At 46.0% G+C, this 143,485-nt stretch overlaps 4 protein-coding genes and 1 non-coding gene across 6 annotated transcripts in view; all 5 read right to left on the bottom strand.

The window, feature by feature from the left end:
• pdcd2l (programmed cell death 2-like) overlaps nt 1–27,051 on the bottom strand; it is a 51,233-nt gene extending 24,182 nt beyond the window's left edge. The window contains exons 1-2 of one of the 2 annotated variants that reach the window (XM_041192263.1): nt 26,928–27,051; nt 23,588–23,751 (exon numbers count right to left, since the gene is read on the bottom strand). In XM_041192263.1, coding sequence (XP_041048197.1) covers nt 23,588–23,730 — 143 coding nt within the window. In that variant the 5' untranslated portion in view covers nt 23,731–23,751; nt 26,928–27,051. Of the gene's footprint in view, nt 1–23,587; nt 23,752–26,916 lie in introns of both variants that reach the window. The other variant, XM_041192262.1, reaches the window with a different exon arrangement.
• On the bottom strand, nt 26,622–26,694 carry trnar-acg. The gene has a single exon. It is a non-coding gene; the product is annotated as a tRNA-Arg (tRNA).
• Nucleotides 27,052–30,761: 3,710 nt separating the features above from the next.
• On the bottom strand, nt 30,762–63,063 carry LOC121280086 (pyrethroid hydrolase Ces2e-like). Its single transcript, XM_041191711.1, has 13 exons — nt 62,871–63,063; nt 55,304–55,508; nt 53,777–53,894; nt 52,734–52,867; nt 48,962–49,115; nt 48,127–48,231; nt 45,829–45,933; nt 42,904–43,059; nt 41,387–41,467; nt 39,830–39,974; nt 39,003–39,152; nt 32,422–32,494; nt 30,762–30,924 (listed from the first exon to the last, which is right to left on the bottom strand). Exons 1-13 carry the CDS (start codon nt 63,061–63,063, stop codon nt 30,762–30,764), a joined length of 1,782 nt encoding a protein of 593 aa, XP_041047645.1.
• A 529-nt stretch (nt 63,064–63,592) lies between these two features.
• On the bottom strand, nt 63,593–124,176 carry LOC121280520 (fatty acyl-CoA hydrolase precursor, medium chain-like). Its single transcript, XM_041192602.1, has 13 exons — nt 124,076–124,176; nt 114,228–114,432; nt 113,284–113,425; nt 108,360–108,493; nt 106,611–106,764; nt 104,703–104,807; nt 101,093–101,200; nt 90,289–90,423; nt 87,725–87,799; nt 83,876–84,020; nt 68,010–68,159; nt 65,788–65,860; nt 63,593–64,288 (listed from the first exon to the last, which is right to left on the bottom strand). Exons 1-13 carry the CDS (start codon nt 124,140–124,142, stop codon nt 64,087–64,089), a joined length of 1,695 nt encoding a protein of 564 aa, XP_041048536.1. The 5' UTR covers nt 124,143–124,176; the 3' UTR covers nt 63,593–64,086.
• Nucleotides 124,177–136,856: 12,680 nt separating this feature from the next.
• The window catches only part of ciao2b (cytosolic iron-sulfur assembly component 2B), an 8,838-nt gene continuing 2,209 nt past the window's right edge, over nt 136,857–143,485 (bottom strand). The window contains exons 3-5 of the mRNA XM_041192710.1: nt 139,832–139,957; nt 138,522–138,567; nt 136,857–138,091 (exon numbers count right to left, since the gene is read on the bottom strand). Of these exons, the coding sequence (XP_041048644.1) occupies nt 137,994–138,091; nt 138,522–138,567; nt 139,832–139,957 (270 nt within the window). The 3' untranslated portion in view covers nt 136,857–137,993. The remainder of the gene's footprint in view (nt 138,092–138,521; nt 138,568–139,831; nt 139,958–143,485) is intronic.

Here is a 143,485-nt window from a genome sequence, read left to right as displayed (position 1 = left end):
ATGGGGGGAACAGAGAGAGAGAGAGAATGGGGGGAACAGAGAGAGAGAGAGAATGGGGGGAACAGAGAGAGAGAGAGAATGGGGGGAACAGAGAGAGAGAGAGAATGGGGGGAACAGAGAGAGAGAGAGAATGGGGGGAACAGAGAGAGAGAGAGAATGGGGGGAACAGAGAGAGAGAGAGAATGGGGGGAACAGAGAGAGAGAGAGAATGGGGGGAACAGAGAGAGAGAGAGAATGGGGGGAACAGAGAGAGAGAGAGAATGGGGGGAACAGAGAGAGAGAGAGAATGGGGGGAACAGAGAGAGAGAGAGAATGGGGGGAACAGAGAGAGAGAGAGAATGGGGGGAACAGAGAGAGAGAGAGAATGGGGGGAACAGAGAGAGAGAGAGAATGGGGGGAACAGAGAGAGAGAGAGAATGGGGGGAACAGATAGAGAGAGAGAATGGGGGAAAAGAGAGAGAGAGAGAATGGGGGGAACAGAGAGAGAGAGAGAGAATGGGGGGAACAGAGAGAGAGAGAGAGAATGGGGGGAACAGAGAGAGAGAGAGAATGGGAAGAACAGAGAGAGAGAGAGATGGGGGGAACAGAGAGAGAGAGAATGGGGGGAACAGAGAGAGAGAGAGAATGGGGGGAACAGAGAGAGAGAGAGAATGGGGGGAACAGAGAGAGAGTGAGAATGGGGGGAACAGAGAGAGAGTGAGAATGGGGGGAACAGAGAGAGAGTGAGAATGGGGGGAACAGAGAGAGAGTGAGAATGGGGGGAACAGAGAGAGAGAGAGAGAATGGGGGGAACAGAGAGAGAGAGAGAATGGGGGGAACAGAGAGAGAGAGAGAATGGGGGGAACAGAGAGAGAGAGAGAATGGGGGGAACAGAGAGAGAGAGAGAATGGGGGGAACAGAGAGAGAGAGAGAATGGGGGAACAGAGAGAGAGAGAGAATGGGGGGAACAGAGAGAGAGAGAGAATGGGGGAAAAGAGAGAGAGAGAGAATGGCGGGAACAGAGAGAGAGAGAGAATGGGGGGAACAGAGAGAGAGAGAGAGAGAATGGGGGGAACAGAGAGAGAGAGAGAATGGGAGGGAAACAGAGAGAGAGAGAGATGGGGGGAACAGAGAGAGAGAGAATGGGGGGAACAGAGAGAGAGAGAGAATGGGGGGAACAGAGAGAGAGAGAGAATGGGGGGAACAGAGAGAGAGAAAGAATGGGGGGAACAGAGAGAGAGTGAGAATGGGGGGAACAGAGAGAGAGTGAGAATGGGGGGAACAGAGAGAGAGTGAGAATGGGGGGAACAGAGAGAGAGTGAGAATGGGGGGAACAGAGAGAGAGTGAGAATGGGGGGAACAGAGAGAGAGAGAGAATGGGGGGAACAGAGAGAGAGAGAGAATGGGGGGAACAGAGAGAGAGAGAGAATGGGGGGAACAGAGAGAGAGAGAGAATGGGGGGAACAGAGAGAGAGAGAGAAATGGGGGGAACAGACAGAGAGAGAAAATGGGGGGAACAGACAGAGAGAGAAAATGGGGGAACAGACAGAGAGAGAGAATGGGGGAACAGACAGAGAGAGAGAATGGGGGAACAGACAGAGAGAGAGAATGGGGGAACAGACAGAGAGAGAGAATGGGGGAACAGACAGAGAGAGAGAATGGGGGAACAGACAGAGAGAGAGAATGGGGGGAACAGACAGAGAGAGAGAATGGGGGAACAGACAGAGAGAGAGAATGGAGGAACAGACAGAGAGAGTGAATGGGGGAACAGACAGAGAGAGAGAATGGGGGAACAGACAGAGAGAGAGAATGGGGGAACAGACAGAGAGAGAGAATGGGGGAACAGACAGAGAGAGAGAAAGAATGGGGGGAACAGAGAGAGAGAAAGAATGGGGGGAACAGAGAGAGAGAGAGAATGGGGGGAACAGAGAGAGAGAGAGAATGGGGGGAACAGAGAGAGAGAGAGAATGGGGGGAACAGAGAGAGAGAGAGAATGGGGGGAACAGAGAGAGAGAGAGAATGGGGGGAACAGAGAGAGAGAGAGAATGGGGGGAACAGAGAGAGAGAGAGAATGGGGGGAACAGAGAGAGAGAGAGAATGGGGGGAACAGAGAGAGAGAGAGAATGGGGGGAACAGAGAGAGAGAGAGAATGGGGGGAACAGAGAGAGAGAGAGAATGGGGGGAACAGAGAGAGAGAGAGAGAATGGGGGGAACAGAGAGAGAGAGAGAATGGGGGGAACAGAGAGAGAGAGAGAATGGGGGGAACAGAGAGAGAGAGAATGGGGGGAACAGAGAGAGAGAGAGAATGGGGGGAACAGAGAGAGAGAGAGAATGGGGGGAACAGAGAGAGAGAGAGAATGGGGGGAACAGAGAGAGAGAGAGAGAGAATGGGGGGAACAGAGAGAGAGAGAGAATGGGGGGGAACAGAGAGAGAGAGAATGGGGGGAACAGAGAGAGAGAGAATGGGGGGAACAGAGAGAGAGAGAGAATGGGGGGAACAGAGAGAGAGAGAGAATGGGGGGAACAGAGAGAGAGAGAATGGGGGGAACAGAGAGAGAGAGAATGGGGGGAACAGAGAGAGAGAGAATGGGGGGAACAGAGAGAGAGAGAGAGAATGGGGGGAACAGAGAGAGAGAGAGAGAGAATGGGGGGAACAGAGAGAGAGAGAGAGAGAGAGAGAGAGAGAATGGGGGGAACAGAGAGAGAGAGAGAATGGGGGGAACAGAGAGAGAGAGAGAATGGGGGGAACAGAGAGAGAGAGAGAAGGGGGGGCAACAGAGAGAGAGAGAATGGGGGGAACAGAGAGAGAGAGAATGGGGGGAACAGAGAGAGAGAGAATGTGAGTAACAGAGAGAGAGAGAGAATGGGGGGAGCAGAGAGAGAGAGAATGGGGGGAGCAGAGAGAGAGAGAATGGGGGGAACAGAGAGGGAGAGAGAGAATGGGGGGAACAGAGAGAGAGAGAGAGAATGGGGGGAACAGAGAGAGAGAGAGAGAATGGGGGGAACAGAGAGAGAGAGAGAGAATGGGGGGAACAGAGAAAGAGAGAGAGAATGGGGGGAACAGAGAAAGAGAGAGAGAATGGGGGGAACAGAGAGAGAGAAAATGGGGGGAATAGAGAGAGAGAGAATGGGGGGGAACAGAGAGAGAGAGAGAGAATGGGGGGAACAGAGAGAGAGAGAAAATGGGGGGAACAGAGAGAGAGAGAGAGAATGGGGGGAACAGAGAGAGAGAGAGAGAGAATGGGGGGAACAGGCAGAGAGAGAGAATGGGGGGAGCAGAGAGAGAGAGAGAGAATGGGGGGGAACAGAGAGAGAGAGAGAATGGTGGGAACAGAGAGAGAGAGAGAATGGGGGGAACAGAGACAGAGAGAGAATGGGGGGAACAGAGACAGAGAGAGAATGGGGGGAACAGAGAGAGAGAGAGAATGGGGGGAACAGAGAGAGAGGGAGAATGGGGGGAACAGAGAGAGAGAGAGAGGGAGAGAACGGGGGGAACAGAGAGAGAGAGAGAGTGAATGGGAGAACAGAGCGAGAGAGAGAGAGAGAGTGAATGGGAGAACAGAGCGAGAGAGAGAGAGAGAGAGAATGGGGGGAACAGAGAGAGAGAGAGAGAGAATGGGGGGAACAGAGAGAGAGAGAGAGAATGGGGGGAACAGAGAGAGAGAGAGAGAATGGGGGGAACAGAGAGAGAGAGAGAGAATGGGGAAGAAAGAGAGAGAGAGAGAGAGAGAATGGGGGGAACAGAGAGAGAGAGAGAATGGGGGGAACAGAGAGAGAGAGAGAATGGGGGGAACAGAGAGAGAGAGAGAATGGGGGGAACAGAGAGAGAGAGAGAATGGGGGGAACAGAGAGAGAGAGAGAATGGGGGGAACAGAGAGAGAGAGAGAATGGGGGGAACAGAGAGAGAGAGAGAATGGGGGGAACAGAGAGAGAGAGAGAATGGGGGGAACAGAGAGAGAGAGAGAATGGGGGGAACAGAGAGAGAGAGAGAATGGGGGGAACAGAGAGAGAGAGAGAATGGGGGGAACAGAGAGAGAGAGAGAATGGGGGGAACAGAGAGAGAGAGAGAATGGGGGGAACAGAGAGAGAGAGAGAATGGGGGGAACAGAGAGAGAGAGAGAATGGGGGGAACAGAGAGAGAGAGAGAATGGGGGGAACAGAGAGAGAGAGAGAATGGGGGGAACAGAGAGAGAGAGAGAATGGAGGGAACAGAGAGAGAGAGAGAGAATGGGGGGAACAGAGAGAGAGAGAGAGAATGGGGGGAACAGAGAGAGAGAGAGAATGGGGGGAAACAGAGAGAGAGAGAGAGAGAGAATGGAGGGAACAGACAGAGAGAGAGAGAATGGGGGGAACAGAGAGAGAGAGAGAGAGAGAGAGAGAGAATGGGGGGAACAGAGAGAGAGAGAGAGAGAGAAAAAGGTGGGACAGAGAGAGAGAGAGAATGGGGGGAACAAAGAGAGAGAGAGAATGGGGGGAACAGAGAGAGAGAGAGAATGGGGGGAACAGAGAGAGAGAGAGAATGGGGGGAACAGAGAGAGAGAGAGAATGGGGGGAACAGAGAGAGAGAGAGAATGGGGGGAACAGAGAGAGAGAGAGAATGGGGGGAACAGAGAGAGAGAGAGAGAATGGGGGGAACAGAGAGAGAGAGAATGGGGGGAACAGAGAGAGAGAGAATGGGGGGAACAGAGAGAGAGAGAGAATGGGGGGAACAGAGAGAGAGAGAGAATGGGGGGAACAGAGAGAGAGAGAGAATGGGGGGAACAGAGAGAGAGAGAGAATGGGGGGAACAGAGAGAGAGAGAGAGAATGGGGGGAACAGAGAGAGAGAGAGAATGGGGGGAACAGAGAGAGAGAGAGAGAATGGGGGGAACAGAGAGAGAGAGAGAATGGGGGGAACAGAGAGAGAGAGAGAGAATGGGGGGAACAGAGAGAGAGAGAGAATGGGGGGAACAGAGAGAGAGAGAATGGGGGGAACAGAGAGAGAGAGAATGGGGGGAACAGAGAGAGAGAGAGAATGGGGGGAACAGGGAGAGAGAGAGAGAATGGGGGGAACAGAGAGAGAGAGAGAGAGAGAAAAAATGGGGGGAACAGAGAGAGAGAGAGAATGGGGGAACAGAGAGAGAGAGAGAGAGAATGGGGGGAACAGGGAGAGAGAGAGAATGGGGGGAGCTGAGAGAGAGAGAGAGAATGGGGGGGAACAGAGAGAGAGAGAGAATGGGGGGAACAGAGAGAGAGAGAGAATGGGGGGAACAGAGAGAGAGAGAGAATGGGGGGAACAGAGAGAGAGAGAGAATGGGGGGAACAGAGAGAGAGAGAGAATGGGGGGAACAGAGAGAGAGGGAGAATGGGGAGAGAGAGAGGGAGAATGGGGAGAGAGAGAGGGAGAATGGGGAGAGAGAGAGGGAGAATGGGGGGAACAGAGAGAGAGAGAGAGGGAGAGAATGGGGGGAACAGAGAGAGAGAGAGTGAATGGGAGAACAGAGCGAGAGAGAGAGAGAGAGAGAATGGGGGGAACAGAGAGAGAGAGAGAGAGAGAATGGGGGGAACAGAGAGAGAGAGAGAGAGAATGGGGGGAACAGAGAGAGAGAGAGAGAGAATGGGGGGAACAGAGAGAGAGAGAGAATGGGGGGAACAGAGAGAGAGAGAGAGAATGGGGGGAACAGAGAGAGAGAGAGAATGGGGGGAACAGAGAGAGAGAGAGAGAGAATGGGGGGAACAGAGAGAGAGAGAGAGAATGGGGGGAACAGAGAGAGAGAGAGAGAGAATGGGGGGAACAGAGAGAGAGAGAGAATGGGGGGAACAGAGACAGAGAGAGAATGGGGGGAACAGAGAGAGAGAGAGAATGGGGGGAACAGAGAGAGAGAGAGAATGGGGGGAACAGAGAGAGAGAGAGAGAATGGGGGGAACAGAGAGAGAGAGAGAATGGGGGGAACAGAGAGAGAGAGAGAGAATGGGGGGAACAGAGAGAGAGAGAGAGAATGGGGGGAACAGAGAGAGAGAGAGAGAATGGGGGGAACAGAGAGAGAGAGAGAGAATGGGGGGAACAGAGAGAGAGAGAATGGGGGGAACAGAGAGAGAGAGAGAATGGGGGGATCAGAGAGAGAGAGAGAGAATGGGGGGAACAGAGAGAGAGAGAGAATGGGGGGAACAGAGAGAGAGAGAGAGAATGGGGGGAACAGAGAGAGAGAGAGAATGGGGGGAACAGAGAGAGAGAGAGAGAGAAAATGGTGGGACAGAGAGAGAGAGAGAGAGAGAATGGGGGGAACAGAGAGAGAGAGAGAATGGGGGGAACAGAGAGAGAGAGAGAATGGGGGGTACAGAGAGAGAGAGAGAATGGGGGGAACAGAGAGAGAGAGAGAATGGGGGGAAAAGAGAGAGAGAGAGAATGGGGGAAACAGAGAGAGAGAGAGAGAATGGGGGGAGCAGAGAGAGAGAGAGAGAATGGGGGGGAACAGAGAGAGAGAGAGAATGGGGGGGAACAGAGAGAGAGAGAGAATGGGGGGGAACAGAGAGAGAGAGAGAATGGGGGGAACAGAGAGAGAGAGAGAATGGGGGGAACAGAGAGAGAGAGAGAATGGGGGGAACAGAGAGAGAGAGAGAATGGGGGAACAGAGAGAGAGAGAGAATGGGGGGGGAACAGAGAGAGAGAGAGAGAATGGGGGGGAACAGAGAGAGAGAGAGAATGGGGGGAACAGAGAGAGAGAGAGAATGGGGGGAACAGAGAGAGAGAGAGAGAATGGGGGGAACAGAGAGAGAGAGAGAGAATGGGGGGAACAGAGAGAGAGAGAGAATGGGGGGAACAGAGAGAGAGAGAGAATGGGGGGAACAGAGAGAGAGAGAGAATGGGGGGAACAGAGAGAGAGAGAGAATGGGGGGAACAGAGAGAGAGAGAGAATGGGGGGAACAGAGAGAGAGAGAGAATGGGGGGAACAGAGAGAGAGAGAGAATGGGGGGAACAGAGAGAGAGAGAGAATGGGGGGAACAGAGAGAGAGAGAGAATGGGGGGAACAGAGAGAGAGAGAGAATGGGGGGAACAGAGAGAGAGAGAGAATGGGGGGAACAGAGAGAGAGAGAGAATGGGGGGAACAGAGAGAGAGAGAGAATGGGGGGAACAGAGAGAGAGAGAGAATGGGGGGAACAGAGAGAGAGAGAGAATGGGGGGAACAGAGAGAGAGAGAGAATGGGGGAACAGAGAGAGAGAGAGAATGGGGGGAACAGAGAGAGAGAGAGAATGGGGGGAACAGAGAGAGAGAGAGAATGGGGGGAACAGAGAGAGAGAGAGAATGGGGGGAACAGAGAGAGAGAGAGAATGGGGGGAACAGAGAGAGAGAGAGAATGGGGGGAACAGAGAGAGAGAGAGAATGGGGGGAACAGAGAGAGAGAGAGAGAGAGAATGGGGGAACAGAGAGAGAGAGAGAGAGAATGGGGGGAACAGAGAGAGAGAGAGAATGGGGGGAACAGAGAGAGAGAGAGAATGGGGGGAACAGAGAGAGAGAGAGAATGGGGGGAACAGAGAGAGAGAGAGAATGGGGGGAACAGAGAGAGAGAGAGAATGGGGGGAACAGAGAGAGAGCGAATGGGGGAACAGAGAGAGAGAGAATGGGGGAACAGAGAGAGAGAGAGAGAATGGGGGAACAGAGAGAGAGAGAGAGAATGGGGGAACAGAGAGAGAGAGAGAATGGGGGGAACAGAGAGAGAGAGAGAATGGGGGGAACAGAGAGAGAGAGAGAATGGGGGGAACAGAGAGAGAGAGAGAATGGGGGGAACAGAGAGAGAGAGAGAATGGGGGGAACAGAGAGAGAGAGAGAGAATGGGGGGAACAGAGAGAGAGAGAGAATGGGGGGAACAGAGAGAGAGAGAGAATGGGGGGAACAGAGAGAGAGAGAGAATGGGGGGAACAGAGAGAGAGAGAGAATGGGGGGAACAGAGAGAGAGAGAGAATGGGGGGAACAGAGAGAGAGAGAGAATGGGGGGAACAGAGAGAGAGAGAGAATGGGGGGAACAGAGAGAGAGAGAGAGAATGGGGGGAACAGAGAGAGAGAGAGAATGGGGGGAACAGAGAGAGAGAGAGAATGGGGGGAACAGAGAGAGAGAGAGAATGGGGGGAAACAGAGAGAGAGAGAATGGGGGGAAACAGAGAGAGAGAGAATGGGGGGAAACAGAGAGAGAGAGAGAATGGGGGGAACAGAGAGAGAGAGAGAATGGGGGGAACAGAGAGAGAGAGAGAATGGGGGAACAGAGAGAGAGAGAGAATGGGGGAACAGAGAGAGAGAGAGAATGGGGCAACAGAGAGAGAGAGAGAGAATGGGGGAACAGAGAGAGAGAGAGAATGGGGGAACAGAGAGAGAGAGAGAATGGGGGAACAGAGAGAGAGAGAGAATGGGGGAACAGAGAGAGAGAGAGAGAATGGGGGGAAACAGAGAGAGAGAGAGAATGGGGGAACAGAGAGAGAGAGAGAATGGGGGGAACAGAGAGAGAGAGAGAGATGGGGGAACAGAGAGAGAGAGAGAATGGGGGAACAGAGAGAGAGAGGAATGGGGGAACAGAGAGAGAGAGAGAATGGGGGGAACAGAGAGAGAGAGAGAATGGGGGGAACAGAGAGAGAGAGAGAATGGGGGGAACAGAGAGAGAGAGAGAATGGGGGGAACAGAGAGAGAGAGAGAATGGGGGGAACAGAGAGAGAGAGAGAATGGGGGGAACAGAGAGAGAGAGAGAATGGGGGAACAGAGAGAGAGAGAGAATGGGGGGAACAGAGAGAGAGAGAGAATGGGGGGAACAGAGAGAGAGAGAGAATGGGGGGAACAGAGAGAGAGAGAGAATGGGGGAACAGAGAGAGAGAGAGAATGGGGGGAACAGAGAGAGAGAGAGAATGGGGGAACAGAGAGAGAGAGAGAATGGGGGGAACAGAGAGAGAGAGAGAATGGGGGAACAGAGAGAGAGAGAGAATGGGGGGAACAGAGAGAGAGAGAGAATGGGGGGAACAGAGAGAGAGAGAGAATGGGGGGAACAGAGAGAGAGAGAGAATGGGGGGAACAGAGAGAGAGAGAGAATGGGGGGAACAGAGAGAGAGAGAGAGAATGGGGGGGAACAGAGAGAGAGAGAGAATGGGGGGAACAGAGAGAGAGAGAGAATGGGGGGAACAGAGAGAGAGAGAGAATGGGGGGAACAGAGAGAGAGAGAGAATGGGGGAACAGAGAGAGAGAGAGAATGGGGGGAACAGAGAGAGAGAGAGAATGGGAGGAACAGAGAGAGAGAGAGAATGGGGGGAACAGAGAGAGAGAGAGAATGGGGGAACAGAGAGAGAGAGAGAATGGGGGAACAGAGAGAGAGAGAGAATGGGGGAACAGAGAGAGAGAGAGAATGGGGGGAACAGAGAGAGAGAGAGAATGGGGGGAACAGAGAGAGAGAGAGAATGGGGGGAACAGAGGAGAGGAGAGAGAATGGGGGGAACAGAGAGAGAGAGAGAATGGGGGGAACAGAGTGAGAGAGAGAATGGGGGGAACAGAGAGAGAGAGAGAATGGGGGGAACAGAGAGGAGAGAGAGAATGGGGGGAACAGAGAGAGAGAGAGAATGGGGGAACAGAGAGAGAGAGAGAATGGGGGGAACAGAGAGAGAGAGAGAGAATGGGGGGAACAGAGAGAGAGAGAGAATGGGGGGAACAGAGAGAGAGAGAGAATGGGGGGAACAGAGAGAGAGAGAGAATGGGGGGAACAGAGAGAGAGAGAGAATGGGGGGGAACAGAGGAGAGAGAGAATGGGGGGAACAGAGAGAGAGAGAGAATGGGGGGAACAGAGAGAGAGAGAGAATGGGGGGAACAGAGAGAGAGAGAGAATGGGGGAACAGGGAGAGAGAGAGAATGGGGGAACAGGGAGAGAGAGAGAATGGGGGGAACAGAGCGAGAGAGAGAGAATGGGGGGAACAGAGGGAGAGAGAGAATGGGGGGAACAGAGGGAGAGAGAGAATGGGGGGAACAGAGGGAGAGAGAGAATGGGGGGAACAGAGGAGAGAGAGAGAATGGGGGGAACAGAGGGAGAGAGAGAATGGGGGGAACAGAGGAGAGAGAGAATGGGGGGAACAGAGAGAGAGAGAGAATGGGGGGAACAGAGAGAGAGAGAGAATGGGGGGAACAGAGGAGAGAGAGAGAATGGGGGGAACAGAGAGAGAGAGAGAATGGGGGGAACAGAGGAGAGAGAGAGAATGGGGGGAACAGAGGGAGAGAGAGAATGGGGGGAACAGAGGGAGAGAGAGAATGGGGGGAACAGAGGAGAGAGAGAATGGGGGGAACAGAGGGAGAGAGAGAATGGGGGGAACAGAGGGAGAGAGAGAATGGGGGGAACAGAGGAGAGAGAGAATGGGGGGAACAGAGGGAGAGAGAGAATGGGGGGAACAGAGGAGAGAGAGAGAATGGGGGGAACAGAGGGAGAGAGAGAATGGGGGGAACAGAGGGAGAGAGAGAATGGGGGGAACAGAGGGAGAGAGAGAATGGGGGGAACAGAGGGAGAGAGAGAATGGGGGGAACAGAGGGAGAGAGAGAATGGGGGGAACAGAGGGAGAGAGAGAATGGGGGGAACAGAGGAGAGAGAGAGAATGGGGGGAACAGAGAGAGAGAGAGAATGGGGGGAACAGAGGGAGAGAGAGAATGGGGGGAACAGAGGGAGAGAGAGAATGGGGGGAACAGAGGGAGAGAGAGAATGGGGGGAACAGAGGGAGAGAGAGAATGGGGGGAACAGAGGAGAGAGAGAGAATGGGGGGAACAGAGAGAGAGAGAGAATGGGGGGAACAGAGGAGAGAGAGAGAATGGGGGGAACAGAGGGAGAGAGAGAATGGGGGGAACAGAGGAGAGAGAGAATGGGGGGAACAGAGGGAGAGAGAGAATGGGGGGAACAGAGGGAGAGAGAGAATGGGGGGAACAGAGGGAGAGAGAGAATGGGGGGAACAGAGGGAGAGAGAGAATGGGGGGAACAGAGAGAGAGAGAGAATGGGGGGAACAGAGGGAGAGAGAGAATGGGGGGAACAGAGGGAGAGAGAGAATGGGGGGAACAGAGGGAGAGAGAGAATGGGGGGAACAGAGGGAGAGAGAGAATGGGGGGAACAGAGAGAGAGAGAGAATGGGGGGAACAGAGGAGAGAGAGAGAATGGGGGGAACAGAGGAGAGAGAGAGAATGGGGGGAACAGAGAGAGAGAGAGAATGGGGGGAACAGAGGGAGAGAGAGAATGGGGGGAACAGAGGGAGAGAGAGAATGGGGGGAACAGAGAGAGAGAGAGAATGGGGGGAACAGAGGGAGAGAGAGAATGGGGGGAACAGAGGGAGAGAGAGAATGGGGGGAACAGAGGAGAGAGAGAATGGGGGGAACAGAGAGGAGAGAGAGAATGGGGGGAACAGAGAGAGAGAGAGAATGGGGGGAACAGAGAGAGAGAGAGAATGGGGGGAACAGAGGGAGAGAGAGAATGGGGGGAACAGAGGAGAGAGAGAATGGGGGGAACAGAGAGAGAGAGAGAATGGGGGGAACAGAGAGAGAGAGAGAATGGGGGGAACAGAGAGAGAGAGAGAATGGGGGGAACAGAGAGAGAGAGAATGGGGGGAACAGAGAGAGAGAGAATGGGGGGAACAGAGAGAGAGAGAGAATGGGGGGAACAGAGAGAGAGAGAATGGGGGGAACAGAGAGAGAGAGAGAATGGGGGGAACAGAGAGAGAGAGAGAATGGGGGGAACAGAGAGAGAGAGAGAATGGGGGGAACAGAGAGAGAGAGAGAATGGGGGGAACAGAGAGAGAGAGAGAATGGGGGGAACAGAGAGAGAGAGAGAATGGGGGGAACAGAGAGAGAGAGAGAATGGGGGGAACAGAGAGAGAGAGAGAATGGGGGGAACAGAGAGAGAGAGAGAATGGGGGGAACAGAGAGAGAGAGAGAATGGGGGGAACAGAGAGAGAGAGAGAATGGGGGGAACAGAGAGAGAGAGAGAATGGGGGGAACAGAGAGAGAGAGAGAATGGGGGGAACAGAGAGAGAGAGAGAATGGGGGGAACAGAGAGAGAGAGAGAATGGGGGGAACAGAGAGAGAGAGAGAATGGGGGGAACAGAGAGAGAGAGAGAATGGGGGGAACAGAGAGAGAGAGAGAATGGGGGGAACAGAGAGAGAGAGAGAATGGGGGAACAGAGAGAGAGAGAGAATGGGGGGAACAGAGAGAGAGAGAGAATGGGGGGAACAGAGAGAGAGAGAGAATGGGGGGAACAGAGAGAGAGAGAGAATGGGGGGAACAGAGAGAGAGAGAGAATGGGGGGAACAGAGAGAGAGAGAGAATGGGGGGAACAGAGAGAGAGAGAGAATGGGGGGAACAGAGAGAGAGAGAGAATGGGGGGAACAGAGAGAGAGAGAGAATGGGGGGAACAGAGAGAGAGAGAGAATGGGGGGAACAGAGAGAGAGAGAGAATGGGGGGAACAGAGAGAGAGAGAGAATGGGGGGAACAGAGAGAGAGAGAGAATGGGGGGAACAGAGAGAGAGAGAGAATGGGGGGAACAGAGAGAGAGAGAGAATGGGGGGAACAGAGAGAGAGAGAGAATGGGGGGAACAGAGAGAGAGAGAGAATGGGGGGAACAGAGAGAGAGAGAGAATGGGGGGAACAGAGAGAGAGAGAGAATGGGGGGAACAGAGAGAGAGAGAGAATGGGGGGAACAGAGAGAGAGAGAGAATGGGGGGAACAGAGAGAGAGAGAGAATGGGGGGAACAGAGAGAGAGAGAGAATGGGGGGAACAGAGAGAGAGAGAGAGAATGGGGGGAACAGAGAGAGAGAGAGAATGGGGGGAACAGAGAGAGAGAGAGAGAATGGGGGCAACAGAGAGAGAGAGAGAATGGGGGCAACAGAGAGAGAGAGAGAATGGGGGGAACAGAGAGAGAGAGAGAATGGGGGCAACAGAGAGAGAGAGAATGGGGGTAACAGAGAGAGAGAGAGAATGGGGGGAACAGAGAGAGAGAGAGAATGGGGGGAACAGAGAGAGAGAGAGAATGGGGGGAACAGAGAGAGAGAGAGAATGGGGGGAACAGAGAGAGAGAGAGAATGGGGGGAACAGAGAGAGAGAGAGAATGGGGGGAACAGAGAGAGAGAGAGAATGGGGGAACAGAGAGAGAGAGAGAATGGGGGGAACAGAGAGAGAGAGAGAATGGGGGAACAGAGAGAGAGAGAGAATGGGGGGAACAGAGAGAGAGAGAGAATGGGGGGAACAGAGAGAGAGAGAGAATGGGGGAACAGAGAGAGAGAGAGAATGGGGGGAACAGAGAGAGAGAGAGAATGGGGGGGAACAGAGGGAGAGAGAGAATGGGGGGAACAGAGAGAGAGAGAGAATGGGGGGAACAGAGAGAGAGAGAGAATGGGGGGAACAGAGAGAGAGAGAGAATGGGGGGAACAGAGAGAGAGAGAGAATGGGGGGAACAGAGAGAGAGAGAGAATGGGGGGAACAGAGAGAGAGAGAGAATGGGGGAACAGAGAGAGAGAGAGAATGGGGGGAACAGAGAGAGAGAGAGAATGGGGGGAACAGAGAGAGAGAGAGAATGGGGGGAACAGAGAGAGAGAGAGAATGGGGGGAACAGAGAGAGAGAGAGAATGGGGGGAACAGAGAGAGAGAGAGAATGGGGGGAACAGAGAGAGAGAGAGAATGGGGGGAACAGAGAGAGAGAGAGAATGGGGGGAACAGAGAGAGAGAGAGAATGGGGGGAACAGAGAGAGAGAGAGAATGGGGGGAACAGAGAGAGAGAGAGAATGGGGGGAACAGAGAGAGAGAGAGAATGGGGGGAACAGAGAGAGAGAGAGAATGGGGGGAACAGAGAGAGAGAGAGAATGGGGGGAACAGAGAGAGAGAGAGAATGGGGGGAACAGAGAGAGAGAGAGAGAATGGGGGGAACAGAGAGAGAGAGAGAATGGGGGGAACAGAGAGAGAGAGAGAATGGGGGGAACAGAGAGAGAGAGAGAATGGGGGGAACAGAGAGAGAGAGAGAATGGGGGGAACAGAGAGAGAGAGAGAATGGGGGGAACAGAGAGAGAGAGAGAGAATGGGGGGGAACAGAGAGAGAGAGAGAATGGGGGGAACAGAGAGAGAGAGAGAATGGGGGGAACAGAGAGAGAGAGAGAATGGGGGGAACAGAGAGAGAGAGAGAATGGGGGGAACAGAGAGAGAGAGAATGGGGGGAACAGAGAGAGAGAGAGAATGGGGGGAACAGAGAGAGAGAGAGAATGGGGGGAACAGAGAGAGAGAGAGAATGGGGGGAACAGAGAGAGAGAGAGAATGGGGGGAACAGAGAGAGAGAGAGAATGGGGGGAACAGAGAGAGAGAGAGAATGGGGGGAACAGAGAGAGAGAGAGAATGGGGGGAACAGAGAGAGAGAGAGAATGGGGGGAACAGAGAGAGAGAGAGAATGGGGGGAACAGAGAGAGAGAGAGAATGGGGGGAACAGAGAGAGAGAGAGAATGGGGGGAACAGAGAGAGAGAGAGAATGGGGGAACAGAGAGAGAGAGAGAATGGGGGGAACAGAGAGAGAGAGAGAGAATGGGGGGAACAGAGAGAGAGAGAGAATGGGGGGAACAGAGAGAGAGAGAGAATGGGGGGAACAGAGAGAGAGAGAGAATGGGGGGAACAGAGAGAGAGAGAGAATGGGGGGAACAGAGAGAGAGAGAGAATGGGGGGAACAGAGAGAGAGAGAGAATGGGGGGAACAGAGAGAGAGAGAGAATGGGGGGAACAGAGAGAGAGAGAGAATGGGGGGAACAGAGAGAGAGAGAGAATGGGGGGAACAGAGAGAGAGAGAGAATGGGGGGAACAGAGAGAGAGAGAGAATGGGGGGAACAGAGAGAGAGAGAGAATGGGGGGAACAGAGAGAGAGAGAGAATGGGGGGAACAGAGAGAGAGAGAGAATGGGGGGAACAGAGAGAGAGAGAGAATGGGGGGAACAGAGAGAGAGAGAGAATGGGGGGAACAGAGAGAGAGAGAGAATGGGGGGAACAGAGAGAGAGAGAGAATGGGGGGAACAGAGAGAGAGAGAGAATGGGGGGAACAGAGAGAGAGAGAGAATGGGGGGAACAGAGAGAGAGAGAGAATGGGGGGAACAGAGAGAGAGAGAGAATGGGGGGAACAGAGAGAGAGAGAGAATGGGGGGAACAGAGAGAGAGAGAGAATGGGGGGAACAGAGAGAGAGAGAGAATGGGGGGAACAGAGAGAGAGAGAGAATGGGGGGAACAGAGAGAGAGAGAGAATGGGGGGAACAGAGAGAGAGAGAGAATGGGGGGAACAGAGAGAGAGAGAGAATGGGGGGAACAGAGAGAGAGAGAGAATGGGGGGAACAGAGAGAGAGAGAGAATGGGGGGAACAGAGAGAGAGAGAGAATGGGGGGAACAGAGAGAGAGAGAGAATGGGGGGAACAGAGAGAGAGAGAGAATGGGGGGAACAGAGAGAGAGAGAGAATGGGGGGAACAGAGAGAGAGAGAGAATGGGGGGAACAGAGAGAGAGAGAGAATGGGGGGAACAGAGAGAGAGAGAGAATGGGGGGAACAGAGAGAGAGAGAGAATGGGGGGAACAGAGAGAGAGAGAGAATGGGGGGAACAGAGAGAGAGAGAGAATGGGGGGAACAGAGAGAGAGAGAGAATGGGGGGAACAGAGAGAGAGAGAGAATGGGGGGAACAGAGAGAGAGAGAGAATGGGGGGAACAGAGAGAGAGAGAGAATGGGGGGAACAGAGAGAGAGAGAGAATGGGGGGAACAGAGAGAGAGAGAGAATGGGGGGAACAGAGAGAGAGAGAGAATGGGGGGAACAGAGAGAGAGAGAGAATGGGGGGAACAGAGAGAGAGAGAGAATGGGGGGAACAGAGAGAGAGAGAGAATGGGGGGAACAGAGAGAGAGAGAGAATGGGGGGAACAGAGAGAGAGAGAGAATGGGGGGAACAGAGAGAGAGAGAGAATGGGGGGAACAGAGAGAGAGAGAGAATGGGGGGAACAGAGAGAGAGAGAGAATGGGGGGAACAGAGAGAGAGAGAGAATGGGGGGAACAGAGAGAGAGAGAGAATGGGGGGAACAGAGAGAGAGAGAGAATGGGGGGAACAGAGAGAGAGAGAGAATGGGGGGAACAGAGAGAGAGAGAGAATGGGGGGAACAGAGAGAGAGAGAGAATGGGGGGAACAGAGAGAGAGAGAGAATGGGGGGAACAGAGAGAGAGAGAGAATGGGGGGAACAGAGAGAGAGAGAGAATGGGGGGAACAGAGAGAGAGAGAGAATGGGGGGAACAGAGAGAGAGAGAGAATGGGGGGAACAGAGAGAGAGAGAGAATGGGGGGAACAGAGAGAGAGAGAGAATGGGGGGAACAGAGAGAGAGAGAGAATGGGGGGAACAGAGAGAGAGAGAGAATGGGGGGAACAGAGAGAGAGAGAGAATGGGGGGAACAGAGAGAGAGAGAGAATGGGGGGAACAGAGAGAGAGAGAGAATGGGGGGAACAGAGAGAGAGAGAGAATGGGGGGAACAGAGAGAGAGAGAGAATGGGGGGAACAGAGAGAGAGAGAGAATGGGGGGAACAGAGAGAGAGAGAGAATGGGGGGAACAGAGAGAGAGAGAGAATGGGGGGAACAGAGAGAGAGAGAGAATGGGGGGAACAGAGAGAGAGAGAGAATGGGGGGAACAGAGAGAGAGAGAGAATGGGGGGAACAGAGAGAGAGAGAGAATGGGGGGAACAGAGAGAGAGAGAGAATGGGGGGAACAGAGAGAGAGAGAGAATGGGGGGAACAGAGAGAGAGAGAGAATGGGGGGAACAGAGAGAGAGAGAGAATGGGGGGAACAGAGAGAGAGAGAGAATGGGGGGAACAGAGAGAGAGAGAGAATGGGGGGAACAGAGAGAGAGAGAGAATGGGGGGAACAGAGAGAGAGAGAGAATGGGGGGAACAGAGAGAGAGAGAGAATGGGGGGAACAGAGAGAGAGAGAGAATGGGGGGAACAGAGAGAGAGAGAGAATGGGGGGAACAGAGAGAGAGAGAGAATGGGGGGAACAGAGAGAGAGAGAGAATGGGGGGAACAGAGAGAGAGAGAGAATGGGGGGAACAGAGAGAGAGAGAGAATGGGGGGAACAGAGAGAGAGAGAGAATGGGGGGAACAGAGAGAGAGAGAGAATGGGGGGAACAGAGAGAGAGAGAGAATGGGGGGAACAGAGAGAGAGAGAGAATGGGGGGAACAGAGAGAGAGAGAGAATGGGGGAACAGAGAGAGAGAGAGAATGGGGGGAACAGAGAGAGAGAGAGAATGGGGGGAACAGAGAGAGAGAGAGAATGGGGGGAACAGAGAGAGAGAGAGAATGGGGGGAACAGAGAGAGAGAGAGAATGGGGGGAACAGAGAGAGAAAGAGAATGGGAGGAACAGAGAGAGAAAGAGAATGGGAGGAACAGAGAGAGAGAGAGAATGGGAGGGAAACAGAGAGAGAGAGAGAATGGGGGAACAGAGAGAGAGAGAGAATGGGGGAACAGAGAGAGAGAGAGAATGGGGGCAACAGAGAGAGAGAGAGAATGGGGGCAACAGAGAGAGAGAGAGAATGGGGGCAACAGAGAGAGAGAGAGAATGGGGGGAACAGAGAGAGAGAGAGAATGGGGGGAACAGAGAGAGAGAGAGAATGGGGGAACAGAGAGAGAGAGAGAATGGGGGGAACAGAGAGAGAGAGAGAATGGGGGGAACAGAGAGAGAGAGAGAATGGGGGGAACAGAGAGAGAGAGAGAATGGGGGGAACAGAGAGAGAGAGAGAATGGGGGGAACAGAGAGAGAGAGAGAATGGGGGGAACAGAGAGAGAGAGAGAATGGGGGGAACAGAGAGAGAGAGAGAATGGGGGGAACAGAGAGAGAGAGAGAATGGGGGAACAGAGAGAGAGAGAGAATGGGGGGAACAGAGAGAGAGAGAGAATGGGGGGAACAGAGAGAGAGAGAGAATGGGGGGAACAGAGAGAGAGAGAGAATGGGGGGAACAGAGAGAGAGAGAGAATGGGGGGGAACAGAGAGAGAGAGAGAATGGGGGGAACAGAGAGAGAGAGAGAATGGGGGGAACAGAGAGAGAGAGAGAATGGGGGGAACAGAGAGAGAGAGAGAATGGGGGGAACAGAGAGAGAGAGAGAATGGGGGGAACAGAGAGAGAGAGAGAATGGGGGGAACAGAGAGAGAGAGAGAATGGGGGGAACAGAGAGAGAGAGAGAATGGGGGGAACAGAGAGAGAGAGAGAATGGGGGGAACAGAGAGAGAGAGAGAATGGGGGGAACAGAGAGAGAGAGAGAATGGGGGGAACAGAGAGAGAGAGAGAATGGGGGGAACAGAGAGAGAGAGAGAATGGGGGGAACAGAGAGAGAGAGAGAATGGGGGGAACAGAGAGAGAGAGAGAATGGGGGGAACAGAGAGAGAGAGAGAATGGGGGGAACAGAGAGAGAGAGAGAATGGGGGGAACAGAGAGAGAGAGAGAATGGGGGGAACAGAGAGAGAGAGAGAATGGGGGGAACAGAGAGAGAGAGAGAATGGGGGGAACAGAGAGAGAGAGAGAATGGGGGGAACAGAGAGAGAGAGAGAATGGGGGGAACAGAGAGAGAGAGAGAATGGGGGGAACAGAGAGAGAGAGAGAATGGGGGGAACAGAGAGAGAGAGAGAATGGGGGGAACAGAGAGAGAGAGAGAATGGGGGGAACAGAGAGAGAGAGAGAATGGGGGGAACAGAGAGAGAGAGAGAATGGGGGGAACAGAGAGAGAGAGAGAATGGGGGGAACAGAGAGAGAGAGAGAATGGGGGGAACAGAGAGAGAGAGAGAATGGGGGGAACAGAGAGAGAGAGAGAATGGGGGGAACAGAGAGAGAGAGAGAATGGGGGGAACAGAGAGAGAGAGAGAGAATGGGGGGAACAGAGAGAGAGAGAGAGAATGGGGGGAACAGAGAGAGAGAGAGAGAATGGGGGGAACAGAGAGAGAGAGCGAATGGGGGAACAGAGAGAGAGAGAGAATGGGGGAACAGAGAGAGAGAGAGAATGGGGGGAACAGAGAGAGAGAGAGAATGGGAGGAACAGTGAGAGAGAGAGAATGGGGGGAACAGTGAGAGAGAGAGAGTGGGGGGAACAGAGAGAGAGAGAGAATGGGGGGAACAGAGAGAGAGAGAGAATGGGGGGAACAGAGAGAGAGAGAGAATGGGGGGAACAGAGAGAGAGAGAGAATGGGGGGAACAGAGAGAGAGAGAGAATGGGGGGAACAGAGAGAGAGAGAGAATGGGGGGAACAGAGAGAGAGAGAGAATGGGGGGAACAGAGAGAGAGAGAGAATGGGGGGAACAGAGAGAGAGAGAGAATGGGGGGAACAGAGAGAGAGAGAGAATGGGGGGAACAGAGAGAGAGAGAGAATGGGGGGAACAGAGAGAGAGAGAGAATGGGGGGAACAGAGAGAGAGAGAGAATGGGGGGAACAGAGAGAGAGAGAGAATGGGGGGAACAGAGAGAGAGAGAGAATGGGGGGAACAGAGAGAGAGAGAGAATGGGGGGAACAGAGAGAGAGAGAGAATGGGGGGAACAGAGAGAGAGAGAGAATGGGGGGAACAGAGAGAGAGAGAGAATGGGGGGAACAGAGAGAGAGAGAGAATGGGGGGAACAGAGAGAGAGAGAGAATGGGGGGAACAGAGAGAGAGAGAGAATGGGGGGAACAGAGAGAGAGAGAGAATGGGGGGAACAGAGAGAGAGAGAGAATGGGGGGAACAGAGAGAGAGAGAGAATGGGGGGAACAGAGAGAGAGAGAGAATGGGGGGAACAGAGAGAGAGAGAGAATGGGGGGAACAGAGAGAGAGAGAGAATGGGGGGAACAGAGAGAGAGAGAGAATGGGGGGAACAGAGAGAGAGAGAGAATGGGGGGAACAGAGAGAGAGAGAGAATGGGGGGAACAGAGAGAGAGAGAGAATGGGGGGAACAGAGAGAGAGAGAGAATGGGGGGAACAGAGAGAGAGAGAGAATGGGGGGAACAGAGAGAGAGAGAGAATGGGGGGAACAGAGAGAGAGAGAGAATGGGGGGAACAGAGAGAGAGAGAGAATGGGGGGAACAGAGAGAGAGAGAGAATGGGGGCAACAGAGAGAGAGAGAGAATGGGGGGCAACAGAGAGAGAGAGAGAATGGGGGGAACAGAGAGAGAGAGAGAATGGGGGCAACAGAGAGAGAGAGAGAATGGGGGGAACAGAGAGAGAGAGAGAATGGGGGGCAACAGAGAGAGAGAGAGAATGGGGGGAACAGAGAGAGAGAGAGAATGGGGGGCAACAGAGAGAGAGAGAGAATGGGGGGAACAGAGAGAGAGAGAGAATGGGGGGAACAGAGAGAGAGAGAGAATGGGGGGAACAGAGAGAGAGAGAGAATGGGGGGAACAGAGAGAGAGAGAGAATGGGGGGAACAGAGAGAGAGAGAGAATGGGGGGAACAGAGAGAGAGAGAGAATGGGGGGAACAGAGAGAGAGAGAGAATGGGGGGAACAGAGAGAGAGAGAGAATGGGGGGAACAGAGAGAGAGAGAGAATGGGGGGAACAGAGAGAGAGAGAGAATGGGGGGAACAGAGAGAGAGAGAGAATGGGGGGAACAGAGAGAGAGAGAGAATGGGGGGAACAGAGAGAGAGAGAGAATGGGGGGAACAGAGAGAGAGAGAGAATGGGGGGAACAGAGAGAGAGAGAGAATGGGGGGAACAGAGAGAGAGAGAGAATGGGGGGAACAGAGAGAGAGAGAGAATGGGGGGAACAGAGAGAGAGAGAGAATGGGGGGAACAGAGAGAGAGAGAGAATGGGGGGAACAGAGAGAGAGAGAGAATGGGGGGAACAGAGAGAGAGAGAGAATGGGGGGAACAGAGAGAGAGAGAGAATGGGGGGAACAGAGAGAGAGAGAGAATGGGGGGAACAGAGAGAGAGAGAGAATGGGGGGAACAGAGAGAGAGAGAGAATGGGGGGAACAGAGAGAGAGAGAGAATGGGGGGAACAGAGAGAGAGAGAGAATGGGGGGAACAGAGAGAGAGAGAGAATGGGGGGAACAGAGAGAGAGAGAGAATGGGGGGAACAGAGAGAGAGAGAGAATGGGGGGAACAGAGAGAGAGAGAGAATGGGGGGAACAGAGAGAGAGAGAGAATGGGGGGAACAGAGAGAGAGAGAGAATGGGGGGAACAGAGAGAGAGAGAGAATGGGGGGAACAGAGAGAGAGAGAGAATGGGGGGAACAGAGAGAGAGAGAGAATGGTGGGAACAGAGAGAGAGAGAGAATGGTGGGAACAGAGAGAGAGAGAGAATGGGGGGAACAGAGAGAGAGAGAGAATGGGGGGAACAGAGAGAGAGAGAGAATGGGGGGAACAGAGAGAGAGAGAGAATGGGGGGAACAGAGAGAGAGAGAGAGAATGGGGGGAACAGAGAGAGAGAATGGGGGGAACAGAGAGAGAGAATGGGGGGAACAGAGAGAGAGGGAATTGGGGGGAAAGAGTGAGAGAGAGTGGGAATTGGGGAGAGCCGGAATTGGGGAGAGAGAGAGAGAGGGAATTGGAGAGAGAGAGAGAGAGGGAATTGGAGAGAGAGAGAGAGAGAGGCAATTGGAGAGAGAGAGAGAGAGAGAGAGAGAGAGAGAGGGAATTGGAGAGAGAGAGGGAATTGGAGAGAGAGAGAGAGAGAGAGATAGAGGGAATTGGAGAGAGAGCGAGAGGGAATTGGGGAGAGAGAGAGCGAGAGAGAGAACAAATTGGGGAGAGAGAGAGAGCGAGAGAATGAATTGGGGAGAGAGAGAGAGAGAACAGGGAGGAGAGAGAGAGAGTGAATGGGGGAGAGAGAAAGGTAGAATGGAGAGAGAGAGAGGGAGTGGGGAGAGAGTGAGAGTGAATGTGGAGAGAGAGAGAGAGAGCCTTTGTAATACCACAATGACAATGGAGGCAGTGAAGAACTTGAAGAAGAAATTTACGAGGCTGATATGAGAGAGAATGTTTTTCACTCTGGGCAAGAGAATAAACTAGAGACCTTAAGAAAAGGTAGGATGTGTGGCTAGCCACTAATAAATCTAATCAGGAACTCAGGAGAAACTCATTGACCCACAGAGTGGTAAGAATGTGGAACTTGCTACCACAGGGGATGTTTGAGGTGAACAGCAGAGATACATTTAAGAGGAAGCTGGATTGACAAATGAAGCAGAAAGGAATAGGATATTTGATTGAATTTTTTGAGGAGGTGATCAGGTGTGTAGATGAGGGTAGTGCAGTTGATGTAGTTTATATGGATTTCAGCAAAGCCTTTGACAAGGTCCCACATGGGAGACTTATAAAGAAGGCAAATGCACATGGGATACAGGGTAATTTGATAAGGTGGATTCAAAATTGGCTTAGTTGTAGAGGGTGATGACAGAAGGATGCTTTAGTGACTGGAACCCAGTGTCCAGTGGAGTACCACAGGGATCTGTGCTGGGTCCCCTATTATTCATCATTTATATAAATAACATAGATGACTATGTGGGGGGTAGGATTAGTAAGTTTGTGGATGACATGGAGATTGGCTGGGTGGTTAACAGTGAGTGTCTTGGGCTACAGGAAGATGTAGATGGGATGGTCAAATGGGCAGATAAGTGGCAGATGGAATTTAACCCTGAAAAGTGTGAGGTGATACACTTTGGAAGGAGTAATTGGACAAGGAAGTATTCAATGAACGGCATGACTAGGAAGTTCTGAGGAACAAAGGGACCTTGGTGTGTGTGTCCATAGATCTCTGAAGGTGGAGGGGCATGTTAGTGGGGTGGAGAAAAAGGCATATGGGACACTTGCCTTTATCAATCAAGGCATAGATTACAAAAGTAGGGAGGTCATGTTGGAGTTGTATAGAACCTTGGTGAGGCCACAGCTGGAGTACTTTGTGCAGTTCTGGTCACCACATTATAGGAAGGATGTGATTGCACTGGAGGGGGTGCAGAGGAGATTCACCAGGATGTTGCCTAGGATGAAACATTTAAGTTATGAAGAGAGGTTGGATAGACTTGGGTTGTTTTCATTGGAGCAGAGAAGACTGAGGGGTGACCTGATTGAGGTGTACAAGATTATGAGGGGCATGGACAGGGTGGATAGGGAGCAGCTGTTCCCCTTAGTTGAAGGGTCAGTCACAAGGGGACATAAGTTCAAGGTGAGGGGCAGGAGGTTTAGGGGGGATGTGAGGAAAAACTTTTTTACCCAGAGGATGGTGACGGTCTGGAATGCGCTGTCTGGGAGGGTGGTGGAGACGGGTTGCCTCACATCCTTTAAAAAGTACCTGGGTGAGCACTTGGCACCTCATAACATTCAAGGCTACAGGCCAAGTGCTGGTAAATGGGATTAGGTAGGTAGGTCAGGTGTTTCTCACGTGTCGGTGCAGACTCGATGGGCCGAAGGGCCTCTTCTGCACTGTGATTCTGTGATATCGATCAGGTGAGATGAAGTAGGCTGGGAGGAGGCTCGTGTGGAGCATAAACTCAAGCATGGTCTAGCTGGGCTGAATGGCCTGTTTCTGTGCTGTAAAATTCTTAAGTACAATTTAACAATCCTGTCCAATAACAAGTTCCTGAATTCTCAATTTTCAAGTTCCTGTAAGATGTTAGTGATCAGCTGGAGAGAACCTACCTGTCCGATCTCCCCCAGCACTCTGGTCTCTGACAAGCCAACACGTTGATGGTGCGATGATAGGGGGAGCCTTCCAGGGGGCAGTACACTTGAACCACATGAATAAGGGGATTACTGCAATGTGTACAGTGAGGATACTGCATGCTAATGCCAGGGACACAGTCCTGTGAGAAAGAAAAAACAGATCGCATCACTGTAAGAGTCTACAACACCACCACCACCATCTTCCCAAGGGCAGTTCGGGCTGGGCAATAAATGCTGGCCTAGCCAGCGATGCCCACATCCTGTGAATGAATTTAAAAAAACCTGACTGGAGGAGGCCATTCAGCCCCTCGATTCAGTTCCATCATCCAATCAGAACATGGCTGCTCTGGGCTTCAACTCCATTCACCCACCTTTGAGTTTTCACATGTACACGGACAGTACCCAGCTCTACCTCACCACTGTCCCTCTCAACCCCTCCCCGTCTCTGATTTGTCACGCTGCTTATCCGAGCTCCAGTACTAGATGAGCAGAAATTTTCTTCAATTAAATATTGGGAGGACTGAAGCCAATGTCTTTGGTCCCTGTCTCAAACTCCTTTCCCTGGTCACTGACTGCATCCCTCTCCATGTCAACGGTCCCAAGCTGAACCAGTCTGTTCACAGCCTTGGTGTTATATTTGACCCGGAGATGAGCCTCTGGCCACATATTCACAACATCACGAAGACCATCTATTTCCACCTCTGTAACATCACCCTGTCTCAACTCATCTGCTGCTGAAACCCTCATCCATGTCTCTGTTACCTCTAGACTCGACTACTAAACATACTCCTGGACAGCCTCCCATCTTATATGTTTCTTAAGCTTGAGGTCATCCAAAACTCTGCTGCCAGTCTCTTAACTCGCACCAAGTCCTGTTCCCTATCAGCCCTGTGCTCGCTGATCTACATTGGCTCCAGGTCAAACAACGCCTCAAATTTAAAGTTCTCACATTTGTTTACAAGTCTCTCATGGCTATTCCCCACACTACTATTACCGTCTCCATTTCTAACTTCCCTCCGAGTTCTCTCTGCTCCTCTGACTCTGGTCCATTGCACATCACCAATTCCATTGCTCCACCATTGGTGGCCATACCTTCAGCTGCCTAGGCCCTAAGTTTCAGAACTCCCTTTATAAATCCCTCTGCTTCTCTCTCCTATTTTAAGACACTTTTAAAGCCGTCTCATTGACCAAGCTTGACCAGCTGCCCTAATATCTCTTTATGTGGCTCAGTATCAAATTTTATCTGATAACACTCCTGTGAAACACTTTGGAATATTTTACAATGTTAAAGGTGCTATATAAATGGAAATTGTTGTTGTTGATACACCTGATTGGCAGCTAAGAGTCAGTCAGTCACGTTGGTGTGTACCTGAAGTTAATTATGGGGCAGACTAGATAAGGATGAAGATGAATACAGGCACTAATCTTTCATTTGTTTTTCTATAGCACCTCTCACATCCTTAAGCTGTCCAAAAGTGCATTACGACCAATAAGCTACATTTAATGTGCAATCACTGTGGGCAGCCAATTTGTGCACAGCAAGATCCCATAAACAGCAAATGTGATAAACGACCAGATAATCTCATCTCCGTTTGTGGGAGCTTGCTGTGTACAAATTGGCTGCTGCTTTTCCTAAATTCCAACAGTCCAGATAGTGGCATAGTGGTATTGTCACTGGACTAGTAATCCAGAGACCCAGGGATAATGCTGTGGGGACAAGCGACAGCCAGTGGAATTTGAATTCAATCTGGAATTGAAAAGCTAGTTTCAGTGATGTTGACCATGAAATCGTTGTCGATTGTCATAAAAACCCATCTGGTTCACCAATGTCCTTTAGGGAAGGAAATTTATCATCCTTACCTGGTCTGGCCTACATGTGACTCCAAATCCACAGCAATGTAGTTGATTCTTAACTGCCCTCTGAAATGGTCTAGCAAGCCACCCAGTTCAAGGACGACTAGGAAAGGGCAATAAATACTAGCCTTGCTGGCGACACCTACATCCCATGAACGAATAAAGAAAATACCAGGCTGTAACAGAGAACAACAATTTATACTGCACGAGAAGAGAGTGCTGATTGGTTGGCCAGTGGACATTCGGCACGCTTCTCATGCAGTATTAAATTGTTGTTCCCCGTTAGTCTTGGTAATTTCTTGCAAGCTGTCCTGACGAGTGCAAGGTGAAAAGCACGTCCCTTTTTAAGGTTTACCAGGCTGATTCTTGGGATGGGGGGGACTGACATATGAGGAGAGATTGAGTCAATTAGGATTATACTCGCTGGAGTTCAGAAGAATGAGGGGGGACCTTGTAGAAACTTATGAAATTCTAACAGGACTAGACAGGGTAGATGCTGGAAGGATGTTCCCGATGGTGGGAGAGTCCAGAACCAGGGGTCACAGTCTGAGGATATGGGTAGACCATTTAGGGCTGAGATGAGCAGAAATTTCTTCACCCAGAGAGTGGTGAGCCTGTGGAATTCGCTATCACAGGAAATAGTTGAGGCCAAAACATCCTATGTTCTCACAAGGAGTTAGATATAGCTCTTGGGGTGAAAGGGACCAAAGGATATGGGGAGAAAGCGGGAGCAGGCTATTGAGTTGGATGATCAGCCATGATCCTAATGAATGGTGGAGCAGGCTCGAAGGGCCGAACAGCCTCCTCCTGTTCCTAGTTTCTATGTTTCTATTCTTTCTTGTTCCGGGACAACCCTGCAGGATTGGTCTGCAAGGCCTAAAGGGCGGGGGGGTTGCTTATGTAGAGGGAGGCTTTTTACAGAGGTTGGCAGTTAGCATTGCAATGGTCCTAGCACGGGAGGAGACCATTCAGCCCATTGTGTCTGTGCCAGCTCTCTGAAGGAGCAACAGAGTTGCAATCACAAACTGCAACATTAAAGACAAAGTCTGTTTATTTTAAATGGTGGAGATGATGAATTATTGCAGGGTCGTACGGTGAAAAATTTTAAGGGTTTATTTTTCCAACTGTTTGTAAGGTTTGTTGAAAAAAAAAATTTCGAGCCAGCCAGGAGTCGAACCTGGAATCTTCTGATCCGTAGTCAGACGCGTTATCCATTGCGCCACTGGCCCGGCTACGAAGCTGTCGCTCTAGGAGGGCCTTAAGAGGACATGTCATTCACTCATCTCCCGCCCCCCTCCCTTTTACTGAATGGGGGTCCGATCACGTGCTTTGGAACCTTGTGTCGGCGGAATGGATACACCGCGTTCTACCCGCAGCGCCGCTCCCACCCTGGGTCCCCCCGCCGCCCACTTCCCTCCCCTCCCCTCCCCGCCTCCGCTTCCGCTTCTCACCGGGGTCGCACCCGCTTTGTTGGTGTCCCAAGAGCAGCGGCTCCCTCCCTCGATAGCCGTGTCCCGAATCCCCAATAAGACGGGCCGCCGGGGCTCCGGGCCGGGCGAGCAACTCATGCTGGTGTCCTGGTGCTCGGGGAGAGGGGGAGGGGGCGAATGCCGAGTAACTTGGAGGGTTCGAATCCCGTCCAATCAGCTGGTGTTTTATACCCTGCAGAACACTTTTATTTTTGTGCAATCTTTTTTATAGTTTATTCTGTGCAGCCATCACACGCATGATATATATATATATTTTTAAAAAATGTTATTCAAAAAAAAACGGATGCGTGTTTATCTTTGGAATGTTGGAAATTGCACTATTTTCAGACCCTCGCCCCCAGCCAATGACCTGGAGATTTATAATTCTCAATGAAACCCAACTATGAGGCCCCAGGGTCCCAGTCCTTGTCTTGCTGCAGTTCCCCTACCCTGTACTACTGATTGATTTATTGACATTGCATTAAATGCAGGACAGCAGAGCCTCTCCCCCACACACTTGGCAAATGGGTGGTAACTAGCCACTGTGGGAGTAGTTTTTGAATGGTCTGCCCAGGATAAAACTTGCCCGGTCCTCACTTGAAAGGGACAATTGGTCAAGGTGCATTATCTGGGTGTCCTGCTGCATGGATCACAAAAGGTTAGTGTGCAGGTGCAGCAAGTGCAGCCAAATGGAATGCTGACCCTTGTTGCAAAGGGGATGAAGTCTGGAAGTATCACAGCAGCTGTGCTCAGCTGTCATGAAGAGCACAGCTACAGCACAAGTCTGGAGTGCAGTGGTTTTTTTTCACCCTAGCTTGTTCCATTGAGCTTCCAGATGATGTTCGCTTGTGTCTCGGTCTTTTGCGCAGCCTCATAAGGATAACCTCTGGAACTCTTGAGATCAACTTCAGTTCAGTGGTTACCAGTCCTCTCAAATATCACCCTTCCCTCCATTTGACAGAACGCAGCAACACATAGAGGAATAGTTCGCATCAGCAGCAGCTTGGATTTCCCCGTCCGTAGAGACCTTCAAGACCTTATGATATTTTACTGTGTTAAAGGCGCTATATAAATGCAAGTTGTAACATTCAGACCATGGGTTAGAAACTGCAACAGGTGACTCCCTGGTGGGAAGAGGTCCCATGGACTTCTGCTGCTCTCCAGTTCCTTGCTCCAGCACAGTAGCAGCAGGTCAATGGACCAGGGGGTGGTGCCCATCACCCGGTCTAAGGGTGTTGTCACTTGGCACCCCTATTATACAAACTTTACAGCAGAAGTCATTGGTCAGGAGCAGGAACCCTGATGTTTTTTAAACTGCCTCTCCCTAAACCAAGGGCCCTGAGATTAATTGTAGTGTCTCTCCCACTGCCTGAACCAGTACTGGACCTGAGTAGCCTTGGAGCGGGTGAAATGCTGATTCACCCGAATCGAAACCAGAGCTTAAAGGTTCATTGTGAGGACAGGCTGCATAAACTTAACTTGTATCCCCTCAAGTTTGGAAATTTGAGGAGTGATCTGATTGAGGTGTTCTGTAAAAGGATTTGATAGGGTAGATAGAGAGAAACTATTTCCGGGAGAATCCAGAACAAGGAAACATAGTTCCCTCTGCCCCCTCCCCTCACCTCACCCCCAAAAGGGGGAGTCCCATGGATTGGGGAGTTCCTGTCAGGGGTGTAGTTCCTTGGGCATGGGAGGAGTCCTGTGGGGGTGGGTAGTTGAGGGGCTAGAGGGGCTACCCCTGGTGGGTCAGGGGAGTGTGGGAGTCCTGTGGGGTGGGGGGAGGGGAATAGTTGGGGGTATGGGGACAGCCCTGTGTGGGTGTTGGTCTGGGTCTTTACAATAGTTATCCAGAATTTAGAAGAAGTTTTAATTCTTCTAACTTTCTCTGAGTGACGATTGATGTAACCCAGTCAGAACCATCTGAAATTTGTGATTTAAATCATATTTTCGGATTGTTCCTAGTCCCCGGAGAAAGTTTGCACTTCTGGGCAATTGCTGTGCAAACCTTAACGTGTGAAATTCCAAGAGGGATTCCCCAGCGCATCTTTGGGGTATTCCCCCCAATCTGATGTTAGGGAACTCGGAGGTTACAGCCCATATTAGCTCACATCTGTACTTAAAGGACCCAAATTACCTTTGGCTATCCTTTTTTTTCTAATATATAAAGCATTTTCATGTTAACTTTTTATGTTGATTACAAGGAGAGATTGGATAAGCGAGGATTGTATTTCCTGGAATTTAGAAGGCTAAGCGGGGATTTGATTGAAAATTTCCAGATATTTGTGAGCAGATAGAGAGAAACTATCTTGTTGGGGTATCGAGGGCCAGGGGGCGTGGTCAAAAAATTCGAGTCAGACCTTTCAGGAGTGAAATTAAAAACACTTAATTCACACAAAGAGTAGTAAGAACATAAGATATAGGAGCAGGAGTAGCGGAAGGTTGGATATGTCCATGTTCAAGCCGCACTGTGTGATACAGCTCGGGCTGATTGCATTTCAGTGTTTGGATATTTTCGGTTTTTAGATCCCGGCCTATTGGCTATAGTTAGGATGAAGTGGTGACTTGCGGAAACCTAGCTAAGAGTGAGGAGCTGGAGAGGAGGTTTTGTGTTTCTCAGTGATCTTTAAACAGTTTGTGATGAAGGGGAAAGCAGTCTCTGGCAGACTGGACTTGACACTCATACCTGTACTCTCGAAGGTTTGGTGATACCATTTGGGTTGGATATCATTATTTGCCCGAGGGGCAGCGTTAGTTTCCATGATAGGGTTTGGGATAGAAGCAAAGCCAAGCACAAGGTGGAGCAAACAACGAGACCTCCCCCACTAAAGGCCGGGCACGATCGGTGAGGTTTGAGTTGGCTTGGGTCAGGGACTTCCTGTGCCAAAGGTTGATGAGGTTCGAAAAGAGGGCAGTTTTTGGATGTGTTTGGCTTTTGGATTTACAGGTAAACAATACTTGACCTGTATTACTAATGACTACACAATATGTCTTAGTGAAACCCCTCTGTCCACGATTTAAAATACAAACACAGACTTGTGCCTTTGTTATTAATATTGTAGCGTGTGATTTTAAACCTCAGTGTGTCATAAAACTTATGAACAGATAAATAAAAACATGTTCACAACTTTCATCCTAATATTCTATATTTATTTTTATATGTTCAGTGCTGGTACAATTGGTACGAATTTAATTCGTAGTCTGTGCTGTTTTTCCTGACCTCAGCTAGTTCTACAATATAATAATCCCGATTTCTAATTACTTGTCAACTAAAGTCCAATTCAAACATCCATTTGGCATCACTTTCCTCCTATTTTCCCTGTGATTTCCACCAGGACAGGCCATATATCTCAGATTAATTAATATGTGAGCAAAATATGTCAAACTTCAGATTGTGTGAGAATCTATGTGTGTGTGTGTTTGTATACGCGTGTGTGTATGTGTGTGGGTGTGTGTGTGTGTCAGTTTGTATTTCTGCTGTTTTGTGTGGGCATGTGTGCAGTGTGTTTGTATGTATATTGGTACATTTATGTGTGTGTGCTCGTATGTTTATGTGTGTGTGTTTGTATGTTTGTGTGTTTGTATGTGCATGTTTGTATGTTTGTGTATGTTTGTATGCATGTGTTTGTATGTTTTCATGTTTGTATGTTTGTGTGTTTGTATATGCGTGTTTGTATGTGCGTTTTTGTATGTTTGTATGTGCATGTTTGTAAGTGTTTGTTTGTATGTTTGTGTGTGTGTTTGTACAGATATATGTTTGCCCTCCTGCCCACAAAGTTAAACATTTCTTGACATGCCAAACATAGAACTGAATTGGAATGAGCTTCAAATTAGATTAATACTTTTGCAACTATTTTTGGAGGTTTGTTAGACCAGAATTTGAGTTTGTCCTTCTTCAACTTTTTGCCTAGTTGCAGGGTCAGGTTGAACTGCATGTATTTTTCAGAGTCACCATTCATTGGCCAAACTGGTAAGTCATTTCTGTTGGGATTCCTGCAAGGAAGAGATTGCAACGGCTTTTATTAGAACATCAAGTGTGTAAGGTAACTCAGTCACCCCAACACCCCTTCCCTTCCCTACAGCATCTTTTTGTGCGAACTCAGGGAGTGCAACTCCTGCCCTTTACCTCCTTCCCCACCATCCAAAATCCCAAACCACTCCTTACAGGTGAAACAACGATTATGTGCACTTCTTTCAATCTAGTATACTGTATTCGCTGCTCCCGATGTGGTCTCCTCTGCAGCGGGGAGAACAAATGCAGACTGGGAGATCGCTTTGCGGACACCTCAGTTCAGTCCACATGCATGACCCTGAACTTCCTGTCACTTGTCATTTCAATTTTCCACCCTCCTCCCACTCTGACCTTTCTGCTCTTTGTAAGACAATGTATTATTCAATTTACTTTAACATATCAATCACTTTTTAACCAAATGTAACTACTTCTTTATTTATTTTATATTCATGAATGCATACCGGCTGCTTTGTGGCCTTGTGTGTTGTGAGTGTGTCTCATGTTGCTAACATTGAACATTGAAGAGAAGCGCACCTCTCACTGACGACACATGAAGAACTGCATTGTGGGCAAAAGGCTCCTCCTGGGGGAAAGATCTATATAGATACTCCCCTGTCCCCAGTGGTAATCAATACAACAGAATATTCAACCAACCCCACCCTCTGTTTTTCAACACTGCTGGGAGGCTGCTCCAGTGATGAAAGAATTTCTTCCCATCTCAGATCCCTGTTGAGATCGGTCATTTTAACCATGATTCTCAATCTGTCAGTCTCCCAGTCTGGCTTCAGATCCCCCACTTTGATCAACAGCATTTGTGCCTTATTAGCCTATTAACAACCCTGATCTTTGCCACCATGTCCCACTCTGCAAACTATTCTTCAGAACTCTGCAATTCACTGAATCACCTTCATCGATCTTCTCTGAGCTCTTGAAAACACATTATCTGTTATTTAGGAAACTCACTTTAGCGAGTATACATTGGAAATACAGTGTTTTACAACTGGAATAAAAACTCATCCTTTGGGAATTATTGGATTGTGGAATAAGTGTTTGATCTTTTGTTGACGTCCTACTTATACACCATAGCAAAGGAGTATAAATTGGGTAGTCTGTGATTTGAATAATGGGGTATTGATGTTCTGCCGTTAGGTGTCACTAGTGAATTTATTGTATTATTATTCACAAAGAATGTTGAAGATATCTAGAGGCAGAACTTAATCACTGCACTGACTGTTCCTGCAATTTGACCCTTTAACTGGCTTTTTGGAGGCATTTTGGAAGGTCCTGTGGCCATGAAAGACACTATATAAACGCAAGCTTTCCTTTCTTCTATCTTTCTGGTTCAATCAGTGACAGGAAATTCAAAGTCCTTGGTCTATTGGTCGTGATTTCCCATTTTGGTATCAAGGTGCCCTGATAAACTAGCTGGGATAACAAGGCAAATGCCATTAAGAGGTTTAAATGAATTAAAACCTTACCCACTCCATGCAAATGTACTCCAGTATGACATCATTGCCTTGCTGAGATTCTTTTCTCCTTCAGTCATGTTACCTGTTTAATAAAGTCACATCATCACAACCTTCATTGCTGGCCTGGTTCAATGAATTAACACACTGTGCTAACAGCTACGCCAACAACCAATTTAAGATAATCAGTCAAACCCATAATGTGGCTCATTTATACTTGCTAGAAGTGACATACAGTCATAAGCTGGGACCCGTTCTCTGCAAACAAAAGGATTATGTTCAAGCCTTGCACCTTTTTTTTAATTACCAGGGAACTTGGGGAGCCTATGGTTCCTTATTGCTTTCTCCATGGCAATGCCTAGGCCTATCAGAGTCGACTTGCCAACCAATCAGCACTCTTTTGCCCTGTTGCATCAATTGTTATGATTGTTTGAAATTTGGTGTTCTTGCATTTGTCTTGATGAGCATAAGATGATAAGCTTCAGCAACGCGTCTCTCTTTTCAGCGATACACTGAATATACTGCCATTCTACCGCCTAGAAGGACTAGGGCAGCACATAGATGGGAACACCACCACCTGGAAGTTCCCCTCCTTGTCACTCACCATCCTGGCTTGGAAATATATCACCGTTCCTTCATTGTTGCTGGGTCAAAATCCTGGAACTCCCTCCCTAACAGCACTGTGGATGTACCTACACCACATGGACTGCAGCAGTTCAAGAAGGCAGCTCACCACCACCTTCTCAAGGGCAATTAGGGATGGGCAATAAATGCTGGCCCAGCCAGCAATGCCCACATCCCACAAACAAATAAACAAAAGGCATTACGTGTGTGAATGTCACCAATCCTGTCAGGCCTGTTTAGGTGTTTGCTGTGACTTAGCATTCCCACATTTAATTCAGAAGGTTGTGGGTTTGAGTCCCATCCTAAAGACTTTAACAAGTGCTTCAGGCTGATACTCCAGTGCTGCATTGAGGGAGTGCTGCACTATTGAAGATGTTGTCTTTCAGATGTGATATTGAACCAAGGCCCTGTACACCCTCTGGGGGGATGTAAAGGCAAAATTTTGAAAGGAGAGGAGATCTCCCTGGTTTCCTTGACAATACTTATCCTTCAACTAACGTCACAAAACAGATTAATCACAGAATCACAGAACCTTTACAGTGCAGGAGGAGGCCATTCAGCCCATCAACTCTGCACTAGCTCTCTGAAAGAGCATTCTACCCAATCCCACTCCCCTGCCTTATCTCTGTACCGTTGCACATTCCCTCTTTTCAGGTAGCAATCCGATTCTCTTTTGAATACCTCGATCGAACCTGCCTCCACCACCCTCTCAGGAAGTTAGTTCCGTACTCCAACCACCCTCTGGGTGAAAAAAATTTTCCTCACATCACATTTACTCCTTTTGCCAATTATTTTGAATCTGTGCCCTCTAGTTCTTGATGTTCTCTTGAGTAGGAACAGTTTCTCACTATTTACCCTGTCCATACCCCTCAGGATCTTGGATACCTCTATCAAGCCTCCTCTCAGCCTTCTTTTCTCCAAGGAAAACAGTCCCAACCTCTCCAATCTATCCTCATAGCTACTGTTCTTTATCCCTGGAATCATTCTGGTGAATGTGCCCTCAATAATCTCTCCAATGTCTTCACATCCTTCCTCAAGTATGGTACCCAGAACTGGATGCAGTACTCCAGATGAGGCCTAACTAGTGTCTTATACAAGTTCAACATGACCTCCTTACTCTTGTGTTCAATGCTCCTATTAATAAAGCCTAATATACCATATGCTTTATTAACTGCTACTGCTCTCTCAACATGCCCTGCCATCTTCAATGACCCATGCTCACACACACCGAGGTCCCTCTGTTCCTGCACCTCCTTATTCTTCCTGCCAAAAAGAATCACTTCACATTTCTCTGCACTGAACTTCAAAAGAAGGATTCTAGGAAGGGGATAAACCAACCATGGTTAACTGAGGAAGTTAAGGATAGTATCAAATTGAAAGTAAAAACATACAATGTGGCAAAGATTAGTGGTAAGCCAGAGGATTAGGGAAGTTTTAAAAACCAACAAAAGATGACCAAAAATGTAATAAAGAGGGAGAAAATATACCTTGAGGGCAAACTAGCAAGTAATATTAAAATGGACAGTAAGAGCTCCCTTAAATACATAAATAGGAAGAGAGAGACCAAAGTGAACATAGGCCCCTTAGAGAATGAGGCTGGGGAAATAATAATGGGGAATGAGAAAATGGCAGAGGAGTTGAATAAATATTTTGCATCAGTCTTCATGGTAGAAGCCACTAATAGCATTCCAAAAACACTAAGTAATCATGGGGCAAAAGCGGGGTGGGGTGGGGTAGGAAATAAATACAATAACTATCACTAGAGAAAAAGTAATAGGGAAACTAAAGGGGCTAATGACTGATAAGTCTCCTGGACCTGATGAGTTGCTTCTTAGGATATTAAAGGAAGTAGCTACAAGGATAGTGGATGCACTGGTAGTAATCTTCCTAGAATCCTTAGATTCTGGAAAAGTCCCAGAGGTTTGGAAAACTGCCAATGTTATTCAAAAAGAGAGGGAGGCAAAAAACAGGTAACTATAGGCCAGTTAGCTTAACATCTGTCATTGGGAAAATGTTAGAGTCTATTATAAAGGATGTAATAGCAGAGCATTTAGAAATACATAATCTAATCAAGCAGAGTCAGCATGGCTTCATGAAGGGGAAATCATGCCTGACAAATTTATTAGAATTCTTCGAGAAGGTAACAAGCAGGATAGATAAAGGAGAACCAGTAGTTGTAATATATTTGGGGTTCCAAAACGTGTTTGATAAGGTACAGCACATAAGGCCACTTAATAAGATAAGAGTCAATAGCTTTGGGGGTAGTGTATTAGCATGGATAGAGGATTGGATTGCTAATAGGACACAGAGAGTTGGGATAAGGGGGGGCATTTTCAGGATGGCAACCTAGTGGAGTACCACAGAGATCAGTGCTGGGGTCACACTTATTTATAATATATATTAATGACTTGAGTGAGGGAAGTGAATGTACTATCGCCATGTTTGTGGATGATACAAAAATAGATGGGAAGGCAAGTGGTGAGGATGATACAAGGAGTCTACAGAGGGGTATGGACAGGTTAAGTGAGTGGGCAAAAACTTGGCAGATGGAACATATTGTGCGAAAACTTTAGGTTATGTACTTTGGCAGGAAGAATAGAGGAGCTGAATATTATTTAAATGGAGAAAGACTGCAGAAAGCTGCAGCACAGAGGGATTTGGGGTCCTCGTGCATGAATCCCAAAAAGCTAGCATACAAGTTCATCAGGTAATAGGGAAGGCAAATGGAATGTTGGCCTTTATTTCAAAGGGAATGGAGTATAAAAACAGGGAAGTCTTGCTAAAATATACAAGGTACTAGTTAGACCACATCTAGAATACGATGAACAGTTTTGGTCCCCTTATCTAAGGAAAGATATACTGGCATTGAAGGCAGTCCAGAGAAGGTTCATTAGGTTGATCCCGGATAAGGAGGGATTTTCTTTTGAGGAGAGGTTGACTATGTTGGGCCTGTACTCATTGGAGTTTAGAAGAATGAGAGGCAACCTTATTGAAATTTACAAGATTCTTAAGGGGCTTGACAAGGTAGATGCTGGGAGGTTGTTTCCCCTTGTGGGGGAGTCTAGGACCAGAGGGCATAAACTCAGAGTATGGGTTTAAGACAGAGATGAGGAGGAATTTCTTTTCTCATAGTGTAGTGAATCTGTGGAATTCTTTACCGCAGAGGGCTGTAGAGGCTGGGTCGTTAAGTATATTCAAGGCTGAGAGAGACAGATTTTTAATCAGTAAGGGAATCAAGGGTTACGGGAATAAGGCAGGAAAGTGGAGTTGAGTATTATTGGATCAGCCATGATCTCATTGAATGGTGGAACAGACACGACGGGCTGAATGGCCTACTTCTGCTCCTATGTCTTATGGTCTTATGGCCCTATCCACCAACATGTCTATGTCCTTTTGAAGTTCAAGGCAATCCTCATCACAGTTGACAACTTTTCCAATCTTTGTATCATCTGCAAATTTTGAAATTATGCCCTGAACACCACAGTCTTGATCATTAATATATATCAGGAAGAACAAGTGTCCCAACACTGACCCCCCTGGGGAAATCCACTACAAACCTTCCCCCAATCTAAAAAACAACCATTCATCACTATTCTGTTTCCTGTCACTCAGCCAATTTCTTATCCAAGTGCCTACTTTCCCTTTTATTTCATGACCTCGAATTTTGCTCACAAGTCTGTTGTGTGGCACTGTATCAAATGCCTTTTGAAAATCCATATACACTACATCTACAGCATTGCTCTTCTCTGTTACCTCCTCAAAAAACTTCAAGTTAGTTAAACATAATTTTCCCTTAATGAACCCATGCTGGCTTTCCTTAATTATCCTGCACTTGTCTAAGTGACTTTTGATTTTGTCCTGAACTATAGTTTCCAGAAGTTTCCTCACCACTGAGGTCAAAATGACTGGTTTGTAGTTGTGAAGTTTCCTCACCACTGAGGTCTGTAGTTGGCGATTTTATCCTTGCACCCCTTTTTGAACAAGGGTGTAACATTTACAATTCTCCAGTCCTCTGGCACCTTCCCTGAGTCTAAAGAAGACTGGAAGATGATCACTAGTGCCATTTATGACAGTGCTGCTTGTGACTGGCTGCTGTGTTTCCTGCACAAGAACTCAAGAGATAGGAGTAGGAGTAGATCATTTGGCTGATCGAGGCTGCTTCACCATTCAATACGATCATGGTTGATCTTGGGCTTCAATTCCATTTTCCTGCCCACTCCCCAGATTCCTTCATTCCCTGAGATCAAACATCTGTCCATCCCGGCCTTAAATATATTCAGCAATGTAACATCCTCAACCCTCTGGGGTAGAGAATTCCAAAGATTCACAACCCTCTGTGTGAAGTAATTTCCCCTCATCTCAGTCCTATATGATTGGCCCCTCATCCTGAGACTGTGCACCACCACCCCCCCAGCCGTGTTTTAGATCCCCCAACCAGGGGAAACAACCTCTCATCAACCCTGTCAAAACCCTTCAGAAACTTGAATGCTTCAATGAGAAAACCTATCATTCTTCTAAACTCCAGAGAATGTGAGCCTTTAAGGAAGGATATAGTTGCATTGGAGACGGTACAGCAAAGGTTCACTAGAGTGGTCCCTGGGATGATGTCCTACGATTACATGACAATAATGACCACATTTCGAAAGTTCCTCACTGGCTGTGAAGCACCTTAGAATGTCCTGAGGTTGTGAAAGGCGATAGGGAAACGTAAGTCCTTTCGTTCTGCTACCTCATGGATCCATTTATCATGTGGCATCCTGGATAATAAGTGTCAGCAGAATGTTTAACCTATGAAGACATCACAGCTGAGCTGACTCCACCCCCAGGGGTGTATATTATACTGGGAGTCACTGCATAGCAACTTGAAGCAGCAATCTAGCTAACTTTTGGGACACTGAGGCTATCTGTTTCATAATTGTAGAAATTACTGGCTGAGACCAGGTCTCAAAGCTGGAGCGATGTTTAGTGGTGGCCCCCATACCCCACCATGGAACAGGAGGAGTTCCTCAATATTGATGCTGTTCCACCATTCACTTAGACCATAGCTGATTGGCATCTCCACTCCATTTAGCTGCTCTTAATACAATATTGTATTAATATCCCACCCCAGTTTAAACTTACCACATTTAAATTGGGCAAATAATCTGATCTTAAGTCTTGAAAAACACAAAGGGTGCTACAAACCTGGAGTTCCCTCCCCATAAAAGGCTGTGGATATTGGGGACCAATTGATAAACTCAAGGCTGACGTTAACTAATATTTGTCGATTAAGGGATATGGAACAAAGACAGGTAAATGGATAGGAGGTACAGATCAGCCATATCCAAACGAATGATGGAACAGGTTCAAAGGGCTGAATGGCCTTCTCTTGTGCCTATGTTCATCAGCAAGCAGCACCATATAAACACTCCTGGAAACCATAATTAATATTAGGGCAATAGGTTTCCTGTTCTGTTGGTTGTTATGAGTTTAATTTTTGGCCAAACCTTGCAGTAAATAGTTTTGTACCTGTAAGGTGTTATAACTTTTTTTTAAGGAGTTCAGAAGATGTAAGACACATTTATTGCTGATCCACAGTTACCCTGGTGGGTCTTCTCGGTGAATGATTCTGTTTTGCAGTGACTGTTGTACAACTGAGTGCCTCGCTAGGCTAATCCAACGAGTGCTCAGTGCCAACCATGGATTAAGTGGAAGTGGAGAATTACGTAAACCACACTCAATAAGACAGATGGCTCTCTTGCCTGAAGGATTATAGTTAACCAGTTGGGCCTTTACAGCAAACAGCAGAGTTTGATGGTTACTTTTTCCCAGTACAAGCAAATGATTAACCAACTTCATTGAATTTCATTGCAAAGTTTCCATGAGCTTATAAATTCTGAGCTATTAGTGCATCACCGTAACCACTAAACTGCCATACCCACACTTCAATACAGCTAATTATAGGGTTACAGAAATTTGAAGCTTCTTACCCAGTAATATATCAAAAGTAGGAATGAACGGTCCCCCAAGGACAAAGGACAGCTCAGCCCCATGAGGCGCTCTCTTGAATTGGGGTATTCTTGCCTCATAGAAGCTTGCACGATGCTGGAATTCATATAAAAACACAGGGTTCCCAGCATCTGAAAACAGAACATCAGAGAGAGTTACTGAAGCCAAAGCAGATAAAAGAAAAACACAATCTATTCAGAGCAACCCCAACCTGGAGGCCAATTGGTCCAAATCCCTTCCTATTCATTCCCATTGCACACAATCCCAATGGACCAAACCTCTTCCCATTCACTCCCACTGTACACAAACCCAATGGACCCAAACCCCTTCCCATTCACTCCCACTGTACACAAACCCAATGGACCAAACCTCTTCCCATTCACTCCCACTGTACACAAACCCAATGGATCCAAACCCCTTCTCATTCACTCCCATTGTACACAATGCAATTGACCCAAACCCCTTCCCATTCACTCCCATTGTATTGAATCCCAATGGACCCAAACCCCTTCCCATTCACTCCCATAGTGGTAGCTCAGGGAGACCTGCTCCCTCACCTTACCCCACAGTTGTTCGGTGGTGCCCCTAAGGCTATATAATTAATTATTTCTCTCTAATGGAGACAGATGCCTCTAGCCCTTTGTGGACAATGGCTAATTACTCTCTCCGATTGTACTGAATAGTATTCTTGATCCAGGTAAAACACATAAATATAAAAGGACATTTAAGCTCTTGCATTCTCTGCATTGATGTTAACTGTAGCCTCATTATTTCCTGATGCCAACAGAGCTGCACACTTCATGCTCACCTTTGTAGTACTGGGCTGCTCTCAGGGTAGGAAAAGCTATAAACACATCACCGAACATGTCAAGGTAACGTTCTTTCAGCACATCAGGGTCATGTACATCCTTAAAGTATTCGTCAAAAATGAGGTCTCCATTCTCGTCACCAAACTAATCAGAAAGTTAAATGACTCTGTGTCTCACAAAACAATATATTGGAACAAGAAAATACAGAACACATCATCCAAAAGAGACAAAAATGAAAACCCCATTCAGGTCCTGGGGTGAAGCTTTGGACCTAGTACCCATGACTTTGGACCTTGTAGCCTTGACCTTTGACCTTGTACCTATAACCTTGAACCTTGTACCCAAGATCTCTCTGACTCAAGGTGGAAGCATTACTAACTGAGCTAGGCACAGGCGGGTTATAGGCTGGTGGAGACAGAGGTAGGAAGGGGAGAGGTCATGGCGGGACTGGAAAACAAGAATGAAGGTTTCAAAATCGAGGCATTGTTTAACCAGTGTAGTTTAGCGGGCACAGAGCTGGATGGCACTTGGTGCGTGTTAGGGCCACAAACAGCAGAGTTTTGAGTGACCTCAAGTTTACAGAGGGAAGAATGTAGGAGACCAGCCAGCAGTGCGTTGGAACAATCGAGTCTAGTGGTGACGGAGGCACGAATGAGGGTTTCAACTGCAGAAGAGCCGAGGCAAGGGTGGAATGGGGCAAAGTTACAGATGTGGAAATAGGAGGTCTTAATGATGGCTCAAAGATGTGACTGAAAGTTCGTCTCAGGGTCAAATATGACACCAAGGTTGTACACAGTCTGATTCAGCCTCAGAGAGTTATCTGGGAGGTCAATGAAATCAGTGCTGAGGGAGCAGGGTTTGTAGTGGGGACTGAAAACAAAGGCTTCAGACTTCCCAATATTAATTGAAGGAAATTTCTGCTCATCCAGTACTGGATGTCGGACAAGACAGTGGAGTGGTCAAGGGAGATGGCAGTGAGTTGGAGCAGAGTGTTGCTCTGAAACTAACTGTGCTTTCGAGTGATGTCTCTGACTGCAGCATATAGATGAGAAATAGGAGGAGGCCAAGGATTGATCCTTGGTGGACACCAGAGGTACAGATAAAGGAATGGGAACATGATAATACACATGATAACCTGGCTAAGGTTACATAAGAATGGTGAGACCAGTCCCACCCAGCTGGATGACTGTGGAGTGGCGCTGGAGGAGGATGGTGTGGCCAACTATGTCAAAGGTTACAGACAGGTCAAAAAGGATGAGGACTCCTGACCTCCCTCAACCTTCCCTTGCTCCTTTGATCTGCAAGCTCTTAAAACTGAGCATGAACCTCTTGACTTACTTTATCTTCTCACCCATTCATTTAAACCATTGTTCGAAAGGCTTGGCCAGATATCGAGCCGTGTTCAAGTCTTAATCAGAGTTTACAAGATGATGAAGAAATCAAAAAGTGATGGTAGGAGAGAGTGACAACCAGTTCACTCACAAACACATAGCCAAGGCTGAAGGTCTTTTTACAATGTGTATGAGTTTAAAAAAATTCAAATAAAAATAACTTACGATTGGTGTGAGATATGTGTTAATTTTCTCCTTAATTTGCTTTTCGGTTAACCCTGCTGCCCAGTCAGATGGAATAATTTTCTGTCAAAGAATGAAGAGTAAGTTTAAACATCTGAACAGTTTCTCAAGGGGAGTACATGTGAACCTATCAGCAGTGTGGGCTTGGGTTGGGGCCATACATAATCGGTGAGGGGTGTCAGCAGTGGGTCAGTGGTTAGCAGTCTCATTGGGTTCAAGTCCCACTCCAGAGACTTGAACACAAAAATCTAACTGACACTGCAGTGCTGTACTGAGAAAGTGCTACATTGTCAGTGATCAGTACTGAGAAAGCACTACACTGCAGTGCTGTACTGAGAAAGTGCTACACTGTCAGTTGTCAGTACTGAGAAAGCGCTACACTGTCAGTGGTCAGTACTGAGAAAGCACTACACTGCAGTGCTGTACTGAGAAAGTGCTACACTGTCAGTGGTCAGTACTGAGAAAGCGCTACACTGTCAGTGGTCAGTACTGAGAAAGCACTACACTGCAGTGCTGTACTGAGAAAGTGCTACACTGTCAGTGGTCAGTACTGAGAAAGCGCTACACTGTCAATGGTCAGTACTGAGAAAGCGCTACACTGTCAGTGGTCAGTACTGAGAAAGTGCTACACTGTCAGTGGTCAGTACTGAGAAAGCACTACACTGCAGTGCTGTACTGAGAAAGTGCTACACTGTCAGTGGTCAGTACTGAGAAAGCGCTACACTGCAGTGCTGTACTGAGAAAGCGCTACACTGTCAGTGGTCAGTACTGAGAAAGCGCTACACTGTCAGTGGTCAGTACTGAGAAAGCACTACACTGTCAGTGGTCAGTACTGAGAAAGTGCTACTCTGTCAGTGGTCAGTACTGAGAAAGCACTGGACTGTTGGAGAGTCAGTACTGAGGGAGTGCTGCACTGTAAATGGTCAGTAATGAGAAAGCACTACACTGTTGAGGGTCAGTACTGAGGGAATGCTGCATTGTCAGAGGGTCAGTATTGAGGGGATGCCGCACTGTCAGAGGGTCAGTCCAGAGGGAGTGCTGCATTGTTGGAGGGTCAATATCGAGGGAGTGTTGTGCTGTCAGAGGGTCAGTACTGAGGGAGCTCAGCACTGTCGGGGGGTTAATAGTGAGGGAGCGCCACACCATCGGAGGTGCCGTCAGTTGAATGAAATGTTAAAGTGAGGCCCCCATCTGCCCTGTCACCTGAAAGTTAAACATCCCCTAGCACCATTTTGAAGACGAGCAGAAGCAGCTTGCCTGGCTGGAGCTCATCACAATAATCAACATCCCAGTAATAGTCATTATCACATTGCTGCTTGAGGGAGCTTGCTGTGTTTGCTACATTACAACACTTGAAAGGATGTTCCAGTCATGGTGCAGGTGGTTTTCGTTGTGGAGAGGGTATGAGGCTCAAGCAGGACACCAGTGAACTCTTCCACCTTTCTTTGACAGCGAGTTAATGGTTAGCTTCCTCCCATCAAGCAACAGGTTGGCGTTACCTCTGGGTGTACGAGACTTTTTACTGCCTCCTCCGTGGTCACCCCAATCAGGTAAGGGATTTTCTGGAACATTCCATTCTGGAACATCTTCTGGGGATCATCAGGAAGGAAGTGTCCATCAACAACAAGAGCAGGAATTAACTGGTAGAGTTCATTCTGAAACAGTAATCAGTGAGGCAAGAAAATGTTAAGACAGTTAGAAATTGCATTTCCACAATCTCAGAACATCTCAAAGTGCTTTAGAGCCAGTGAAGTATTTTTTGAAGTGTAGTCACTGTTGTGATGCAAGAAACACGGCAACCAGTTTGTGCACAGCAAGATCCCACACACAGCACAGTGGGTAGAACTCTCCTGCTCCTACCAAAATTGTGCCGTGGGATCTTTTTGTGCATCAATTTGTGCACAGCAAGATCCCACACACAGCACAGTGGGTAGAACTCTCCTGCTCCTACCAAAATTGTGCCATGGGATCTTTTATTTCCACTTGAGAGGGTTAAGCAGCGGGGCCTTGGTTTAACATCTCATCCAAAAGGAGGCTCTTCCCACAGTGCAGCACTCAGTCCTGCAGCATTTTGTGCTCAAGTCTTAGGAGTGGGATTTGGACCCTTAACTTTCTAGCTCAGAGTATTCCCCACTTACCCAGGGCCCCTCCCATTCTTATGCTCCTCCATATCTTAGGATGCAGGGAACAAGAATAAGAAAGTCTTGCTACAATTGTGGAGGGCTTTGGTGAGACCAAACCTGGAATCCCATAGGCAATTCTGGTCTCCATATTTAAGAAAGGATATATTTGCATTGGAGGTGGTGCAGAGAAGGTTCACTAAATTGGTCCCTGGGTTGAGAGCGATTGTCCAATGATGAGAGACTGAGTAAATTGGGTCTATATTCTCTGGTGATTCAATGCATGAGAGGTGATTCATTGAAACATTCAGGCTTCCTAAGGGGTTTGACAGGGTTGACACTGACAAATTTCTCCCTCTCACTGGGGAAATCTAGAACACGGGGCACAGTCTCAGGATAAGGGGTCGATCATTTAGCACTGAGATGAGGAGAAATTTCTTCACCCAAAAAGTTGTGCATCTTTGGAATTCTCTAGCCAAAGGGTTGTGGGTGCCCCATCATTGAATACATTTAAGGCCAGGATAGACAGAGTTTTGGTCTCCCAGGGAATTAAGGGATATGAGGAACAGGAGGGAAAGTGGAGTTGAAGACCAAGATCAGCCATGATTGTATTGAATAGCGGAGCAGGCTCAGGGGGCTGAATGGTCTACTTGTGCTCCTAAGTCTTGTGGTTTCTATGTTCTTTCTTGTATCAACTCCGCTGGGACCAGTCAACCAGGGAAGGAACCTGGTGTTGGATGATGCATTTCCCAACTGAACTATTGGCATGAAGGGGAGTGAATAAGAGAGGCAGGAGCAGAGGGAGGGAGGGCAGGAGTGGAGGGAGGGGCAGTGGAGGCATGGGAATGGGGGAGGGGCGTGAGAGGAGGGATGCAGGTGGTGAGGGGGAATCGCTACTCACTTTTTGACGAAAGTATTTGCATTTCCAGTAATCAGGGGAACAGCAACTTTAATACAGAAATTTTTTGATTATTGTTAATGGCACTCGGCACAATAGGGACTGTTCCTCTGCCTCTCAGAGGCTGATTCTTAAATACATTAGTAGAAAATGACTTGTATTTGTCACATTCTCAGGCACACCTCAAAGTGTGTTACTGCAAAGTACAGCATTGTGTACAGTTTTGGTCCCCTTATCTAAGGAAGGATGTACTTGCCATAGGGATATGCAACAGAGGTTCACCTAGACCTCTTGGGCTGTCCAGCTCACAATGAATGTCTGCTTTGAATACTGATTGTATTATAATCGTATTGAAGCGCCTCAGAGTACAACATGATGTATGTTGATAACTCCAGTCCCATTGTCTGATTGTCTGTAATGACCATATTGAAATGACTGTAATATTAATTGATTGTATTGCTGCACCTCATGATCCATGTGTAAAAGTTGAATCTGATTGTACTTTTTGTGATGGTGATTTAGAAATGTTTTGTAATGTTCTTCCAGATATTTTATGAATAAAGTATATTTTTCAAAAGAAAACAGAGTTTTCACCAGATTAATCCCTGGGATGGTGGGATTGTTTTATGAGGAACGATTGAGGAGACTGGGTCTGTATTCACTAGATTTTCGAAGAATGAGGGGTGACCTCATTGAAACTTACAAAATTCTTACAGGGTGTGACAGGGTGGATGTGGATAAGATCCTGTTGGTGAGTCTAGAACTGGGGACATAATCTCAGAATAAGGGGCAGGCCATTTAGGACTGAGATGAGGAGAAATTTCTTCAATCAGAAGGTGGTGAATCTTTGGGATTCTGCATCCAGAATGTGGAAGCTCAATCACTGATCATGTTCAAGACAGAGATTGATAGATTTCTGGAGCCTAATAACATTAAGGGATATGGGATAGCACAGGAAAGTGGCGTTGAGGTAGACAATTAACCATGATCTAATTGAATGGCGGAGCAGGCTCAACGGGCTGAATGGCCCACTCCTGTTCCTATGTTCCTATGCAGTCATTGTCCTAAGGCTGGTAAGAGCAGTGTCGACTCTGTGTGCACAGTATGATCCCACAGATATCAATGAAATAAATGGCCAGTGAATCTGTCTTTAGTGATGTTGGTTGACGGATGGATGTTGGCTGGGGTACTGGGGAGAACTCCCCTGCTCTTCTTCCAATATATTCATGGGGTCTTTTAACATCCCCCTCAAACAGACAGACAGGGATCCCAATTAATATCTCCTGTGAGAGACATGTGGGGATGGAAGAGCCCTCTTACTGGTTGTAAGGGTCAGGGCAAATATCTTTTTAGTTCTCACGATCAAACTAAAAAAAAAATCTGTGATACTTTTTAAAGAAACATACCAGACTAGTGGTGATTTGGGCCATCTCCTCTTCTGTCTTATTCCTGAGGCACTGTAGCAGCAGCTGTGATTGTGTGTTACCGCATCCCGCTATCTCGGCAGCTTCCTGTAACAGGGAAGAGCAGATACCACACGTGAGAACATTCATGTTCTCCCCCCATCTCCTCATCTCTCCTCAGCACTTCACCAAGAAGAAGAAGTTGCATTCATGTAGCCGCTTTTTAACGTGTTCAGAACATCTCAAAGTGTTTCACAGCTTTTGAAGCATGGTCACCATTGTTGGTGGGAAATCACAGCAATCAATTAGTGCGCAGCAAGATCCCACCAGCAGCAATGTCATAAATCATTGAATCACACAACTTGGATGGAGGTCACCTGGTCAATCATGAGCTTTAAAAGATCTTTTAATTGGTCCAACCTTCCCTACTCTTTCCCGTTATCTCTGGAAATTAATATCCTTTTCAAATAAATGTTGAATTCCCTTTCGAATATTACTATTGAATCTGCTTCCATCACCCATTCAGCTAGGAGGTCTTCTGGTAGTGTCACTAGATCTGGGTTCACATCCCACATCAGGACTTGTTGGTCATGGAAGGAGCATTCATGCTCAATGGCTCAATGGCCTGATAATGGGTCCAGGTGCACAGATTAATAAAATGTCATGAACAGGTACAGAAAATAATCAGAAAGATGAATGGAATGCTGGTCTTTATATCTAGAGGATTAGAACACTAAGGGGTAGAAGTCGTGCTTCAGTTATACAAACCGCTGGTTAGGTCCCAACTGGAGATATTGTGGGCACCGCACCTTTATGCAGGATATACTGGCCTTGGAGGGAGTGTAGTGTAGATCGACCAAGATGATACCGGGACTGAAAGGGTTACATTAGGAAGAGAGATTACACAAACAAGGGCTGTATTGTCTGGAATTGAGAAGGTCATTCGATCAAGGTTTTCAAGATATTAAGGTGAACGTATGGGGTAATTTTTTTAACATAATGTTATTTTGTTCAAGGAACACGTTCACAGCCTGAAGGCTGAATTTCATTGCAACTTATGTTGAAAAATTAATTTACGGGCCAAGTAATTGGGTTATAAACATGGAAACGTACAACTACAATGTAGCAACAAAAATAGGCATACAAATTCAGCAGGATATTAAAAGAAGGGTAATGTTGAATTAAAATTATTTTTAAATTACAAACCAGTACCCTTTTCCTACATTACAGGCACTGATGTACACACACATTTCACCATTTGAGTGCTCCACTGGGGACCCCGGCAATGTAAGGAATAGGGTTATTGTGGTAAATAGAGAGAAAATATTTCCACTGGCTGGGGAATGTAGGGGGAAAAGTCTAAAAGTTGGAGCCAGACCTTTCACAAGAGTTTGGAAGCTCTCCAGAAAATGGCAATTGATGTCAAATCAATTATTAATATTAAAGCTGAGAATGGTAGGTTTTTGTAAACCATAGGTATTAAGGGATATTGGGCAATGGTGGGTGTATGGAGTCAGGTTACAGATCACAATCTTACTGCATAGTGGAACAGGCTTGAGGTGTCAAATAGCCTCCTTCCATTCCTGTCTGTTTTTGGTGGTGTTATGTTGACCAGGAAACTAGGGAGAACTCCCCTGCTTGTCCTAAGTTTGACATCGACCTGAACAAGCAAATGAGACCTTGTTTTTATGTTGAATCTGAAGGCTGGCATCTTTGACAGTGCAGCACTCCCTCAGTGCATGCAATGGAGTTATCAAACAAGATTAGGTCATCAGGTTATTGGAGTTGGATTTGACCCCACAGCCTTCAAAATCAGAGCTGAGCATGCTATCACCTCGCCAAGTTGTTTGATCAAGACCTAGATAACAAGACGAGTACCAGCTATAGCTCCATTAGTAGCATTCTTGTCTCTGAGTCAGAAGGTTGAGAGTCAAGTCACCCCAGAGACTTGAGCACACAATCCAGGCTGACACTCCAGTGCAGAATTGAGGGAGTGCTGCACTGTCAGAGGTGCCAACTTTTGGCTAAGATGCAAAACCAAGGCCCTACTTGCCCTCTTGGATGGATGTAAAAGATCCCAGGGGAGCAGGGGAGTTCTCCCTGGTATCCTGGCCAAAATCAGCACTGAAACAGATCAACAAACAGATTCCACGTTGAACAGATCCTTCTCAATAAACACACTGGATTTGACCTGGTGACGTCTGAGGTGAAAGGTCAATGCTTGAATCACCAGAAGATGAGGTCCTCGGTAAACAAACTCTTCGTAACGCGTCCCTCACAGTTGGGCCTGAACAAACTCACGTGAGCTAGCTGGGTTGGCAATGGAGGCACCAATCCTGGCATCAGAGCACTCCCACTTTGTAATATTGCCTTGTGGAACAGTCCAGTGGACAGTGGAGATAAAGTCTGGAATAAAACAGCAGGCATGTGATAAGATACATTCAGAATTAGTTTCATGAGAGAATTTGTTTATTTGTCGGTGTTCTTAACTCATCTGCTGTGGTGCCCAGTTATCTTTGGGAATGTTGCTGCTGGACTTGGGAATGCCCATTGGGAATGGAAATAAGGTGGTCCCACCTTGGTGAGGTTCTGACAAAGGATGTGAGGCTTTCCTAAGGGGCAGGATGGGGAAGGGGCACGGTATGGGCAGGACACTGGGTGGGATACAAACAAAACAGAGGGATACGATAGAGCCAGGGTGAGGGGATGCTTTAGGATGGAGTTGAGCTGGTGGGAGGGGGACGGTGCAGGGAGTGTGAGAGGACACATCAGGAGAAATGGCGGGAGTGGCAGAGGATAGGTGGGAGGAATATGGAATGTGGGGGAGTGTTGCAGGTCGGTGGTGTGTGTGTGTGTGTGTGTGTGTGTGTGTGTGTGTGTGTGTGTGTGTGTGTGTGTGTGTGTGTGTGTGTGTGTGTGCGGGCGTGTGTGTGTAGCAATCGAGTTATATCTTAAAAACATCGGCTTTTAAAGCTGGATTTTCTAAGGTCTCTGTGAGAGCCTGGATCAGAGACTCACAATGTTCCTGGCTTACCAGTGGCTTGATTCAACTTACAAAGCTAGAGTTCCACTGGGTTTCTGCTGAAATCAAATAATTGGAGAGAAAATAGAGAAGGGAAACGTGTTCCCATCGTACGTGTAGAGAGACACTGAGTCCTCCAACAGACTCTCCAAACAGAGTGACCAATCCCGGGTTTCCTCCGAATTGTAGGATATTCCTCTGTACCCATTGTAACGCTGCTAACTGATCCAGAAATCCAAAATTTCCTTGTGCGTTGTTGTCCCCTGTGCTGTGGCACAATAAGCAAAAAAAAAATTGTAAGGAAATGCTTAGTCCTTAACTTTTAGCTTTTGCTTTTAACTAAGTTTCTGTTAGAAGTGCACAATCTAAATGAAAAGGAATTGTTGGGAGAGGAACTTGAGCTGATAGCAAATTACCTACCGCAACAGGCACAAACTGAGCATGAGAATGGCCTTAAAAACAAAAAACTGTGGATGCTGGAAATCCAAAACAAAAACAGAATTACCTGGAAAAACTCAGCAGGTCTGGCAGCATTGGCGGAGAAGAAAAGAGTTGATGTTTCGAGTCCTCATGACCCTTCAACAGAACTGGGTTGTGCTGAAGGGTCATGAGGACTCGAAACGTCAACTCTTTTCTTCTCCGCTGATGCTGCCAGACCTGCTGAGTTTTTCCAGGTAATTCTGTTTTTGTGATGAGAATGGCCTTTGCTGATTAGACATTTAGCAACAGACAAATTGAGGAAGTCCTCTGTCATTGACCTGGACAATTAGAACATAAGAATTAGGTGCAGGAGTAGGCCATTCGGCCCCTCGAACCTGCTCCACCATTCAATAAGATCATGGCTGATCTGATTGTGGTCTCAACTCCACTTTCCTGACTGCCCCGCATAACTCTCGATCCTAGAGAATGGGAGTCAAGTTTTGAGGAGCATTCTTGTTACTGCAGCCTAGCTGAGGATTCTCACCTACCCAGAGAGTGAAAGTGTATTTTTCTTTGCAAAAATATACTTTATTCATAAATCTTCAACAACATTTCAAACCATTTCAAAATCACCATCACAAAAATACAATCAGGTTTGACTTTTACAACATGAATCACAAGGTGTATCAGTACAAACAATGAATATTACAATCATTGGCAAACATTCATTGTGAGCTGTACATCCCGAGGGGTCTATACAGTTCCCAGTCCCTCGGTGCACTATGGCAGAAAGGTCTTAGGAAGCGACCCTTCCCCAATGGGCCTTTGCGGCAGCTGCCCCAAGCTTAACTGTGTCCCTCAGCACGTAGTCCTGGACCTTGGAATGTGCCAGTCTGCAACACTCAGTTGGAGACAACTCTTTGCACTGGAAGACCAACAAGTTTCGGGCAGACCAAAGAGCCTCCTTCACCAAGTTGATGATCCCCCAGCTGCAGTTGAAAGTGTATTACAGCTCACTCAGGGTGAGCAACATGCAAATTGTAGTCTAGAGCCATGGATAGTAATCGCAGAAGCTCAACTTTCTCTCCACCACATGATACTCAACCTGTTTGGCCGAGTTATGAACTTTCCTTGGCCATCAAGTGCTGGGGTGGAACTCAAACCTGGTGCTTCTGAGTCAGAGGCTGGGACATGACCCACGGCACAACAAGACCAGCTGCCAAGAGGGGGAATATTAGGATAAATACCCAGAATTTAACAAGACTTGTCCAATTACTCCCCTCAAGCTGGAATCCAATGATGATGAATTCTGAGTGTAATGTGTAATTATTTTTTTATTCGTGGGATGTGGGCATCACTGGCTAGGCCAACATTTATTGCCCATTCCTAATTGCTCTCATTCAGAGGGAACTTTTAAGAGACAACCATATTGCCCTGGGTCTGGAGTCACATGTAGGACAGGTAAGAACAGCAGATTTCCTTCCCAAAAGGGCATTAGTGAACCAGATGGGGTTTTACAGCGATGGTTTCATTAGACTTTCTAATTCCACCAAATTTCACCATCTGCCATGGTGGGGTTTGAACCCAGGTCCCCAGAGCATTACCCTGGGTCTCTGGAATACTAGTCCAGTGACAATACCACTACGCCACCACCTTCCCCTTAATCATCTTAATCATAATCATCTTTGTAACTGTGTGATTATTGGTGATGATTATCATTATATACTTTTAAATGTAGAAGTAAAAATACACGTTTCCTTACAAGAGTTAGAAGTGAGCATTTCAAAAATAAACTACAGGAGATCGGAACCCAATCTGCATATAAAGAGAAAGATTCTGCTTCCATCCTGCAGGAACCACTTAGCTGCCTAAAAATCTAGTGCGGTTGGTGCTGATTCTTTGCATTGACTTCACCAGGGAGCTGAACAGGTTCCTAGGAGTGCGTGAGAAGGTTTCAAGAGGGTTGGCAGCACGCAGAGGGAGACCTTAGAGGGAGGGAAAGGGTTAGGGCAAGGCACTGTGTCTTTACCAGGTGAAGAGCGCTGGGAGTCACCGTCAAGAGAGAAAGAAAGGAAGAATGAGAGAGTGAAAGAGAGCCTGGCACAAAGGGAGAGAGAGAGAGGGGGAGAGAGAGAGAGACAGGAGAGACAGAGAGTGATAAAAAGACAAAGAGAAAGAATGGCAGACACAGAAATTGAGAGGCAGAGAGCGAGGCAGAAAAAAGAATTTGAGAGAGAGAGAGGGTGCGGTAAAGCGAGGTACCCTGCCCCTTTAAGAGAATGCAAGTGTACTGATCATGTGACAGCACTGACGAATCACTGTACAGTGCGGGTAACTGGGAACTGTAAGTTGAGTTCTGCAGGTTTCTGAGTGAGCACGTATGATCTGGTGCTTTGCCCTATCTCTCAATAAACCATCACTGCCTTCCTCTCCACAGATGTTGTCAGACCTGCTGAGTTTTTCCAGCTATTTTTGTTTTTGTTTCAGCTTTTCAGCATCCCCAGTATTTTGCTTTTATCCTACTGTTTATTCTTATATCAGTCTTTCCCCATTATTGATTGCAAGCAGCAGTTGGTGAGAACGTAGGAAGGTGTGCAGTTAGAGTTCGGAAGGCCAACAAACTCATTTACCCAAGATACAAAGGAGAGAGAGAAACAGGAAATGAGAAGGAGAGACAGAAAATGAGAGATAGACAGTGAGAAAGAAAATGAGAGACACAGGAAGTGAGGGAGAGAGAGAGAGAGAGAGACAGACAGAAGGATTGTGATAGAAAATGAGAGACAGACAGAGCGTGAGAGAATAAGAATTAGAAAGTGAAACAGAGATAGGAAGAGACATCAAGTTACATCGAAAGGGGGAAAAGATTTGCCGGTTTACTTAAACAAAAGGCAAAAACTGATCAGAGAGAATCTATGAGTCTCTCTCCCCATGACACTGTCTTGTCTGAATACCAGCTATTGTTCACCCACAAGAACAACAACAACTTGTATTTATATAGCACCTTTAACATAATGAAATGTCCAAAGGTGCTTCACAGGTGCATTATAGATACACAAATGACACTGAGCCACATAAGGAGATAAAATGATGAAAAGCTTGGTCAAAAAGGAAGGTTTTAAGGAGCATCTTAAAGCAAGAGGTAGAGAGGTGGAGAAGTTTAAGGATGGCATTCTAGAGCTTGGCAACTAATGGTGGAATGATTAAAATTGGCAATGCACAAAAGGCCAGAATTAGAGGAGTGATGATATCTTGGAGCATTGTGGAGCTGGAGGAGGCTAAAGGGATAGGGAGGGGCAATCAAGGCCAGGGAGGGGTGTGAAAACAAGGGTAAGAATTTCAAAAGACATTGCTTGACTGGGAGCAAACATAGGTTAGCGAGTGCGCGCGAGGGTGATAGGTGAATGGGACTTAATGTGAGTTAAGGCACGGACTGCAGAATTTCAGATGTCCTCTAGTTTACACTTACCTCAGGAACCCAGCTACACTGATCCTGTATTGAATCACCACAACTACCACATTCCCATAGCCAGCCAAGGCGGTTCCATGAAAAACAGAGCCGCTCCCTAGAATGAAGGCTCCTCCGTGGATCCAAACCATAACCTGAGAGACAGCCAGAGGGAAAAACAGAAAGATTTGACATATGGGCAGAAGGAAATTGAAAACTCCCCAAGAAATTAAACATGAATCAGGAAAGTAAGAGTGAAAGTACATCATTTCTTTTAACTGAATGTTTTAGACCCAACTCTCAGCCTTCCATATGACCATCAGATGTAGGAGCAGAAGTAGGCCATTCAGCCCATCGAGTCTGCTCCGCCATTCAATGTGATCATGGCTGATCTGATAATCCTCAACTCCACTTTCCTGCCTTTTCCCCATAACCCTTCATTCCCTTACTTATTAAAATAAGACTTATTAAAATAAACCTATTAAATCCAACGCAAGATCTGAGCCATCACTGGAGGTGATGTTGGTTGATTTTTCATTCAGTGCCTTCAGGCAGTCAGTGCTGGTCCGATACCCTTGGCTGGTGTACTTGTAGCTTCGCAGTGAATCATAAAATGATAAAGCTCAGAGCGAGGCCTTTCAGCCCATTGTGCCTCTGCTGGCTCTTTGAATGAACTATCCAATTAATCTAATTTCTTCTTCCTCCCCAGCTGCAGTTTCTCACACGTATTCACCCTATTGAATCTGCTCCCACTGCCCATTCAGGCAGGGTGTTCCAGATCAGAACAACTCGCTGTGTAAAAATATTTCTCCTCATCTCCCCACCAAGCTTCTGTCATAAGGGTTGGTCTGAAACGTTTGTTTCAGTCAATGTTACAAACCCTATTGATTTGAAGAGTAAATTAGGAGTAAGAATGCACATATTGACCCCTCTAGCAGGAAGGTGTCAGGAACATTGTGCAAGTTCTCCCCACCTCCTCCATCTTACCCATCCACCATCCCCACTGGGCAGGGGGACAGGGGGTAAAATCTGTCCAGGTTTGGCCCAACTAAGTATTGACTTACTGGTAGAGAGCTGTTTTGGTGCAAAGGATGGGCTGGAGTATAGACACTGAGATACAAACAGTCCTCACTGGCTGGCACAGAGAATGGAGGTAAATGGTTCCCTGTCTTCTGCAGGCACCTGGCAGAGTGGATAAAAGAGAGAGAGAGAGACAGAGGAAGAGGCAAAGTTTCTGATTATCATTCTGATGAAAGTTCATAGACCCGAAACATTAACTCTGTTTCCCTCCACAGATGCTGACGGACCTGCCGAATATTTCCAGCATTTTCTGTTTTTATTTCTGAACATATGAAAATTTCTCTGAGTTTGCTCTGTCTTCTCAATCACTCCTCGTCTCGGAGTTCTGTTGGTTACATAGAATTACACAGAATTTACAGCACAAAAACAAGCCATTCAGCCCAATGTGCTGGTCTCTATATACCACACCACCTCTCCCCAGTCCATCTATCTTTTTTTTAAAACATTTACTTTTTCTTTCATGGGGTAGATTTTCTTTTATTCCTGAAAGTGTTCGGAGTAGGGGTAGGCGGAGGTATAAGGAGGCCTCACAGGCAAGGTTGGCAGTGCAGGGTTGGGGTGGGTTGTGGGGGGGGGTGGGAGGTGTAACCCGGGTTGCTACCATATTGGATTCAGCAGGCAGTTTCATAATCCTCACCTCCTGGATCCTGCCATTTCTCACCTGGACGTGACTGCTGTGTTCAGGAACACCACTTGACACAGCTTAAGCTAAAAAACTTCATGAGAATGAGGCTCCCCATCTGACCCAAATACACAGTGCTTTGTGTTAAAAAATACACCCATCCAGTGTTTGCTGTTAATTCAGTCTCAGGAAAGGCCAGCGTTTACTCCTGCTCTTTCCCGGGTTATACCTAGAAGCATTAGCACTGAGTCCCCTGTCTCTCTTACTAGGTGATGGTGAACTTCCTTGAACCATTGCTATCAGTCTGGGTATAGTTGAGAATCTTACTAAACCACTTCGAGGGTGGGGGGGTAGTTAAGAGTCAGCCACATTGCTGTGGGTCTGGAGTCACACACAGGCCAGACTGGGTGAGGACAGTAGATTTCCTTCCCTAAGGGACATCAGTGAAGCAGCTGGATTTTTAAGATAATCTGACTGGTGTCCTGAGGTTTTAAAGATGCTGTATAAATGTAACCTCTCTCTTCTTTTTTGGAATGATCACCAAGGGCTATCTGAGGAATTATCCTGGCCAACTTCTCTCCCTCGCTCAACACCAGTGAACACAGGAGAACTGATTGTTTTTGGGACCTTGTTGGTGCCTAAGAATCATACAGCAGTGGTTGAGGCCATTTAGCTCATTGTGCCTGGCTGGCTCTATGCAAGAGCTAATCAATTAGTCCTACTCCTCCCTGCCCTTTCCCCAAAGCCCTGCAAATATTTCCTTTTCAAATATTTATTCAATTCCCTTTCCAAATGAAGAAATGAATTCAATGTGTGAATCATTTGAAAATGATGCAATTTGGTGCTGTATATAGACACACAATTTTAAAAGGGAATTAAAGGTTCCTACATCGGAGGGTAGCTTCTGGCATTCCGAATCCCTGTCCATGGTTGCGGTCTCTTGGGAGGAGCAAATCTTAGTGACCCCACAGGAGGTGCCGCAAATGGTATTCCTATATATCCAAACACTGTCCTGGGACTTCCTTCCACCTCCAGCTGCTTTCCCCGAAGCAATCCATCCTCGATCTTGACAATGGGATGCAAGTAATTGCCTCCTGCAAGAGAACAATCATCAACCAGATGTGGAGCCTCAGCCCAGCCTGAACTTCAAAACCTCTCGGTCAGCAAACACTCTCCACATCTCTCTTTCTCTCTCACTCTCATTCTCACACTCCCCTCAGCTTTCAGGCTCAGGGTATAAGGATTAACAGATTGGCATGGACAGAAGATTGGCTAGCCAACAGGAAACAGACAGTAGGCATAAATGGGTCTTTTTCTGGTTGGCAGGATGTGAGATATGAAAACAAGGATGAGAATTCCAACACTCTTGCTCTTCACACATTCTGTTACACCCTTTTTCTGATGACTTTAAGACTTTGTTGTAGTCTCCAGCTTTTGTAGAATGATACAATCTTACAGCATGGCAACAAGCCATTCAGCCTATTGTCATTATGCTAGCTCATTGAAGCAGCTAATTAATTAACCCCATTCCCTGATTTTTCATTGTGCATATAATTTTTATTTTCAGATATTTGCCCTATGCCTTCAAAGGATCTGGATTCCACTCCTCGCTGTTACAAGTTGGGTTTTGGAAACATCTCTATTTACTTTAAAAGGCTAATTGCTAGAGCTGATTTTTTTTTAATAGTCATTCTTGGGATTAATTACCCATCCCTAATTGCCCTTGAGAAGGTGGTGGTGAGCTGCCTTTTTGAACCGCTGCAGTCCCTGTGGTGTAGGTACACCCACAGTGCTGTTAGGGAGGGAGTTCCAGGATTTTGACACAGTGACAGTGAAGGAACGGCCGATATATTTCCAAGTTGGGGTGGTGAGTGGCTTGGAGAGGAACTTGCAGGTGGTGATGTTCCCATCTATCTGCTGCCCTTGTCCTTCTAGATGATATTGCAGGATTGGAAGGTGCTGTCAAAGGATCCTTGCTGAGTTGCTGCAGTGCATCTTGTGGATGGTACACACTGCTGCTACCGTGCATCAGTGGTGGAGGGAGTGAATGTTGAAGATGGTGGTTGGGGTGCTGATCAAGCGGACTGCTTTGTCCTGGATGGTGTTGAGCTTCTTGAGTGTTGTTGGGGCTGCACTCATCCAGGAAAGTATTCCATCACACACCTGACTTGTGCCTTGTAGATGATGGACAGGCTCTGGGGAGTCAGGAGGTTCATTACTTGCTGCAGAATTTCCCACCTCTGACTGGTTCTTGTAGCTACAGTATTTATATGGCTAGTTCAGTTTCTGGTCAATAGTAACCCCCAAGATGTTGATAGTGGGGGATTCAGTGATGGTAATGCCATTGAATATTAAAGGGCGATAGTTGGATTTTCTCTTGTTGGAGATGGTCATTGCCTGGCACCTGTGTGGCATGAATGTTACTTGCCACTTGTCAGCCCAAGCCTGGATATTGTCCAGGTCTTGCTGCATTTGGACATGGACTGCTTCAGTATCTGAGGAGTGACAAATGGTGCTGAACATTGTGCAATCGTCAGCGAACATCCCCACATCTGCCCTTATGATGGTGAAGCAGCTGAAGATGGTTGGTCCAAGGACACTACCCTGAGGAACTCCTGCTGGATAGTTATTAACGTAAGAACACTGACTTAATTCATCAGGAATTTGGTCTGTTTCTGGAAATTGTTACATAAAGAACAGGGGATTGGATGGAAACCATAGTGTAACAAAAGAGAATTTCAGAAAGGTTTTGTCAAAGTACCATATGGATAACTCCTAATATTTTAAAACTCCAAGAATCTGGAGTGGATCATAGCACTGGATATGAAATGGATTAAAGACCCAGCAGTTACAAGGGAATGCAGTTCCATACATGTGGGTGTGGGGATTGGGTGAGTGCAGAGTGGTGTACCTCAGATGTCAGGGGTATGGGTGTCATACTAGACGCCTGTGTCATTCTGGGGTGAGGGGAGATGGGGTGGGAAGTAAGAAGTGTGATGTTCCACTGGATTCTGTTAGCTCCTCGAATGACCTGGATTACGAAATGAATAGAAACTTGCCGTATTGACAGGGAGAGCAATGTAAACACGCAATGAGTTAGCGATTTACAGCAGAACATTCATCACTGATACATGATACACAGCGACTGAGATTTCCCTGATCCAGATTCCCAATGATCCACTGATGCAGGAGTTAATCAATCAGAGGGATTAACTTTTGTTTTAAATTGACCACCACCAGGAACGTAGTTAGTGGGATTTGAGGATTAAAGTTTCTTGATAGAGGAGAAAGAGATCAACATGCGGCATCACTTTTTTGGCAGGTGCTGGACACAAGGCCAGAGGAACTGTAAAGGTTAGAATAGGATATTGAGTGATATGCTGTGCCTTTGTGAGTGAGAGGAATAAATTTCATAGTCATCATGTTTTAAAGTGTGAAGCACTTTAACAGCAAATGAACATCCTAGTAACGAATGTACAGAACTGGGAAAAGACTGTGTGACCTCAAGAGCTTAGTAATATCCCACACTAGATCCTAAACTCTGAATTCTCTCCTTAAAACTCTCTACTTTTAAGATGCTCCCTAAAACCTCTCTCTTTGATAACGCTTTTGGTTATATCTGTCTTAATATCTTCTTTTGTGACTAAGTTTTTGATTTTGTTTGATAATAGTTCCTGTGAAAGATCTCAGGATGATTACTGCATTAAAGGCACTAGAAAAATGCAAGTTGCTTTTCAATCGCTTCTTTCATCAAGAAATACTCGATTCTCTCTCAAATGATACCAACACCACCCACCTTCATTGCCTTCTCGGTCTCATTCCAATCATTCATTTCGTCTCTGTTCAGTCTAACTCTCTTGATCAATCTCGCCCCATTCAGCTCAATTTCTGTGCCCTACAAGAGGGATGTGCCCAACAATAACTGCTCAGTGTAGCAGTAGAATTCCAGACGCACACATTCAGCACTGACTGAAGTGGGTGTGACCCACAATCACTGAGGCTGGAACCCCAGAGTTTCAGCAGTGTTACCTAACAAAGAACATGTTGAGGTCCTGGCCGGTAAATACAACTTCCTTCTAGGTATTTCCTTTCTCACCTGGTTATCTACTTCCTTTCATTCTTTCAATACTCACCAGGGACTGAGGATACCTTCCAGAAAGCAGCAACGTATACCATGAGCAGGACTTGGGGCCAATGCCAGTCCATCTCTCTACAGCCGTGAGATGATTCCTCGATTGATACTTGGTGCCAAGCAGGGACTTTGGGAACCTGAGACTCACTCAGAGACTCCGAGCTTGAGACTCGTCCCCTGTATACCTGAGCAAACTGTTTCCGCGTGCACTGAGTGAGTCAATATGATCACTGACCAAATGACTGACTGATTTCATTGAATGGCCTCTTTACCAGTTACACTCCCATGTCAGCTTTCCACATAGTTTAACCCTTTTACTGCTGATAGACACAGGGCAAAGCTCCCTCTACACTGTCACCATCAAACACTCCCAGGACAGGTACAGCATGGGGTTAGATACAGAGTAAATCTCGCTCTACACTGTCCCCATCAAACACTCCCAGGACAGGTACAGCACGGGGTTAGATACAGAGTGCAGCTCCCTCTACACTGTCCCCATCAAACACTCCCAGGACAGGTACAGCACGGGGTTAGATACAGAGTAAATCCCCCTCTACACTGTCCCCATCAAACACTCCCAGGGCAGTTACAGCACGGGGTTAGATACAGAGTAAAGCTCCCTCTATACTGTCCCCATCAAACACTCCCAGGACAGGTACAGCACGGGGTTAGATACAGAGTGCAGCTCCCTCTACACCGTCCCCATCAAACACTCCCAGGACAGGTACAGCATGGGGTTAGATACAGAGTAAAGCTCCCTCTACACTGTCCCCATCAAACACTCCCAGGACAGGTACAGCACGGGGTTAGATACAGAGTAAAGCTCCCTCTATACTGTCCCCATCAAACATTCCCAGGACAGGTACAGCACGGGGTTAGATACAGAGTAAATCTCCCTCTACACTGTCCCCATCAAACACTCCCAGGACAGGTACAGCACGGGGTTAAGATATTTGACCCACAGTGAATGAAAACAATCCTTTCGCTGACTCTATCGTTTAATCTCCTCCCACAGTCCACATTGTGAACTCTACCCCACTGCAGAAATTAAGCATTCCCAAAGATAAGCACACCTGGAGGAATATTCCTCCATCCTCAGCTACACAGGTCGGTCTTCCCTGGAATCTCCATTCACATAACGCAGGATGTTTGGTGGGGGAGGGGTGGTATTAATTCCCTGCTACAGTTATGTTCCAGTTTCTAGTCTTTGGGGATTGTAATGGATTCAGAATCGCCAAGCCTACATGGTGACAAATCAAATCCTTGTTCCCCTTAATTCCCATCTATATATAAGAACATTCAGGACACGAGTAGTCCACTGAAAACTCGGACTGCCACTCATGTCTGATGTATACCTCAGCTCTGAAATCTGACTTTGCTTTATAATCCTTTAATATCCTTACCTTAAATGTTGAAAATTTCAATTGACCCTCAGCATCTAAAGCTATCTGAGGGAGAGGCTTCCAAACTTCCACTGTCTGTGAGTGATTTGGCTCTAATTCTTTGGTTTTGGCAAAACAATTTCCCTCTAGCTAGCCAGCAATTTTTTTCAGTATTTTAGGCACCTCAGATCACACCTCAATCTTCCAAACTGAAGGGTACAGGAGCCAGGTTTATGTGACCTGGCCTTGTCATTTAACCCTTAATCCCCATTTTGCTGGTCAAGCACATCTCAGTGTTCTGATTTGGGGATTTATTTTTAGTCATTCAATGGATCGCTGGCTGGGCCCAGCGTTTACTGCCCATCCCTAATTGCCCCTTGAAAAGGTGGTGGTGAGCTGCCTTCTGGAACCGCTGCAGTCCATGTGGTGTAGGTACACCCACAGCGCTGTTAGGAAGGGAGTTCCAGGGTTTTGACACAATCCACTTATGAGGCGACAACACCAAAAACAGCCAATTCCAAACATCTGAACCCAGAAAACTGAAGGGAGATTAACCAAAAGCATAAAATTTAGATGCAAGTGGGACTGAGTCACCTGTGCTCCAAGGGCTGGAACGCTAGGGGCTACACAGCAGCTACACACAACAGTCAGGTCATGAGCTAGGGCAGAGTGGATATCTTCACTCCAAGTATCCATCCCAGCGCGTGATGACTTGACACGAAACACACAGTGAATCCACTGGAGTTTAGAAGAGTGAGGGTGACGTGATTGAAGTGTGTAAGATCCTGGACGGTTTTGGCAAGATGGATGTGGAAAGGGTGTTTCCAGGATTGGGGCGGGGGGGGGCACTGTTTTAAAATTAGGCGTCACCCTTTTAGGATGGAGATGTGGGGAAATTTTTTCTCTCAGAGGGTTATGCGACTTTGGAACTCTCTGCCTCAGAAGGTGGTGGAGGCGGGGTCACTGAATATTTTTAAGGCAGAGGTAGATAGATTCTTGTTAGGCAAGTGAATCAAAGATTATCAGGGGTGGTTGGGAATGTGGAAATTGAAACACAAACAGACCAGCCGTGATCTTATTGAATGGTGGAGCAGGCTCGAGGGGCCAAATGGCCTACTTCTGTTCCTATTTCATAGGTACATGCACACACACACACACACACGCAGACAGACATGCAGACACACCCACACACGGCAGCCATTGGTAGCATTCCCGCCTCAGAAATCCTGGGTTGCAGCCCAACTCCAGAGTTGACACAACAATGCAGGCCGACACTTCAGTGCAGTACTAAGGGAGCTGCTGCACTGTTGCAGGTGCCAGCTCTCAGGTGAGGCTTTGTCCCCGCTTGCGTTCTCAGGTGGACGTAATGTATTCCATGGCCGTTATTTTGAAGAGGAGCAGGGGAGTTCTCCCAGTGACCTGGGTTAATATTTATCACTCAGCCAACATCGTAAAAACAGATAAGCTGGTCATTATCACATTGATATTGGTGGGAGCTTCCTGTGTGCAAATTGGCTACCACATTTTTTACATTACAAAAGTGACTACACTTCAAACATATTTCAATGGGTGCAAGGCAATCTCAGGCATCTTGGAAGGTGCGATAGAAATGCAAGTCTTTCTTTTGTAAGTATTTATCATTCTTAAGCACATAAACAACTTTAATTTGTTGAACAATGTTAGTCTCTACAATCATGCGCAGGGCAAACTCTCCAACCGCAATGCAAGACCCTCAAATGGTCACAGCATCAATGAGCTTTCAGCCTGTGGCTGAATATTCTATCCTGCCTAGTTAACTTTAATCAATGTGCTCCTTTCATTAGAACCCAGTATTAAATCCATTTTGGACTAACCGACATTCGAAGACAAAGGCTTCTGTTTCAACTCCCTCTGATTAACCTGGTTGTGGCTTCCAAATTTTGTTTCTCCCTTTCATTTTAACGAATCCTTTACATTCTCACTTCTGATTTGACCTCTATCTAACAAGCAAAGATATTTGTCGAACAAATTTCTCAAAGCTATTGCGACAGCTGGTTCGAGTTAAATGAGCAGAACGACAGAAGTGCTTTGGGTTTGTGATCATTGGGGCAATTGATTCATTAACGCTGGAAAATCAGGGTTGCGGGTCATTTAGACCGTGCACACAATAGGGGAATTATTGGTCACATTTCAATTGGCCTAGACTGGGCTAAGGGTGGCAGGTTTCCTTCCTTAAAGGAGACAAGTGAACAGTCTGACAGCTCCAAGGTCACTTTTACTGGGTCCAGCTTTTCATTTCCCAGGATTTTAAACATCTGAATTCAGATGCTCAGACTGCCAGGATCGGTGATTCATGTGGATTACTAATTCCACTGGAATACGTTTTCAGTAATGTACTCACAACACTGCATGATTTGTAAATGCTCAGTCACAGGAAGCAAACCACACCTCACGTAGCAAGCACAAGGGGGTTGCTGGTACCAGACTGTTTATCGAGACTAGTGTCAGAGAGCCAGCATGGACTCAATGGGCTGAGTGGCCTCTGTCTGTGCCATAATGACTCTTCTGACTCTATGGCCTGGATTTTAAGAGCCACCGCTGACCCTGCCCTCCCTGGCTAAAATGTTGTGGGGGTGGGGGGGTGGACTCCGCTTACAATCTCAGCAGATACCCTGCAGCAAGTCAACTATGGCAGCAGTGTTAATTGCTTCAAGGCAAGACTTCTGCACTTTTTGGGAGGAAGCCCCTCCTTAGAGAGCTGCGAGCCAATTGAATTGGCCAGCAGCTCTGAGTCCCAGCAGTGCCGCTGGAAGCAGTGGCTACTGCTGGGACTACAGGCAGGAGCCCAGGGAAGGCCACCCACTGCGTTTTATGTGCCTCCACCACCTTCAAAACGTGACGGGCTGGGGGAGGTGGGGGGAATTTAAAATCCAGCCCATAAAGCCAGGCCGAGGGCACCTTGCCCACCAGTCTGAGAACCAGCGAGGAAACCCCGTGCGTTCCATGGGGGATTGAGTCCTGAGGTATTGAGTGCTTTTCAGCCACTTGAGTAGCCGCCTTTGGCCATGATTCCCCATGATTCTGGACCCCGGCCGCAGAAATCCTGTTCGCCAAGTGCTGTCGGCCAACCCGAGGCTGGCAGCTTCTCATTGCCATTAGCGTGACCGGAGGAGCAGTGGCAGCTGCTGGTAATGCACCCACCAGAGGCCCGGGATCAGTGAGGGAGCCAGACCACAGGCGAGTGAGGTTGGGATGGGGATTGTGGGGGGGGGGGGGGGGCGGTGCTGGGTCTATGGAGAGGGCAGGGGTGTCAGAGGCAAGGGCTGGGAGACAGCTTTCAGTGGCAACACCCCCACTCCCACCCCCACCACACAATGCTCGGTCCCTCTATCAGGCTCTGAGTGGCTGATAACAAGGGAATCCTGGGTGGCCTTTGGGAGGTGTGGGAAAAGCCGTGCGGCTCCCAGGTGGATGTGGAAAAGATGTTTCCTCTTGTGGGTGAGCCCAGAACTAGGGGACACTGTTTTAGAATTAGGACAGAGATGAGGAGAATTTTTTTTCTCTCAGGGGGTTGTGAGACTTTGGAATTCCCTGCCTCGGTAGGTGGGGGAGGTGGGGGTCATTGAATATTTTTAAGTCAGTGCTGGATAGATTCTTGTTAGGCAAGGGAATGAAAGGTTATCGGGGGTAGATGGGAATGTGGCGTTTGAAACACAATCAGATCAGCCAAGATCTTACTGAATGGCAGGGCAGGTTTGAGGGGCCGAATGGCCTACTCCTATTTAATGAGCCTAATTGACATCCCACTGAATCCTGGGTCAGCACCTTCCACCCTCCGATTTAGTTGGGGGGAGGTTTTGCCACCTGCCGGGAGATTGACATTGGGCCTCTCCCATGATTAAACGGGCCTGGTTGCTATGGTTTCCACTGCGATGGGTGGGATTTAATCCCAGCTCTTTGTCTAAAAGGGTCCTCCTAAGCCCCCCACCCATCCACTCCCCCAATTTGCATAATCAGGTGATAAGAAGAGAAAAAGAACAGTTGGGAAAACAAAAGGAATATTGGAGGTAGAGACAGGCAGAAAAATTAATGTCTTAAAAGTTAATCAGGCTCCGGCGATTTCGACAAAGGGTCAGAGTCTGTTTAAGCAGAGGGTTTTAACAGCCGACTGTTGAAGGGTTAGAGCTCTGATCGCTGCTGTTCATCATCTTTTGCGTTTTGCTCATGCTCCTCTCTGCCTTTTTGCTTCAGGATTTCGGTCAAGGGTTTCACCCTGTGTTCCTTCAGCTTCTGTCCTGCCCGTGGCTTCAAGCTCAGCTGCATGTAGCCTTCATCCTGATCAAAAACTGGCCAGAATTCCAGCCCTTCCCCGTTGGGGTTCCTGCAAAGCAAGTTCACACATTAGAGACATAAAAGGTATCATCTGCCATTGGTCCAAAATACTCCACCCCCAGCCCCATCATGCCTCAACCCCAACCCCTACCCTTCTAATATCTCAGTGAGTAAATGCACACAACCTGTGTGGTACTGAATGGCTGATCCCAGCTTTAATCGCTGGTCAATGCTGAGTTTGTTGGCTTTAGTGAGGGAAGCAGTATTGCCTTTTGCCTTGGTGTTCCTGGGTTTTTGGGATGGGGTAACATATGAGGAACGTTTGATGACTCTGGGTCTATACTCGATGGAGTTTAGAAGGATGAGGGGGGAATCTGATTGAAACTTACAGAATACTGAAAGGCCTGGATAGAGTGGACGTGGGGAAGATGTTTCCATTAGTAGGAGAGACTAGGACCTGAGGGCACAGCCTCAGAGTAAAGGGAAGACCTTTTAGAACAGAGATGAGGAGAAACTTCTTTAGCCAGAGAGTGGTGAATCTATGGAATTCATTGCCACAGAAGGCTGTGGAGGCCAGGTCATTGAGTGTATTTAAGACTGAGATAGATAGGTTCTTGATTGGTAAGGGGATCAAAGGTTACAGGGAGAAGGCGGGAGAATGGGTTGAAAAATTTATCAGCCATGATTGAATGGCGGAGCAGACTCGGTGGGCCAAATGGCCTAATTTCTGCTCCTATGTCTTATGGTCTTATGGTTGGTGGATAGGGAGGGAGAGGGAAAGGAGGGGGTGGGGGGAGGAGAAAGAAGCAGAGAGTGGGGAAGAGGTTAAAAGAAAAATCTCTCAGGGTGTTCCTGCCTGGGTCTTGATCATTATTGAAAAGTGGGTGTCAGGTGTCCACCTCCCCCACTCAACCCCCTCCCCCCCTCAACCCCCTCCCCCACTTTGCACAGAAACAGGTCATTCAGCCCAACTAGTCCATGCTGTGGTTTGCACTTCACATAAACTTCCTCCCACCCTATCAGCATATCCTCCACTCCCTTCTGCCTCGTGTGTGTGTTATCTAGCTTCCCTTAGAAGTATCTTCATTATTCACCTCAACCAGTCCCTCTGGTAGTGAGTCCCGCATTCTCACCACTCTCTGGTGAAAGACGTTGCTCCCAAATTCCCTGCTGGATTTATTGGTGACTACCTTATGTTAATTTTGCTGACGGTGGTGCAGGTTAAATAATTGTTTACAAAAGAAACATATCGTGAATGCTGGAAATCTGAAATAAAAACTGAAAATGCTGGAAATACTCAGCAGCATCTGTGGAACGAAAACAGAGGTCAAGATGACCTTTCATCAGAACTGACTTGTTTTTATTAACTAATTGTTTAATTCACTGTGCTATGTACTCCACAAATGGAAGCACCTCCTCCAAATCCATTCTACTGAGCTCCTTCAGAATTTCAAAGACTCCTATCAGGTCACCCCTCAGCCTTCTCTTTCCTAGAGAAAAGAGACCAAACCTGTTCAGCCGTTCCCAGGATACAGACACCTCACTTACCCGTTCTTAGCGAAATTAGCCCAGTAAGCCATTACTGTTCTGCTCAGAACCACCTCCTCTTCGGTGAAGTTCCCTACAGAAAACACATCGAAAAGAGAGAATCATTAGGAGGATATAAACATGCTGGATTCTTCCAGCTCTGATGGTAAGGCATCAAGCAAAAGGATTAATTCTACTTCCCTCTCTACAGATGCTGCTTGACCTGTTCAGTATTTCCAAGCATGTTCTCTTTCCAAGCATTTTGCTTTCCGTATACATGAGTAGAGAGAGAGAGAAGGGTTAATATTTACAGCCTGTCGAGCAGTACAGCAGGGGATTTTGCTCTGTCTGCTGAAAGGCTGAAGTAGGCCCTCATCAAAGGCAGATAACACCTGCTTGTTTAGCATAGGAAACAGGACGAGGCCAATCAGCCCTTTGAACCTGTTCTGTCTTTCAACGAGATCTCAGCTGATCTGTATCTTAACTCCATCCGCCCACCTTCATATCCTTTTACAACAATTTCAGATTTAAACTGACTAATTGAGCTATCATCTACTGCTTTTAGTGGGAGAGAGTTCCACATTTATACCACCCTTTGTGTGTTTTCTAACGTCTCTCCTGAATGATCTGACTCTGATTTTAAGGTGATGTTCCCTTGCCCTAGATCCCCCCCCCACAAATGGAGAAAGTTTCTCTCCATCTACCCCATCAATTCATCTCAAAATCCAGTCGATCAAGTTATATAACGAAAAATCACTTTTGGTAGTTCACAAACAACAAGTTCCAAAGATGTTCTGTACTCAAAAGGATTACACTGAATTGTTTTACTGCAGTGGTGCATGCCAGCTAGGCTGGAAACATTCTGGTGAACCTGTGCTGTATTCTTTCCATGGCCAATATAACTTTTCTAAGGTGCAGTTCCTGAAACAGGATAAAGTTACACCTGATGTGCTCTAAACAGGCTTTGTTCAGCTGTTGCAAAGCTTCCTCCCTGTGTATTCATGCCCTCAGGTTAAGTACTAACATTCCATTCTGATTGCCTTTCTGTGGCTGAATGAAACACGCCCCAGACAGAATCTTACATTATCATTTGGAAGCTTCTCGAGACTTAGATGAAATCCCACCTGCTGACCCTGGAACACAGAAGCAGGAGGAGGCCACTCAGCCCCTTGAACTTGCTCCACCCTTTAACTAGATCATGGCTGATGATCTACCTCATCTCCATCTTCCTGCACTATCCCCGTATCCTTGATGTCACTGGTATCGAGAAACTTATTGATTTCTGCTTTGAACATACTCGGTGACTGAGCCCTCTGGGGTAGAGAATTCCAATGATTCACCACTCCTCTGACAGAAGAATTTTTTTTCTTATGCATTCACGGGATGTGGGCTTCGCTGGCTGGGCCAGTGTTTATTGCTTATCCTTAATTGCCCCTTGAGAAGGTGGTGGTGAGCTGCCTTCTTGAACCGCTGCAGTCCATGTGGTGTAGGTACACCCACAGTGCTGTTAGGGAGCGAGTGCCAGGATTTTGACCCAGCGACAGTGAAGGAACAGTGATATATTTCCAAGTCAGGATGGTGAGTGACTTGGAGGGGAACTTCCAGGTGGTGGTGTTCCCATCTATCTGCTGCCCTTGTCCTTCTAGATGGTAGTGGGCTTGGGTGCTGTGTAAGGAGCCTTGGTGAATTCCTGCAGTTCATCTTGTAGATGGCACACACACTGCTGCTAGTGTGCGTCAGTGGTGGAGGGAGTGAATGTTTGTGGATGGGGTGCCAATTAAGTGGGCTATTTTGTCCTGGATGGTGTCGAGCTTCTGGAGTGTTCTGGGAGCTGCTCTCATCCAGGCAAGTGGGGAGTATTCCATCACACTGCTGACTTGTGCCTTGTAGATGGTGGACAGGCTTTGGGGAGTCAGGAGGTGAGTTACTTGTCACAGGATTCCTAGCCTCTGACCTGCTCTTGTAGCCACAGTGTTTATATGGCTAGTCCAGTTCAGCTTCTGGTCAATGGTAATCCCCAGGATGTTGATAGTGGGGGATTCAGTGATGTTGCACCTGCAGTATTTTGCTTTTCTATTAGTATATCTTTGACGAAGGTTTTTTCAGGGCATTATTGCACCACAGATACTTGATAAACTATAGCTCCCAATGTTGGTGAGATAGGAGACCACACTTAGCCTGTCAAAGAGTACATGAACATGTGGGGAAAATAAACCAAGTAAACCTCAAGAGCATCTCCTCACCTAATAATTGAAAACCATCCTCCAGAAAGGGACTGCCAAAAACAAATCCTATCTCATCGCCATGGTCAGACTTTACAAACTCCGGCCGGCTGCTTCCATGTACACTTGGTCTGTGCTGAAACTCATACAGGAAGACAGGGTTTCCAGCATCTGAGAAGAGCAAACAGAAAGATTAATCCTTCAAATTCTGCGGAGACTAAAGAAACCAGGATTGTTACCCTAAGAGCAGAGATTTAACATTGGTGTTCAAAGTCATGAAGAGTTTTGTCATTCCTTCACAGGATGTGGGCTTCGCTGGCTGGGCCAGCATTTATTGCCCATCCCTAGTTGCTCTTGAGAAGGTGGCAGTGAGCTGCCGCACTCCATGTGGTGTAGGTACACCCACAGTGCTGTTAGGGAGTGAATTCAAGGATTTTGACCCAACGACAGTGAAAGAACGTTGATATATTTCCATGTCAGGATGGTGAGTGGCTTGGAGGGGAACTTTCAGGCAGTGGTGTTCCCATCTTTCTGCTGCCCTTGTCCTTCTAGATGGTAGTGACCATGGGTTTGGAAGGTGCTGTCTAAGGAGCCTTGATGAAGACCATAAGACGTAGGAGCAGAAGCAGGCCATTCGGCCCATCGAGTCTGCTCAGCCATTCAATGAGATCATGGCTGATCTGATAATCCTCAACTCAACTTTCCTGCTTTTTTTTCCATAACCCTTGATCCCCTTACTGATTAAAAACCTGTCTATCTCAGCCTTGAATATACTTAATGACCCAGCCTCTACAGCCCTCTGTGGTAAAGAATTCCACAGATTGGCTATCCTCCGAGAGAAGAAATTCCTTCTTATCTCTGTCTTAAATGGGCGACCCCTTATTCTGAGATTATGCCCTCTGGTCCTAGGCTCTCCCACAAGGAGAAACAACCTCTCAGCATCTACCCTGTCAAGCCCCCTATGAATCTTATATGTTTCAATAAGGTCGCCTCTCATTCTTCTAAACGCCAATGAGTACAGGCCCAACCTACTCAACCTCTCCTCATAAGAAAATCCCTCCATACCCGGAATCAACCTAGTGAACCTTCTCTGGACTGCCTCCAATGTCAGTATACCTTTCTTTGGGTAAGGGACCAAAACTGTTCACAGTATTTTAGCTGTGGTCTAACAAGTGCCTTGTGTAGTCTAAGCAAGACTTCCCTATTTTTATACTCCATTCCCTTTGAAATAAAGGCTGACATTCCATTTGCCTTCACTATTACCTGCTGAACTTGTATGTTAGCTTTTTGGGATTCATGCACAAGGACTCCCAAATCCCTCTGTGCTGCAGCTTTCTGCAGTCTTTCTCCATTTAAATAATATTCAGCTCCTCTATTCTTTCAATCAAAGTGCAGGACCTCACATTTTCCCACATTATATTCCATCTGCCACTTTTTGCCCATTCATTTAACTTGTCTATATCCCTTTGTAAACTCCTAGCATCATCTACACCACTTGCCTTCTCACTATTTTTCTGTCATCCGCAAACTTGGTGATAGTACATTCACTTCCTTCATCTAAGTCATTAATGTATATTGTAAACAATTGAGGCCCCAACACTGATCCCTGTGGCACTCCACTAGTTACAGGTTGCCATCCTTAAAACGCCCTTTTTTATCCCAACTCTCTGTCTTCTATTAGTTCTCCAATCCTCTATCCATGCTAATATACTTCCCCCAACACCATGGGCTTTTATCTTATTAAGTATCCTTACATGTGGTATCTTATCGAACGACTTTTGGAAATCCAAATATATTACATCTACTGGTTCCCCTTTATCTATCCTGCTGGTTACCTCCTCAAAGAATTCTAATAAATTTGTCAGGGATGATTTCCCCTTTATGAAGCCATGTTGACTCTGCTTGATTAGATCATGTAATTCTAAATGCTCTGCTGTTACATCCTTTATAATAAACTTTAACACTTTCCCAGATGTTAAGCTAACTGGCTTATAGTTACCTGTTTTTTGTGTCTCTCCCTTTTTGAATAAGAGTGTTACATTGGCAGCTCTCCAATCCTCTGGGACTTTAAAAGGATTCTTGGAAGATTACTACCAGTGCATCCACTACCTCTGTAGCTACTTCCTTTAATATCCTAGGATGCAACCCATCAGGTCCAGGGGACTTATTGGCCTTTAGCCCCATTAGTTTCTCTCGTACTTTTTCTCTGGTAATAGTTACTGTATTTATTTCCTCCTCTTCTTTTTCCCCTTAATTATTTAGTATTGGAATACTATTAGTGTATTCTACTGTGAAGACTGAAGCAAAGTATTTATTCAACTCAATTTCTTGGTTCCCCATTATTATTTCCCCAGCCTCATTCTCTAAGGGGCCTATGTTCACTTTGGCCTCTCTCTTCCTTTTTATATATTTAAAGAAGCTCTTACTGCCCGTTTTTATATTACTTGGTAGCTTACCGTCAAAGTTTATTTTCTCCCTCTTTATTATTTTTTGGTCATCTTTTGTTGGTCTTTAAAACTTTCCCAATCCTCTGGCTTACCACTAATTTTTGCCACATTGTATGTGTTTTCTTTTAATTTGATACTATCCTTAACTTCCTCGGTTAACCATGGTTGGTTTACTCCCTTCCTTGAATCCTCCTTCCTCACAGGGATATATCTTTGCTGTGAGTCATTAACTACTTTCTTAAACGCATGCCATTGTTCATCAATCGTATTTTTCTGCTAAAATCCTATCCCAGTCCACTCCAGCCAACTCTGCCCTCATTCCTTTGTAATTACCCTTATTTAAGTTTAGCACAGTTGTTTCCAACCTAAATTTCTCACTCTCAATCTGAATGCTCAATTCTATCATATTATGGTCACTGTTTCCTAGGGGATCTTTTACTCTTAGATCATTAATTAAACCTGCCTCATTACACATTACCAGATCCAAAATAACCTGATCCCTGGTTGGATTCACAACATATTATTCTAGGAAACTGTCCCAAACACTCTATGAATTCTTGCTCATGGCTACCTCTGCCAATTTGATTTTCCCAATCTACATGAAGATTAAAGTCACCCATGATTAATGTACTGCCTTTTTTACGTGTCCTTATTATCTCTTGTTTTATTCTTTGTCCTATAGAATAGCTACTGTTCAGGGCCCATAGACTGCTCCCAATAGCATCTTCTTCTCCTTGTTATTTCTTACATCCACCCATATGGATTCTGTATCTTCCGATCCAAGATCCTTTCTTGCTATTGTACTTATTCCATCTCTTACTAACAAAGCTACCCCACATCTTTTCTTTCCTGTCTGTCCTTTTGAAAAATCACATACCTCTGAATATTTAGTTCCCAGCTGTGATCTCCTTGTAGCCACATCTCTGTAATGGCTATAAGATCATACCCTTCAACATCTATTTGTGCCATTAATTCATTTATTTTGTTCCGAATACTATGTGCATTTAAGTAAAGAGCCATTACTTCTGCCTTTTTATCATGTTTTTCCCCCTTTGACCATATTTGCTGCTTTTTTTTTAATGTTTGTGCACTCTGTCCCTTCCTGTCACACTAGCTGCCCTGCAAGGCTGCCTAGTCCTTTTGCTTTGTAGGGCTATGTTTCCCCTCTCCAGAATCCTCCCCCACCTCTATTTTGTTTAAAGCCCTCTCTACAGCCCTAGTTATTCGATTCGCCAGGACACTGGTCCCAGCTTGGTTCAAGTGAAGCTGTCCCACCAGAACAGCTCCCTTCTACCCCAGTGCCCCATGAACTGAAACCCATTCCTCCCACACCAATCTTTGAGCAACACATTTAACTCCAAGTCTTTATTTACCCTATGCCACTTTGCCTGTGGCTCAGGTAGTAATCCTGAGATTGTTACCTTGGAGGTTCTGCTTTTTAGTTTAGCATCTAACTGCTCAAATTCTTTCAGCAGAACCTCCTTTCTAGTCCTATCAATGTCGTTGGTACCAACGTGGACGATGACAACTGGATCCCTCCCCTCCTACTCCAAGTTCCTCTCCAGCCCTGAGGAGATGTCCTTAACCCTGGCACTGGGCAGGCAACACAGCCTTTGGGACTCCCACTCACGGCTGCAGCGAACAGTATCTACCCCCTTAATTGTACTATCCCCTGCTATTACCACATTCTTATTTCTTCCCTCCACTTGAATGACTCCGTGTACCACCTGCAGTCACACACCCCTGTCCCTGATCACAGACTAAACTGGAATTACCTAATCTGAGAGGTGTGACTGTCTCCTGCAGCAAAGGGTCCAGGTAGCTTTCCCCCTCCCTGATGTGGCACAATGTCTGCAGCTCGGACTCCTGCTTCTCAGCTCGGATCCAAAGTTCCTCGAGCTGCAAACGTCTGGTACAGATGTGTTCGCTCTGGTTCATCTTGGTGTCCAGCAGCTCCCACATGCAGCAGCAGCAACACATCACCTCTCCTCCCATCTTTATATTTTATTCAAATTAGTAATTAATAACTCTAGTATCCCCGCTCTTTACACTTATTGTAATTATTTTTTTATACACACAGTATTGATCTTATACTGAACAAGCTATCGATAAGAAAAAGAGAAAAAAAGATTAGAGATCTAAATACAAACTAAAGACTATACTCACCAATCAGCTGCTCTCTGCACTCTTCTCCCTCTCGCGCTCTTTAATGGTCTCTCACTCTCCTCTCCTCTCACTCTCTCACTGTTAAAGGTCACTCTCTCTCTCTGTTAAAGGTCACTCTCCTCTTACTCTCTCTCTGTTAAAGGCCATACTCCTCTCATTCTCTTGCTGTAAATGGCCCTGCTGCTTTTCACAAGCACTCTCTCTATAAATGAATTCCTACATTGCATCTTGTAGATGGTACACACTGCTGCTACTGTGTGTTGCTGGTAGAGAGAGTGAATGTTTGTGGATGTTGTGCCAATCAAGTGGACTGCTTTGTCCTGGATGGTGTCGAGTTTCTTGAGTGTTGTTGGAGCTGCACTCATCCAGGCAAGTGGGGAGTATTCCATCACACACCTGACTTGTGCCTTGTAGATGGTGGACAGACTTTGGGGAGACAGGAGGTGAGTTACTCGCTACAGGATTCCCAGCCTCTGACCTGCTCTTGTAGCCCCAGTATTTATACGGCTAGTCGAGTTCAGTTTCTGGTCAATGGTAACCCCCAGGACAAAAACAGAATTACCTGGAAAAACTCAGCAGGTCTGGCAGCATCGGCGGAGAAGAAAAGAGTTGACGTTTCGAGTCCTCATGACCCTTTTATCTCTGGTAACCCCCAGGATGTTGATAATGGAGGGTTCAGTGATGGCAATGCCATTGAATGTCAAGGGGAGATGGTTAGATTCTCTCTTGTTGGAGATGGTCATTGCCTGGCATTTGTGTGGCATGAATGTTACTTGCCACTTGTCAGCCCAAGTCTGGACATTGTCCAGGTCTTGCTGCATTTGGACATGGACTGCTTCAGTATTTGAGGAGTTGATAATGATGCTGAACAATCATCAGCAAATATCCCCACTACCAAACCACTCTTGCTGATGGACATTGAAGTCCCCCATCCAGAGTACAATCTGCACCCTTGCCATCTCAGTTCTTCCTCCAAGTGGTGTTCAACATAAAGGAGTACTGATTCATCAACTGAAGGGGGGGCGGTATGTGGTAATCAGCAGGAGGTTTCCTTGCCCATGTTTGACCTGATGCCATGAGACTTCACTGTGAACTCCCAGGGCAACTCCCTCCCCATTGTATACCACTGTGCCACCACCTCTGCTGGGTCTGTCCTGCTGATGGGACAGGACACACCCAGGGATGGTGATGGTGGTGTGTAAGAAATTGGGGTCTTTAATAAGCTGGTATTTTCTGTATAGTACAGAACTTTTACGAGATTATTACATTGATTCTCTCTCTGGAAAGGCAATTTCTTAACACTCCAACATCTCAATAGTCTCTGGAAACATTGAAGTCACTTGGTTGAGTTTGCCATGTTGATATTCCTAAATTGGTAAGATGGCACATGTGTACCCTTATCTATGCAAGCGTTTAGAAAGGGCCGGGAAGTGACCCTCAAACACACTGAGCAGGGAGACAAGCAGGGGGGAGGAGGTAACCACACTGACACTTTGGGTACCTGTTCTGTATCCATTGGTCAAAGCGGTTTGAATAGATGATTGATGATTGGATAAGCCACCCGCCCCCAGAAAATGCGTTTATTAACCAGAGCTCAGGGACAGGGGCCGGGGAGATGGCAGTGCTCGTCAGGCCGTTACCTTCTTCAGATGAGAGATGGAGCAAAAGAGGAGGAGGACCAAGGGAAGAATTTCCATAACACTTCGACCAGAGAGCAAGCTCCTGAGATCAACATACTCTGCGCCAACCCGTCCGTTCAACCTCTGGGATCGGTAAAACCACTTTCAACTGTTATGGGTCATACACTTTTTCTGTCCAATTAATTAATATATCATATCCAAATTGTTGCTTCTTAATAAACTATCTTAAAATTACTTCCGAATAGTTGATTGCCTATCTTAGGTATCTGTGGCCCTGAATTTAAAAATCTTACAGATTGGTGTCAGAAGTGAGATCCATGGCAGTCGAGGCATCATTGGCTTGGAATTTGAGAAGCAACCGTGTGATATTTGTGTTTAATGTTTATGATTTCTTGTAGGACATTTTAGTTAAAAAGAATTGTTCTATAAAACCTGCCAGTAGGGTGTGCTATGTCCCAGATGTATTGCCCTCTGGTGGAGAATAAGGAATAAAGGGAGCTTCTGTTTTTCATACAGGTAGTTGGAGTTCAGAAGCAGATAACTGTGTGTGCATTCCTAATTGTTAAGAAGTGACAAAACACTTCAAACAGTCTTACACTGTAGTTAAATATGTGGAGTAGTTATTAAGTGAAGCAAGTAGTCACAACGCCATTGGCATATGCTAGAATGCTGAGGAAAATGTACAAGGAGTTGAGGGTACTGGTAGATCAATTGCAAAAGGGAAGCGATGGCCGGCAGGAGAGCACAGATTGTCCTGAACAATCATATTCGCTGGGAACAGGAGGCACACAATACAAATATACGAAATAGAAGCAGAAGTAGGCCATTCGTCCCCTTGAGCCCACTCTGCCACTCAATAGGATCATGGATGATCCGTTTGTGTTTCCATTTCCACATTCCCATCTACCCCTGATAACCTTTGATTCCCTTGCCTAAAAAGAATCTGTCCACCTCCGCCTTAAAAATATTCCGTGGCCCCGCCTCCACCGCCTTCTGAGGCAGAAAGTTTTATACTCGCACAACCCTCAGAGAGAAATTTTCTCCTTATCTCTGTCCTATAAGGGTGACCCCTAATATTAAATCAATGCCCCTGTTAGGAAATATAGATAGTTTAAATAAGTTATATTGGCATTTGTAGCTGTTCGGAATGACTTTTAGCTTTAAAGTTTAAGTTTTGTATTTCTGCGTCTCTGTGTTAAGAAAGGTAAAATTAAGTTTTAGTTTAACTTTAACTCAAAAATCCAGGGCAGTGGAAGAGGGAGCAGTCCAAAGGAGGACAGGAACCTGGGGAAAGGTCCGGTTAAGTGAAGTTAAAAGTGAGGGGAAAAGAGAAAGGTTCTAAGCTTCAGATTTAAAGAGACAAAAGCTGCAGAAAGCAGATTTAAAGCGAGAACAACTTTCAAGAGGCAAGAAAGTCCAAAGAGACAACTGAATGTCTGTATCTCTTTGCTATGGGCATGTGAAACAGTGGTGTATTGTTGACAGCTGAATCAGAGAGACAGAGTGTGTGTGGAAGAAAGCTTGAATGCATGTGGTGACCCAGGAAAGAGGAACATCAGAAGGAGAGTTTGAAACCCTGGAAGTGAACCCTTGTGGAAGGCGTCCAATGAGAGAAAACATCAGTTTGGGAGAAGATTCTAAGGCGAGGTCTTGGAGAGTGGAGTTTGGAAACCCTCGTATGAAAGATGGTGTGAAAAGCATCTGGAGGGAGTTGAGGAGAGATCCATAGCATCTGGTTAACATGGCATCTGTTGTCACTTGGTTTCAGAGCATGGTGTGTCCGACCACAGGGTGCCTATTGGTTTACATGGATGGTGTACTTACTGTGATAATGAGAGTATAAGATAGCTTTTGTAATTTGTGTAATCCTTACAAATCTGTATACGTCTGTAAAGGTATAGTTGTGGGTGAAGGAGTATTGTAATATAGTTTCTCTTTTCTTGTTTAATACATGTTTTATGCTTTTGTTGAAAGTTCATTAGCTGACTCCGGTGACCCTGTTCAGTAGCCTCTCTTCACGTATCTAAACAAACAAATAAAAGTGAGGATCCGACAAGCTGGGTTCCACTCTGGGGTCAGGCTTGTCCAGGAGTAACCTCAGCTTGGATCCTAACAGCCCCCTAGTTCTGGAATCACCCACAAGAGGAAACATCCTTTCCACATCCACCCTGTCAAGACTACATACTTCAATCAAGTCACCCCTCACTCTTCTGAACTCCAGTGGAAACAAGCCCTGTCTGTCCAACCTTTCCTCACAAGACAACCCACTCATTCCAGGTATCAATCTAGTAAACCTCCTCTGTACCACCCCCAACACATTTACATCCTTCCTTAAATAAGGAGACCAAAACTGCACACAGTAATTGAGATGCAGTCTCACTAATGCCCTGTGTGCATTAAGCTAAGAAAAAACTGCTGCTGGACCAAACACAGAAACAAAATATTGATTTACAATCAGAAAATACCAGATGTGGGGTGGAAGTGGGGTGGGCTTTGAGAAAGTTAATTCAGCCATAAAATGTCACCCTCCCATGAAGCCAACCAGTCCGTGTTTTTAGCTAAACTCAAACGACCCCAGACACAGATCAGTCAAAAGTGAGCAGTTGTAGCTGCTGCCTCCAAAACCAGGACAGGTGACCCTGAGCTTTGCTGGAATAATACAGATGAAAGCACTTCTGCCTCGGCTCCACCTCTCCTACGTGATAAGGGAATGCTGTATGTGGGGCTACCCAAACCAGGGCATGGACAGAAGCAGATGGGAATGGTGAAGAACCAACCACCATGGCAAGAGAAGAGGTCGCAACCTCGCACCTTTCCCCCAGTGAGATTAGGGCACTATTGGTCCTACTTAGCATCAAAGGGGTCCCCACCAAAGACTTGAGTGTATTCGCAGAGAGGTCTGACTTCTCCATCAGCATCATCCATGATCCTTACCCTGACCCTATGAAGGAGTACCGTTAGCCAGTTGAGAGTATACCTTACATTCGAGTCAAGTCACTGTTAAAGCAAGGTGTTCTTTGTAAACATCAAAGATTCAAAAAATGAGCAAGAAGCTGAAAAAATTTAAAATGCAGTGAGTTTCTGTGCTGAATTTAACAAAGCAATATAGTCTGTTTTCAAAATATAAAGATAAGCCTGGAACCTTGAAGAAGTTTGGCAGGAATCCAATTTGAACTTTTCAAAACATATCAGGGGGAGGTGATGACATAGTGGCATTGTTGCTGGACTAGTAATCTAAAAACCCAGGGTAATGCCCCAGGAACCTGGGTTCAAGTCCTGCCACGGCAGATGGTGGAATTTGAATTCAATAATAAAAAAATCTGGAATTAACAGTCTAATGATGACCAATGAATCCATTGCTGATTGTTGTAAAAAGCCATCCGGCTCACTAATGTCCTTTAGAGAAGGAAACCTGGCCTACATGTGACAGCAGCAATGTGGTTGACTCTTAAATGCCCCCTGAACAAGGCCAATTAGGGATGGGCAATAAATGCTGGCACCCGCAATCCCATGAATTAAAAAAAAGTTAACGTCATAAATTTAAATTTGTCTTAAAGAAGGAAAAGGATAAGAGATATCGGGTGAGAAACATCTTACAAAAATACTAAAAGGTTTTGAAACAGTTGGGATTTAATCTACAATTTGGGCAAAGCTGAAGAAAAGCTAACAAAAGAACTTAATAAAGCCAGTGTGAAGTGTCTCTTCTTGATCAGGGAAGTTTTTTAAAATAAATTACGTAATGTAATGATTGTGCGCCAAGTTTCCTCTCCACCCCCACCCCAAACACGCATCGGACAACTTTCTGCTGACAGCTGCTTTTAAAAAAAATTCGTCACGCAACCTTTGGATCACTAAATGCATATTGGGAATTGATAGATTTTAATTTTCTAAATTTACCATTGTGATTGAACAACATTAACCCACTGGGCTCTTGGCCAGAGCCACAATGGATTGTTTGTGGGTTTTTTTTTAAAAAACAGGTGATGATGGTTCCCAGTTCCAAGTGAACCCAGCAGTTTTGAGGATTAAAGTACAACCGTAAAGAGAGACGATTGAAGAAGGACACTGGTGCAGAAGTGATTTCTAACTTGTGAAGTCAGTGACATGCGAGAGTGCATGATGCAGATGCATGTAAGAACAGGCCCCAGGCCTGCTCAGCTACTTGACAAACAGCTTGACATGAAATGGTTTATATGGCCTGAAGAGTCAGAAAACATTTTTAAATGATCAGGGCGCTGACGCACACTCCATAAAGAAACTGACTTGAAGACAGTTAAGATGGTGATCGTCAAAGGGAGTTAAATTAAAGGAAAAGGGATTTTGAATTGGGACAAATGAAGGCTGGGTAGAAATAATACTGAATAAGAATTATTCACATGATGGATACAGGTGAAGGGAGAGCTGGAGAATCTTTCAAGTCCATGCATAGTCTGTTGCTTTAGTTATACGTACTTATATGAAATTAGCAGCATTCCAGCTAAAAAATAAGGATATTTCCCTCTCACACGGGGAGCTGTTAGATATGCAAGTGGGGAGTGCCAAGCCAAGAAATCCTAGTAGCTTTAGTATGTTATCTACAAAATGTAGGCAAGGAATTAGGGAAACAGCTTGTACTTTAGAAATAACTATGTTAGCTCAAAAATTAGTTGTGAGAAGTTAGTAAGGATATTTCCTTCTCAAAGAGGTGGGGGGGGGGGGAACTGTAAGAAATTGGGGTCTTTAATAACCTGGTATTTTCTAGCTTTCTGGTTCAGGCTGTCATGGGACATTACCTGTAAGGTATGGTTCCATGAATATGACTCTGTCAGGCTCTTGCTCGACTTGTCCATCAGACAGCTCTCCCAATTTTGGCACAAGCCCCCAGATGTTAGTATCAGCTTGAACTGACAAGTGGCAAGTAACATTTACGCCACACAAGTGCCAGGCAATGACCATCTCCAACAAGAGAGAATCTAACCATTGCCTCTTGACATTCAATAGATTTACCATCACTGAGTTCCCCACTATCAACATCCTGGGGGTTACCATTGACCAGAAACTGAACTAGACCAGCAATTTAAATACTGTGGCTACAAGACCAGGTCAGAGACTTGGAATTCTCTCACCTCACCTCCTGACTGCCCAAAGTCCATCCATCATCTACAAGACACAGGTCAGGAGCGTGATTGAATACTCTTCACTTGCCTGGATGAGTGCAGCTCCAACAACACTCAAGAAGCTTGACACCATCCAGGACAAAGCAGCCCGCTTGATTGGCACCACTTTCACAAACATTCACTCCCTCCACCACCGACGCACAGTAGCAGCAGTGTGTACCATCTACAAGATGCACTGCAGAACTCACCAAGGCTCTTTAGGCAGCACATTCCAAACCTACGACCACTACCATCTAGAAGGAAAAGGGCAGCTGATAGATGGGAACACCACTACCTGAAAGTTCCCCTCCAAGCCACTCACCATCCTGACTTGGAAATATATGACCATTCCTTCATTGTCGCTGGGTCAAAACCCTGGAACTCACTCCCTAACAGCACTGTGGGTGTACCAACACCACATGGACTGCAGTGGTTCAAGAAGGCAGCTCACCACCACCTTCTCAAGGGGTGTTAGGGATGGGCAATTAATGCTGGTCCAGCCAGTGAAGCCCACATCTCGCAAATGAATAAAAAGGACTCTGCAGGGCTGACAGGGCTTGTCATTGTCATTTCCGGTGCCAAGGTCGATGCGGGATGGGGTCCGACTGGTTTCATCCCTTTCAGATTTTGTAGCGGTTTGATACAGCTGAGTGGTTTTGTTGGGGCTATTTCAGAGTCAGCCACATTGCTGTGGGCCTTGAATCACATCTGGATCAGGCAACATAAGGGCAGCACAATTCCTTCCCTTAAGGACACTTCATAAGTAAATCAGGGGAAGAAGGTGGTTTAAGTTGCAGCAAGGTCAGTAACCAGAGGACGCAGATATAAAGTAATGGGCAAAAGAACCAGAGGGAAAAAGCAATTTACACAATGACTTGTTCTGATCTAGAAGGCGCTGCCTGAAAGGGCGGTGGAAGCAGATTCAGTAGGAACTTTCAAATAAGAATTGGATAAATACTTGAAATGAGAAATTTTAAGGAACTTGGGGAAAGAGCAGGACAAGGAGCAAGGGAGTATTGATAGCTCTTTCAAAGAGCTGGCCTGGGTATTTTGGACTGAAAGCCTTTTTGCTGTGCTGTATGATTCTATATACCAGCTCAAACTTGGGCCAAGTGATCATTCCTCACATGTGTGTGCGCGTGTGTGTGTGTGTGCGCATGCGCGTGCTTGTGTGTGCGCACGTGTGTATGTGTGCGCGCATGCATGATGCATGCGTGTATCTGTGTGTGCGTGTATCTGTGTGTGTATGTGTGCGTGTTTGTGTGTGTATGTGTGCGTGTGTATGTGTGTGCGTGCATGTGTGCGTGTACCTGTGTGTGTGCGTGCACATGTGTGCGCACGCGCATGTGACAGGGAGAATCTGCAGGAAAGGCCATTAGAGCCTAGTCCCATCCTCTTCTCACATTTCCACATGTGTAATCTCTAGCAAGAATCCTTGGACAGTGATCAAAAGCAGGAACCCTGACTGATTCTCACTCTTTTTATCCTAGGGGGTCACTAGACAGTGATCAAGAGCAGGAATCCTGGCTGATTCCCTTTCTCTCTAACTCAGGGGTCACTGGACAGTGATCAGGGGCAGGAACCCTGGCTGATTTCCCCCCTCTCTCTCTAATCCAGGGATCACTGGACAGTGTTGAGAAGATTCTAGTCTTCAACATCCAATACAGCTTCTGATTGAGCATTGCAGTTTGGCTTAACCAGCTGGGACAGGTCTCAATGAGCTGCAGAGAGGCTGTCCCAACTCAGAATGCGTTTCTTCTGGGTTTGATAAGAGACTCAGCGGTGGATGCAACAGGATATTGTCCCGTACTAACTCATCCTCTTTGATGGAGGGACATTTATGGTTGGCTGAAGGACAATGCTGGGAAGGCACAGATCACCTACCTGGATGAGTGCAACTCCAACATTATATCAATGACTTGATGAACAGCCCAAATGTATGGTAGCTCAATTTGCCGATGAAACCAAGGTGGATAGGACAGCAAGTTGTAAGAGGAGGTAAAGGGGGACATTGATAGGTCAAGTGAGTGGCCAAGTTTGGCAGGCAGAGTGTAATGTGGGAAAATATGAACTGGTCCACTTTGGCAGGAAGAACTGAAAAGTGGCAAATTATTTAAATGGGGAGAGATTGCAGAACTCGGTGGTACAGAGGGACCTGGGTTAAAAAGTTAATTTGCAGGTGCAGCAAGTGATTAGGAAGGGAAATGTTGTTTATTGCAAGGGGAATGGAATATAGAAATAATGAAGCTTTACTGCAGTTGTACAGGACATTGGTGAGGCCATATTCAGAGAAATGTGTACAGTTTTTATCTTCTCGGTTGATAAAGTATATTACTGTGTTAGAAGCTGTTCACTTGATTCAATCTGGGGACGAGGGGCTGATCCTATGGGGAAAGGTTGGGCAGTCACTCTCACCTCACCTCAAGAGTTCAGCTCTTTTGTCCATGTTTGAACCAAGGCTGTAATGAGGTCAGGAGCTGAGTGGCCCTGGCGGAACCCAAACTCAGTGAGCAGGTTATTGGTGAGTAAGTGCCGCTTGATAGCACTGTTGATGACCCCTTCCATCACTTTGCTGATGATCAAGAGTAAACTGATGGGGCGGTAATTGGTCGCGTTGGATTTGTCCTGCTTTTTGTGTACAGGACATACCTGGGCAATTTTCCATATTGCCAGGTAGATGCCAGTGTTGTAGCTGTACTGGAACAGCTTGGCTAGGAGCACAAGTCTTCAGTGCTATTGCTGGAATATCATCAGGGTCCATGGCCTTTGCAGTAACCAGTGCCTTCAGCCGTTTCTTGATATCAAGTGGAGTGAATTGAATTGGCTGAAGACAGGCATCTGTGATGCTGGGGTCCTCTGGGGGAGGCTGAGGTGGACCATCCACTTGGCACTTCTGGCTGAAGATTGTTGCAACTGCTTCAGCCTTATCTTTTGCACTGATGTGCTGGGCTCCTCCATCATTGAGGATGGGGAAATTTGTGGAGTTTCCTCCTCCAGTTTAATTGTCCACCACCATTCACGACTGGATATGGCAGGAGTGCAGAGCTTAGATCTGATCCATTGGTTATGCTTAGAGTTGCTCCATTGGAGCAATGTCCAATGGAGTTGCTTAGCTCTGCCTATTGCTTGCTGCTTATGCTGTTTGGCATGCAAGTAGTCCTGTGTTGTAGCTTCACCAGGTTGACACCTATGTCTGCTTCTGTTCCTGGCATGCCCTCCTGCACTCTTCATTGAACTAGGGTAGATCGTCTGGCTTGCTGGTAATGGTACAGTGGGGGATATGTTGGGCCATGAGGTTACAGATTGTGGTTGTATACAATTCTGCTGCTGCTGATGGCCCACAGCACCTCATGGATGCTCAGTTTTGAGTTGCTAGATCTGTTTGAAATCTACCCCATTTAGCACGGTGGTAGTGCCACACAACACGATGGAGGGTATCCTCAATGTGAGGATGCGACTTTGTCTCCTCAAGGACTGTGCGGTGGTCACTCCTACCAATACTGTTGTGGACAGATGCACCTGTGACAGATATAGTGTCTGTAAGGTATGATTCCACGAGGATGACTATGTCAGGCTGTTGTTTGACTAGTCTGTGAGACAGCTCTCCCAACTTTGGCACTAGCCCCCAGATGTTAGTAAGGAGGACTTTGCAGGGTCGACCGGGCTGAGTTTGCCTTTGTTGTTTACAGTGTCTTAGATCGATGCCGGGTGGTCCATCGGCCTTCATTCCTTTTATACTTTGTGGCCATTTGATACAACTCAGAGGCTTGCTAGGCCATTTCAGAGGACATTTAAGAGTCAACCATATTATTAGGTCACTGAATTTATTCAAGGCTGAGTTAGATTTTTGATCGACAATAGATTTAAGGGTTATGGGGGGAAAGTAGAGTTTGAGACCACGATCCGGTCAGCCATGATTTTGTTGAATGGCAGAGCAGGTTTGAAGGGTCAAATGGCCTAGTCCTCCTCCTAAGTCCTATGTTCCTAAGAAGCTCAACACCATCCAGAAGAAAGCAGCCACTTGATTGGCGTCCATCCACCACCAGTGCAATGTGGTAGCAGTGTAGCATATACAGGAAGCACTGCAGCCAATGATCAAGGCTCTTTCAACACCACCTTCCAAACCCACAACCTTTACCACCCAGGACAAGGGCAGCAGATGCATGGGAACATCAACATCTGAAATTTCCCCTTTGAGCCACTCACTATCCTGACTTGGAAATATATCGCCGTTCCTTTACTGTCACTGAGTCAAAATCCTGGAACTCCCTCCCTAACAGCAATGTGGGTGTACCTACACCACATGGACTGCAGCGGTTCAAGAAGGCAGCTCACCAACAACTTCTCGAGGATAATTGGGGATGGGCAATAAATGCTGGCCTAGCCAGCGATGCCCACATTTTGTGAATGAATAAAATGTTGAGAGGAAGTGTTTTGCAAATGGAAAATGGGGAAAGGGGAGGGATGAGGAAGAGGGAACTTTTCCTTGTATTTTGTACCTCTGTGAATTCTGGCAACTTGGACAGTGGGCAGTAGGAACAACAGATCGCTGATCAGCTCAAGGTGCAAATCTCGGATTTTTGCCTTGTCCTGTGTGTCTCCCATATATTCATCCACGGCCAGCAGCAGGTTACCTTCATTAAGCTACACAGGAAGAAATGAACAAATGGAGGCAGAGTTAGAGAATGCATGGTGCGACAGGTGGGATTATATCCAGTAAGCATTACTCAAATGAGCTTTGGAACTCAGGATTCACAAACAGGGAAAGGCAGGTGCAGAAACTCCCTGCCCTCTTTAATAGACCCCCACTCCACCTCCACAACCTCTCACCACACCATTCAATCCCTCCTCTCTGCAGTAAATCACACAGCTGCTTCTTGACCCACTCACGCCATCTGCTTCAATGTCCTTCCCTGGTAAACAACGGCCGGTTTTATCTGTGTATGAAGCCTGCTCTTCTTCCAGCTGTCCAGTTTTTAACTTCAGTCCCAGAGATCTGAAGCTTTACATCATAATCCTTGGATCATGCTTTTCAAATTAAGTCCTCACACAGTCGTCTTTTTTCCAAGCAAATGAGACTGTTTTGTAAATCTGTTACTCTAAGCAATGGTAACTCAACGTTCAGTATGCCTGCTGCTATAGAGAGAACACAACATTTATTGAAGTTGGATTTTGTGATGACTAATGAACCCCACCAATGACACAAAGTTCAACACAGATAAGGGAACCCACCTGATGCAACACATTCATCTCTCTGCGCAAATTTTCAACCTCCATCGCCCATCATCCCAACAACTGCCCAGAGAGTTCCAGCCTCCAGTCTCTGTCTGGGAATATGAAGCCTCATGAAGCAGAAAACAGCTTCCCAGTTCTGATGAAGGGAAACGTTAACCCCCTCTCTCCACACATGCCATAGGTCCATAGAAAAGTTACGGTGCAGAAAGAGGCCATTCAGCCCATCATGTTTGTGCCAGCCAGAAAAAGATGAAAAAGAAACTAGCCGCTCATTTTAATCCCACTTTCCAGCACCTGGTCCATAGCTTTGCAGGTTAGAGCCTTTCAGGTGCAGATCCAGGTACCTTTTCAACGAGTTGAGGGTTTCAGTCTCAACCGCTGATTTAGGCAGTGACAGATGTCCACTACCCTCTGGGTGAAAAGGATTTTCCTCATGTCCCCTCTAATCCTTCCACCAATCACCTTAAATCTATGCCCCTGGTAACTGACCCCTCAGCTAGGGGAAACAACGTCTTTCCTCTCTACCCTATCTAGGCCCCTCATAATTTTGTACACCTCAATTAGGTCACCCATCAGCCTCCTCTGTTCTAAGGAATTTAATCTTTCCTCAAAGCTGCAATTTTCAAGCCCTGGCAACATTCTTGTAAATCTCCTCTATACTGTCTCCAGAGCAATGATGTCCTTCCTGTGATGTGGTGTCCAGAACTGTACACAAAGTTCCAGCTGTGGCCTAACCAGCATTTTATACAGTTCCAGCATTATATCCCTGCTTTTGTATTCAATATCTTATCCAATAAAGGAAAGCATTCCACATGTCCATGCCACCTTCATGGACCTGTGGACATGCACTCCAAGGTCACTCACTTCCTCAACCTCTCTCAATATCCTCCCATTTATTGCGTATTCCCTTACCTTGTTTGCCCCCCCCCAAATGCATTACCTCACACTTTTCTGGATTGAATTCCATTTGCCACTTTTCCACCCACTCAACCATTCCATTGATATCATTCTGGAGACAACAGCTATTCTATCACTATCAACTATTTTTGTTTCATCTGCAAATTTCCCAATCATACCTCCCACATTTATGTCTAAGTCATTAATATATACAACAAACAGCAAGGGCCCCAACACTGAGCCCTGTTGAACACCACTGGAAACCGGTTTCCATTTACAAAATCATCCATCGACCATTACCCTTTGTTTCCTGCCACTGAGCCAATTTTGGATCCAACTCACCACCTTTCCCTGTATCCCCTGGGATCTCACTTTTCTGATCAGTCTGCCATGTGGGACCTTGTCAAATGCCTTACTGAAATCCATCCACTGCACTACCTTCATCAATCTTCCTTGTTACTTCCTCAAAAAATTCTATCAAGTTATTAAGACATGATCTTCCCCTAACAAAACCATGCTGACTATCCCTGATTAACCTATGCCTTTCTCAGTGACAATTTATCTTGTGCCTCAGAATTGATTCCAATAATTTGCCCACTACTGAAGTCAAACTGACCAGTCTATAATTTTCTGGCTGATCTCTTGCATCCTTTTTAAATAATGGCACAACGTTTGCAGACCTCCAATCCTCTGGGAGCTTGCCTGTGTGTACTAAGGATTGGAAAACGAACCTCAGAGCGTCTGTTATTTCCTCCCTGGCTCCCTTTGACAGCCTGGGATACAATCCTTCCGGCCCTGGTAACTTAGCCACCTTCAAGGATATCAATCCCTCCAGTACATCCTCTCACTATGCCTATTGTATCTAATGCTTCACACTCCTCATTAACTAGAATGTCTGCATCATCCCTCTCCTTAGTGATGGTGGAAACAAAATACTTATTAAGAACCCTACCCTGTGTATGCACGGGTTACCATGTACATCTCTGGCAGGCCCTACCATTTCCTTAGTTATTCTCTTGCTCTTAATGTACCGGCAAAACATCTTTGGGTTTTCTTTGATTTTACTAACCAATATTTTCTCGTTTCCTCTCTTTGTTTTCCTAATTTCCATTTTTACCTCACCCCTGTGCTTTCTATAGTCCCCTTGGCTTTCTACAATATTAAGCTTTTTGTGAGTGTCTTAAGCTTTTTTTTTCTGCTTTACCTTGGCCTGTATGTTTCTGGATAACTGGGGGTTCCAGATTTGACAGTCCCGCCTTTTTTCTTTATGGGGACATGTCTACACTGTGGCTGCGGAATCTCGCTTTTGAATGCCTCCCAATAATTTGACACTGTTTTCCCTTCCAAGTAGCTGTATCCAGGCCACTCTTACCAGCTCACCCCTCAGCTTTGTAAAATTTGTCTTCCCCCAATCTAGAGCTTTTACTCCTGTTCTATCTTTGTCCATTTCCATAATGACACTAAATCTAACTGTATTATGGTCATTATCTCCAAACGTTCCCCCACTGCTCCTTCATCCACTTGCCCAGCTTCATTTCCTAAGACTAAATTTAGAATTGCTCCCCCTCTCATTGGGCTTGTTACGTGCTGGCTGAAAAAGTTCTCTTCAATGCAGTTCAAGAATTTTGTTTCCTCTGTGACCTTTACACTAGTCGTATCCCAATTGATATTAGGGTAGCTGAAGTCCCCAACGATTACTGCCCTATTGTTCTGCACTCAGACATTTGTCTATATATTTGCTCATCTAACTTCCTTCCAATATTTGGGGGTCTATAGAACGCTCCTAGCAATGTGGTTGCCCCTTTTTTATTTCTGAGCTCAACCCATATGGCCTCATTTGACGCTTCATTTAGTATATCATCCCTCCTCACAGCACAGTGCATTGATTCTTTAACCAATAATGCTACACCCCCACCTTTTTTAGGTGCCTGCTCTGGTGAGTATTTCCAGCATTTCCTGTTTTTCCTGAGGTCAGTCCTGAACTTTCCCCTTTATCAATACTGATCACCGCCGATGCTGACTGTCATCAACGATGCTCAGTGCCAATAGTGACAAACACCCACTGTGACCAATCACTAATGATACTCATTGCTGATACTGACTGCTGACAGAGCCACTCATCGTCAATTTTACCCTTCGCTAATGCTAACCTGAGGTTTAACAGAGAGAAAACGTTTCTTGTAAAACCTAAGGAGCAGGGCTGGGCAAGAACTCACTCTGTTTATTTTCTTGAGGATAGAGTCCGAGGTCTCTCTGTCCATTCCTTCCTCCCAACCAGGTGGATTCATCATCTGAAGAACACAGTGGTTAAGGTCAAAGATTATGTGTGCGTCACCAATTTGCCTGAATAACAGTTGACTGTCAAATTACAAGAGCAGGACAGAGATGGACCATGAAAGGGGCATAGTCAGCACCTGAGCATCAATATACAGAGTGTCTACTGAAACCACTGTGCCATCCAATCAGTTGGAGGCAGGGCTGGGCCTACAGCAAGAAGAGTCACTATGAACCACAGCAAACAGAACTCACGATTGAAACTGCAGAAATGTATCCTGATAAAAGCAGGATTATGTTTCCACCACAAAGTAGTAAGTGGAGGATAGTTATGGAACAGAAATTATATATGAGAAATTAATCCCAATCACTTATAGCAGGGTGGACTCAAGGTGTAATTGACAGGGGGAATTAACTAATTAAATTCCTGAAAAAAGAGACATGTTGAACCTTTTTGTCTTGCACTCATCAGGACACTTCGCAAGAATACCAGTATAAGGGGAAAACAACAATTTATACTGTATGTGAAAGGATTGAGATTAGGTTTCACATACAGTATAAATTGTTGCCCCTTATACTGGTATTCTTGCAAAGTATCCTGATGAGTGCAAGACAAAAAGCTTCCACGTGTCTCTTTCTTCCGCAGTACTCAAGTTCTGTGCAACCAAACGACTATTAATTAAATTCTGTCCCGGATTTATGACATCTTTATGTGTAACCCTCTTTTAAATGGGCTGCACAGTGTGCATCAGGTGTTTGGAATGCACCAAGAATGCAATTTCTAGTCCCAGCAGGTTATAAAGAGCTGATGGTGCATTGAAGGCATTTTAGGGGAGGGTATAGCACCAGCAAACAGAGCAAAATCATTCCAGTGAGGCTGTTAGAGGGTCGTACCATCCACATACTATAGACTGCCGTGAATGGAAATACTCAGCGGGTCAGGCAGCATCTGTGGAAAGGAAAAGAGAGTGAACATTTCAGCTTGATCAACTTCTGATGAAAGGTCATCGGCCTGAAACTTTAACCCTGTTTCTCTCTCCATAGATGCTGCCTGACTTGCTGAGCATCTCCAACATTTTCTGGCTTTATTTCAGACTTCCAGCATCCGCAGTATTTTCTTTCTGTACCACTGTGACCTTGAGCAACAGGTACCAGTGCCTGTTTCTCAGGACACATTAAGGGATGCCAGCCTCATCGACACCTGTCAGCCTTGGCTCAGTGGGTAAAACTCTTGCCTTCAAAGCACAGTTCATGGGTTCAAGCCCCACTGCAGAGGCTTAATCATGTAACCCAGCTGACACTCTGGTGCAGTACTGAGAGTGTGCTGCCCTGTAAGAGGGGGTCTTTTGGATAAGCTGCGGGATGGGAAATAGAGAATACGAGTGAAAAGACCTGTGCTCCCAAGCAGTGTGAGGGAAATGACTTTTCTGCAACACCAGGCAAGCCTTTAGAAAGCTGTTCTGCCTGTGACGAGTGGCATTACCCAGTGTAAACGAGAGAAAAAAAAATATTGTCCCAGGTTTGACTCTTGCTCTGTCCTGTTTTCAGTGAGGATAGTAGTTTGAACACTTTAATTGACCTCAGCACCAAAGGAATCAAATTCTATCCTTGATCACCACATATTAAACCTATGTGTGTATGAGCACTGGACAGCAGAACATCTAGGTTCATCTGACAGCAAAAGGAGGAGCCACTGGCAGATATCCAGTTAGGACAATGGCTGATCTGTACCTCAGCTCCAATGACTCACCATTATTCCATGCCCCTCCTTACTGTTAACCAATGAAAATTTACCAATCTCAGTCTTGAAAATTTAAAATGATCCACAGTCTTCTGGTATGTGTGTGTGTGTGTGTATATGTGTGTGTGTGTGTATGTGTGTATATACGTGCATGTGTACATGTACACACGTGTGTGCATGCACACGTGTGCTTATGTATATGTGTGTGTGTGTCTGAGTGTGTGCGTGTGCATGTGTATGCGTGCATGTATGTATGTATGTGTGTGTGTGTGTGTGTGTGTGTGTGTGTGTGTGTGTGTGTGTGTGTGGGGGGGGGGGGGGGTGGCGGGGTGGCAGTGGGAGTCCAGATTTCTTTGAATCTTTGTATGAAAATGAAAAGTACCAGGTTGGCAGATTTTGACAAACAGGAGGCAAGGTCATTGGCCATCAGTGCCCTGCTGAGCTTAAAACTTATGCCTGAGTCTGCTCTGCCCAAAGATAAGGAACCAAAACTCACTTGGCCTCTCAACAGTTCAATATCTTGCCAACCCTCACAGACCTATACTACTGGTCGAAACTCAATGGCCAACACACTCCATGGCCAACAGATGATAAATGGGCACGTGAGTGATGTTCTAGAGGGTGGGGGGGTGGTCTGAGAAAGAAATCAACATTAGAAGTTGAGGGAAAGCAAGTTTCTCATTTAACTCCCCATACACTTTAAAGTCTGAAATTGGCAGTCATCAACTCCACACTGGTGGCAATCAAAAACATAGCTTGTCTCACCCTCGGTATCAACCAGCCCCATTCTTGATTGTTGATTCCCAATAAGTATGGGACCGAGTTGATCTTGTCTGCCTCAAGCAGCTGTTCAACATCTTTCGGCAAGAAGACACCATCCACCACAGGAAAGAGGAGAAGCTCATTTGGAAAAAGAAGGGAAAAAAAAGTTTAATTGGAGCTACCACTGCTTATAGATCTGCTGTAACACTGCAAATATTTGAAGGGCCTCCAAAGGGGCCAAGTCACATAACCAGAGATCAGAGAACATTCAAAGAAATTAGAGATGACTGTTGATGTTAGGGAGTTCCAGGATTTTGACTCAGTGACAGTGAAGGAATGGTGATATAGTCCCAAGTCTGGGTGGTGAGCGACTTGGAGGGGTACTTGCAGGGGGTGGTGTTCCCATGTATCTATTGCCCTTGTCCTTCTAGGTGGTGGAGATCATGGGTTTGGAAGGTTCTATTGAAGAAGCCTTGGCAATTTGCCAACGTGCATCTTGTAGACGGTACACACTGCTGCCATGGTGCGTCAGTGGTGGAGGGAGTGAATGCTGAAGGCGGTGAATGGATTGCCAATCAAGCGGGCTGCTTTGTCCTGGATGGTGTCAAGCTTCTTGAGTGCTGTTGGAGCTGCACTCATCCAGGCAAGTGGAGAGTATTCCATCACACTCCTGACTCGTGCCTTGTAGATGGTGGACAGGCTTTGCTGCAGAATTCCTATATTGGCCCAGTTCAGTTTCTGGTCAATAGTAACCCCCAGGATATTAATGGTGGGGGATTCAGCAATCGTAATGCCATAGACTGTCAAGGGGAGATGGTCAGATTCTCGCTTTTGGAAGTGGTCATTGCCTGGCGCAAACGTTGCTTGCCACTTATCAATCCAAGCCTGAATGTTATCCAGTTCTTGCTGCATGCAGGCATAGATTGCTTCAGATTCTGTGCAGTTGCAAATGGTACTGAATACTGTGGAATAATCAGCAAACATCCCCACTTCTGACCTTATGATGAAGGGATAATTATTAAAGCAGCTGAAGATGGATGGATCTAGGACACGACCCTGAGGAACTCCTGCAAGGACATTCTGGGGCTGAGATGATTGACTTCCAATTACCACAACCATTTTTCCTTTGTGCCGGGTGTGATTCCAATCAGTGGAGAATTTTCCCACAATTCATATTGACTTCAATATTTACAAGGGCTCCTTGATGCAATGGTGGATAAAATGCTGCATTGATGTCAAAGGCAGTCAACCCTCACCTCACTTCTGGACTATGTTTGGACCAAGGCTGTAATGAGGTGTGACGCTAAATTAGAATTAGTGGAAACAGAAAGAAAGACATTAATTTATATAGCGCCTTTCATCTGAATGCACCTTACACCTTTAAAGTGTAGTCACTGTCGCAATGTCGACAAGATTCCACAAAACAGCAGTGTAATAATGATCAGTTCATCTGCTTAACTGATGTTAGTTGAGGGATAAATTTTGGCCAAGACAACAGGGTGAAATCTCCAGCCCCTCGTCAAAATAGTGGTGTGGGATCTTTTACATTCATCTCAGCCGAAGCCTCGGTTTAACGTTACACATGAGAAATGGACCCTCCGACATTGCAGCACGCCCTCAGTACTGCAACTGGGAGTGCTAGTCTTGATTATATGCTAAAGTCTTTAGTGTGGGCTTGAACCCAAGACCTGGTGACTCAGAGTGAAGGGTGCTACCGAGCCAGGGCCAACAGATACATTGAGAGCGCAAAGAGCAGATTGACCAGAGTGATTAGGGGACTACGTTACACGGAAAGGCTCAGGTGACTGAACTAATTTTTGCTGGAAAGAGGATTGCAGGGAAACACGATCCGGGGTTAGTAGAATAATTAACGAACAACATGATGAGGGTTTACAGATCCCAAGCACAACCAGATCACAGAAAAGTCAATCAGGAATTCAGGAGAAACGTCCTTAGCCAGAGAGTGATGAGAATGTGGAACTCATGACCGCAGGGAGTAGCTGAGGTGAATAGAATAGATACATTGAAAGGGAAGTTGGATAAATGCACGAGGGAGAAGGAATAGAAGGGTATGCCGATAGGTTGAGTTGAATTAGGGTGGGAGGAGGCTTATGTGGAGTATAAACATTGACTGTGGACTGATTAAACACCAGCATCAATCAGTTGGGCCCAATGTCCTGTTTCTGAGCTATAAAAAGTTTGTAAATAGAAATAAACCTGCTCCTTTCTCTAGAGTGGTGGGCATGGAGCCAGAGACCATGGACAATGTACAAAGACTTCATTCTGGGTCTGCTGCTATTATTTAAAGAACAGTAACCAGCCCTAAGTGCTGTAACTGTCAGAACCAGACAGATGACAGGTTTTCTCATAAGCTTTAAAGGAAAGATAAATGATCATTATTCAACACCCAAATATATTCACAACCACACGCACTCACACTCTCATACAGACAGACAGACAGGCAGACACAGCAGACAGGCAGACAGACACACAGGCAGACACAGCAGACAGGCAAACACAGCAGACAGACACACAGGCAGACAGACACACAGGCAGACAGACACACAGGCAGACAGACACACAGGCAGATACACTCACTCAAGAAAAGATTGTGATTCGAAAAGGTCACATGAAATGAGATCTTAAAAGTTTGAGAGCCCTGTCACACTTGATTTTCCCCTGGGTGCAGACTTGGAACATTGCAAACCTGTAATTCCTTTTGCTCCTCTGAAGAAATGAGTCTGAAGGTTTAAGAAGATGGGTTTGTGGTGGTTTACTGCTTACCATAGCAGATTTCTCGTGTTCCACTCCAGTTGAGATGCATTGAAAGCCCTGTAGCGAAACCCTGGTTTGATCTCTCGGATGGAGAGGTAAAGACCAGCCCGATATCTCTCCCTACAAATGTTTCTTAGGCAGCGCCATGTTCCTCCACTGGTCTGGGTGTTTCTCTTGTGCCTTGTTAAATATAATTACCTGGAAAAAACTCAGCAGGTCTGGCAGCATCGGCGGAGAAGAAAAGAGTTGACGTTGACACAGCAGACAGGCAAACACAGCAGACAGACACACCCTGGGTCATGAGGACTCGAAACATCAACTCTTTTCTTCTCCGCCGATGCTGCCAGACCTGCTGAGTTTTTTCCAGGTAATTCTGTTTTTGTTTTGGATTTCCAGCATCCGCAGTTTTTTTGTTCTTAGCCTTGTTAAATATCTTTGTCAAAAACCCAGCTTCTGTCATGTGGCCAGAGAATCTTTTTACATTGTCCTCACAAATGGTTTACGATTGTTAGGCCATTACCAAGCAATGTGGTCACTACTTCACCAATTCACACACCATTGTGACAGAGTCTTTTCACACTCATTCCCTGGATTTCAGCTCCAGGGTTGAAAAATCCACAAAGAGCATTTTTAAAAGTTTCTTTAATTATTTAGAGAAGGGTTGCCATTAATGACAGGAAAAGGTCTTTTGCATTTTAATGCCTTCTGAAAGATATGTCCAGAAAGTCTGTTTGCATTTTAATGACTTGTTCAGACATGAAGAGTATCTCAGGGGTTTTGTTGTGCATTAGGAGGAAAGGAAATCCTGACCTCTCCGATTCATTTAGTTTGAAAGTAAAGTGTCCATTCTCTATTTGTTTTTGAAGTAGGCTGTGTTTGTTGCCAACGCTGCACGTGCACTAGTGTTTTACCCCGTTAGGTCATTTCGAGTGACAGAGCGGGCAGTGACCAGGACCCAAGATGGCGCTGCCCATATCATTATGGCTGCGGTTTAGACGGCATCGTTAATTCCTAATTGAAATGGATTGGCCGAAATGCCTCTTGCTCATGGAGAGGGAGTGGATTTTCTGGGTTGGGGCCCCAGTTGGAGTTGGGCCTTGGGCAGTGAGTTTGGTCCAAGCAGGAGTCGGGTGTGGGGTTTACAGAGGAAGGGGGGGGGGGGGGGGGGGGGGGTGAGGAGGGAGGGGGCAGGGGGCAGGGCAGAGGCAGGGAAGGAGGGGGTGGGGGGGTGGGGAGGGAGGGGGCGGGGGGCGGGGAAGGAGGGGGCAGGGGGGCTGGGAGGGAGGGGGTGGGCCGGAGGCAGGGAGGGAGGGGGCGGGAGCGGGGAAGGAAGGGCCGGGGGCGGGGAAGGATTTTCTGGTCCCACCCAAAGTCAATGGACTGATTGTCCAACCCTAGTTGCCCTTGAGAGGGTGGTGGTGAGCTGCCTTCTTGAACCGCTGCAGTCCATGGCGTCAAACTCAGCCTTCTTCCAAACGCCAGAGAATATATGTCAATTCCTTTAATCTTTGCCTTCCAAGAATCTATCTCGCGAACCTTGCCTGCAGTCCCTCTCAGGAAGGTATATTCTTCCTTGGGTAAGGAGACTAAAACTGCTCACAGTATTCCAGGTATAGTTTTACCAGAGTCCTGTACAACTGCAGCAAGAATTTATTGCTTATGTCCTCCAACTCAATAGAAGCTAATAAATGATTTGCCCCCCAAACTGCTTGCTATACCTGCATGTTAATTTTGTGTTTCTTGTACAAGAACACCCAAATCCCTCTGAACATCAACATTTTACAGTTTCTCACCATTTAATAAATATTCTTCCTACCAAAATGAATAATCCCACATTGTACTCCATCTTCTTGCCCACTCACTAACTTGTCTACATCTCTTCACAAGCGATGAAAATTTCTCTGTCTTTCCAACCTGGCTTTGTATCAACACACTTGGAGTGGCTACACTCGGTTTCTCCACTTGGTGTCCTCATCTAAATCATTAATATAGTGTAAATAACCAAGGCCCCAGCACTGATCCTTGCAGCATTCCACTAGTTACAATCTGCTAACCTGAAAATGATAAAAACAAAAAAACTGCGGATGCTGGAAATCCAAAACAAAAACAGAATTACCTGGAAAAACTCAGCAGGTCTGGCAGCATCGGCGAAGAAAAGAGTTGACGTTTCGAGTCCTCATGACCCTTCGACAGAACTTGAGTTCGAGTCCAAGAAAGAGTTGAAATATAAGCTGGTTTAAGGTGTGTGTGTGGGATCATCAAAAGATATTGTTGTTGACATCTTTTGATGATCTGCTTCTATCACTGCTTGTTTGTCCCTATAACCACACCCCCCCTCCACCTCTCTCTCTCTCTCCGCCCCCCACACACACACCTTAAACCAGCTTATATTTCAACTCTTTCTTGGACTCGAACTCAAGTTCTGTTGAAGGGTCATGAGGACTCGAAACGTCAACTCTTTTCTTCTCCGCCGATGCTGCCAGACCTGCTGAGTTTTTCCAGGTAATTCTGTAACCTGAAAATGATCTGTTTATTGCTCAAGTCTGTTTTCTGTCCTTTAGCCAACTCTCTATCCATGTTAATATTTTACCCCTGCCCCATGAATCCTTATTTTTATGCTACAAGGTGTGTGACACCTTATTGAATACCTTTTGAAAATTCAAATATATTACATCCACTACTAGTTGCCCTTTATCTACCATGCTAGTTACATCCTGAAAAGCTCTATTAGTTTGTCAAACACAATTTCCCTTTCACAAAACAGGATCGAACCTGCCCAGCACAAAGGAAGATGGTTGTGGTTGTTGGAGGTCAGTCATCTCAGCTCCAGGACATCACTGCAGGAGTTCCTCAGGGTAGTGTCCTTGGCCCAACCATCTTCAGCTGTTTCGTCAATGACCTTCCTTTCATTATAAGGTCAGAAGTGGAGATGTTCGCTGACGATTGCACAATTTTCAGCACCATTCGCGATTCCTCAGATACTGAAGCAGTCCATGTCCAAAAGCAGCAAGACCTGGACAATATCCAGGCTTGGGCTGACAAGTGGCAAGTAACATTCACACCACACAAGTGTCAGGCAATGACCATCTCCAACAAGAGAGAATCCAACTATCGCCCCTTGATGTTCAATGGCATTACAATCACTGAGTCCCCCAATATCAACACCCTGGGGGTTACCATTGACCAGAAACTGAACTGGACTAGCCATATAAATACTGTGGCTACAAGAGCAGGTCAGAGGCTAGGAATACTGCAGTGAGTAACTCACCTCCTGACTCTCCAAAGCCTGTCCACCATCTAAAAGGCACAAGTCAGGAGTGTGATGGAATACTCCCCACTTGCCTGGATGAGTGCAGCTCCAACAACACTCAAGAAGCTTGACACCATCCAGGACAAAGCAGCCCTGCTTGATTGGCACCACATCCACAAACATTCACTCCCGCCACCACCGATGCACAGTGGCAGCAGTGTGTGTACCATCTATAAGATGCACTGCAGGAACTCACCAAGGCTCCTTAGACAGCACCTTCCAAACCCACAATCACTACCATCTAGAAGGACGAGGGCAGCATATAGATGGGAACACTACCTGGAAGTTCCTCTCCAAGGCACTCACCATCCTGACTTGGAAATATATCACCGCATCCACTGCAGCGGTTCAAGAAGGCAGCTCACCACCACATTCTCATAATTAGGGATGGGCAATAAATGCTGGCCTAGCCAGCGACACTCACATCCCATTAATGAATAAAAAAGATCATTCTGTGATTTTTCTAAGTGCCCTATTATCATTATTTCTTTCTGTACCTGATTTGATTCTAATTCCCTCTTTTTTCCTTATCCACATTCCCTTGTGGTTCAGTGATCAGGCAGTTGTGGGTTCAAATCCCACCGGAGGACCCAAGTACAAAATCTGGGCTGACACTTCTGCTGCAGCACTGAGGGAGTGCTGCACTGTTGGAGGTGCCATCTTTGATGAGATGTCAAACTGAGGCCCTGTCTCTTCCCTTCCAGGTGGAAATAAAAGATTCTATAAAACTATTTTGAAGAAAGGCAGCTGTGTCCTCAATCAACATCACAGAAACAGATTATCTGGTCGTTATCACATTGCTGTTTGTGGGAGCTTGCTGTGTACAAATCGGGCTGCTGCATTTCTTACATTACAACAGTGATAACATTTCAAAAGTCCTTCATTGGCTGTAAAGGACTTTGGAATGTCTAGCGGTTGTGAAAGTACTATATAAATGCAAGCCTTTCTATTTTTTCTTTCTCAATCCTTAAATCTCACAGGTCAAGGAGATAAACCATTGATCCCATCATAAGAACATAAGTAATAGGAGCAGGAGTAGATCACAGCGCCTGTAGAGCCTGTTCCACTATTTAATACAATCATGGCTGATCTTAGGCTTCAACCCCACTTTCCCACCTGCTCCCCATATCCCTTACTCCCCGAGAGACCAAAACTCTGTCTATTCCGGCCTTAAAACTTATTCAACGATGGAGCATCCACAACCCTTTGAGGTAGAGAATTCTGAAGACTCACAGCCCTTTGGGTGAAGAAATATCTCCTCGTCTCAGTCCTAAATGATCGGCCCCTTATCCTGAGACTGTGCCCCCGTGTTGTAGACTCCCCCGACCAGGGGAAACAATCTCTCAGCGTCAACCCTGTCAAAACCCTTCGGAATCTTGAATATTTCAATGAGGTAACCTGTTATTCTTCTAAACTCCAGAGGCAACAGACCCAATTTACTCGAATAAAAGCAAAATACTGCAGATGCTGGAAATCTGAAATAAAAACAGAAAATGCTGGAAAAACTCAGCAGGTCTGGCAGCGTCTGCGGAAAGAAGAAGCAAAGTTAATGTTTCGAGTCCGTATGACTCTCCTTCACAGAAGTGTAATATTGCACTCAAAACATTAACTCTGTTTCTCTCTCCACAGATGCTGCCGGACCTGCTGAGTTTTTCTAGAATCTTCTGGTTTTTCTGCCCCCAATTTACTCAGCCTCTCATCCCAGGGACCAATCTAGTGAACCTCTGCTCTCCTGTCTCCAATGAAAGCACATCATTCCTTAAATATGGAGACCAAAATTGCACACGGGGGAGGAAACTTGTTGATGTGCTGGGGTCTTGCCTGCCAGCTGCATACCGGTGAGATGCCCGCGCTCCCTCTTTTCGGGAAGGCCCACTGGACCGTAAGCCATTCAGGCAGTGGCAAGACCAGTGGCAGGCTTTCCCCTGGGGGGTGGACGCCTTGCCAACCAAGAGCTGCCGGCCCTGTGCTCAGCAACGCCACTGGGAAGGCCGTGGCTGCTGCCAGAGTCCCAGGACCATGGATAAGTGATAATGGGGGAGGGGGCAGGGAGGTGTCGCGGGGTGGAGGCTGCGGGGAGAGGGGTGTAGGGTCTCAGCAGAAAGGGCAGTGGGGTGACTCTTAACAGGTCCCCATCCTTCCCAGAGGTTGAGTCCCTCAATCAGGGACTGGGTGCCTTTAATCACGGGACCCACGCAGGAGGTGACAAGGTTTTAGCACAGTTTTAGCTGCAGTACACACCACATGGTGACAGGTCCACCCATCACTGGGTCAATACCAGCAGCGGTGGGATGGAGGCCCTTAAGTGGTCATTAATTGGCCATTTTAAGGCCTCAATAGGAGGCAGGGCGGGAAGGTTCACCATGGGCCTTCCCACCCTGAACTTAATTCTGGTGGAGGTGGGAAGGTAGCAGGGTTCAGGTACACCACCATTCCACCAAATGAAATGCCATTCCCACCTCCGGGCTTACCACCTGTGGGAGCAGAAGACACTGCCCAGTATTCCAGGTGTGGTCTCAATAAGGCCCTGTACAATTGTAGCAAGACCATGTTTATTCTTGTTCTCCAATCCACTTGCAGTAAAGGCCAACATGCCATTAGCTTTCCTAATTGCTCGCTGCACTTGCATGCTAACTTATTGTTCCAAAGAAGAGTCATTTTGGATGCGAAATGTTAACTCGGTTTCTCCCTCCACAGCAGAACTGCTGAGTATTTCCAGCACTTTGTTTTTATTTCAGATTCCCAGCATCCACTGTAGTTTGCTTTTATATTAGTGTTAACTTTTTGTCTTCCTCCTATAAGTGCACCCAACTCTCTCTGACTATCAACATTTACAAGTTTCATGCCCTCTTAAAAATGTTTTTTTTTACTCGCACGGCTAAAGTGAATTACCTCACACTTCCCCACATTATACACCATCTGTCACCTTGTTTCCCACTCACTTAATCTGTCCACATCTTAGTTCGAACTCTTTCTGCCTCCTTTCTGCTTACATTCCCACCTAACCAATCATCAAGCTCCTAGATATTCCATTGCCCTCACATTTGCTGTCTGTGATGTCCATAAATGATTTGGACTTAAATGTAGGGGGCATGATCAAGAAGGTCGTAGATGACACGGAAATTGGTAGAGTGGGTAAATAGTGAGGAGGATAGCTGTAAACCGCAGGAGGATATCAATAGACTGGTCAGGTGGGCAGAGCAGTGGCAAATGGAATTCAACCTGGAAAAGTGTGAGGTAATGCACTTGGGGAGTGCTAACAAGGCAAGGGATTACACTAAGAATGGCCAGACAATGGATAGTACTGAAGATCAGAGGGGCCTTGGTGTGCATATCCATTGATCTCTGAAGGTAACAGGTCAGGTGGATAAGGTGGTTAAGAAGGCATATCGGATACTTGCCTTTATTAGCCGAGGCATAGAATACAAGAGCAGGGAGGTTATGCTGGAACTGTATAAAACGCTGGTTAGGTCACAACTGGAGTACTGTGTGCAGTTCTGGTCACCACATTATAGGAAGGCTGTGATTACACTGGAGAGGGTGCAGAGGAGATTTACCAGGATGCTGCCTGGGCTGGAGGGTCTGAGCTATGAGGAAAGATTGGATAGGCTGGGGTTGTTTTCCTTGGAGCAGCGAAGGTTGAGAGGGGACCTGATAGAGATGTATAAGATTATGAGGGGCATAAATAGGGTGTATGGGAAGGCACTTTTTTCCATTAGTAGAGGGGTCAATAACCATGGGGCATAGATTTAAGGTAAGAGCAGAAGGCTAAGAAGGAAGTTGAGGGGAAATTTTTCACCCAGAGGGTGGTGAGAGTCTGGAACTCACTGCCTGAAAGGGTGGTTGAGTCAGGAACTCTCATAATATTTAAGAAGTATTTAGATAGTCACTTGTGTTGTCATAGTCTCCAGGGCTATGGGCTAAGTGATGGAAAATGGGATTAGTGTAGTCAGATCTTTGACCGGCGGGGACACGATGGGCCGAATGGCCTCCCTCTGTGCTGTAAACATCTATGAGTCACCTCCAACCAGCTACAGCAAAAAAACGATTTAGAGCATAAGGTTGGGTGGGTTGGGGGGCAGGCGCAGTTGCAGAGAAGAGGTGAACCAACAAGGTCAATGTGAACTGTCCGACTCCAGCAAGCTAAATAACCCAAAATCATCTGAGTCCAGGATTTCCCTCCTGTCTCTTTGGAATCCATGGTTCTGCGGCTTTACCCATGAAGCTCTTGTTCATCGGTCATGGATTTTGGCCCATTCCCCACCTCAGCCCTCCCCCCACTCCCCCAAACCCCCCCAGTAACTTACCGAGGAGGGTCTTTAATTACTGAACAAACCAAGTGAAGGACCAAGGCTCAGGAAGCAGGGCACTCCGAAGGCTGCAAAGAGTAGGAAGGTAGCGGTGAAGCAAAACCGGGAACAAGAGGGCGGGAGGTGACGAGTTCCACAGTTTGGAAGTGGGTGGGAATGAATTGGGTAGATCCTGACTTTGGTACGATGATGTAAAACAACCTGACAACTCACTGTCGTCCGTGTTACACCATTCTACTACCCCAGTGAGTTTAAAATACAATACAATTTGTCTCGATTTTTAACAGCATGGTGATTGAGGAAGAGTGTGCGAGATGGTGTGGGTGACGATATTGAGGTTGTACTGTTACATTAGACACGGAAGTGAAAGTATCCACAATTTGAAGAAATAAAAGAATAGGTTTCACCATACCTCAGGAGGTTTGGTAATGTTTGCCAATTCCTCTTCAGACATCTTCCTTAGGCAATCAACAATCGCCTTGGAGTGATCAGTGTCACAGCCATTCAAGCTGGCAATAGTCTATAAATTGAGGTCAACAGTTACTGAATTGAATCAAGAGAGGCCATTTTACATCATTCAACTTCAATTTCCCACATTTGTGGCCAACGCTAATAAAATGTTAGCCTTTTTCCCAAGGGGGGGTTGGTACTGACAGAGGTAGAAACACTGCGTCGTTTGTGTAAAAGCTCTGGTTAGATCCAATCTGGAGTAACTGCCTGAGAGTGTGGGGGAGGGAGATTCAATTGTGGCTTTAGAAGCGAATTGGATAATTATCTGAAGAGAAAAGAATTGCAGGGCTATGAGGAAAAGGCAGGTGAGTGGGACCAGCTGAGCTGTTCTCACAGAGAGCCAGCATGGACACAGCTGGCCAAATGGCCTCTTTTTGGGCACCAGATCTCAGGAAGGCTAATCTGGCCTTTGAGAGGGTGAAGTGCAGATACATCAGAATAAAACTGGTCTTAAAGGGTTAAATTATGAGGACAGGCTGCATAGACTAGGCTTACTTTCCTTGAATATAGAAGATTATTGGATGATCTAATTGAGGTGTTCAAGATGATTAAAGAAGTGGATAGGGCAGAAAGATAGAAAATCTATTTCCTCTGGTTGGGGCAGGTCTAGAGCAATGGGGCAGAATCTTAAAATTTGAGCCAGGCCGTTCAGGGGTGATGTCAGGAAGCATTTCTTCACACAAAGGGGAGTGGGAATCTGGAACTCTCTCCCCACTAAAGCTGTCAAGGCTGGGGGGTCAATTGAAAATTTGAAAATGGATATGTTGATTTTTTGTGTTGGTTGAGGTTATTAAGGGATATGGAGCCTCTGCAGGTAGAAGGAGTGGAGGTACATGTCAGTGATGGGCTAATTGAATGATGGAACAGGATAAAGGGGCTGAATGGCGCCCTGTTTCTATGATGAGCTAACTTGCTGCAAACGCCTCTTGCACAAGGAATCCAATTTGGGAAATCTCCTTGTGCTTGTTGTGATTTTCCAATCTGCAATAGCGGGAAAAGCTCAGTATTGACAAAGCCCTTGTTCCCACTTGACTCCCATAGTAGAGTTTAGGAGGCATGGTGATATTTATGGCTAAGAATTCACATCTGAACACTGCCTGCCAATTCTGCAGGGATCTTTGTATTTTATTTCATGGGTGGCTGACAGATCGTGCATTTTGGGATCCTTTCAGCCATCTCAATGCCCACCTGGAACGTCCACACACACACACACACAGAAGTCCAGATCCAATGGTTATGTACATCAGGGCATTGGACACCATTAGAGGGATCTGTTAGAGTGTGAATCTGCAGAGAGTGGGTTCCAGGGATTTGTTACAGTGTGAATCTGGAGAGATTGAATTCTGAGGGGGGGAAGAGTGCTTACAGCATGAATCTTAGAGTAGATTCAAGGGATCAGTTAGTGTGAATCTTCAAAGAGTAGATTACAGGGCTTTGTTGAAGTGTGAATTTATACAGAGTAGATCCCAGGGATCAGGTACAGTGCGAATCTCAGAGTAGTTTCATGGGATCTGTTGGGTTTTTAAAAATTCATTCATGTGGCGTCACTGGCTAGGCCAGCATTTATTGCCCATCCCTGATTGCCCTTGAGAAGGTGGCTTTGAGCCGCCTTTTTGAACCACTGCTCCTAGAGTGCTATTCAGGAGGAAGTTCCAGGATTTTAATTTGTATTTCTGCATTTGAGTATTAAGGGACAACCTGAGTTTTGGTTTTACTTTAAAGAGTTGCCTGTAAGTCTGTGGGGTTTGTATACCTACATTTTAATGAGGTTTTATGACCCTTGAAGTGGAGAGCTGTGTTCTCAATCAGGGTCAGGGGTTAGTCATTTAGGGAAGTTAAAATAAAGTAGAAAAAACTGGGTTGTTGCCTAGCAACAGAGGATCCACAGGGAAACAGAAATCAGTTTTAGTTCAGTTGAAAGGAGGTGCCGGGAGAAGCTGGATACGGGACAGGGAACTGCAGAAAGCAGATTTCCCAAAAGAACAGAAGAAAGTCCCAGAAACCAGGCAGTGGGTCAAAAAGAAAGTTCCAGGAAACACTCAAGCCAAGGAACAAGAACAGGAATCTGAACAAGGTCCTGCAAAGTGAAGTTAAAAGCAAGGAGTGGAAAGAAAGGCTGCGAATTAAGGAAACAGAGCTGCAGGAAGCAAACTTAAAGCAAAATAGGCTTGCTAGAAGCCAGGAGATCCAAGGAGACAGCCAAAGGTGGGTGACTCCTTACAACTGGCCTGTGAAGCAGTGGTGTTCTGGCTGAGAATCTGACAGTGTGTGGAAGGCAAAGTATGAATACACATAGTGATTCAGGGGAGAGAATCATCGGAAGGAGAGGTCAAAACCCTATGGGTGGATCCTTGTTGAAAACTTCCGAGAGAAAGCATCATTTGGGAGAAGATTCCAAAACAAGTTCCTCAAACATTGAGATTGGAAACCCTCATGTGAAAGACGGAATTCAGTGAGACTGGTTGGCTCACAGTGTGACAAGTGTCTGGGGGCAGTTGATGAAAGATCCATAGCATCTGTCTGGGGTGGCAACTGTCACTTGGTTTCAGAGTGTGGTGTGTCTGACCACAGGTTGCCTATTGGTTTACATGGACTGTGTGCTCACTGTGAACATTAGAGTATAAGATAGATTTTGTAACTTGCGTTATCCTCACAAATTTATATATATCTGTAAAAGTGTAGTTGTGGCTGGAGGAATATTTTAATATAACTCATTTTATCTTGTTTAAGAAATGTTTTATTCTTTTGTTAAAAGTTCATCAGCTGACTCTGTGACCCTGTTCAGTAGCTACTCTCCGCATATCTAAACAAAAAATAAATGTTAGGCTCTATCAAGCCAAGTTCCACCCTGGAATATGACTTGTTCAGTAGTAACATCAGCTAGGATCATAACAGTGTGAATTTACAGGGAATGGATTCCAGGGATCTATTACAGCTTGAATCCGTAGAGAGTGGATTCCATAGATCTGTTATAGTATGAAAATGCACAGAGTAGATCACAAGGATCTGTTACAGTTGAATCTGTGGATTCTGGAAATCTGTTACAATGCGAATCAGCACAATAGATTCCAGGGGTCTATTACAGTGTGATTTGGCAGAGAGTAGATTATAAAGATCTGTTGCAATGTGAATCTACAGAGAGTGGATTCCAACAATCTGTGTCAGTGTGAATCTGGAGAGAATCGGTTCCAAGAATTTGTTACAGATCCCATGCAGGCTCCACTGGGGTTTGCCTCTCCAAATTATTGTGTGTGAATGGGTTCCCCGTAAAAATGTACAGGGCCCGTGCACTCCAACACGCCGCCTGTGCACTCCAACACGCCGCCTGTGCACTCCAACACGCCGCCTGTGCACTCCAACACGCCGCCTGTGCACTCCAACACGCCGCCTGTGCACTCCAAAGCAAATTAGTGGGAACATCATTTGACTCCTTTACTTTGTTTAAACCAAGTGGAAGCTTCTCACTGTGAAACTAACAAAGCCTCCTCCGATTTTTAACAATAATAACTCACCACAGCCGCTGATTTAGGATCTGTATTTATTGTAGCGTTGGGCACAATACTGCCACTTTCTGATATTGCCTTGTGAAACAGGCCAGAGGACAAGGGAGAAACAACCTGCAAAAAAGAGCAAGGAGAATGGCCATGAGCTTAGGCTCTTTCTAAAGTCCCCCCCACTTCCCAAGCCATTCACCTGAGGCAGTCTGGTATGGGGAACCGCACTCAGTTTCCACGTAAATGCTGTAGGTTTCAGCTGGACTGGAGACAAGGTGGGAGGGAGTCTCACTAATCCCCAAGATAATCGAGAAAAATTGATCAAGGAGGGGAATGGAATGTTAGACTTTATCTCAATGGATTGGAATTCAAGAGTGAAGAAGTGAATTTTCAGCTGTCTGGAGCCAAGGACAGACCCCATCTGGGGTCCTGGTACCTGCACCTCAGGAAAACAACACTGGCCTTTAACGGAGTACAAGGCAGATTCGCCAGAATTATACCATGGCCAAAAAAGTTACATTATGAGGACTGGATGCATAAAAATGACTTGTATTCCCTTGTATTTAGAAGATTAATGGGCAATCTATTTGAGGTGTATAAAATTCTAAAAGGACTCATAGGCACAGACAACTATTTCCTCCATAGGGGGAATTGAGAACAGGCAGAGTCTTAAAATTAGAGCTGGGGTTATTCAGGTGCGATATCAGGAAGCAATTTTTCACACTGGCTGGAGTATCTGGAACTCACAGTCATACGCTCAGGAGAACGGGTCAGCCATTTAAGGGCTGAGATGAGGTGCCAACTTAATGCAAACCCATGACCCCCTCTCCCATTCCCCTTATAGTTCCTATGCTAATTAAATCCCATCTTATGACCCCCAACCCAACAACCTTTTCCCTTACACACTCCATGCCAACTCATCCAGCCTCTATCATGGGCAGGCCTCAGGATCCTTACTGAGATTTTAATAAAATAAAGTTCCAAACATTTATTACAGACTTCAATAAAAAAAATAAAAGTTAGGATCTATAAAAAAAAACTCATTAAAGCCCACCTAAGACATTTGAATCCCCTTAAGTTCTTACTCCCTTATAAAAATAAACATTTATATTCATAACCCCACATCAAAGACAGGTAATCCTTTAATAAACTCTTTGATAACATCTTGTCAATAAAACTGAACTTACAGCCCCATCTCCCCCACCCGATTGTGATAACAATAGGTGTAGAAAGCAGCTAAGCATTATTAATGATAGCACTTAGGGTTATGTCAACAAACAGCTATTGAAACTGCTAGAATCAATTTTTTTCAACTCAAACACAGGCAGTTTTTTTCTCAATATTTAAAGGGCAGGCTGTTTAAATAACTCACCCATGTTTCCACCCTCCCAACCCCAGTGAAAATAGCACCTGTCGGAAAAGGGAGAGGGATTTGCGGATCTGCTCCCGCCAGCCATTTTAAAAGGTCCTTGGAGTCCCCACGACCCTGGGCTTAAAACTAGTCATTTATAAACCCAATAGGGAATTTGTGAGAAATGTCTTTAACTCAGAGTGGTGAGAATGTGGAACTCACTATCACAAGGTGTGAGTGAAGTGAATAGATACTTTTAACAGGAAGCATGTGAGGAAGAAACAAATGAAGGATATGTCGATGGGCTGAGATGAAGAGAGGTGGACGGAGGCTTGTGTGGAACAATTGTGCTGAATGGCCTGTTTCTCTCACAATTAGAAACGCATTGCTTTAAATTCTCCTGTGAGGATGAGGCATGTCCACTGCTGGGACCAACAGGTTTTTTTGTCTTTAGCATGACAATGATCACTGGGCACATCAGTAAAACATGCAACATCAACCTGTAGAAGTGTTAACCCAAACATTTTGAATTGAAGGCAGGGGGAGAATATTGGAAATAAAGACCAATAACATACATGCAACGAGACACTCATTGAACCAGCAGATTCTCCAAATATGGTCACCGAACCTGGGTCACCTCCGAAGCTCTCGATGTTTTCTTGAACCCACTTCAGTGCCGCAACTTGATCCAACAGGCCCAAGTTTCCTGGCAGATGCTCATCTCCTGTGCTGAAGATAGAACGGCAAATGCATATTGCTGTGTGTAAGACTTGTAACAACAACAATTTCCATTTATAGAGCTTCATTAACATTGGTGTCGCTGGACCACTTCAGGAGATACGAGGTCAAAATCTTGGTCAAAGAGTTAGATCTTACAGGGGTATCTTAAAGGAGGAGAGAGAGGTAGAGAGGTTTAGGGAGGGAATTACAGAAGTTAGAGCCCAGGCAGTTGAAGGCAAGCTGCCATTAAAATCAGGGAGGCGCAAAAGGCCAGAATTAAAGGAATGTAGAGATCTTGGAGGATTGTGGGGCTGGAGAAGGCCACGGAGATAGGGAGGGGTGAAATCATGGAGAGATTAGCATATAAGGGCGAGAATTATAAATCTGAGACATGGCTTGACCGAGAGCCAATGTAGCTCAACGAGCACGGGGTGATGGTTGGTGAACAGGACCTTGTGCAGCTAAGTACACAGACAGCAAGAGTGTTGGATCACCTAAAGTTTACAGAGGGTGCTAGTCGGGAGATTGATCAGGGGAGCATTGAAATAGCTGAGTGTGAGGGCAAAAAAAGGGTAGACGCTGAGAGATTGTTTCCTCTGGCAGGGGAATCTAAAACACAAGGACACAGCCTCAGGCTAAGGGGTCAACCTTTTAGGACTGAGTGGAGGGTTCACTCCAAGGGTTGTGAATTCTCTACCCCAGAGGGTTGTGGGTGCTCCATCGTTGAATGTATTTAAGGCTGGGATAGATGGATTTTTGGTCTTTCAGGGAATCAAGAGATGTGAGGAGCGAGAAGGAAAGGTGAGTTGAGGCAGAAGATCAGCCATGATCGTATTGAATAGCAGAGCAGGCTCAAGGGGCCGAATGGTCTACTCCAACTCTTATTCCTTATGTTACCAGGAATAGAGACTGAGAGGAAAGATTGGGCAACCTGGAGTTGTTTTCTCTGGAATAGAGGAGGCTGGGGGAAGATTTATTTGAGGTGTACAAAATTAAGAGGAAGCTCTTGTGGTGCAGTGGGTATTGTCTCTACCTCAGGGCCAGAAGCTCCAGGTTCAAGTCCTACATCAGGACTTGATGACCATGGAAGGTGTATTCATAATATGGCCAAACAGGTCAATTATCTGCCTGTAAATCCTTCCAATACGCCTGATGGCAGGCGGTAAGAGTGGGAGATTTTCTCGCTCAGCCATATGGCAGAAGGCAACAGCAAACCATGGCAGTACTTTGCCAAAGCTAATCATGGACCAATCCGATGGAAGTCCATGGTCACCAATGCCCTCTTAGGCCACGGTACCTGGAGGAGGAGGAGTATAAAATTAAAAGGAGCCTGGATAGAGTGGATTGCCTTTAGCAGAGAAGTGAATAACCAGAGGGCAAAGGTTTCAGGTGATTGGCCGAAGGATTAGAGGGGAGTTGATGAGGAAACTTTTCACTCAGAAGGTGTTGGGGATTCAGAACTCATTGTCTGATACTTGGAAATGTTTGAAGTGCAGCAACCTACAAGGCAACGAGCCAAGAGGTAGGAAGTGGGATTAGGCAGCAGAGTTCTCTTTTCAGTTGGCTTGGAAACAATATTTTTATGTTTTTATATTTCCACCTACCTGAGGAAGCCAAGAACCCCCAACCGATACTGGATCACCACCACCACCACATCCTCATAAGCTGCAAGTGGTGCTCCGTTGTAGAAATATGTATTTCCGAATATGAATCCACCGCCATGGATCCAGACCATAACCTGATGGATAAAACAGGATGTGGTCAGAATATCCAGACAGTTTTCTGGGATTTGGTGGGAATCCAATTGCGGGGTGATTGGACCGAGTGAACCGGTTTCTTCACACCTGTCAAGGTAAAGGTGGAGAAGAAGTGGTTTGGGGGAGTGGGAGGAGGGAGGGAGGAGGGGGCGTTGATGGAGAAAGTGTTCGGGGGATTTGGGGGGTAGGGGAATGGATTGGGGGAGATAAGTCGTTTTATTCATTCACAGGATATAGGTGTTGCTGTCTAGGCCAGCATTTACTATCTATCCCTAATTGGCATTGAGAAGGTGGTGAGCTGCCTTCTTGAACCTCTGCAGTCCATGTGGTGTGGGTACACCCACAGTGCTGTTAGGGAGGAAGTTCCAGGATTTTGACCCAGCGACAGTAAAGGAATGGTGAAATATTTCCAAGTCAGGATGGTGAGTGACTTGGAGGGGAACTTCCAGGCGGTGGTGTTCCCATCTATCTGCTGCCCTTGTCCTTCTAGATGGTAGTAGTCGTGGGTTTGGAAGGTGCTGTCTAAGGAGCCTTGGTGAATTGCTGCAGTGCATCTTGTAGATGGTACACACTGCTGCTACTGTGCATCGGTGGTGGAGGGATTGAATGTTTGTGGATGTGGCGCCAATCAAGTGGGCTGCTTTGTCCTGGATAGTGTCAAGCTTCTTGAGTGTTGTGGGAGCTGCACTCATCCAGGCAAGTGGGGAGTATTCCATCACACTCCTGACTTGTGCCTTGTAGATGGTGGACAGGCTTTGGGGAGCGAGGAGGTGAGTTACTCACCGCAGGCTTCCTGGCCTCTGAACTGCTCTTGTAGCCACAGTATTTATATGGCTAATCCAGTTTGGTTCCTGATCAATGGTCACCCCAAGGATGTTGATAGTGGGGGATTCAGTGATGGTAATGACACTGAATGTCAAGGGGCGATGGTTAGGTTCTCTTCTGTTGGAGATGGTCATTGCCTGACACTTGTGTGGCGCGAATGTTACTTGCCACTTGTCAGCTCTTCACTGTTGCTGGGTCAAAATCCTGGAACTCCCTCCCTAACAGCACTGTGGGTGTACCTACATCACATGGACTGCAGAGGTTCAAGAAGGCAGCTCACCACCACCTTCTCAAGGGCAATTAGAGATGGGCAATAAATGCTGGGCCCAGCCAGCAAAGCCCACATCCCATGAATGAATAAAAAACACCCGAGAAGACCCTACAGAATAGAAAGGAAGATGTGAGGGTGTGGATGAATGCATCTGTATGGGTTTTGTTTATTGCTTTTAATTTATTATTTGTGCTTTTTTCCAGTCCTGAAATGAAACGAACTACAGCGGTTCAAGAAGGCACCTTCTCAAGGGCAATCAGGGATGGGCAATAAATGCTGGCACTGCCAGCTACACCCACATCCCATCAATGAACAAAGGAAATGTGAGTGAATCATATTTCATTCCATGTGGTGCAGAAGTGTTACGAGATACAATTCCTAATTCTTCCTTTTCTGGCTGGATTTGAAATAAAACTATAAACGGTGGTCCTATTAAGACAATGGAGGATGCAAGCCAGCCCCAAAATGCAAGTTGCATTCCATCTAAGTGGGATGAAAAGGGAACAGGCACTAAAAATCCCCTGGGGAGCGGAAAGACCCCCATCTCCTGTTGGCTTTCACACTATCCTGAAACTCTTCAACAGTCAAAGTGCAATTACCTGTTCTAAATAACAATGATTACAGTAAACATGGATTAATTGAATTCCTCTGGAATATACAGCCAGCAGGACTTTAAGTACTGTTTACCAAGCCACAGAGATCAGAGACCAGAATTCTGTACGGAAAGGCTGCAAAGAAGCTGTGCCCGGATTTGCAAAGTAACCATCCTGAGAAATCTACTGTAAACTGAGATCTTTTGGGAAAAAAAACGTGGAAATCTGCTCGATACAACTACACCCAGGAAGACAACTGAACAAAAGGGCCGCAACGTGAAATCACCGCATCGACACCAGCCAGGAAACAGCTAACGGTATATTCCTTTGTTTGTTTATCTTCTTCACAAACTGGAAAAAATCTTTAAGCCTATCCTCTCATTCAGCCATCTGTACTAGTGTTTGTGTGGCCCCAGGGAATGTGCTGATGTAAACAGTACGAATGATGGTTGTGATTTACTTAGTTCTTTAATTCGTGAAGTAGTATCAATAAATTTATCTTGTTATTTGTTTAACCTAAGAAAACCTGTCTGACTAGTTCCTTAAATCTGAAAGTGCACATAATGGGACTCCAGCAGCATTGGCAAAGCACCTCCTCGCTAAGCTCACAAAAAAACCCTGTTATAGTCAGACCTGGGGTGGGAGAATAGGGGAGTCATTTTTACCCCTCCTCGTGTGGTCATTACACATCCCCAGTCTTCTCTGCCCCAGGAGGAATAATCCCAGTAGCTCAGCCTCTGAATTACTGTTGTCTCTTATCCCTGGCATCAGTTTGTCAGTATGCTCCCTCGCTCAAACAAACTGTTATGTTGCTCAATCTGAGACTCGTGGCATGGTTTGTATATTTAAAGTTTAAAGATTGAAAGTTTGTGGATAGAACTTGTGCTCTCTCTGATCTGAATTCTACTAAGAGCATACATTCCTGCCAGAGAATTACCCTCTGTCAGTTCTGCTATTTGTTTCAGATCATTCCCCTTCCCTGTAGTGTGTGGTTGCTCAAACTATCCACAACACTGCAAATGTGATCTAAGCAGCGATTTATAAAGTTCTAGCATGATTTATTTGCTATAAATGCTACATATATATATCCTTTAATACTTCTGTTTCTTCCAATCTGCTATTCCCTCTCAACTGCACTTCTCTCATGAGCATCTTTAATACGGTTTACCCGCATTTTAGCAAATGTCTCCATTTTAAGTCACAGCTTAGTCATCTTTCTAGGGACCCGTTCTCTGCAAACAAAAGGAATATGTTCAGGCCTTGCACCTTTTTTTGAATTACCTGGGTGCTTAGGAAGCCTATAAATCCTCATTGCTTTCTCCATGGCAACGCTTTGGCCAGCCAAAGTTAACTTGCCCACTAATCAGCACCCTTTTCTTCTGTAATATAAATTATCACGATTGTTTGAAATTTGGCACCCGTGTTTGTCCTGATGAGTGTAAAATGAAAAGCTTCAGCAACATGTCTCTCTATTCAGCAATATAATCTATTTATCCATGAGACTCTATTTTTTTGATGAATTCTCATTTTATTCCATAAAAATGTATTTATTTTATACCCTATGCAGCTCACTCTGCAGATTTTCTACTGCATCAAACAATTTTTCTGTCAAGTTAGTTGAGTCTTGTGCCTTCTTAACTCATTGAACTTTGGCTTTTCAAAGTCCAACTCGCTATCTTTCTTTTTCATTCTGGCATTGAACCTAATTATGTCGTTGGTTTCCATTACTCAATTTCTCCTTTACCTAAACATATTATTGTTGGATCCTGCAACTATCTGAATGGTCAAAGGTGAATTAGATAGATCGTTCTTGGTGCAGCAATTCTTGTGTCCTGAGGCTGACAATCCAGGGCATTACTGAGTGAGTGCTGCAACGTTGGAGATACTTTTTCGGTTCCACTTGTTTCAGGTGGGTCTGCAAGATGGGAGGGCACTATTCAAAAGAGCAAGTGGAGAGCCCCCACCACCCCTTGCCTGTCGCCTAACACCAGAAGTAGGTCATCTACTCAGCCATTTCATTATTGTCTGTGGTCTCTTGCTGTGCACAAGATGGCAGTCGTGTTTGCCAATAGAATACTGGTGACTCCATCTCAAATTACTTTCTCAGACTTGAAGCTGTCCCTGTGTGTTCAGGAAACAATGTAAGCAGCCAATTTGCATAGCAAGATCCTACAAATAATCTGTTTAGCGATTTTGGTCGAAGAATAAATATTGCCCAGAACACCAGGAAGGACTCTTCTTCAAAACAGTCCTTATTGTTTCATGGGCGTGGCAAGCCCATCCCTAATTGCCCTTGAACTGACTGGCTTGCTGGGCCATTTCAGAGGGCAGTTAAGAGTCAACCACATCGCTGTGAGTCTGGAGCCACATGTAGGCCAGACCAGGTAAGGATGACAGATTTCCTTCCCTAAAGGGTATTAGTGAACCAGATGGGTTTTTACAACAATGATATTTTCATGGGCGCCATTACTGAGACTAGAGTTACATTCCAGACTTATTAATTGAATTCAAATTCCACCAGCCGCCGTGGTGGGATTTGAACCCGTGTCCCCAGAGCGTTAGCCTGAGCCTCTGGATTAATAGTCCAGGGATATTACCACTACATCACCGTTTCCTCATAATAAGTGACCATCAGATCTTTTCTGTCCCCCTGAGAGGGCAGAGGGGGCATCTGTTTAATGTCACATCCAAAAGAGCACTTCCAACACTTCCTCAGTGTTGTACTAGAGTGTCAGCATGGGCTATGCTGTCAACTTGAACCTGCAACCTCCTGACAAAGAGGCAAGAGTGTAGCCCACTGAACCATGACTGACACCATAGCCACAAGGAGGGGGAATGCTGGCTGATTTCTCTCCTTCCTAAAGCAAAGATACTGAAATCAACCATAGTACCAGCTGAGATCAGCTCACTCGCACTGGTGCAGCTCAATTCAGGGGCCTGTGTGGGACGTAGTGGCCAGCACCTCCCTTTCCCACAGTCCGTGTCACATGGTGCCAGATAGCCTCTGAGCTAAGGTCCACCTTGCTGACCTCTGATTGTTCTTCACAGGTCCAGGAACAGTTAAAACCAACAGTTTACTTACAGGAAGTCTCTTGCTCCCGTCCTTTGGTGTGACAGGCGTATGCACATTCAAGTACAGGCAGTCCTCTTTGAACATACTGGGGTCAGCCTCTAACTGCATTAGTTCCAAGATTATCTTCAATGCATTTGCATCTTGTAGACATCTAGGAAAGAGATAAAGAGACTCCAAATCTATAGCATTCTGAAACATTAGACAGTAAGGCAGGGTGATGGTGATGGGGCTGAGCTAGCACCAAGAGGTTCTCAGTTCAAATCCCCCTATAGCAAGTCTGAATTTGGTATATCTGTCAATCTGACTCATTTCTTCTAATACATTCAGACAACTCAGGTTGTACAATAAATCAGCTGAAGTGTTTTATCTAATGGTGTAGTGACTGTTGCCATTTTCAGTACAGGTAAATGCAATTAACAAAAAGTTCATCTTGTTAGTTGAAAGGAGATATTGTCCTGAAATGCCCTAGTAAACAGATCTCATCCAAATAACAGTACCTCTGACAATGCAGCACTTCCTCAGCACTGCTCTGTGACTGTTAGCCTGGAGTGGAGTCTTTGGACACTATTTTTAGCTATAAAATTGTTGGAGAATAAAGGCTGCTTGATTGGCAGTCAAGAATGAACCCATGAAGATGCTGTTCATTTTCTGATTGGCTGAGGGAAGGCTAGATGCAAAGAAGATGAATGTGTCAGGTGGCCAATGGCAAGCAGGTGGGAGGGGAGCAGTTGAAGGCAGGAAATCACATGATTAATCCTCTACCCAGTAGGAAAAAAACAGTTCGGACCTGTACTTTCATTTTTTTACTAGTTTTTACTAGTGTTCCATTTTAAGGTATAAAAGACCAGTTCAAACCAATATCCTTATTTCCCAGTTTTTTTTTGTTCTGGGTAAGAATTATGCCCAACCTGTGTTAACAAATGCTAGCCCATTATCAAAACTGTCATTCTTACCCAGGATGCACGCTGGTTGCCTGTCTGATTCCAGTCCATGCTTCTGCTGCCTGGGGTGCAGTGAATCTCAAAGGACCAACTGGTGGCTTTGCAAAAGGGATGGCGAGATAGTTATAGACGGGTTTTTGAGTCCCTTTCACAGACACCTTCTTCCCCTCCAGCATCCCATACTTTGTGACAACAACTGGAGGCTCTTCATTGGCTTCTGAAAGCAAAATGATTCGTCAATGGCGTAGATTTCAGTTTCTGAACCACACAGACAACCTTCTTTTTTCAGTTAAAAGCAAAACACTGCGGACGCTGGAAATCTAGAGCAAAAACAAAAATACCTGGAAAAACTCAGCAGGTCTGACAGCATCTGCGGAGAGGGATACAGTTAACGTTGCGAGTCCATATGACCCTTCATCTGAATGACCCTTCTAGATGAAGGGTTATACGGACTCGAAACGTTAACTGTGTTCCTCTCCGTAGATGCTGTCAGACCTGCTGAGTTTTTCCAGGTAATTTTGTTTTTGTTCCCTTTTCAGTTTGTTGCTTTATGTAATCAATGGCTCAGTGGGTCGTGTTCTTGTCTCCGAGTCAGACAATTGTGGGTTCAAATCCCACTCAAGGCTTGAGCATGTAACCTAGGTTGATACACCAGTGTAGTACTGAGGGTGCACTGCACTGCCAGAGGTGCCATCTTCCAGATGAGATGTTAAACTGAGGTCCTGCCTGCCCACTCAGGTGGATGTGAAAGATCTGACAACCACTATCGCAAAAAAAGAGCAGGGGAGTTCTCCCGGGTGCCCTGGCCAATACTTATCCCTCAATCGACATTACTAAAAAAGATTACCTGATCAATTACCTCACTGCTGTTTGTAGGAGTGTGCTGTGTGCAAGTTGGCTGCTGCATTTCCTACAATAGTAACTAGACTTAAGAAAACGAAATTGGCTGTAAAATGCTTAGAGATGGCCTGAGATTGTTAAAGATGCTATAATACAAGCAATTTCTTATTTTCTTTATCTCAGCATCTGTCCTTCTTCTATTTACTTTTCTAAACTTTGATACCTGTTTATCTCCCAATTTTCAGTCTGATTAACCCAAAACATCCAAAAAATACCGTCAAAACATCATAACCTGTCTTTCCTTACCACAAATATTGAACGGCTTGCTGATTATCTCCACCCTTTTCTTATTTCAGCTTTCTAGTGTTTGCAGCTGTTCCCTTGGGGGTGTGACTTAGCTCCTGTCCCCTTCAACAATAAGCTTTGTCCTTTGAACAAAAGGAAAGTAATCTGAAGATAGTCCAGGTGTAGATTGACTCTGCCTGTTTTGTAAGAACTGGGCCAAAAGGTCAAATGACAGCTTCTTTCAGCAGTGAGAGGGCTTTCTGAGAACAATAGAATAGTAAATATTCCAAACAATAACTAAACATTGGCAAGACCAAAGCCATCGTCACAAAGTCCAATCCCTAGCCACTGACTCCACCCCTTTCTCTGGCATGTGAGGCTGAAACAGACTAACCTCGAGATCACATGATCACGGTGCCTTTACAGTGCTGAAGGAAGCCCTCTGCTCCATTGAGTCTGCACTGGCTCTCTGAAAGAGCATTCTACCTAGTCCTACTCCCCTGCCTTATCTCTGTAACGTTGCACATTCCCTCTTTTCAGGTAGTAATCCGATTCCCTTTTGAATACCTCGATCGAACCTGCCTCCATCACCCTCTCAGGAAGTTTGTTCCAGACTCCAACCCTCCTCTGGGTGAAAAAATGTTTCCACACATCACATTTACACCTTTTGCCAATTATTTTGAATCTGTGCCCTCTAGTTCTTGATGTTCTCTTGAGTGGGAACAGTTTCTCACTATTTACCCCATCCACACCCCTTAGGTTCTTGAATACCTCTATCAAGTCCATAAGATGTAGGAGAAGAAGTAGGCCATTCGACCCATCAAGTCTGCTCCACCATTCAATGAGATCATGGATGATCTGATAATCCTCAGTGCCACTTTCCTGCCTTTTCCCCATGACCCTGGATCCCCTTACTGATTAAAAATCTGATTATCGCAGCCCAGAATACACGTAATGACCCAGCCTCTACAGCCCTCTGCGGTAAAGAATTCCACAGATTAACTACCCTCTGAGAGAAGAAATTCCTCCTCATCTCTGTCTTGAATGGGCGACCCCTTACTCTGAGATTATACCCTCTGCTTCTAGACTCTCCCACAAGGGGAAACAACCTCTCAGCATCTACCCTGTCAAGCCCCCTAAGAATCTTATATGTTTCAATATGGTCACCTCTCATTCTTCTAAACTCCAGTAAATTACAGGCCCAACCTACTCAACCTCTCCTCATAAGAAAATCCCTCTATACCCGGGATCAACCTAGTGAACCATCTCTGGACTGCCTCCAAAGCCAGTATATCTTTCCTTAGACAAGGGAACCAAAACTGTTCAAAGTATTCTAGGTGGGGTTTAACTAGTGCTTTGTATAGTTTTAGCAAGACTTCCCTATTTTTATACTCCATTCCCTTTGAAATAAAGGCCAACATTAAATTTGCCTTCCCTATTACCTGCTGAACTTGTATGTTAGCTTTTTGGGATTCATGCACATTTCATTATTTACTGGCAAAAGCATTGTTCAAAGTATAGGACAGTGTTTCATGTAACATAACGTATAAGATAGTAGGACAGGCATCTATTTATGGCAATTATTCATTAAGCATTTATGTCACACACAGTGTTAGTGCTTAAGAAATAGGGGCATGAGTGAACCAATTGGCTCTGCGAGCCCATTCAACAGGATCATGGCTGATCTACTATCTGAACTCCACCTTCCTATACAATCGCTTAATTCCCACAACCCCCCAAAATAACTGACCTCTGTCGTCAATATGATTCGAGTGATTTATTTTCCCCGGAGCTCTACAATTATGTACATAATTGATATTCATTACTTTTAAATGTTAGTTTGGCTCTGTAGTTTATTTTAATTTAGTGTTAATTCATTAAATTTTAATTTGATTTCTCACCCTATTTAAAGCCCAGCATATAAAGCAAGATGGTAGAGAAGATATTCCAAGTTGCAGGATGGCTGCTTGTAGATATACCGGGGAACTGGAGTGGGAAGAGGGCGAGGTGGGTGGTGGTGGTGTGTGTGTGTGTGTGTGGACGAGATGGGCTGGGTGTGTCTGCTTCTTTTAGTGTTCATCCTCAGGGTGTGGACAGCAATCACAATGCGGCATTAAATGTGGCCCAATCGAATCCTTGGAAGGTGGCAATGACTGGCCTTCTCCCAAACTTAATATTGTTGGGAGGATGGCCTGGAGTTTCAAAGTGGGCATCGAGGAGAGTGAGAACGTTGGAAAAGGGATAACAGTGTCTAAGAAAAGAAGCGTTCAGGTAAAACTGGAATCATGTTGGAGTCGCATTAGGAAAGAAAGGGGGTCCTAGATGTTGCAATTGTACAAGGGTAGATTGGGACTGTGGTGGAGCTGGGGTGATACTAGTGGAATGTGCGAGAACTGGAAAGGGCATTTGCTCGGTGTGCAGCATGACAGAACGTCACTGGAAAGTGTTTATTTTCATCGATAAATGGTGGCTCCTCTCAGCCTTCTTTTCTCCAAGGGACACAGTCCCAACCTCTCCAATCTATCCTCATAGCTACAGTTCTTCATCCTGGGAATCATTCTTGTGAATCTCCTCTGTACTCTCTCCAATGCCTTCACATCCTTCCTCAAGTGTGGTGCCCAGAACTGGACGCAGCACTCCAGATGAGGCCTAAATAGTGTCTTATACAAGTTCAACATGACCTCCTTACTCTTGTACTCAATGCTCCTATTAATAAAGCCTAAGATACCATATACTTTATTAACTGCTCTCTCAACATGCCCTGCCATCTTCAACGATCTATGTATGAATACACTGAGGTCCCTCTGTTCTTGCACCTCCTTTAGAGGCTCTCCCTTTATTTTATACTGTCTCACTATACCTTTCCTGCCAAAACAAATCACCTCACACTTTTCTGCCTTGAACTTCATCTGCCACTTGTCTGCTCAATCCACCAAAATTTCTATGTCCTTTTGAAGTTCAAGACTATCCCCAACACAGTTGACAACATTTCCAATCTTCATATCATCTGCAAATTTTGAAATCATGTCCTACACAACCACAGTCTAGGTCAATAATACATATCAGGAAGAGCAAGGGCCCCAAGATTGATCCCTGGGATGTGGGTGTCACTGGCTAGGCCAGCATTTATTGTCCATCCCTAGCTGTCCTTGAAAAGATGGTGGTGAACTGCATTCTCAAACCACTGCAGTCCATATGGCGTAGGTACATCCACACTGCTGTTAGGAAGGGAGTTCCAGGATTTTGACCCAGCGACAGTGAAGGGCTGACAAGTGGCAAGTAACATTCGTGCCACACAAGTGTCAGGCAACGACCATCTCCAACAAAAGGGAATCTAACTGTCACCCCTTGACAGTCAATGGCAGGATTTTGTCCCAGCAACAGTGAAGGAATGGTGATATATTTCCAAGTCAGGATTATGAGTGGCTTGGAGGGGAACGTCCAGGTGGTGTTGCTCCCCATGTGTCTGCTGCCCTTGTCCTTCTACATGGTAGTGGTCGTGAGTTTGGAAGGTGCTGTCTAAGGAGCCTTGGTGAGTTCCTACAGTGCATCTTGTAGATGGTACACACACTGCTGCCACTGCGCGACGGTGGTGGAGGGAGTAAATGTTTGTGGACCTGGTGCCAATCAAGCTTTGTCCTGGATGGTGTCAAGCTTCTTGAGTGTTTTGGGAGCTGCACTCATCCAGGCAAGTGGGGAGTATTCAATCACACTCCTGAATGTGCCTTGGGGGTGGTGGACAGGCTTTGGGGAGTCGGGGGTGAGTTACTCATCACATGATTCCTAGCTTCTGACCTGCTCTTGTAGCCACAGTATTTATATGGCTAGTTCAGTTCAGTTTCTGGTCAATGGTAACCCCCAGGATGTTGATAGTGGGGGTTTCAGTGATGGTAATGCCATTGAACACCAAGGGGCAATGGTTGGACTCTCTCTTGTTGGAAATGGTCATTGCCTGGCAGTTGTGTGGGGCAAATGTTACTTGTTGCTTGTCAGCCCAAGCCTGGATGTTGTCCAGGTCTTGCTGCATTTGGACATGGACTGCTTCAGTCTCTGAGGAGTCACGAATGGTGCTGAACATTGTGCAATCATCAGCGAACATGCCCACTTCTGCCCTTATGACGGAAGGAAGGCGATTGATGAAGCAGCTGAAGATGGTTGGGCCTAGTTGAAACCGTCCCCTCTTGTGAAAAGATCGAGAACGGGAGGACACAGGCTAAAGCTAATTGGCAAAAGAAGCAATAGAGACACGAGGAAAAACTTTTTCACACAGTGAGTGATTGGGATCTGTGAAATGAAACCAGGACCATCAATAGGAAGTTTCTTCAGTTTTTCAGAGTTACTATTTCAACTTTACTCACATGATGGGGATGGAAAATATCATCACTGTTCATTTAATAAACCAACAGTTCTGAGCACAAGTGAATAATGCAATTCTCATTAATCCTTCTGCATAGTTTCTCATTTGATGTCTTTATCAAAATCTTAATGATCATGTTTAATTCCTTTAAGAAGATGGTTAATGGAAAATGGAACAGTCTCCCTGGGAAACAGTATTCCCCCTTCAGGAGGTAGTATTTTGAGACATGACGTGTGGTGAGTGTAATGTGCTCGGGAGGAATAGGTGATTTGGGGCTTATGGTTCCCTAATCTCTCCCCAACGGTGGACTATCCTCACCCAGTGTCTGAATTTGTTGTAGACTCATTGATAGAGATTGATCACTGTGATTGGTCAATCCTAAAATCTAACATATTAATATTTTGGCTTCGTCTACTTATCCAACCTCTTTTGAAAGAGTTCCCGGTCTGAATGGTGAAGTGTCGCCTCCTCATTTAAACTGTTTAATTTGTGCCAGCTATTTCCTCTCCTCATTCACCCTAACAAACGTTATCATCTGCCATTTTTCTGCATGAAATTTCATCTGACATCTATCTGATAGATTTGTCTGTTGCCCTCTACCCCTGACAGATTAACAAGCACAACACAGACGTAAACCTCAGTCAAGAGTGTGATGGAATACTCCCCACTTGCCTGGATGAGTGCAGCTCCAATAACACTCAAGAAGCTTGACACCATCCAGGACAAAGCAGCCCCGCTTGATTTGCACCACATCCACAAACATTCACTCCCTCCACCACCGACGCACAGTAGCAGCAGTGTGTACCATCTACAAGATACACACTGCAGCAACTCACCAAACCTTCTAGACAGCACCTTCCAAACCCACAACCACTACCATCTAGAAGGACAAGGGCAGAAGATAGATGGGAACACCACCAGCTGGAAGCTTCCCTCCAAGTCACTCACCATCCTGACTTGGAAATATAAGGGAGCAAGTAATGAAGTCTAAATCAGGGTTACACTGCGTGTATGTGAATGCACGGAGTAGAGTTTAATAAAATTGGGATATTATAGGCACAGATTGCCTTGTGGGATTGTGATGATAACAGAGACCTGGCTTAAGGAAAGGCAGATCTGGGTGTTAAATATTCCTGGTTAAAAGGTGTTCAGAAAAGGTAGGAAAGGGACAAAAGGAGGAGGGGTGGCATTTTTGGTTAAGGAGAGTATTGCAGTACAGGAGAAAGAGGATGTGTCAGAGGATTCAAGGACAGAATCAATTTGGCTAGAGCTAAGGAATAAGAAGGGTGTGGTACATTGTTCGGTGTAATATATAAACCACCAGCTAGTGGGAAGGATATAGAGGAACAAATCTGCAAGGAAATTACAAAGAGATGTAAACATCATAGACTAGTTATAATGGGGGACTTTAATTACCCGTATATAGACTGGGATAGTGGTAGTGTAAAGGGCAGTGAGGGACAAGCATTCCTAGATTGTGTTCAGGAGAATTTCCTACAGCAGTATGTGTACAATCCAACAAGAAAGGAAGCACTGCTAGACCTGGTTCTTGGGAATGAGGTGGGTCAAGTAGGTCAAGTGACAGTGGGGGAACATTTAGGGGACAGTGATCATTGTATCATAAGTTTTAGGATGACAGTGGAAAAGGATATTGGTTAATCCAGAGTAGGAATTATCAACTGGCAGAGAGTGGACTTCAATGGGGCAAGAACGGAGCTGGACCAGATAGACTGGAACCAAAGGTTGGCCAGAAAAACTAGCTGAATAATGGACTACCTTCAGAGAGGGGATGGTTTGGGCACAGTCAAGGAATGTTCCCTCAAAAGGGAAGGGTAGGACAAACAAATCCAGAGCTCCCTGGATGACAAAGGAGATAGAAATTAGGTTAAAGAAGAAACAGTGTGCTTATGACAGGTGTCAGGTAGCAAATACAACTGAGAACCAAGCTGAATACAGAAGGTTCAGAAGGGATGTGAAAAAGCCAATACAGGAAGCAAAGAGGGATTAGGAAAAAAGACTGACAGCTAACATAAAAGGAAATCCCAATGTATTCTATAAGCATGTCAATAGTAATAGGGTGGTAAAAGGAGGAGTAGGGCCGACCAGGGACCAAAAAGGGGATTTACACATTGAGGCAAGAGGCAAAGCTGAGGTGCTAAATGAATATGTTGCATCTGTCTTTACCTACAAGACAGATACTGCCCAGGCCATGGTGACAGAGCAGGAAACTCAGCCACTAGGAGGGCTTAAAATTGATAAAGAGGAGGAATTGGATAAGCTGTCGGTACTTAAAATTGATAAGGCACCAGGACCGGATGAGATGAATCCAAGAATATTGAAGGCAGTAAGAGTGGAAATTGCAGAGGCACTGGCAATAATCTTTCAATGTTCCCTGGATTCGGGGGAGGTGCCGGAGGACTGGAGAATTCCAAACATTATGCCACCTTGTTCAAAAATGGTTGTAAAGATCTGCCCTGCAATTACAGACCAGTCGGTTTAACTTTGATGGTGGGGAAACTTCTAGAAACAATGTTTCGGGGTAGAATCAATAGTCACATGGAAAAATGTGGATTGATTCGGAAGAGCCGGCATGGATTTGTTAAAGGAAAATCGTGTCTAACTAACTTGCTGGAGTTCTTTGAAGAGGTAACAGAGATGGTCAATGAGAGCAAGGCTGTTGATGTGGTGTATACGGACATCTGAAAGGCGTTCAATACAGTGGCACACAACAGACTTGTGAGGAAAGTTATAGGTCATGGAATAAAAGGGGCAGTAACAACATGAATACAAAATTGGCTGAGGGAGAGGAAACAGAGTAATGGTTAAGGAGAACAAAAACAAAAATACCTGGAAAAACTCAGCAGGTCTGGCAGCATCTGCAGAGAGGAACACAGTTAATGTTTTGAGTCTGAATGACCCTTCAACAGAGACCCTTCAATGGTTAACGAGTATTTTTCGGGCTGGAAGAAGGTTTGTAGTGGAGTTCCCCAGGGGTTGGTATTGGGACCCTTGCTCTTCCTGATATATATATATATATATATATATAAATGATGTAGATCTTGGTGTGCAGGGAACAATTTCAAAGTTTGCGGATGACACAAAACTTGAGAGAATTGTAAACTGTGAAGAGGACAGTGTAGAACTTCAAAAGGACATTGATACATTGGTGGAGTGGGCAGATAGGTGGCAGATGAAGTTCAATGTGGAGAAGTGTGAGGTGATACACTTTGGTACAAAGAACATGGAGAGACAGAATAAAATAAAGGATACTACTCTAAAGGATGTGTAGGAGCAGAGGGACCTGGGTGTATATGTACATACGTCATTAAACATGATAGGACAGGTTGAGCGAGCTATTTCTAAAGCAAACAGTATCCTAGGTTTCATTAATAGGGGCATAGAGTACAAGAGCAGGGAGATTATGATGAACTTATATAGGACACTCATTAGAGTACAAGAGCAGGGAGATTATGATGAACTTATATAGGACACTCATTAGACCTCAGTTGGGGTATTGTGCGCAGTTCTGGGCACTACACTATAGGAAGGATATGAATGCATTGGAAAGAGTGCATAAGAGGTTTTCGAGAATGGTTCCTGGGATGAGACACTTCAGTTGTGAGGAAAGATTGGAGAAGTTGAGACTGTTTTCCTTCGAGTGGAGATTTTATACAATTTTCAAAATCATGAGTCTGGACAGAGTAGATAGACAGAAACTGTTCCTGCTCGTAAACGGATCGAGAACCAGAGGGCACAGTTTTAAAGTGTTTTGCAAAAGAAGCAATTACCAGCTGAGAAAAAAAAACTTTTTCATGCCGTGAGTTGTTAGGATTTGGACTGCACTGCCTGGAAGTGTGGTGGAGGCAGGTTCAACTGAGGCATTCATGAGGGTATTGGATGATCAATTCAAATAAAAACAATGTGCAGGATTACAGGGAAAAGGCAGGAGCTTGGCACTAAGTTAAAATGCTCAGAGAGCCAGTGCAGACACGATGGGTGATACTTCCATTCCTTCACTGTCGCTGGGTCAAGATCCTGGAACTCCCTCCCTAACAGCACGGTGGGTGTACCTACCACCACAGGGACTGCAGCGGCTCAAGAAGGCGGCTCGCCACCACCTTCTCAAGGGGCAATTAGGGATGGGCACATAAATGCTGGGCCCAGCCAGGGAACCCACATCCCGTGAACGAATAGCCCCCCCCCCCCCCCCCCCCCCCCGGGGGGGGCTAATTTCTGAGCTGTGGTCCCAGCTCAGAGCTCGGCAGACTTTATTTATGCATCGCTGCCTCCCCGCAGTTCCTGGTGACCTGAGTTAGGTGTGGATAGGGAATAAATAACCTGCCGCCTCCCCCAGACACACCTGAGCCCCTGCCCTTACCTGCCGTCCAAGTCACCTGTACAGGGAGAGCCAAGACCAGGACTGCGATCAGAGCTCGCATCTCCATCACGGTGCAGAGCCCCGGAGAGAGCGGCAGTCCCGCCCCGCCGCTAACCAAGCTCTGGGATTTAGAGAGCGAGGTAGAAATGACAGATCCTTACTCAGGGGAAACGTCACTCCGGCTTCGGAGACTCTCCAGCTGACCCAAGTTTGGAGACGGTCCCTAAACTCGACACTTGGTTAAATTGTGTAAGAGCTGGGTGAAGGGCAAAGGCGAAAAGAAAAACAAAACGTACTTTATAATGAAGGCAGTGTTGTCCTGGAGTGAGCCAGCCCCTGCTAACCCCTCCCCACAGAGAGTCTGTCCCACTAGAGAGAGGGGGACAGGTTGTGAGTCTCTCCATGAACTGCACATATACAGACGCAAGTCCGCCGCTTTGAGGAAGGGACTCGGAACGTTAACTCTGTTTTTCTCTCTCCACAAATGCTTGCAGACCTGCTGAGTTTTTCCAGCATTTTGTGTGTGTCTCCCCAGTGCAGCTGAGCTGTGAATCACATGCTTGGCTGTGTGTGTGTGTGTGTGTGTGTATGTGCCCTGGGACACAATGGCTCCACTTGTGTGAGCTGGTTTGTCTCTTTCTGATGCAAGTTCTAGTTTAAAAATTAAAGCTCGTTCCACTTGACCACCTCATCCCCAAGTGGGAACAAGCCATACACGTTTCTGACCGACTCCCCCACCCCTCCTCCTCCCTCCTCTTCATTGTATTAGTCATAGATCAAACCAGGGGAAAAAAAAGCACACTCTGCTGTTTAGGAAAGATAAACAGAAACACTCAGCAGGTCAAACAAAGTCTGTGGAGAGAGAGAAAAACAGAGTTAACCTTTCAGGTCTGTGACCTTTCATCATACCTGTTCTGATTTGAGATCATTGATCTGAAATGTTAACCCTGTTTCTCTTTCTCTCTCCCCCAGGCACTGTCTGACCTGCTGTGTGTTTCCAGCATTTTCTGCTTTTATTTCAGATTTGCCACACCCGCAGTATTTTGCTTTCTTTAGTGCACACAGCCTGGAAAGAATAAACAGAGATACTCGGCAGACCTGACAGCACCTCGGGAGTTAGCTGAACGCTGAGGAGAAAACGTTTCACCCAGAGAGCTGTGGGGATCTGGAACTCAGTGCCTGAGGTTGGGGGGGTGGGGGATGGAGGCACAAAAAAACCTCATCTCATTTTAAAAAATAGCTGGCGATGCACTTGAAGTGCCATAACCGACAGAGCTGTGGAGCAAGAGCTGGAAAGTGGGATGAGGCAGAATGGTGCTTTGTTGGGCTGGCACAGACACGATGGGCCAGAAGATGTCTTCCTGTGTTGTAAATTTTCTATGGGGTTGATTTGACGTTTTTCAGTGGGGTGAGGAAGGCAGAACAGAAAGTGAAACTGAATCCGAGGGGAGAAGACAGGAGAATGGGGTTGAGAAACTTATCAGCCATGATTGAATGGCGGAGCATTCTCGATGGGCTGAATGGCCTAATTTCTGATTCTATGTCTTATGGTCTTATGGAGTGGTCCTCTCGCTGGCACCCCTTGCTGTCTTAGCTCAGCAAATCAAGCATCTGTCAACCAATTAGCGGCTGCCCAGTGGGCAGATGGACACTTATGAAGTTGGGGGTGGGGGGGGGTCCACGCCCAAAGAGGAATCTAGGCTGGGATGTCACGCGGCAGAAGGGTGTACCACAATCAGGAAAACTAGATTGTCAGGGCTACACAATTAAAGGCTCCCTGCTCACTGAATCCATCTTTATATTGATGACATGTTCAAAAAAAGTTAATAAGTGAAGTCCAAACTCATACAAATGCTGCTATCTTCACCAGCCGAATCTGCTGCTGCCCTCTGCCGTGGTTCTGGTGCTGGGCCTTTTCTTCCGCCCTTGTGCTGTCTCATCATAGCCGCTGAAAAATCATTCCCCAAACATTTTCCTGTCCAATGTCCAAAAGCTGCAGCAGCCAGTGGAAAATTGCCGACAATTGGCTCTTTAACAAACTCAATATTGTCTTCTTCTGAAGAAGTCATACAGACTCGAAACGTTAACCCTCTCTCTCTCTCGCCACAGGTGCTGCCAGACCTGCTGAGTTTTTCCAGCATTTTCTGTTTTTATCTCAGACTTCCAGCATCTGCAGTATTTTGCTTTTATTCAGTAGTTCTTTAACTGGTCATTTCAAAATGGCGGGTGGTCCTCCAATTTCAGTCCCTGCTCATCTTCCATAACATCTGAGACTGATGTGGTATAGCCGACCCGAGGTCATCACACCATATTTATCATTCATATGAGCTTGTGGGTGGCTGGTGTGGGTGGGCACCCAATTTGAGGTCATAAAATCCAACCCCACAAGGTCAATGACCTTTCCATAACTGGATAAAGTTAGGGATGTAACACAGGTAGGTTGGGGGCAGGGTGGGAAGCAGAACAAAGGGAAGGTACTCTGTGATAGGGTGGAAGGCAAAGGAGATTAAATTATAAAAGGGATGATGCTGCAAGGCCAAAGCTGATGCTAACAGGACAAATAAGGAAGCATCCTGGGGCTTAACATTCACCAGAAACTGAACTGGACTACCCTTATTAATACTGAGGCTACAAAAGCAGGTCAGAGGCTAGGAATCCTGCGGCAAGTAACTCACCTCCTGACTCCCCAAAACATGTCCACCATCTACAAAGCACAAGTCAGGAGTGTGATGGAATATTCCCCACCATCCAGGACAAAGCAGCCCGCTTAATTGGCACCCAATCCACAAACATTAACTCCCTCCACCACCGTTGCACAGTAGCAGCTCCTTTGACAGCACCTTCCAAACCCACGACTGCTACCATCTAGCAGACACAAGGGACACCACTATCTGGAAGTTCCCCTCCAAGTCACCCACCATCCTGACTTGGAAATATCTCGCCGTTCCTTCACTGTCGCTGGGTCAAAATCCTGGAACTCCCTTCTTAACAGCACTGTGGGTGTAGCTACACCACATGGACTGCAGCGGTTCAAGAAGGCAGCTCACTACCACCTTCTCAAGGGCAATTAGGGATGGGTAATAAATGCTGGCCTGATCCACATCCTGTAAATGAATTTTTAAAAAAGGTGTAAATGGGAATAACAGAATCAATATCATGATCTGTTGGCTGAATAAAAGCAGCGGTAATGATCAGACATTGTTGAACTCAAGTCTTGAGCCTGGAAGGTTGTAAAGCCCCAAAGGAACAGATGAGGTGCTGTTCTTCAAGCTTCAATTGAGGTTCAGTGTAGGAGGCCGAGGACAGCAAAGTCAGAGAGGGAGTGGGGCAGAAAATTAGATGACAAGCAACAGGAAGCTCAAATTCACTGTTGTGGCCTGAATGGAGATATTCTGCAAAACAGTCACCTAACCTGTGTTGGTCTCCCCAGTGTAGAGGAGACTGCATTGTGAGCAGTGAATACAGTAGAGTAAATTGAAAGAACTACGGGTAAATTGCTGTCTCATCTGGGAGTTGTGTTTGGGACCTTCGATGATGCAAAAGGAAGAGGTACACAAAGTAAGAGTAGAAGTAGGTCATGTGTCCTCTCAAGCCTGCTCCACTATTGAGTAAAATCATGGCTGATCACCTACCTTAACTCCATGTTGCTGCCATATCCCCATATCGCTCGGTGTTCAAAGTCTATCAATCTCAGTCTTGAGATACTCAACACTGAGCATTCACAGCTCTCTGGGGTAGAGAATTCCAAAGATTCAAAACACCCTGAAGAGGTCCCTAGAGTTTGTCCAGGAGAATTTTCTTCAACAGTTTGTTTCCAACCCACCGAGAAAGGAAGTACTGCTAGACCTGGTTCCTGGGAATGAGGAGGGCCATGTCAGTAGGGGAACGTTTAGTGGACAGTGATCATTGTATCATAATGTTTGGGCTGACTATGGAAAAGGATAAAGAGCAATCCGGAATAATAATAATTAACTGGGGGAAAGCTAACTTCAATGGGAATAACAGAATCAATATCATGATCTGTTGGCTGAATAAAAGCAGCGGTAATGATCAGATAAATTGGAGTCAGAAGTTGGCAGGAAAAACAGTAGCTGATCAATAGGCTACCTTCAAAGAAGAGATCATTCAGCTACAATCAAGGTATGTTCCCACAAAAAGGAAAGGTAGGTCAAACAAATCCAGAGCTCCCTGGGTGATGAAAGAGAACGGAATTAAGATAAAGAAAAAGTGTGCTTATGACAGGTGTCAGGTAGAAACTACAATTGAGAGCCAGGCTGAATATAAAAGGTTCTTCGAGGAGGTGAAAAAACAAATAAGAGAAGCAAAGAGGAAGTATGAAAAGAGACTGGCAGGCAACACAAAACGGAATCCCAAAGTCTTCCATAGACTTATAAACAGTAAAGGGTAGTAAAAGAAGGAGTGGGGCTGATTAGGAGCCAGAAAGGGGACATACACCTGGAGGCAGAGGGTTTGGCTGTGGTATTAAATGTATACTTTGCATGTGTCTTTACTAAGGAAGAAGATGCTACCCAGGCCATGGTGAAAGAGGAGGTAATTCAGGCACTAGAAGGGTTTAACATTGATAAGGACAAGGTATTGGAGACCCTGTCTGTACTTAATGTCGATAAGGCACCAGGACCAGACGAGATGCATCCAAGGATACTGAGGGAAGTAACAGTGGAAATTGTGGAGGCACTGGCCATAATTTTCCAGTCTTTCTTAGGCTCTGGGTGGTGCCAGAGGACTGGAGAATTTGCAAACATTACATCTTTGTTCAAAAAAAGGTGTAAAGAAAAGTCCAGTGTAAAGATAAGCCCAGTAATTACAGACCAGTTGGTTTAACTGCAGTGTTGGAGGCAAAATGGATAGTCACATGAACAAATGCAGGTTAATTAAGGGTAGCCAGCATGGATTTCTTAAGGCAAAATTGTGTTTAACTAACTTGGAGCTTTTTGAAGAGGTAACAGAGAGGGTCGATGAGGGCAATGCTGTTGATGTGGCGTATATGGATTTCCAAAAGACCTGCGATAAAGTGCCGCACAAACAGACTTGTGAGAAAAATTATCGTTCATGGAATTAAAGGGACAGTAGCAACGTGGATTTGAAATTGGCTGAGTGACAGGAAACAGAGAGTAATGGTCAATGGATGTTTGACAGGCTGGATGGAGGTTTGTAGTGGAGTTCCTCAGGGTTCAGTGTTTGAAGCCTTGCTTTTCACGATATATATTGATGACCTAGACCTTGACGTACTGGGCACAATTTCAAAATTTACAGATGATATGAAATTTGGAAGCATTGTGAACTGTGAGGAGGACAGTGTAGAAATTCAAAAGGACATAGACAAGTTGGTGGAGTGGGCAGATAGGTGGCAGGTGAAGTTCAATGTGGAGAAATGTGAAGTGATTCATGTTTGTAAGAAGAACATAGACTCATAGATGTTTACAGCACAGAAGGAGGCCATTCGGCCCATCGTGTCCACGCCGGTCAGCAAAGATCTGACTACATTAATCCCATTTTCCAGTGCTTGGCCCATAGCCCTGGAGGCTATGGCAACGCAAGTGAATATCTAAATACTTCTTAAATGTTATGAGAGTTTCTGACTCAACCACCCTTTCAGGCAGTGAGCTCCAGACTCCCACCACCCTCTGGGTGAAAACATTTCTCAACTCCCCTCAGCCTTCTACCTCTTACCACTCTTATCCCTCTGCTCCTGCACCCCCTTTACAGTTGCACCTGCGATTTTATAATGTCATTATAAAATAGTGGATGCAACTGTAAAGAGGGTGCAGGAGCAGAGGGATCAGGGTGTATATGCGCATAAGTTATTGAAGGTGGCAGGACAGATTGAAAGAGTAGTTAATAAAGCACACAGCATCATAGGTTTTATTAATAGGGGCAGAGAGTACAAGAACATGGAGGCTCTGTTGAACTTGTATAAGACACTTGTACGGCCTCAGCTGGAGTATTGTGTCCCGTTCTGGGCCGCACATTTTAGGATGGATGTGAAGGTACTGGAGAGAGTGCAGAAAGGTTCAAGAGAATGGGTCCAGGGATGAGAAACTTCAGTTATGAAGATAGATTGGAGAAGCTAGGATTGTTTTCCTTGGAGAAAAGAAGGTTGAGAAGAGATTTGATTGAGGTACTCAAAATCACAAGCAGTCTGGACAGAGTAGGTAGGGAGAAACTGTTCCCATTGGTGGAAGGATCGAGGAGAGGGCACAGATTTAAAATGATTAGTAAAAGAAGCAAAAGTGAAATGAGGAAAAACTTTTTCACACAGCAAGTGGTTAAAGTCCAGAATGTACTGCCTGTGTGTGTAGTGGAGGCAGGTTCACTAGATGCATTTAAAAGAGAATTAGACTTATCTGAAAAGGAAGAATGTGCAGGATTACGGGGAGAAGGTGAGAGAATGGCATAAAGTAAATTACTCATTCGGAGAGTCAGTGCAGACATGATGGGCCAAATGGCCTCCTTCTGTACTGTAACAATCCTGTGATCCTGTGAATTTCTCCTCATCTCAATCTTAAATGTCCGACCCCTTATTCGGAGATGGTGACCCCTAGTTGTAGACTCTCCAGTCAAGGGAAACAGCAAGGAAAGCATAGCCCCAGCTATGCCTGTCTCTTCATGGGGTATGTGGAACAATACTTGTTGCAGTCCTACTCCGGCCCCCTTCCACAACTCTTTCTCCGGTACATCGATGATTACTTTGGTGCCGCTTCATGCTTTCATCGGGACTTGGAAAAATTTATTAATTTTGCTTCCAATCTCCACCCCTCCATCATTTTCATGTGGTCCATCTCTGATACTTCCCTTCCTTGACCTCTCTGTCTCAATCTCTGGTGATAGACTGTCCACCAATATCCATTACAAACCCACCGACTCCCACAGCTATCTCGACTACAGCTCCTCACACCCCGCTTCCTGTAAGGACTCCATCCCATTCTCTCAGTTCCTTCGCCTCCGTCGCATCTGTTCCGATGATGCTACCTTCAAAAACAGTTCCTCTGACATGTCCTCCTTCTTCCTTAACCGAGGTTTTCCACCCACGGTTGTTGACAGGGCCCTCAACCGTGTCTGGCCCATCTCCCGCGCATCCGCCCTCACGCCTTCTCCTCCCTCCTAGAAACATGATAGGGTCCCCCTTGTCCTCACTTATCACCCCACCAGCCTCCGCATTCAAAGGATCATCCTCCGCCATTTCCGCCAACTCCAGCATGATGCCACCACCAAACACATCTTCCCTTCACCCCCCTTATCGGCATTCCGTAGGGATCGCTCCCTCCGGGACACCCTGGTCCACTCCTCCATCACCCCCTACTCCTCAACCCCCTCCTATGGCACCACCCCATGCCCACGCAAAAGATGCAACACCTGCCCCGTCACTTCCTCTCTCCTCACCGTCCAAGGACCCAAACACTCCTTTCAAGTGAAGCAGCATTTCACTTGCATTTCCCCCAACTTAGTCTACTGCATTCGTTGCTCCCAATGTGGTCTCCTCTACATTGGAGAGACCAAACGTAAACTGGGCGACCGCTTTGCAGAACACCTGCGGTCTGTCCGCAAGAATGACCCAAACCTCCCTGTCGCTTGCCATTTTAACACTCCACCCTGCTCTCTTGCCCACATGTCTGTCCTTGGCTTGCTGCATTGTTCCAGTGAAGCTCAACGCAAACTGGAGGAACAACACCTCATCTTCCGACTAGGGACTTTACAGCCTTCCGGACTGAATATTGAATTCAACAACTTTAGGTCGTGAGCTCCCTCCCCCATCCCCACCCCCTTTCTGTTTCCCCCTTCCTTTTTTTTTCCAATAAATTATAAAGATTTTCATTTTCCCACCTATTTCCATTATATAAAAAAAACCCCCCACTAGAGCTATACCTTGAGTGCCCTACCATCCATTCTTAATTAGCACATTCGTTTAGATAATATCACCAACTTTAACTTTAACACCTATGTGTTCTATTGTACTATTGTCGTTGACATCTTTTGATGATCTGCTTCTATCACTGCTTGTTTGTCCCTACAACCACACCACCGCCCCCCTCCACCTCTCTGTCTCTCTATCTCTCCGCCCCCCCACACACACACCTTAAACCAGCTTATATTTCAACTCTTTCTTGGACTCGAACTCAAGTTCTGTCCAAGGGTCATGAGGACTCGAAACGTCAACTCTTTTCTTCTCCGCCGATGCTGCCAGACCTGCTGAGTTTTTCCAGGTAATTCTGTTTTTGTTAAGGAAATTTGTAAATTAATTTAAAGGGATGGGGATAATTGAATGAGAATGTCGCGATGAGAAAGGATGAAGGAGACAAAAAACCTTTAGGAAAGCCCAAACGGGCATCTCAGCCCAATAGCAGCCATGGCCAAGGTATAAGGGGTGTGGGGCAGTGGGGGAGGGGGTGCAGGGGATTAAATGAAAGGCAGTGTTGGAAGTGGGGGGGAAGCCCATGTCCAAGGTTGAGGCTGAGGCAGCTCTTCACTATACAAAACCAGCAGTGCTTGTAGGCAGCAAGTGTCCTTACAGTAAGTGGCACAGCGCTAGATCTCTGCTAACCCAGGTAAAAGAAAGAACTTGGATTTATATAGTGCCTTCTCTGATCTCAGAACTCCCCAAAGCACTTCACAGCCAACAGACTAACCTTTGAAATGTATCTACTTTGAAGTGTAGTCACTGTTGTAATGTAGGAAATGCTGCAGCCAATTTACACAAGGGCCCAGCAAAAATAGCAATTAGATACTGACCAGTTTTAGTGATATGGGTGAGGGATAAATATTGGCCCGGTTACCAGGGAGAACTCCTGTCTGCCCTCCCACAGCACTATTTCAAAAAAGATCAGTGATGTTCTCGAAAATTTGCAGGGCTATGGGGAAAGAGCAGGGAGTGGGTCTTAGTGGATAGTTCTTTCAAAGAATCAACAAAGATAGGCTGAATGGCCTCCTTGTGGCTGTATGATTCTGTGATTCTTCCTAATCTTGGTCCTTAATGCCAGCTTATCACTGGTAAATAATGGTTTGTTTCAATTGGCTTTTCCATACCTAAGAGGCTGAAATTGGAGGAGTCCAGAGATTTTGGAGGGTTGTAGGGCTGGAAGGGGTAGATAGGGAGGGTTGAGGCTATTGCAAGGCTGGAAATCTCTGAACATCTGAAAACACTGCAACACTTAGCTGGCCTCAAAACACCAAAGGAAATAACAGCAGTTATTCAGCATCCCTTGGTCTAAAGCATCCCCTCAGAACTCCTGCAATGAGAGCTCATACCCAAAATGGAAGCTGATTCTTGTCCTTTCAGACACTGCCTGACTTAAGCAGATTGTACCCTGTGTTTTCTGAATTTGTTTCAAATTTCCAGCCTCTGTTGTCTCCTTTGTGCAGGTACTTGCACAACAGGTTTTACTGCTGAAAGACTTATTCAGTCTTGACATAATTCAAAACAAAAATAAAAATACCTGGAAAAACTCAGCAGGTCTGACAGCATCTGCGGAGAGGAACACAGTTAACGTTTCGCGTCCGCATGACTCTTCAACAGAACTAAGGAAAATAGAAGAGAGGTGAAATATAATCTGGTTTAAGGGGGGAGTAGGATAGGTAGAGCTGGATAGAGGGCCAGTGATTGGTGAAGATAACCAAAAGATGCCACAGACAAAAGGACAAAGAGGTGTTGAAGGTGGTGATATTATCTAAAGGAATGTGCTAATTAAGGTTTTCCAGGTATTTTTGTTTTTGTTTTGGATTTCCAGCATCCGCAGTTTTTTGCTTTTATTTTGACGTAATTGAAGATGTTTTACTGAGCTGTGTAGTGATTAGTTGCAAGATTGGAAGCTCTTCAGAGTTTTAAATTGCTGCAGGTTTAATTTGAGCTTCACTCACTCAAAAACAGCACAGTTCAAACCATTATAGTCACCTTTAGAAAGGCTGTTGTGTGGGTAAGTGAAATAAGCACGTCCACTGCCATAATGGGTACAGCGACAGTGTGGTTATCTTACTGGATTAGTAATGCAAAGGCCTGGACTATACCTTCACGTCTTGATGGAATTGTTGCTCAGCCCAACTATAAGTTTCACATTAAGTAAAACAAAAATCAAAAATAACAATGAATATATGTACTTAATTACAACCAATTTTTAGAAAGAAGAATTCTCATCGTATTACAGGGAAGTGGGTATTTCTGGATCTTTTTATAATAAGAGCAGGTGGCCTTGGAAGCAAGAAGGTCAAGAATCCCTATTTCACCTTATGCCTCTATTTATAAAGCCCATGGTCTCATCTGCTGATTTTTAAAAGCAGAATTAGAAATCAAAGATTGATTGTCAGGTAGATAAAGTATTTGAACAAATCTTGGAAATCTTAAATCTCTTCTACAACAAAATGCATTTATATAGCTCCTGTAATCTAGTAAAGACATCCCAAGGCGTTTCATAGGAGCAGTATCAGTAAAAAATTGACTTTTTTACAAAAGGGTTTATTACCACAGATGATCAACAGCTTGGCCAAAGAGGTAGGTTTTAAGGAGCATCTTAAAAGGGACAGAGAGGTGGAAGGGTTTAGGAGGGAATTCAAGAGCTTCAAGCCCAGGCAGCTGAAGGTATAGCCACCAATGGTGGAGTGATTACAATCCCACCTATTTCCATTATATAAAAAAAAACCCACTAGAGCTATACCTTGAGTGCCCTACCATCCATTCTTAATTAGCACATTCGTTTAGATAATATCATCAACTTTAACTTTAACACCTATGTGTTCTATTGTACTATTGTCGTTGACATCTTTTGATGATCTGCTTCTATCTCTCCGCCCCCCACACACACACCTTAAACCAGCTTATATTTCAACTCTTTCTTGGACTCGAACGCAAGTTCTGTCGAAGGGTCATGAGGACTCGAAACGTCAACTCTTTTCTTCTCCGCCGATGCTGCCAGACCTGCTGAGTTTTTCCAGGTAATTCTGTTTTTGTTTAGGAAATTATCAGAATGGCTAATGGAATGCTGTCCTTTATATCTTGAGGGCTAGAATACAACGGAGGTAGAAGTCAAGCTTCACACCTGAAGTTACTATGAGTGGTTCTGGCACTGCACCTTAGGAAGGATATCCTGGCCTTGGAGGGAGTGCAGTGTAAATTTACCTGAATGATACCTGGACTCCAAGGGTTCAATTACGAGCAGATTACACGAACTTGGCTTGTGATCGCTGGAATTTGGAAGGAGTAGGATCAATATATCTTTGGATAGTCAGATTCGATAAAAATTACAGAAATCTGGTTTGGGGCTACTACTTGGTTAAAAGCTAAGCAGCAAAACTCAGATTATTCACAAAATGCTAGGTTAGATTTAGAACATTCTCATTTTATAGTGCAGATGCTCAGCTCAGCAGTTGCAGAAGGGGAAGTGAGATTAAGTGGCTGAACTAGTGTTTCCTAACCTGGAGCGTACATGAGACAAAGGTCAAGCAGTATCCTTTTTGATAGCTTGATTCTTTTAAATGAACATATAGATGTAACTACAAGGCAAACTAATGCAGATGAGCTGAGTGATGGAATATACATGACAAGCTCCATCTGTTAGTGTATGGATTAAGACGGAGTCTTGACCATTGCCTGAGTAAATGCTGGAAAAGATGTTTCTCCCTCTTCTATGTTAAGAACAATGACATTAATAAAAATTGCGGAAATGTGCAATTGCAGAAGGTGGTTGATGCCAGCAGACATGTGGGCTTTAGACTATCTGCAAAAAGTGGGGAAATAGGAAACATCTGTGAGGGGCCTAGGGATTGACAAACCATGAGTGAATTCAAGCTCGATTATGCTGACCAGAGACAACTATAGCCTAATATGGCATGTGTGGGAGGGAGTTTCCGTACAAATAAAAAGGGACAGAATCTTAGACATTGTTCGCATACCTCAAGAGAAGACAACAACAGTCAGCAGAACATAACCCAGAAGACATGCCCCAGTGACTTTGCAGAGCAAGGGCAAGAGTTCACTTGTCACAGCTACTGCCTTTAAGTATTAACTTTTGTGTGGGTCATGATCCCTGTATTCCAAAAATCTTACAAAGGTTAAGGAGTGATTTGACCAAAGTTTTCAAGATATTAAGGAGAATAAGTAGGGTATAGAGAGAAACTATTTCTGCTAGTTGGGGTCAGGGACAAATTTTAAAAATTAAAGCCAGCACTTTTGATCAGTGAAACTAGGAAACACTCCAGCACATAAAAAGTGATAGAAATTTGGAACTTTCTAAAATAATAGATCAACTATTAAATCGGAGATTGACAAATTTTGTTAACCAAAGTTATAAAGAGACATGGGGCAAAGACAGGTGTATGCAATTAGGTTGCAGATCAGCCATGCTTTCATTGAATGGGAGAACAGACTCGAGGGCTGAATGGCCTCCTCTTGTTCCTATCTCAGTGGCATCAGTAACTTAAAAGAATGATTCAAATATTCCTTACATGCAGCACTTGCATATCATGAATATTATCTATTATGATCAGAGATTACTCCATTTGCAAAGGAGTTCTTCAACCAGTAAAGTTTGAGAACCACTTCTCTGAAGGAGAGAGAGAGAGAATCAGAGGGTCTCCACTCACCAGTTATCTCAGTGGGGAGTGTGGTCAGATGTTAGCGTTTCCTCTTTTCCACAAAGTAGAATAAATTTGTGAAACAGGACACTCAGCAACCAAACTCAGACAGGAACCTCATTGATGAAACAGTTCTGGAAGTGAAAGCTGGCTGCAGCACAGCAGGATCCAGGAGCAAACCAGGAGCAAAACACAGCTTTAATCAGCTCATCCAAGTTTTTATTGAGTCTGGTTTCACACATTCATTAGCAGGAGTGAGTAACGCACAGTTTTACATATTTGACATCTCAAATCACAGCTGCAACACTGGCTACAGTTCCCAAATGGCACCACCTAGTGGGAACAGACCATTTTGCACAGCGCCCAACTTAACAGGAAAACTGCTAGAGCACGATTTAAAAAAAATGAAAAATTCTCACTCCATCCAAAAACCCAGCTCATCATATGTGCTTTAAAAAGGCTGAGCGGACTCAATTTGCTTAACTTTTGCTATGCTGAGCTTACTGTGAATGACTTCTTAAATTAAAATTACATGAGGCGGGAGTGGAATGTTACATCCCAGTAATGAACAACTGGGTTGAAATAGCAGCAGCAAAACACAAGCGGGTGGTGGTTTGTATGGTGGGTTTTGTTAGAAGTTTACCTACAGGCAAGCTTTTACAAAATCACTCGTCACAAAGTATCTCACACAGACAATTGCAGTGGGTGCAGGGTCTGAGTGAGTGTAAGTGTATATGTGTGCGTGTGTGTGTAAGAGAACATGTGGGTCAGTAAGTAGAACTGGGTGTGCATGAGTTTGCGGGTTGATACACATGCCAAGGCACTTTGGGAAGCGGGTTTGTACTTAAAGCACTCCCAACACTCCATCCCCACTGCCCCCGACCTATACCGTTACTTACTGATCGTGGTTATTTTACTGCACAAAAGTGCTAAGCAGAGGCCAAGTCATTAGGACCTTTTACACCCCCTTCCCCTCCCTCGCTCCCCTACCCCAGGGTTTGCAGAGACAGCCTCCTCCTCCTCCTCCCACTCCTTCATCAGCAAGACTTGTCCCCACTTGCTCCCGTTAACTGACTTGCAGATGGAAAAAAAAGAGAAACACTCCAGGTTAAGGGAGGAGTGAGAGATCATAGATTTGTGTATTTTTTAATGAATGATTCTCTATCTACACATCGGCACAGTTTGTGGATTGACTTAATAGACGTTACACGCAGGAAGCCCTGTTTCAGGGCTGTATCATGTTCACGGATCTCACAGACACCCTGGTGACCCACCCAAGCCAGCAGAGATCCTCAGAGACACACAGAAATTGCAATTGTTGTTCCATTACGTGATCTGGTCATAATCTCTCTGCCAGGCATTGGTTAACAACCTCCAGTAGGTGAGAGTTCTCTAGAGCTGCTGCCACTCGTTCCTTATCAGCCAGCTGCTTGTTCACTGGGAAAAGGAGAAGATTTTATTCAGGACAATAGCCTGGCACAAGGCAAGAAATCCATGTCCACTCCACTGCCCAGATACTTGCTCTGCCTTCCCCCCTGCCCAGGGCAATGGCACAGGCCCCACCTCCCACCAACCAGATGCACACTCTGTCCACTCCCAGACACTCACCCCACTCTTCCGTGCTCGATCCACCTCCCATGATTCAAGGTCTAAATTGTGATTGTGTTAACCATCTGGTTTATTTTGAACAAGGAGTTCAGCTAAAGAAGTCTGGGAGTGTTGGACACTAAAGACTTTGAGACCCTCAATCGGTCCCCCACCTCCCAGCACAGTTGCACGACACATGTGAAGACAGCAGAGTCTAAAATATCATGGATTACAAGGATTGATCCAATATTACCCACACACACAGTAGCCCCTTGCTCACCTGCATTTTCAGAAGCATGGGTTCCTGGAGTGATATGGACATCCACCTGCAGGAAGAATAACTGAATGTTAGAAATTCAAAGCCATGTATAATCTTGGAAAGCATAAGGGCGGAGACATAGGGGAATGCGCTATTGAGAGCAGAGGAAAGCTGTTCGAAATGTATAATTCTCTCCCTGTCTTAGTAAGATAGAATGACACAGCGCAAAAGGAGGTTTTCCAACCCATCGTGCCTGTGCCGGCTCTTTGAAAGACCTATCCAACTAGTCCCGCTCTTCTGCCCCGAATTACCTCAGATCAGAGACTAAACCTGGGACTTTACCGATTTCCTGGAGCAGTTCCACAGCAGCAATGTAGACTCCCACTGAGTCACCAGGGCAGTTCCCATCTTGTATATATTTACCCAGAGAGTATCAGATAACTCTCACACAGTACCAGGTAACTAAGAGATGCAGAAGTTACCAGGCAATAACATATACAGAGGTTACCAAGTAATCAGCACACACTCCCAGATTATCAGGTAACTAACACATACAGAATGCCAGCTAACCAACACACACTCCCAGATTACCAAACAACTAGCATACCTACGCACACTCCAGTTTACCAGTGTAATTACCACGTGTAATTAACACACACACATAGTTCTGGTCTCCGTATTATAAAAAGGATACAGAGATGCTGGATAACGTGCAAAAAAGATTTATAAGGATGATACCAGGAATGCAAGGATATAGCTATCAGGAAGGGATTGAGAGGCTGGGTCTCTTTTCTCATGAAAAAAGACTGAGTGACCTAATAAAGGTCTTTAAAATTCTGAAAGGTTTTGATAGAGTGGATACAGAGAAAATGTTTCCTCTTGTGGGGAAGAGCATAACTAGAGGCCATCAATATAAGATAGTCCCCAAAATATCCAATAGGGAATTCAGAAGAAACTTCTTCACCCAGCGAGCAGTGAGGATGTGAAACTCACTACCATAAGGAGTGGTTAAACTGAATAGTATAGATACATTTAAAGGGAAGCTACACAAGCAAATGAGGGAAAAGGGAATAGAGGATTAGAATGATAGATTTAGATGAGGAAAGATGGGAAGAGGCTTGAATGGAGCATAAACACTAGCATGGACTGGTTGGGCGGAATGGCCTGTTTCTGTACTGTAAATTCTAGCAATTACAAAGTAACTAATATACACGCCCGCAGGTTACCAGGTAACCAAGGCATGCCCGCAGGTTACCAGGTAACCAACGCAAGCTCTCAGGTTACCAGGTAACCAACACACATACTCAGATTACCAGGTAATGAACTCTTACCTTGAAGCGTGTAGGCAGCGAGCGCAACAACTTGACTTTAATCGATAAGCCAATCAGCGTAGCCATACTGCAGTGCGGGATTGTGGGAGTGAAGGCCACCGACACACTGTTCTCATGATCAGTCACCTGGTATAGACAGGAAAATCAAGCTCAGTACAGTAAACTGGGAACCATGGCTACTCATCATCCCTTTCAACGGCCAAGCCCATCAAGAGTCTTAAAGGAAGAGAGAGAAGTAGAGAGATGGATAGGTTTAGGGAGGGAATTCCAGAGCTTAGGGCCCAGGCAGCTGAATGCACAGCCACCAATGGAGGAGTGATTAAAATCAGGAATGCTCCAGAATTGGAGGAGTGCAGAGATCTGAGCGTTTCAGGGCTGGAAGAGGTTACAGAGATTGGCAGGCGCAAGATCATAGAGGAATTTGACATCAAGGATGAGAATTTTTAAAATTACAGTGATGCCTAACCAGGAACCAATGTAGGTTAGTGAGGACAGGGATGATGGACTTGGTGGGAATAAGGATACAGGCAGCAGAGGTTAGGTTTACTCCTGGTGAGAGCACTTCAGTGATGTCAGAACCTCCAATTGTAGTTCCGTTAAACCCAGTCTCTCCCTCACACTAAGTTCAAAATGTACAGAAGAAATAATTTTGCAATGTGAGTTTATACAACACAGACAGGGCCCACCTGGGGTTCAGTCACCCAGCACAAATACACACTATTCAATTTAAATAACTTGTTTACATTCATCTTATCCACACCTCCCAATTTGTAAATCCAAAGCATGTCCCAAAACACTTCACAGCTAATGAAGTACTTTTTGAAGTAGGAAACGTAGCAGTCAATTTGTGCACAGAAAGCTCCCACAAACAGCAATATGATAATGAGCAAGTAATCTGATTTTATTTGGTTGAGGGCTAAATATTTGTCAGGATGGCGGGGAGAGGGTTTTCTAACAATGCAATGTTAGGTGCCAGATTTAAGGCAATTAGTAAAGGAGGAAAAACTTTTTCATGCATGGAGGGGTTAGGATCTGAGGGGGTGGTGGAGGCAGGTTCAATTGATACTTTCAAAATGGAATGGGTCATTATCTGAAAAAGAGAAAGATGCAGGGCTGCGAGGAAAAGGTTAGGGAATGGCACTAGGCTAATTGCTGTTGCAGAGAGTCAGCACGGACAGGGAACTGAATGACCTCCTCCTGTGCTCTAACCATTCTATCATTCTCTGATAGGTGGGAATGTATGCTGAGGAGGACACGAAGTGGCTGCAAAAGGATATAGATGGGTTAAATGAGTGGGCAAGAAGGTGGCAGAAGGAATATAATGTAGGGAAGTATGAGGTTATTCACTTTAGTCATAGTAGAAAAGCAGAATATCTTTTAATAGACATGAAACTTATAAATAGTGATGTTGAGAGAGACCTGGGTGCACTTGTACAGGAACACAAAGTCAAAATGCAGGTGCAGCAAGCAGTTAGGAAGGTAAATGGCATCTTGGCTTTTATTGCAAATATATTGGAGTACAAGAATAAGGAAGTCTTGCTACAATTGCACAATGCTTTGGTGAGACCACACCTGTAATACTGTGCCCAGTTTTGGTCTCCACATTAAGGAAGGATATATTGCATTGAAGGGGGTGCAGCAAAGGTTCACTAGATAGAGCCTCCGATGAGAGGCAGAGTAACTTGCATTTATAGTCTTTGTAGTTTAGAAGAACCAGAGGTGATCTCATTGAAACATTCAAGATTTTGAAGGGTTGATAGAGAGGTTGTTTCCCCTGGCTGGGGAATCTAGAACATGGGGCAGAGTCTCAGGATAAGGGGTCAATCATTTAGGACTGAGATGTGAAGAAATTTCTTCACTCAGAAGGCTGTGAAAGCTCCACCTGCGAGTATATCCAGGGCTGAGATTGATAGATTTTTGATTTCTCAGGGAATCAAGGGATATGAGGAGCAAGCAGGAAAGTGGAGATGAGGGATAAGTTTAGCCATGGCTGTAGTGAATGGTGGAGGAGGCTCAAGGGTCAGAATGGTCTGCTCCTGCTTCTATTTCTTATGTTCCGGAACTCTCCTGCTCTTTTTTGAAAGTGCTGTGGTGTCTTATGCATCCATCTGAGAAGGCAGACAGAGCCTTGGTTTAATGTCTCATCCAAAAAATGGAACCTGATAGTGCGGCACTCCTTCAGTCTTGCACTGACAGTGTCACCATTGTCTCCCCCTTGCCCACCAATAATTTCAGGCCCTAAGTGTTTGGTTTAAATACTGGGAACTCTAGTTACCCCAAGCCACACTGATGTAGAGGATTACTAGCTGCAGCTTAACACTCTAATGCCCAGAATCCAGCAGCTCGAATTTGTTGATATTTGACTTCAAAGATTTCCTGCTTTGGGAGTGCAGGATCTGCCATGATACTCCACAAATCCAGGAAGCCGCAGCCTAGATTTTCTGCTCGATATTCTTTTCGATTTCCTGCTTCAATTCTGAGCCTCCATTCCCATTATAAACCTACACAACAGCTCCCCAAATCCATCGGATGGTGCTATTGGAAGCAACTCAGATCGGCCAAAGGTAATAGGATGAAACATAGGATTAGGTCATTCGACCCTTCGAGCCTGCTCCGCCATTCAATATGATTATGACTGCTCCTCTGTCTCAATGCCAAACTCCCACTCTCTCCCCATAACACTTGACGCCTTTAGAGTCTAGAAATCTATTTCCTTGTTAAATATATTCAATGACTTGGCCTCCACAGCCTCCTGTGGTAGAGAATTCCACAGGTTCACCACCCTCTGAGTGAAGAAGTTTCTCCTCATCTCAGTCCCAAATGGTCTACTCCATATCCTGAGACTGTGACCCCTTGTTCTAGACTCCCCAGCCAGAGGAAAGATCATCCCTGCATTCAGTCTGTCCAGCCCTGTCAGAATTTTATACGTTTCAATGAGATCCCCTCTCATTCTTCTAAACTCCAGTGAATACAGGCCTAGTCGGCCCAATCTCTCCTCTTACGACAATCCTGCCATCCCAGGAATCAGACTGGTGAACCTTCGCTGCACTCCCTCTATGGCAAGTATATCCTTTCTTAGGTAAGGGAACCAAAACTGCACACAAAATACTCCAGGTGTGGTCTCACCAAGGCCCTGTACAGCTGCAGTAAGACATCCTTGCTCCTGTACTCAAGTCCTCTCACAATGAAGGCCAACATACCATTTGCCTCCTTAACTACTTGCTGTATCTGCATGCTTGCTTTCAGTGATTGGTGTACAAAAACACCCAGGTCCCTTTGTACATCAACATTTCCCAATCTATCAACATTTAAATAATATTCTGCCATTCTGTTTTTCCTACCAAAGTGGATAATTTCACATTTATCCATGTTATACTGCATCTGCCATGTATTTGCCCACTCTCTTAACTTGTCTAAATCCCCTTGAAGCTTCAACATCCTCCTCACCACTAACATTGCCACCAAGTTTTGTGTCAGCAGCAAACTTGGAAATATTACATTTGGTCCCCTCATCCAAATCATTAATATATATTGTGAGTAGCTGAGGCCCGAGCACTGATCCCTGCAGTACCCCACTGGTCACTGCCTGCCACTCTGAAAAAGGTCTATTTATTCCTAATCCGTTTCCTGTCTGCCAACCAATATATCACCCCC

This window comes from Carcharodon carcharias, chromosome 7 (assembly GCF_017639515.1).
Source record: "Carcharodon carcharias isolate sCarCar2 chromosome 7, sCarCar2.pri, whole genome shotgun sequence".
Classification (NCBI taxonomy): Eukaryota; Metazoa; Chordata; class Chondrichthyes; order Lamniformes; family Lamnidae; genus Carcharodon; species Carcharodon carcharias.
This window is presented reverse-complemented; position numbering and strand designations above follow the sequence as displayed.

Bases quoted from the DNA above. Each gene is read 5' to 3' on its own strand.
- LOC121280086 (XM_041191711.1), bottom strand. From the start codon at position 63,063: ATGGCAATGAGAAGCTGCCAGCCTCGGGTTGGCCGACAGCACTTGGCG. The intron at 53,895-55,303 runs GTAGGAACCTTT...CCACTCTGCCAG, and splicing joins GCCAGAAGCTACCCTCCGAT to GTGCCTGCAGAAGACAGGGA. The intron at 45,934-48,126 runs GTGAGTTTGTTC...TCCCTGTTACAG, and splicing joins TGCCAACCCAGCTAGCTCAC to GAAGCTGCCGAGATAGCGGG.
- LOC121280520 (XM_041192602.1), bottom strand. From the start codon at position 124,142: ATGGAGATGCGAGCTCTGATCGCAGTCCTGGTCTTGGCTCTCCCTGTA. The intron at 113,426-114,227 runs GTAAGAATGACA...TCTCTTTCCTAG, and splicing joins GCAACCAGCGTGCATCCTGG to ATGTCTACAAGATGCAAATG. The intron at 87,800-90,288 runs GTGAGACAAGCT...TGTGTTCTTCAG, and splicing joins GGGGCTGGTTGATACCGAGG to ATGATGAATCCACCTGGTTG.